Raw genomic sequence first — 121,896 nt, 5'->3', positions numbered from 1 at the left:
ACTTTGGAAATGTTGGGGGTGGGGGTAATTATATTACATAGTCTGCAAAATCTCCCGGGCTCAGTAAGGGCTGGAGGATATGATGGCCTAACAGCCCCCGGAAAAGTTCTTTTACCCTCGGAGGCCACTCCGCCCTGTCCCAGGCCCCGGGCATAGCGCCCCAGCACCGCAGGGAGAGCGTCCCCTCCCCGGAGCAGCGGGGCCGCAGGTGACAGCGGAAAGGGGCCCCGGGTTCTGGACTGGCCCGCTCCGCCCCACGCATCACGTGCGAGGATAATAACTCCCCCTCCTCCTTCCCTGCTTCCCCTCCGCCTCCAGCCTCCTCCTCCTGCCGGTGCGGGTGTGCGAGGCAGGCGACGCGAGGGGAGCGAACGGGCGGGCTCTGCCGCAGCCCGCAGCCCTGGCGCCGGTCGCCGCCGGGAGCCCCGCAATATGCCTCCGCGGCCCTCTGGCTCTCGGCCATGGCGAGGCTCAGCCGGCGCGTCCCGTGCACCCTGCTCCTTGGCCTGGCAGCGGTGCTGCTGAAGGCGCGGCTCGTCCACGCCGCTGCCAGAGCCGAGCTCAGCCGCTCGGATCTCAGCCTCATCCAGCAGCAGCAGCAGCAGCAGCAGCAACGGCAGCGGGAGGAGACTGAGGAGGAGAGGCCAGAGGTGCCCGGGGCATCCTCCACCGTCACTGTTCCAGGTGGGTCCCGGCATCCCGGCCCTGCCTTGCCATCTCGGCGGGCGAGCTCATCTGGCATCGCTGGCTACCTCGCCCTTCCGGACCGGATAGCTTCCGATTGCCTCTCCCTACCCATCCCAACCTCCCTGCCCAGGACTAGGGCTCTGCTTTAGTTTCGAGAATCTGCCCAGTGGCTGGAGAGCTTTCTGGGAAGCAACGAGCTCTGCAGTGGGGTGGGGAGCGGGCAGAGGGGGTGAGGGTGAGCGACTGCGTCCATGGATCTCTTTTTCTCCCTCTCCTCTTAATTCCTTCCTCTGCCCTGACTGTACACACACACACACGCACACACAATCACTCACGGCTCTCAACCCCCTTAGTAGTCTGTTCTTACCCTTTTCTCTCCTAGAGACTGAAAAATTTTGTAATAAACGCCCACATACCCCTTTTCACCATCTCGCCCCGCCTGTCTGCTATATTTAAATTTAGACGTGGAGAAAGAAATCTTGATTTATTTCTATCTCTTCTTACCCGGAAAGGGCTTAGGGCAGTTTGCAAGAATGCCTTCAGTATAAGATGTAAAAAAACAAAATGAAATGGGAGTTTGTAATGGGAGAGGGGGACAGATAAGATGAAGTCCGTAGTGATGTTAGTACAGCAAAGCCTGCCCCCAGAGAGGGGGATCTCCTTACTTGTTAGTGGAACTTAATGAGGCAAATTCTTGACACTGTTCAGTGAGGGTGAGGAAGTAGGCAACAGTATACGTGGTTGTAAAGGTCCCTCAGTTCCTGCTTCATTCTACCCCATTAAATCCCCACGCTAAGCAAATAGCTGGATTATCCATTTTACAAGCCTCTCCCCACCCCCACCCCAGTTCCCTTCCCTACTGTAGATACTGCCTGGTGTTTGGGAAGCAAAAAAGCCATTATTTTCTTAGTAAAAGGACTGAGGTTTTTTTGCAAAACCAAAGTGAACTGGAACATTTGTTTTTATTGAAAATTCTGACTAGTAACATACAGGATGCTGAAAATGAGATTTTAAAGAGTGGAATCAGCATCTTATTTTACACTGCTTGTTCATCATCGAGGAGCAATATTCAGGCATGCCAGCTGTGATTCATGACACAGCCAGGATGATTTAATTTATCAGCGTGCTCTGAGCGAAGAATGAAATCACCAAAGTGTGCAGGAAAGCATGTGTTTCCGACACCTTCTTAAAGCAATTAACATTCAAGTGTGGTTCCAAGTCCTGAAAAGTATGTAGTGTATGGTAGGTTTTTTAAAATTTATTTTTAACTGAATTATTCAGGTGACATTGGTTAATAAAACTATATAGTTTTCAGGTGTTTAGTTCTATAATATACATCATCATTATATTGTGTGTTCACCACCCCAAGTCAGGTCTCCTTCCCATCACCATTTATCCCCCCTTTAGCCTCTTATCCCTCCCCACACCCACTTTCCCTCATATAGTCACCAAATTGTGGTTTGTGTCTGTCAGGATTTTTTTTGCATAATTCCTTCTTCACCCAGCACCCCAAACCCCTTTCCTCTGACAGTTGTCAGTCTGTTTTCTATACCTATGGGCCTATTTCTATTTTGTTTGTTAATTTATTTTGTTCATTAGATTCCACAAATAAATGAAATCATATGGTACTTGTCTTTCTCTGACTGGTGTATTTGACTTAGTCCGATAATCTCCAGGTCCATCCTTGCTATTGCAAAGGGTAAGATTTCCTTCCTTTTTATGGGCAAGTAGCATTCCATTTGTACATGTACCACAGCTTTTTCATCCACTCATCTATTGACGGGCACTTGGACTGCTTCCAAATCTTGGCTATTGTAAGTAACTCTGTAATGAGCATATGGATTCATATATTCTTTCAAATTAGTGTTTCAGTTTTCTTTGGATATATTCCCAGAAGTGGAATTGCTGGGTCATATGACAGTTTCATTTTTAATTTTTTGAGGCAACTCCATACCGCTTTCCACAGTAGTTGCACCCATCTACCTAGGATTTTGGAACTGAAGGTGCTAACAGCATGGTTGGGGCAAGGCTGCTTGGTACTTGCCAAACTTCAGGAGATTAGAGGTAGGAGAGTGATTGGGAGCCTGTCTTCCTTGTGACAGTGATTTCATTAATTAACCCTGAGAGAAGCCAAAGAATGTTGATGGATGTTATGGTTTGCATTATATTTTTATTTTGATTTATCTTTCAGGAATGTTAGTTAACTGGTTTTGACTACTACAGTATCGATATGTGTGATGAGGGGTTTGAATAACTGCAATAATATGAAATCTTTTGTAAATAATGTGCACATTAAAATATTTATTTGTGAGGGAATATTTTTGAAAATGGTGAATGTTTGGGAAACTAGCAGTTTTTGTCATATTTACCTATTAGATTGCATGGGATAAAGGAACCACAATCCAAAAGATCAGCGTAAAGCCAGAAACGTAATGTGTAATGACTTTTGCTTTCCCTCAAAAACTCTAGCTCTCAAGCCAGTGGCAAACAAGAGAACACTCAGTTGATTGCCATTTTAATTATTGGAGTACCAAGTGGTATAATGAAACAAGACCTACGAACAAATGAAGTGAAAATGTTCCTCTGAGGGCACTGTGATCTCTAAATTGTACTGGTCTTCCTGCGTTAGCCTTTGTTCCTCTACTGTCTATTCTCACACAGAATGATCTTTTTAAAACGTTGGGATCATTTCTGCTCGCAGCCTATAGTGGCTGTCCATCTTTCTCACACTAGATGCCCAGATCCTGGAATTGGCCTACAAAGGCCCAGATCCCCTGCCTGCCCCTCCCCTTCCCATCCCCCACAGCTTCGTCCTCCCTTCCCTGCCCGGTAGCCACACTGGCTCCACTTTCGGACTTTGCAAGTGGTCTCTGGCATGGGGGGGCCTTTGCCATTTTCTCTGCCATGAATTCTGGAACTTTACAGCCTTCAGGTTTGCTCAGGTGTCACTATAACAGGGACGGCTTTCCTGACCAGCAATGTGAAATTAGTCATCTGTGTGCCCTTTTGTAATGATTCTTCCCCCATGGCACTCAGTGTCCTCAGTCCTCAGCTCTTCTTTGAAGCCTGTCTTCCCTTACTAGAATGTAAGCATAGTTTTGTTCACTGTTATCGTCAGTTGTTATTATATCAGGTATTATGTGCTTCTTTTTTTTTTCTTTTTAAATATTTTATATATTCATTTTTAGAGAGAGGGGAAGGGAAGGAGAAGGAGGGAGAGAAACGTTAATGTGTGCCTCGCACTGGGGACCTGGCCCACAACTCAGGCTTGTGCCCCAACTGGGAATCGACGACCCTTTGCTTTGCAGGCCCATGCTCAATCCATTGAGCTACACCTATTATGTGTTTCTAATCCCTAGAAGAGCACTGTAGGCAAGCAGAGGTTTGTTGAATGAATGAATGAATGAACGAACAAAAAATAACTTTCACTTGGCCCTGGTTGGTGTAGCTCAGTGGATTGAGCGTGGGCCTGTGAACCACATGATCGCGGTTTGATTCCCAGTCAGGGCACATGCCTGGGTTGCAGGCCGGTTCCCTGCAGGCCAACTCCCAGCAGGGGACACACAAAAGGCAACCATACATTGATGTTTCTCTCCCTCTCTCCTTACCCTCTAAAGATAAATAAATAAATAAATTAAATCTTTAAAAAATTAAAAAAAATAACTTTCACTGAATCTTTGATGTAACATCTTGTGAAATTCTTTACTGGAATTTAGCATGGGATATATACAAAATTAAAAAAAATGTTAGGTAGAAATATTTGTAAGTAGAGGTTATAAAATACATATATTTTTGATTTTTAATATTAGCTAGTTTGAGTGTTTATTTTATGCTGACTGTCGAGAACTGGTTGATACCAATACCTGAGTCCTACCTTTCACTAGGTTCTCTCAAGAAGCTTCTGTACCCATGTGCACTTCTAATCCTCTTATGACCCAGGAGGGTGTTAACATATCTTTAAATAGGCTGGAGTTTTTTCTTTGCCTCTGTATGGTGTTTCTGATTCTTTGGACATGTTATGTGAAAAACTAAAGGACTTTCCTCAGGCAAAATCTAGAAAACTAGTAAGTGCGGCTCCTGTTATGTGCTGAGCATATCAGTCTATAGTAGAGAAACTAACCATTGACTATGGTTAGTCATTTTTGCATTTTATTATACTGAAAACCAATGTCTCTCTGGCTGCTGAGAAATAAGAACATGAAGTTAAAAAACTGAATAGGAGATTTTATTTTATTTTTGACTATGAGATTTGAAACCTGGATCTAAAAGCAGTAAATTCTTATTTTCTCATTAACTTATAAAACACCATTTTTTAGAGAGTAGTGAGAATAAAGATAAGGTTGAGATTCATGACATCAGTTGTTTTCTCAAGAGTATGCCACAACTCTGAATTCTCCCCTGGTAACAGTATTTGTTAGAAATAAGTATTTGAGGGGCCAGGGAAGAATTAATTTGAGAGCTGGTGATAGCTGAGACAAGCATATTGAATTCACTCTGATGCCCATTAGATGGGAGGCGCGTGGGGGTGGGGAGCAAGGGGCGCAGGAGAAATAATGAGCTCTGTTTCAAATTCTCCTTGTGAAGCTCAGGCACAAAGAGGTCTCCATGGATTTCAGTCAGTGCCCTCTGCAGACAGAGAAAGTTTTAGAGAGGTATATTTTTTATGGTATAAAAATGGTCCATTGTGCATTTTACCGGTATATATTTTTTAGCTTTTTATTTTGGAAAATGTCAAATGTATAGAAAGTAAACAAAATAGTATTTAAAAAGCTATACTCATCACCCAGCTTTAACAAAGATTAAATTTTGCTGTAGTTTTTTTTATCCACACCTCCACTCATTTCCATTCTGTAGGCTTCTGGTTTTTTTTTTTTTTTTGAGGTAAAAATACATTGAAATGTGCACACTTTAACTGCCCTGTTATGACAAATGGATATAAACATGTAACCATCCCCCCTATCAAGACACAGAACTTTTACATCCTCTTAGAAAGGTCCCTCATGTCCCCTTGCCAGGCAATTCCTGCCAGAGGCAACTATCTGATATTTCCATCATAGATTAATTTGAATTTTCTACTTTATCAAATGAAATCATATAGCATGCACTATTTTTTGTGTACCTTCTGTAGCGCAGTCTAATTTCCATAGGTGGTTGTGCGTGTAATAGTTTAGTCCTTTCTACTGCTGAGTAGTATTTCGTTATATGAATTACTGCTGTTCGGTGTATCGCTTCTGTTGAGGGGTATTTGGGTTGCTTCCAGTTGCAGGTGTTGTAAATGGAGCTGCCTTGTTCCTGTACAGAGGTTCATGTGGCCACGTGTTCCTGAGTGCAATGGGGGTGGCTTTTTGAAATGGAATTGCTGGACCAAGTGGTACACATTTGAGATTCAAAAATTATTTTTCATATTCTATATAGGTAGAACCTACCTCACTTAGTGAAATAGAATTTAAAATAATGAAATTTAATATAGATTATTACTGCATGTTTTTTATTGAATTCAAATAAATCGACTTAGACAAAACTGATTGAAATCTCCCATCCATAAAGACATTTATTTGTTTTGTTTTGTTTTGGTCAAGAAATTTGAAAATCAGTAGGAAAAGTGGAATTAGAAATTGATTGTTCTGTCTAAAGTACTCATGCTTTAAAGGCCATATTCCCAGATGGGGTAATTATGATTTCTTTCCAGGATTTTAATAACCAAAGGGAGCTATTTCTTGGTGTCGGTTACAAGTTGAAAAACACATGCCATTGTGTTGAATTTCAGTCCAGTTTGTTTTAGTGGTAGTTTCTCCATGTTCTTAATGTGACTGAACAGAAACTACCAAATATTTTTGTGAAATAAAACTCTTCCCCCAAAGTATATAAATATTGAACTTGATTCTCTTTCAACGTTCTGTTTGACTAGGTTAGCTACAGTATTGTGGTCATTCATTCACTTGGCTTTAGTGTAATGTGTTTTAAAATTTCCCTTTGTCCAAATTGCTTTAGCTAGGAAATGGATATAATATTTTTTCTCTGTTATTGGTAAAAAGTGAGCTTTGGCATATTTACTTGGAAAATTCTAAAACTATGAAAAAGCTATGTGTTGTAATGAAATACAACATAAGCTTAAGAAAATAGCTTCTGTTTGCTTTGAAGATTCTGTTTGGGGATATGCCTTTAATTTGCCTTCTGTGTGAGCACAATCTTTATGTAGAAAACATATCAGATTCTGTGCGTAAGTTCTTTTCCTTTTATGACTGTCTGCCATCAGGACTAGGCAGTGTTCTTAAATACAGGGTGATACAGCATAAAGGGCAGTCCGCTGGGCCTGAAATGAGGGAGGGATTCCGGGTGCCATTTCGTGTAGGGTTGAGGGTGTCAAGGAAATGGTAATTGCTGCTAACATGTCAAATCCACCTTGATGACCTAGTGAACCGAGACTGTAAAATGCTTCAGTGATGTATTGCAATTCCGAAATCTCGAGTTGATAATGCCTGTTAAACTTTCCAGAAGGTCCTATGTCTTGTGTAGAAATTAAGACTTAAAATTAATTTCATTTATATGTAAGTGAGATTTAAGTTGCTATTTGCTGTGTTTTTCCTCAAGCGTGTTTCTCTATCATAACAATTTAGGGAATAATTAAAAATGAAAAATTTGCCAGTATTATCAGATATTGTCCTTTATTTTTGTTTTTGTTCAGTATAGAAATATTTTTATAAACCATATAGTTTCCATGCACTTGTTAGTTTCGTTGAAATTTAGAGCCTTTAGATAACTAAGGCAACGGCAGTTTGTATTTGTGCATGTAAATGCTAGTTGGGCTTTAGGTGACTGGGAGAGGCTGGAAGAAATGTCCAGCCTCAACCCATGCTTATGTTGTGAGCCCCTGGCTTACCTCTGGGCCAAGTGCTCCGGGGGTGTTGTGGAAGTCCATATCCTTTAGCCTTTCTGAAATAAGATAGAACCAATGTCCATGGTTTTATTCCTACCGACTTATTCCTTGGCTTTCTTTTGTACGAGGAATAAGCTTTTCTTTTGTACACAGAAACAGGGTGGGCAGGTGGATGATTTGTTTTTTGTCTTGTTGGGTTAACTGTAAACAAGAGTTAAGTAGCAGCTTCAAAGTCCTGGGTTTTGTGACTGTATGTTGATACTGATTCCACCCTTGCCTGCTCCTCTGTGTTTTTGGAAAGAACAGAAATTAAGCTGTCAGTCCATTTAGTGTAAAAATCAAACTGAGGGAGGCTACACTTTTGTATACGGGAAAATGTCACCAGGAATAATGAGTATAGTAGGATTTGTTTAACTCTTTTACTAAGTAAAATGAGCTATGCATGGATCAGTAAGAGTGTGTCATGAAACATGGATTATGATCATTCAGTTTGTGCACCTGAGGTTAAAAAAATCTACTTATATTTAAGTAATTGGTGTGTTCCAGATATTTGCATGTAAAGGCAAATAACTTACCTTCATAAAGTAAGTACTTCCCAAAGTCTAGTTTATAATACAGTTATTAGCTGGACTTTTCACAGAAAAGCTATTATTTAATACTTCCCCAGGATTTCAGTATTTTTTATGTTAATCCAAGTTTAACTCTCATTCATAATCATATGTAATAAAATATTTGATAATAATGTATGAAACAACTAATCTAACCTAATGCTATTTATAATGAGCAATGCCATAAATTAAAATATGTCACAATTGAAAAACAAAAGTTTTCACAACACAGAATATAATAAGCTGTTTTGGAATCACAGACTCTTCTCAGAACTAGAATGAGGTAGAAATGACCTTTTCCTGAATGCTTTGCCCTGGAGCTGTTTGAAGAGCCTATGTCATACCCCCATCATAAAAGCAATGTGGTACCACTGGTAGTTTCAAAGTCTGATAAAGCTGTTAGTCTTACTTTGATGATTTTCTTCATAGCAAATTTAACTATGATGAATGAATGAGCTTTTCTATAATTGAAGCTTTCCATACTTACTGATTCAAGTTTGCCTGTCGGAAGAGTTAAAAGAAGGTATTTTTAAAAATTGCTTCTGTATCATAGTATCTCTAATAGGGCAATATTCTTGTGAGTCACTGAAGCTTACTAATAAATGTCGGAGGTGAAGATGTAGAAGGTGGAGACTTTGGAGGCTCTGGAGAAAAGAAGAGAGAACTAGGATAACTTGCTGTGACCAGGGTCAGAGGGGGTCAAGGACGTTCATGGGGGAGTGACGCATGCACCAGCGTGGCGATTTGGATGGAATTCGAGGCAAATTCACATGGACTACCGAGTCCTGTGGAGAAAAAGGGGCAGACCACTCTCTCTAAGCGGAGAGTGACGTGCACCCTTGCCTAGACAGGCTTTTATTGTTTTTTTTGCACAGGAGTTCAGATACAACTTATTAATCATTGTTAGGCAGTAAGGATCAAACAGTAGATAGCATACAAAGAACCATTAGGGCTTCTTCTAAGTCAGGGTCTATCAGCTAAAAGGCTACAAAACTTTGGGAAACAAACTCATTTCCTGCTCAGACCTTTATCATTTAACTAAGAGCATTCTTAGCAAAGCAGGCTTCACAGTATTTTACATATCCTTTCTCAGGCCTGATCACCCACTAGGGGAGCCTGCCCTTTCCAGCACAGGGTTATATTGCCCTCTGTCATTGTTTCAGGCTTAAGTCAGGCAGAGGAAGCAGATAGCCAAGGAATTTTAGGAGGCTTCTCTCAGACTCAGGAGAATCAGGCTTTGTCAAAGCCGAGGGGCGAGGGTCCATCACCCTCTTTCTCCATAGTCCCCCAAGTCCTTCCTTGGGGCCTCCACATGATCATGCCTGTCTTATTGTTCTCCCCTTTGGGGAATCTTACCCATCATTGACTAACTGATCAAGCATTGGGGGCCAATTGTGAAAAAAGGAGCAGAATCGGTGCTCATGTCAGGGAGATAAGCTTTGTTTCCGTTGTGGCTCATGGTCTGAAGGTCGCTCACTCAACCTTAGCCCTGATGGTGGGTTACAGCTCCTGAAACCAGGCAGGGTGGTTCCCAACAGGGGAGGAGAGCACTCACGAATGGGGAATCTGTTTCCCCTTCTGTATGTGTAAGGGACTCATCCTCCCTTGCACCTGATACAGCAGAGATTCTAGGAAGCCAATGGAAGGGTGTAGGGGGTTCATGAGCACCTGAAATTAGTTATACAACCTGCAATTATCTAGTGTTCAGAGCATCTGTAACAGTTTCAAAGGAATCCTTGACCACCAGCCCAATCCCCACCCAAACAGTTAATAACATCTGCTTTGCTTAATTAGGCTTTTGTAAGTGAACTTGATAAGAAAAGACCAAAAGTATTCAAACCCAAATAATGTTTTTGTGTTTTAACATATGAAGTGTTTCTGTTATTGTGCATGTGTGATGGGTAAAATAAGTAAGCCTGGCATTAATGTAACCATCCTGCCAGAAGGCAACCCTCGAAAGAACTGATTGCGTAGTAGGCACCTGGGCCAAATCTTTCATCCTTTGGATTTTTCATTCTGTTCGTAGAATAGCCCGCAGTGCACAGTCAATATCTTTTGATAAATCACATGAATTGGTTTATATCCAGGTTTCATTATATAACAAACTGGAGGGATACCTTATACCTGAAAAAACCCTCTGTTCAGAAATTTTTGGCAGTCGATCCAGAAACTCTCCATCTTGGCTCCTTGTTTTCCACTGAACAGTAGGGTTACTGAGATTAAGTTAATAACCTTAATGAGGGCTCTCATGACTTTGTGAGTCATCTAATCCCCCCAGGTCTGACCATAAACCTCAGTCGATCTTAGCAGATAAGGGCCTGCCCTGGTCGCTACTAATTTCCAAAGAAGGCATGTATAAAAACCTAAGCCATCCCACACCTGCTGAAACAAGTCTTAATCTTTGGCCTTTAAACAGTTTGGGGGGCAAAACAGTAATTTCAGACTACAGCAACTTGAATCTGCCTTTGAACTTGTTATTTTCATCACCAGTGCTGTTCCAAACTTTTGGAATTAATAATATCACCTCTGAACTCAGCGAAACCCATGTTTTCCTCACCCTTTTCATCTATACCTCCCCTGGTTTCATTAATAACTGATTACATTGGAAGAGCAAATAACAGAGTGAAGGATTTCTTTGTTTTGAGAACTAGCTTTGTCTTGCAGAAGTTTTCCTTTCATTTGAAAATCCCAGTGGAGAAATTTGTATTTCAGTACACTCTGATGTTCCAAAGATAAATAATAGCATGTGTTGAGACTTGGAAAGCTGTAGCTTCAGAGAACAGCATGGGGCACAGACCTGAAGGTGGAAAACATTTAGGCCTCCTTGACAAATCCAAATCTTAGTGAGCCCGTTGTCCTGTTTGTAAGGACTGGCTCACACCTGGGACTCTGTGCAGTGACTGTATGTGGGGCCCATCATGGATCCAGTGATGTAGAGATAGGTATGACAAAGGCAGGTGAAAATATGGTGACTAAATTCACTGTCCTTTCTTTCCTGTTAATATTCCTTATCAATAATGCAGTATCAAGTCTATACATATTGAATAACATGCTTTACAATAATGGCATTTAAAACAATATTACAGCCATGAAATGTTTGATAGTATAATATATAGATTATTAATATAATATATAGGTTATTAAAATATCTTTATATTGTAAAACTTAAAAGTAAAAAAAAAGATTTATTTTTCCGTTTCCTTTAACACTCTCAGACTCTTCACACTCCCCTCTAATGAGGTGATCTCATCCACTCTGGTTGCTTTAAATACCATCTATATGTTAAGACTCCCCAGAGCTTGCTCCTGAATATATCTACCAGTTTTCTTGACATCTTTACAATGACTTTATCACAGATATTTCAGTTTAAAATATCTAAGACTTGAGTTTTGATTTCCCTCCTCCCTTCCAGTATAAAAAAATCTCCCTTATTGTTTTTAAAAACCACGAATGTGCCCCACTGGCCAAGAAAGGAGAGTCGAGGGTGCTGTCCTGGCCCCTTCCTCTGCCTCCCTCTCCATCTGTTCAGTCGGCAGACCGAGGCCAGTCTGTCTCGCAAGTATTACTCACCTGTTATTTTTTTCCATCTTCAGTGCTCCTGCTGTAGCTCACATCACTCATGGGCTTGAGCTCAGGTTATCAATAGTAACTCTAAAGTCCGAATTCCTTAGAGCAACTATGGGGATTTTCCACCTCTCTCAAGAGTTATTGTTTTATTTTTAAGTACAAATCTGGTCAGGCTTCCCATGGCATTGAGAACAAAGTAAAAGTCTTTTTTTTTGATATTTTATTTATTTATTTTTAGAGTGAGGTGAAGGGAGGGAGAAAAATGTCAATGTGTTGTTGCCTCTTATGTGTCCCTTTCTGGGGTTTTGGCCCACAACCCAGGCATGTGCCCTAACTGGGACTCAAACCGGGGACTCTTTGGTTCAAAGGCCGACACTTAATCCACTGAACCACACCAGCCTGGGCCTGAAGGTCTTAAGATGACCTGTAAAGCTTTGCATGATTCACCACCGCAGTCTCAGCTCCAACTTCTCTCCTTCTTCATCACTGTGCACCATTTCTCTTACCTTGAATGTGATAAGCTTTATACCTAAGGGTCTTTACACAGATTTCTCTGCTTGTAATACTTCCATGATCCAAAACACACATGTGTGCACACACAGTCCATTCACATGGTTAACTGCATTCACACTTCAGATATTAGCTTAAAGGCCACCTCTTTTATGCAAGTGGTCTTTGACTTTCCAATCTGTGCTGGATTATCAATATGTACTCCCACAAGCACCTTTCACTTGTTCAAGATCTGTAATTGATCTTTAGATAGGTACTTATTCCATATTTCTGTATTTGTCTTCTCTAGATTGGAAGCCAGATGAGGGCAGGCGCGCTAATATTTGCTTGGGGCTGAATTCCTATGTAAATAGTTATTGAATGAGAAAACAGATGGCTCTATATAGATAAATATTTGTGCAATTGAATATCTTCTTTCACTCCAAACTTGAGCTGGCTTCTCTACAGAGTGTATATTCAAAAAGGGTATTATGGAGGGAAAAGGCTGTAGGACTTTTGGAGTAAAGTGGCCCAATAGGTTTTGGACCAAGAAGAATGCCTGTTGTAAGGCAGGAAAGAGGAACTGTTATTTATTCAAATTCAACACAACATGTGATGGTCTATCTATGGAGCTGAAGATAACATACAAAACCCCTGCAGGGACTGATTTCATTCATTTTTTTCCTTTTTTTAAGCAAAACTCATTGGGTACTATTTGCCAGGCACTTCATCATCATGGATTGCAGAGAACTCCCAGCGTGGACATAGATAAAGAGACTGCAGATGATAATAGAGTGTGACGAGTGCTCTGTATTCGAGGGCTGGATGGGACACTGCGGAAACGTGGCTTTGGAGGAGAGTCATTTCGCCTTTTTCCTGGAAGGAAGCATCCTGCAAGTGATGGATGTGGAAAAGCAGAATGATATATTTTTTCTTATTTTTGATCTAAATCTATTTTTTTTATTTCTTGCTGTAAAAACAATATATTCTCTTCGCCTATGGCTTAAGTATTTTCTAGGATTGCTTATATTTCTTCCTTTCATGGCTCATCATTCTATATTGTTAGAAAAAAATATGTAGCTTCTTCCACATACATTTCTTGAAGACCCTCCTTTCTTACTTAAATAAAGCAATTGAATTCAGTATTCCAACACAAGCCCCAATTTCTATCAACTGAGATCTACCGTAAGCTAGCAATTGGAGCCTTCTGCCATTACATTGGTATGCACAAAAATGATTTCCTGTGCCATTAAAACTGTGTGACACCACTGCAGTGACCAAACTGTGCTGTTTTCTTCTCAGTCCTCAACACGAAGACGACACAGGCCAGTTGTGTGTCACTGTCTCCCGTAGCCTCTCTCCCACCCCCATCTGTGCCAGCCTGCTGGCCATTTCCCCAGAGACAACTTGTCTTCTCTACTTTCCCGTTCAGCAACCCCAGATGTCACTTCCACACACCACCATGTGGGAGTGAGTGATTTAAAAATATATTTTGTTAACGATTGTGGTTGTACCCTCTGAATGGAGAGCTCCAACAAATGTAATGGCACATAGCAGTTGCCTGCTTTTCTGTTAGATCAGAATGTTTATGACAATGAATAGATGGAAATGTTAGGTAGTTATGAAGTTTTTCTCCATTAAGATTAATATGGAGATGTATTGAGAGCAAGAGGGCACTTAGTCAAAAATGACCAAAGCATGAGAAAGGGTGTCCTTCTCACTTTGAGCTATATTGACGTACTTTTGTGGATCCAGTCAAAATTTGCTCTTTCTCTTTAAAGCACCCTGTCATGTTGTTTTTGTACTTTTTAAAATGTCTGAGGTTCTGTAAATCTTCCAGGCTAGAGGAACTGAGACACTGAAACAGGTGGCTTAACAGGGGGAGCATATGGGCTGGCTGGCTGGTCTCCCTCGGGCTCTGGCCCCCGTGTGCTCACCTCTCTCGGTACTTGGGTGGTATGTTGTTGTGTCTTAGGCTTCCAAAGGCTCGGGAGGATATTAAACCACAAATGCCACCATGCACAACGCAAACTGCATTTACATGGGACAGGCAATGTGTAAATCTACTCAATGAAAGGCATTGTCTTAACCCAACAGATCGGCCCCACTCTGGGCTTCATCTGCTTCTGCCCTTTCTCCAGTCATCTGACCTGAAAACCCTGCCGTCATCACCGATTCTGTCTCCTCCCTTCCCCACACTCGCCTGTCACTCACTCGGCTTTTTAAAATATCCATCAGTCTTTTAGTGCTCATTCCTTCTGTTTTGTTTTTCACAGTTTCTTTATCCTGTCCCCCACTCCATCTGTTTGGACTGTTCGCTGATTTACTAGGTCTCCCCATTTTTTCCTCCCCCTAATGCAAACCATACCCTTATTGCATTTGCCTTTCTTTCCTTAAGCTTTCATATTGTTGTTGAAAGTCAAAGTCTTCCGTCAGTCTCCAGCCTTTTACAAAGAGTACTTTGAAATACACTGAACATTGAAGTAGTATAAGGAATATTCATCTATCTTACACCAAGATGCAGTAATGTTAAAATTTTGTTATGTTTGCTTTATCTCTGTCTCGGTCTTCCTGTGCACACAAACCGTGTTGCAGAACCAATGGACATGTAGTTGTATTCGTCTTGACTTCTCATCCCTGCAAGCTTCTGCATGCCTCTCTGGAAACCTGAGTCACTTTCTGTGAGCAAGTAATGCCTTTGAAATGGTAAAACAATTATTTGTAACTTTTTAATAAGCGGTATAAAAATGAGGAAAAGGCATAGATAGAACTTCAAGTCATGAATGAATAAATGAATTTTATAGATTTACGTGGCAAATTCTTAAGGTTTTACTTTTATTGGCTTGTTCTGTTTGTGCAAATCAACGTGTCTGCCAGGTTGTGGTGACTGACTTTTGTATAAAGGTAGCATTTTAGCTACATTGCTCTACCTAATAGGAGGTTCTGACTGGCTTCCCGTTTATATTGGTTTTTGTCACTTCCTACCAATCCTGGGTCATTGCCCATTGGCCATCTCTTTACGTGTAACTTTTATGGTAGATGTGTATATATTTAGTTTTCTGGTGCCTCTTTTCCCTGTCCTTTGTTTATGCAACCCTCATCCACCCATATTTGATCGTGGAAATGGTAAGATGAAACATGAACATTGTCATCAGCCTCACTCTCCACCACGTGGAAAAAGCCTGCAGCCTTTGAGCAGAAGGGGTGAAGCCAGGGCACAGAGATGGGGTTCCTGGCCCCAGCCTTCCCAAGATTCAGTTGGATAGTTGTGTTTCACGAGCTGATACATTTTTGGTTTTGCCTCAGCAAATTCTGGTTGGATTTCTGTTCAATCCAAAAGTCTTAACTTGCTCAATGGGTTGTTTTCTAAACTAAGTCCTAATTCCAAGCAAATTTTAAATGTGTAGATACTTTTCTCTCCCAACTGGAACTGCCCTGCCTCTTGTCGGTCCCTGACTCCACCGGAAACCAGCGCAGCTCTGCTTTCTCCTTGAAGCTGTTCCGGTCCACAGTGACTCTTCTCTTACTAGATGTTATAATCTCCATTTGATTATTCAGTCCTTGATAATATGTTTTTTTAAGTTAGTCTGTCATTGTTTCTGCTGTGTTTATTTTGTCTCTCATGAGTGTCTGAATTCCTTCAGAGCCCAAATGTATTCATTCACCCATTTCACATTCCCAAATGCCTAACACTTAGTAAGTGCTCAGTAAAACCATGTTGGTTCATAACATGTCATGATTGTATATGTGAAGAGAAATATCTAAGGAACTAAGTATCTTGTGTTACTTATGTACTTAATCCTCATGTTTATCACAGTACTAGACACATAGTAGGTAGTTCAAAATTCATGCTAATTAAAAATATTCTTAGATTTATGAGTTTGGGACAAATGAAGATGTGTTAAAATGAGTTGAAAGATGATGAGTTGAATAATGCTATATGATGCCTTAAGACTGAGAACTGTCAGTCATTAATATTGATAGTAATATACCAATGTATAATTCTTAAACTTGGAGCACTTTGGGGGGTTATTTTCCTTCCTTTTCTGCATTTTTGTTTCTTCCCACACCTGCCTTTATTTTTTGCCCCTCGTTAGCACTTAGTTTCGTCACCTTTTGGTCCAGGATGATCGTCGTCTCATGCCTCTCACACCTGCTTCCCTCCTTGTCTCACCTCCATCTTTTCTGTCACTTTACGTACTGATTTAGAAGTTTACGATTCCACACAGGAATTTTGTTTTCTCCTCAAAATACTGCCCCAGGGCTTCTTACTTTTAAAACAAATTTCTAAAACTACATTGCAGAGATGTGCATTTAATTAATTGGTCCTCAATAATTATCAAATAAAAGTTCTCTTTGCCACCAAAAGCATCATAAACGAGGGCAGTCAAACTGTTTCCTTGAAACTTCAAAAACTTGGTGACGGGCTGAGTAGTAGTTCATGACAGTGATGTTGCAGAAGGAAGGCCTGGGTACATTAGAAACATGTACAAAGGCCAACATGGCTGACTGGAGGGGGTGGGCTGAGGGGGCTGTGGGATGGGTTATAAAGAGAGGAGGGCCCAGGTATGGCTGGTCAGGGCAGAACCCTGGTTTCGGTCTCTGTGCCCTCACACGGGCTCTTGCGTGGTTGATGTCTTCACCAGGGAAGGGTCGTTATAGGCCTGCGTGGTTTGGTGGCTAGAACATGGGCTTGGGCAACTGGACTTCAAAATCTGGTCTCTTCTTAAGTGTGTTCTTGGACATGCTCATTAAACTCCCTCTGAGACAGAGAAATCGGGACTTACCTTGCAAAATTGCTAAGTATTAGAGTTGATGTATGTGAAAGTAACTTAACAGACACTTATAAATTATTGTTACCATTAGAGACAGCATTTCATGTACTAAATATTTTAGAAGTAGGAATATTATCTTCATTTAGATTCTGATATTAGGTTAGTAAAGGTGACACAGGTAGACAGAAAAGTCTACCCAGTTTTACAACTTTCTAGTAAATGAGGCTGGATTTGTTTTCATTGTTTTATTGTATTTCCTGTAAATTGATTCTAAAAAGTACATAAAAGTTTATGTACTTTAATATGGCATATTAAAGCTTCTTCTGGAATGAAATTACTGTTTTTCTTTTAAAACAACCTAGAAACATCATTGTCTTTGGAACACCATCTAAAACAAGCAAGCAGACGAACTTTATTTGCAAGCCAAAAATTTGGAGTGGCATATTGCGAGCTCCAGGTTTTCACTATTTTATTGATTCCTTTTGTTTTGCTGAGACGATAGATTGCCTCTAAGAGAGGCTGAATTGAAACAGTAGTTTTTATTAATCTTTTTTTTTTGTTTGTTTAGAAAATCTTAACATGAGCTCAAATATTCTCAGCATACACGTAGGCCAACAGATACTGGCTCTGGTCCTTTTGGAAAACTTTGTGTTGAAAACAGCGTTTCTTTAGGGAAAAACAAGAATGTTTTGCAGCTCTCTTTCTCCTCTTTGCAAGGCTTGGCCAGTGTGCTGTCCATTAAAATGGTGTGTCTTGAAACACTCGTTTCAAGTTTCAAAGCAGATGAAATCTTACTTATTTTTGAAAACACACCTCAGAGGAGTAGTAAATTATTTCTTTCTAGTATTGTGGTACTATTCCGCAGCAGAGAAGGGCATTCTCAGCCTAATGGAGGCAGCTGATTGATTAACATATTGATTAGATTTAGAGGATTGTGTTCTGTAAAATGCCAGACTGCTTGAATTTTCAGATTGGTATGGCTGCTGTGTCCAACCAGTTTAAAATTTGCTAATGTTAACAGTATTCACAAGCAAAACAGCACTTTAAGGTTTTTTTTTTAAAGATGGAATGAAAGAATGGACTAGAATTATAAACTACACATTAAGAGAAAAATGTTCAGAAATTATTTGTCATTTTTATTTCTCTATGTAGGAAGCAGGAGAGAAAGTCATGAATTATAACAGCCAAATTGAATTCATGAGCTGTTTACTAAAAATTTCTCATCAAAACATAGGTTCTGTCCAAATTAAAGTAAAAACAAACAAACAGATGAAGGTTTCAAAAGTTGGTAGGACAAAAATAAATCAGCGCAAGTTGTTTAGGAATTATTTTTAGTCCACTTTGGATGTTACTGAAGACAAAGGCTTCCGCCATGTCGAGTAGATCTTTTTTGCTTTATGCTTTTAGAGCCTGGCAAACATGGGGGAGGCTGCCTCGACCTGGACTCAGATTGGGATCACAGTAACTGCTTCCTGAATGGTTGGGTCGATGGCCAGATGTTTGCTTCCTGATTGGTTAGGTGGAATTCATTGACATATGTGGCAAAGGCTAATAAAGCAGCTGTGTCTACATTGATGGCTGAATCAAGATTTGACCTCTGTCATGAGTTTTTAACCTCAAGTAGTTTGTGCTTTCCTCTCAGGCTTTGTCATAAGAGAAGGAATTAGAAAAACTTACTTTAGAGGTGGTAATTTCTTAGTCTATAAAGTTAGTAATTAAAATTAAGTATGGTATACTGAAATTCTAAGGTGGAAAATTATTCAAATGGTCAACTGGAGGTGGGCATGTATACACTTAAATTAAGTATAGCAAGTGCAAATGAATGGTTAATATACAGTCTCTGACTTTTTGAAGAAAATTTGAAGAGCAAGTTTTTTGCTCTCAAAATACCTAACGGTTATAGGCAGAGAGAGCATAAACGTATATAAATATAAGACAAGATAGCACAGAGTGCCCCTTAGAGTTTCAGAGTGCTGTAACACGAGGTAAGGAGAGACAAACTTTCATTTATTTAGGGGCTGAGTTATGGCTTAATTACCTGCTTGTTAACCAGCACAGGTTAATAATCTACAAAAAAGGGAGTGGCTGGGAAGGAGTAAGGAGACTCTTTTTTCTGAGTGTCTCTAAATGGAAGGCTGGGTGGTAGAGTTTAAGGCAGGAAGTAGGACTTAAGATTTTGGCTTATATTTTTATATTACTCACATATTTACTATAGAAATAAAATTTCCCATCATTATTACATTTTCATCCTAATTATGGAAGATTCTAAACATATAGAATTGTAGTCTGTATAATAGACACTAAATACTCATCACTGAAATTAATCAAATATTAGCTTTTATTCCTGTTTGCTTCAGATTTCTGTCCGTCTTTTTAAGGAATAAAGATTAACGATAGAATCAAACTCTCCTCTCTTCCCTTTCTCTCCTTACGCGGAATTAATTACTGTCCTGAAATTGGTGTCAATCTTTCTGTTTTAAAAAAAAAAAACTGTGATAGGTGCATGTGCATGTTGTAATACCCTTTTCGGATTTGGTTTTTTCATTCATTGTCATGCTTGGGGGACCTCCTGTGCTGATACATTCACATCTCATTAATTCGATTTTGTGACTGCGTGCATAACNAATAAAGATTAACAATAGAATCGAACTCTCCTCTCTTCCCTTTCTCTCCTTACTCGGAATTAATTACTGTCCTGAAATTGGTGTCAATCTTTCTGTTTAAAAAAAAAAAACTGTGATAGGTGCATGTGCATGTTGTAATACCCTTTTCGGATTTGGTTTTTTCATTCATTGTCATGCTTGGGGGACCTCCTGTGCTGATACATTCACATCTCATTAATTCGATTTTGTGACTGCGTGCATAACATTCCATTGTATAAATAAGCCAAACTGATGACAATTAGGGCTTATCCAGCGTTTTGTTGTTATGCAGTGTGCAGTGATCAATCCAGTAGGTGTGCCTCCTTTTTGACATGTGTAAGAATTTCTCGTGCAGAGAAATGGTATTGCTGAGTTTATGGCGTCTACATTTTCAGTGTTTCTAGGTCTGTACAGATTGCTATCAAAAGTGGCTGTAGAATTTGCATTTCTCTGGCTATAGGCAAGTGTTGAGGGGGAGCAGAGTTTGCCCAGTAGGTATCCAGCCAGGTACTCTGAAAAATAGAGACATTTATTGAAGAAGATACAAGATACAAGAAATGTTGGACATAGGACAATGACTCCTCAGTCCCCTTCAAAGCAGGCATCTTGGAACCTCACATAGTTCTCCCAGTCACCATCAGCCACCCCGTCGTATTTTACTGAATCTCATTGACAATCTGAAATCTCTTCCCTTTCAAAGGTGATTTTAGTTTTGGGAAAACCCCGAAGTTGCAGGGTGCCAAATTTGGGCTGTAGGGAGGCGGAGTCACCTGGGTTATGTGATGTTTTACCAAAAACTTTGCACGAGACATGTTGCATGACTGGCGTGCTGTGATGATGAAGCTGCCAGTCACCACGTTGCCCATAGCTGTGGTCTTCCGAATCATCTGAATGGTTTCCATAGTGAATGTTCATGCTTAATACAAAATTTGATGCAGATTTGTTGCTCTACTCGCTCAGTCATTTTGAATGTGACGGGCACACAGTACACATGCTCACTCAATGGCATCTACCGCCCCCACTGAGGAGTACAATGAAGTGGTATTGTTCATGCATGAGCATTCCAGTTCACTCTCCTTGGCTGCCAGGTAACATCAACATCACTCAAACTGTTCTCATTATAGTAACAATGGCTTGATTTTTTCTGGATGGACTTCATATTCCTTTTGGGGTATGGATTATTTTAGGCTGATTACTTTTAAGACACAAAAGACCCAGGAGAAACCCTTGACCTTCCTCTAACTGCCTAAATGATATTAGATAGATGACCTGCTCTGGGAAGGGAACTTTCATCAGAGACACATATGGTTTAATGTGAACTGGTGTGTGATAAGGAGGAATCTAGCAAGAGCCATTTGATAAAAGTCTTCCCTGTGTGCTATTGTTTGAGGATGGCCCAGCAAATGTCTTGTAAATTGCCATACTTCCCTTTGAAGTTTCAGACCCCTACTTCCCCTTCCAGAATGGCATGTACACCTCATTCTACCTCTGTCTTTGGAATGTTCATACTTACGTGAATTTCCTGTGTGCACGTATTAAGATATGATTTTCTCTTGTTAATCTGCCTTTTGTCATTTTGATTACTAGTCCAGCCAGAAAAACTATCAAAAGGTAGGATGAAAAACTCTATTTCCTTCCCCAGTGTCCCACATTATTTCCTGTATTTCCTCTTCCATGTTCCTTTTCTATGAGTTGTCATTTTCTATGCATTGTTTGTTTTTCTCTGAGGAAGTCTTTATTTTCTCTATTGATTTTTTTTAGTTCTTTATAGTAATCTTTGTAGTGTATATGTTTTGTAGATTCCTTTTCCAGCGACTGGTTTGTCCTTTAACATTGTTTGTTCAGGTCTTTTGTAGAAAAAAATTTTGTATTTTAATGTAGCAAAAATTATTAAGCATTACATTTATGTTCTGGTTTAAAAGTTCCTCTCCTAACTGTATGTAATTAAAAAATAATTTAGAATTATTTAATTCTAAATAATTATTTAATTCTGCACTTAATTCTAAAGTATTGTTTCAATTCATTTGCGTTTAATTTATATGGAATTTATTTTTGTGTCAGGTGTGAGTTAGAGGTATGAGATGAAATATTTTATTTCAAATTTTTACATTTAGTATAACATTAGGTTCACGTGTATGCACAGTGGTTAGACATTTCTGTGACTCAGGAAGCAATTCCCCCGATAAGTCTATTGTCCCCCTGACACCTCACATACTTACTATAATATCATTGATTCTATCCCCTATGCTGTACTTTATATCCTCGGAGATAAAATCACTTAAATCTTTTAGAAAATCCCGCAAAGCCTGTATATATTTATTCTTTAGTTCTCAAGAAATGTTAGAAAGTTTAAACCACACCTCTACTTTCTATTCAGTCTTTATAGTTACTTGTATTTGCTACATCATAACTTTTATTTAAATATGTATTTTCGTTCTCTTAAATTACTTTGCTTATGAAGTAATGTTGCTTTCAAAGTACTCAAAATGAAAACGATCCACAAAGAAAATGGTATTCCTAGTCATGTCATACCTACTTATTGGTGTGAAGGATACAGTACTAGTCTTGGAAGAATGTCATCAAAATTATTAATGTAAAAAATAAAGTGTTTAGTGTATGGTAGGGCTTGAACCAGCATGGGTTTTGTTAAAGGATGAGACTACCATTTGCTCTCTGAAACAAAAACGAACGTGCTGAATTTATTGCTTCCTTGATAGAGAGAGCTATGCTGGGGAGGCACAGTTTCCCTCCACAGAGCAGCAGACGGACCTTACACAGGGTTTTGGGAAAGCGTTGAGTTCTGGGCACTGGGGTACGTTCAGAGGTGGTGGGGGATGACACCAGCAGAAGAAGCAGCTTCTTAGGTGAGACTTGCTATTTGGATAGGACCCAGAGGCACCATTATTGGAGTGAGTCCATTCCCATTGGCTGATGCTTGGGAGTTTGTCACTGATCAGCTGCTTTACAGAAGTGAGTTTACTGAGGCAGGTTGTCAAGGGTTGATTGACTTTAATAAGTGTTATATGAGTTTTGTGGTCCCAGGGCTATATAGCACTGTCATATGTTGATTAAGCGTATTTAAAGCCTGTTTCTGCCTTGGCTGGTGTAGCTCAGTGGATTGAGCATGGGCCTGCAAACTAAGGGATCGCGGTTCGATTCTCAGTCAGGGCACATGCCGGGGTTGCAGGCCAGTTCCCAGTGGGGGACACATGAGAGGCAACGATACATTGATATTTCTCTCCCTCTCTCCTTCCCTTCCCCTCTAAAGATAAATGAATAAAATCTTAAAAAAATAAACTCTACAATTTTTTTTTAAAAAGCCTGTTTCTGTGGCTGCCTATTCTCATAGTTACAGAACTGTCTGTCTGAGGCGTGTGAGAACTTATTTTATTTTTTCACGTGTGGTTTTTCAGGGTTAAGTTCTTCAGAAATTGGATCATTATGTAGCTTCTTCAGAGACACTTGTATTCACAGTTCGGGTGGAAAAAAGCAATGTGTTTGGTTCTGTAGTAAATTTGCCTCTATACAGCTTTTAGCATTACTTGATACAGGAGAAGACTTATACACAAAGTCCATCTAGTGTTCTGAAATCCTCTGTAACGGCTGATGTCATGGAGGATTCCATCGGTTTCTCTGTTTGAGAGAAAGTCATGTTTTCAGTTGAGCGTCAGTCACACTGTCTTCACTACTTTCCAGTAGTGAGACGGTGAGCAAGTTCCTTTTTGAGTCTATTTCCTCATTTTTAATTGGGAAGAATAGTACTTAAAACGGGTCCGTGAGACTTCTATACTTTATGTACAGAAGACACTTAGAACACTGTTAATTGCATAGTTAATATTTAACACTTAGGCCAAATGTTTGGCCTAGACTTCCTTTTCTTCCAGGTTGTTCCAGGTCAGATAAAGGTTACACTGTATGATTAATATCTTTGCCTAACAGAAATAACAAAAACAAATAATTTTTTCCTAAGGGGCAATTTACAAATATGGGCCACTTAATCAAATTCACTCTATGACTTTTTAGTTAATGTTAATTGTTCTATTCCATTATATATATGTGATTTGTGTTTCGTGCCAAAGTATTTTATTGAGGTTGGTGAGCTTCACGGAAATAAGCAGGCTTCTTGTACAGGATTCGAACCTGCCGTAGGAAGCAGTCTTGGCTGTCAGTTGAAGAGGTCTGCTGATGCGTCTGCGGCCTGCTTTTTTCAGTCCACAGAGTAGTGACTCACGCAGCCTTGTTGTGTTTGGCTGACTGTCAGTGCCGATCACCTTAATCCGCAATTAGTAGGTGGTCATGAAATAATTGTTAAATAAAAGAATATTACTTCTGTTCTGGTCGTTGAAGCTCAGTCATCTCACATTTTAAATTTCCCTCATTGCCCCTATCACGTCATTTGCCAGATCCTAAATGTTTTTGCTTCTGATCTTTTCTTTGGCACTGCCTCTGCTCTAGTTTTGACTTTCTTTACTTGACCCTAAAACTATTTCTGTGGATACCTGCAGTTTCTCACTATCTAAGTCCATTTTACAAATTGCTCCCAGAGATGTCTTTTTATACTTCTCTTAAAAAGGCCTTGTGACACACGGCTCACCCTTTCATTACATAGAGGGTGCAATGAAATTGGCTCTTCTCCCATTGTGCCCAGATTTTTTTCTTTCATGTTACAACTGTCTATCATTGCCTTAGTATGGAATTTACTGCCTTTTTTTTTAACCTCAGTGTCCTTTCTCATGATGTCCTGAGGTGTCCTTACCTCAACTCTGCATTTTAAAATTTGTCTGCTTTTGCTACTTCAGTGTAATTCATATATGAAACTATCCCACATTCCTTAACTTAGAATTCATATTTTCATTTTCTATATACCCATAATAGTTTGTTCATATCATTTCTGTATGCTTTTCCTGCTAGGTTTTCAACTACTTCANATTGCTCCCAGAGATGTCTTTTTATACTTCTCTTAAAAAGGCCTTGTGACACACGGCTCACCTTTCATTACATAGAGGGTGCAATGAAATTGGCTCTTCTCCCATTGTGCCCAGATTTTTTTCTTTCATGTTACAACTGTCTATCGTTGCCTTAGTATGGAATTTACTGCCTTTTTTTTTTAACCTCAGTGTCCTTTCTCATGCTGTCCTGAGGTGTCCTTACCTCAACTCTGCATTTTAAAATTTGTCTGCTTTTGCTACTTCAGTGTAATTCATATATGAAACTATCCCACATTCCTTAACTTAGAATTCATATTTTCATTTTCTATATACCCATAATAGTTTGTTCATATCATTTCTGTATGCTTTTCCTGCTAGGTTTTCAACTACTTCAGACCTGAAATTGGGTAATATTTAATATAATAGCATAACATAGATGTTTAGCATAGCATAATTTCTGACACAAAGAAGGTGTTGAATACACAGAATTTATGATATATGCTCCCACTGCACCTGGCACTTTACCTAGTGCCTGGTCAGTATTTAATAAATGTTGAGGTGAATTTAATTGATACCAGGATTTTTAAAAATAACTGCAACATTGCCTCTGAACTGTTTTTTTATACAAAAGGTATACTGCATATGCATTGTCCTATCTGCTTCTGTCCTTTGAGATTTTTCAACTTTATGTTTTTTTTTTACTAAAAAAATAAATTCATGAATGATTCATTTTGCTTAACATTTCCAGGCCTGGCAGTATGTTGGCAAGCTGCTAACTCTGGGCTGCATCCCATTCATGCTCTGATGTGCTCACTCTGTGCTAATACTTTAGGCACTTGATCTTCTAGCCCCTACTTACTGGTCAGTATTCTTTTCATAGGTTTACCTACAGGGAAAAATGCTGCACTTTCTACTAAGGTGTCAGAGAAGCGGAGGGGAAAATGCTGGGACCCACTCTGCATAAATGTAACCACTCTCCCAGCAGGGTGGGTCTTATCTGCTGAAATGAAATGCTGACAGTGGATTTCAATCCCTTCCTAAAAGACAGGCTAAAGCATGTCTGGCAGGTTCTAAATAAGGTCTATTTTTCTCTGCATTGATTTAAACATTCTTTGCATGTGGAAAGAACAAAGAGAGAAAGAAAGCCTTCTCTAAAAGGGAAAATGGAGGTTTTATTAAGTCCCTTTTACTTTATTGTTCTGTGAATAAAGTCCATGAATTCACCCATGCAATCCCAAAACAACTAAATAGTATGTATTGGGCTTTTTTGTCGGTCTTTTGTTTTGGATTTAGTTTTCTTCCTAAGAGGCTCTCTCAACCTATCCAAAGGGCATGAAGGAAAAAAAAAATTAAAATGGTGGGAATGAAAGGTAAAACTAAAGGGAAATAGAATGCTTTCAAAATGTTACGGTATATTGTTTTTCATATGAACTCCCTGGGGAGACGGGAGTAGTCATGTTGATATATCGACTACAGTAACATCAATTATGGGTATATTCTTGTTTACAGTATACATTGGGATCACATTCTGGAAAGCATTTTAGGGTAATACGTATCTAGAAGCTTTAAGCAGTTATGCCTTTGACCTAGTATTTCTCCTCTCAAGGAAATAGTAACTGAAAACTCAGATGGAGATATAGCAAGGGGAGGGGCAAAAGTAGGTTTGCAGTTGTGAGTGCATGAAACAGAATTTATTCTTGAATGATTACTTATTAATTACTGTTTTTTCCCTATAAACAGCTGTAAGCCTACTTTTGCCAACTTGATATGTACCTGAATTTTTAATTATTGTTTGCAAATGTGAAAAATTAGAAATGACTAAACATGCACTAATAGTAAAATAATAACAACCCATAGAATATTTTTAATAATGAAATCTTATAATTTTGAAAAATACATGTTTGCAATATAATCTTGACCGAAAGACAGAGCTTATATCATTCTTTATTGGCTTGTCTTCTGTTTCCCTGCCTGCCTATAGCGCATGCTCACTGAGTGCATTGTACCCAGTCTCCTTCACACCTTTCTTCGTGTTTGCATAAACATGTACACAGTTTTACATAAACATACGATATGATCTTCATTTTATAAATCCACTGTTTAAAACGTACTGGATGAAATCCAAGTTACCTTGAGAAACTAGGAAATATTTATCTTCCTCAATTTTTTTGTATTTTTCTAAATGTTATATATAGAATATTAAAAGAACCAGTGAAAAATACTCAGTGAAACCAAACCCTGAGGTAACCAGGTACTTTGCATATGAGAGGGAGACAGAAATGAATGACTAGAAAATGGTAGCTATCACTGATTAAAAAAACTAAAAAGAATTATCATTATCATTATTAATTACCAAGGTCAGCTTTCTTTCCTGTCAGCACCCTGCATCTCTGATTCTCTGGGTGCTTGTTCCTCTAAGAGTGATTGGCAGAGGGAACAGAGTAAGCCTTAGAGAAATGTGCATGCCCATTTCAAGCAAAGATATGTACTTTAATTTTTTTTATATTAAAAGAAACAGCCCCGGCTGGTATAGCTCAGTGGATTGAGAGCGGACCTGCAAACCACACGATCGCAGTTTGATTCCCAGTCAGGGCACATGCCTGGGTTGCAGGCCAGTTCCCAGCGGGGGATGCACGAGAGGCAACCATACATTGATATTTCTCTTCCTCTTTCCTTCCCTTCCCCTCTAAATATAAATAAAATCTTTAAAATTTTTTTTTAAAAAAACAACAATTGAACTCAAGAGGATGACTTCAGGTCATATTCCCACTCCCTTAGGATATACTTATTTTTTATTACAGGTCAGTGTTTCTCAACCTTGGCTATGCACTAAAAACTATGTAGGACCTTTTGGTAATGTGTTTCCCCAGACCCCACCTGCAATGGATTCGGAATTACTTGGGCTAATTCCAAGTGATTTACTTGGGCTAATTCCGAGTGAGACCTGGAAATAGAGCAAAAGTTCCCTTGGTGATTTTAATGGGTATACAGGCTTGAGAAGCTGTGCCTTAGGCCGAGAGAGTTGAGCATACTGGAAAAAGTAACAGTAGTAACACATTATGTAACTTGGAAATTTTGAGGTTGAGGTTTTGTAAATATTTTGTTTAATACTTATTTGTTCATTCATGCAATCAGTCATGCATTGAGAAAATAATTAGACACTGTTGTTTATGATACTAAATGTGTTTTTTTCTAAAGAAAAATTGTTTCCGGAAATATTCTTGCTAAGACAATAATCAGGCACTTTTTAGAAGGGTGTACACTAAGAATCTACATATGACTCATTTCTTGCTTAACATTGTTAACTGGTATAATTTAGTCATATAGTTTTCTGATCCTTCAAATAATTTTTATGCACTTTTCTTGTTTCTTTCACTCTTTCCATTGGACTCTTTTATGTATGTATTTGAAGTCAACTAATTTCTTAGTGTTTCTCATAGTGACTAATACAGATTTTGCATATAATAGGTGTGTGATAAAAGTATAGCATAAAATGACTGCCCAAACACAGAAGTTCCCAAACATCTTGGTTTATAGCCCTTTTAGTTTATCAGTACTTTTTTGTGTGTGGCCAAGCAACAACTTCTAGCAACTTAGTAATCATTTAAAAAATACATATTTGCTAGTTACTTAATGGTATACATTTGGTAGCCATTGCTCAACTTCTAAGATCTTGGAATTTGGGATAAGAATGAACACTGCCATGGACATGTCTCTTGGTAGAGGGTGGAGGCTGCTATTGGTTGTCTCAGTTGGTGGCGTTGACCCTACCTGAAAGCCCATTCTGGAGAAGTGGGTTAACGTGGACTCCCACGAGGAGTTCTTTCTTAGCCAGGTCCTTTGGCTTAGAGTTGTGTAGCTCAAAACGGTAATCACACTAGATAGTTACTTGCTATTTGGGGCTATTGCATCTCTTCTAGAAACTTGGTGGAAAATGTTCTGGGGGACATTTTCAGTTTGGTATGCTCAATCATTTTCAAGATATTAATTATGTAAAGAGCAGTAGCTTGATTCTACTTTTGGCCTGGATGCCATAGTTCTCTCCAGGTTCATCCATCAGTTCTGCCAAGTTGGGACTACTTAAGGACATCAAGCCGTTAAGGTGCAAAGGAGGCTAGAGTACGTGGAGCCCAGTTCAAGTAATACACACTTAATTCACCCCAAGGGGGCGTTGTGCTTGAGCCAACACCTAACCTGATTTCCAGTTAAATTCACTTGAGGGACCATTCAGTGGTGGTTCTCCAAAGGTGGTCTTGACACTCCCAGGTATTGGACCATCATCAATACGTTTGAAACACCGAGGGGGGAAACTTGTACTGCTCAAGGATTCCTAAGGGATTACTCTTTAAAATAGCAACCAAGACCAAAACGCCAAATTTTGCATAAAATAGATTTTGTAACAACTTTATATTTAAACTTTTCTTTACTATTTTCCCAAATGGGGCTTTTTCCTTTACGTTATCACTTGTCTTTATGTTATCACTTGTTTCCATTTTTAGTAAGAACTTCAATTTGATTCCTTGGCGATTTACTACAGAATATTTTTCTGATTAATTATTTAAAGTTGGTAACGACTGATAGAACTTGATCTTCGTACATGCAATTGCATTTCTAAGAAAAAGCAATAGGGACTTCCCTAATCCTGTTGTTTGAAGTTCTCAACATCATAAGACTGAATGTATCTGTTAAATAAGTGGTAAAGAAACAAAGAATTTATTTTGCCTAAAGTGCATAACTCACAAATGTTCTCTGCACAGAAATGGTTGCTTACACATCTCCCCCTTGTACCACCTTCTACTTTTGGGCTTATCTACTTCATTTTATATATTAGCATCCTCCCTGACAGTTGTTAAGTGATTCTGAGCCAGTGGTCTCATTTAATGGTAGCAGAATAAGCAATTCATTGATTAATTCAATCCTTCAGTCAAAAATATTCATAGAAATAAACATTTTGAGGGTACAGTAACATGTGAAAAAGTATGACCTCATTTCAGTAAACAAAAAGTGAACACAATGAGTAAATTATATAGTGTGTAAAAATGTAGTATGGGAAAAATAGATTAGGTTGTGAAGGGAGTGCTATCACAGCAGGTTTGGTTGCCCAGGTCTTGCCTGTCGCCAGGGGAGCCTGGAACCGCGATTGCCCCTTGGGCAGCCCCTGGGGTCGTGGCCCTGGGAATGTTCTTTATGTTACTCATGAATGATGGTGTTTTACATGCTCGCGCAATGAGGCATGCTATTCTAGCCCGTCAGGATTGCTTAGCAAGTTCATGCTCTACATCTGGTGTATCTATTCTTCAGCTACCACCTGCTGGTTACCTGCCAGGAATGGGTCTGCATGACCAGTGCCCCCATGCCAGCCTTGGACCTTAGACTCTCTTGGCTGCCCCTTCCACCCCCTTTTTGCAGAGACACCTTGCATGTGTCCCTGCACCTGAGAGAGAACTTGTGTCCTGTGCTTTTCCAGCAGAGGAAGAACTTGGAACCCTGTGCCTGACCTGTCTGGGCTTAATTGAGGTGTTTATTTTTCCTGTTGTTTTCACTCTTCATTCTTTGCTGTGATAAATCTTAGTTGTGAGTGGCATGAGACTTTCTGGTGAATCATCAAACTTAAAAGTGGTCTTGGAACCCCTGAAACTTCAGATAAGGAGGCTTGGGAGGGTAGGCGTTAGAAGTGGTGTAATTTTTACAAAGAGTGTAAGGAAGTGAGGGAGTAAGGTTCTTGGACATCTAGGGAAGATAATTTTAGGGAGCAGGAATAGCCTGTGCGAAGACCCAGAGGTGGGAATGTGCCTGGCATGCTCAAGGAAGTACCCAGGGGCAGTGCAGGGCAGAAGGAGAGGATAGAGGGGAGAGAGAGCCCAGGTACAATGACATCAGACAAGGACCTTCTTGAGGGCCGATGTTGATGGCCAGTAGCATTCATTTCCTGGATGAAATGCAACCTTCCCATTTTTACTCCTTTGGAGAGGTCTGTTTCTCACCTTTTGTCAGCTCACTGGTTTCTGTTTTGGGCAATCTTCACATACTCTTCTGAACCTCATTGTTCTTTCTTCAGTCTTCTAAAAATGTTGCTGAATTCCCTCAGAAAATAAAATCTCACTTCTTTCAGTCTTTAGTTTCTCATGTGTGATGTCAGGCATAACCCTGATAATGCAGGGTTGAGCCAGGATGTATCATACAAAGGAAGGAGAAACCCAGTTCCTCTTACCCTGCAGGACACCCCCGTGCCTGGAACTGGGTGTGGTGACCTCCCAGAAGGTCTCAGTGTGGAGGGGATGTCCAAGCTGAGTCATAAAGGTAAATATCAGTGATTGAATTCCAGGCTTTAGGGGACTATACCATTCAGCCCTCCCTGATCCCCCTCCTTCAAAACCCAGTTCTGATTTTTCCTCCGCAGAGCAGCCCTCCCATCCACTTTAGTCTGAATTAAGTGCCCCGTACTTCCTTGGCAGCCGGGACAAATGCATTTTCAAAAACTTAAATTAAAAAGTGTCCCTTAACTTTCCCTTGTTAGGCTGTAGATTCTTCGGTTGCTCCTTATTTAGTGCCTACCTATATAGAGAGAGTAATAAGTGTATGTTGAGTAAATCTGTGAGTGAATGGATGAATAATTGTAAGGGATTCCAAGACAGGATAAAAAACTGGGAAGAAAAGATAGAAATGAGAACGATAAATGCCTGCCGAGTGAGCTTGGACATTATGCTTTAGGAGTGAGTGTGATTTGTGTCCCTGGAGGAAAAGGGCGCTTTGGGTAGGCGGGAGGAAGCAGTCCAAACACTGATGGCTTGGCTCTCTCACTTGTACCCTACTGAGTTGACTGAAGTGGATTCATCCTTGCGTTGTAAGGACTCCCTGTACATTATTCATTTCATTAGTTTTGGAGACTGGCACTCATTTAAGCTTATTAGTCCTCCCGGAGAAAATATATATTTTATCTGTGCCATTACATTTTTCACCTCTTGAGACCGTGTGCTTATTTTATCTTCATCTTCTTAGATTTGACGTACTGCAGACAAGTTAGTTTTTGTTTCAAACAGGCATGGATTTTTTTTCTTATAAACTCAAAAGCCAGTAAGAGTTTTGGATTCAATCTGGTGCTTGACCAGTGAAAAGGGGCCTTTTCTACTTTTCTGTGTTTTTTCCCCTTTAGTTCAGCACTTTTTGTTCCTTTAAAAGACGGAGGCTGTGTGTCCATGTTTGAAATGCTGTAAAGATCACACTGTGGAGGCCCTTTCCACTCTGCTTTACAGAATGTAGAATAATGTGGTCCTTTTTCTCTGTACGCCAGCTCCTTTGTTGTCCTCACTCTTTTCTAAACCTTCAGCCTTCCTTCCTATTAAATAGGAGATTTGTGCTGGTACCCTGGGAGAAAGAATTGTAAAGTGGCTTTATTAGCGTTGTTTGGTAATCATAAAAGTATATTTTTAAAATTTAATCTTTGCTGTAATACAGCTACATTGTATTTACTTTGCAAATTTTGCTAATTATGTATTCTCTAGTCAAAACCTCCAAGTTAAATATTCTTATGAAAAAGAAGGAACCCTGGCTGGTGTAGCTCGGTGGATTGAGCGTGGGCTGCAAACCAAAGGGTCGCCAGTTCGATTCCCAGTCAGGGCACATGCCTGGGTTGCAGGCCAGGTCCCCAGTGGGGGCAACATGAGAGGCAACCACACATTGATGTTTCTCTCTCTTTCTCCCTCCTTCCCCTCTCTCTAAAAATAAATAAGTAAAATATTAAAAAAGAAGGAAAAGTCGTATTAATTTCCAAAAGTAAAAGGAATCTTAGTATTTATTTGTTGTTGTGATGGATGTGATAATTTGTTTCTCACTGGCAATTGTGGGAGTAAGCTCAAAATCTCACTGAATACTGAGGCTGGAGAACTGGCTGTAGCGTCAAGTGGATATCCTACAATTACCCCTCAGGGTGCTTAGCCACTACTCTCTATTTCTCTTTCTCCCTTTGTTTCTTCTCTCTTTTTCTCCTGTTGATCTCTTCTTCCTTCCCTTCTTCCTCTCTGCTTTTCATTCATCTGGTACCTGCGTACTAAACCCCTTACTAAACTCTGTAAAACACAGGCTGAGTTTGAAGCAATATTGGCTATCAGGAATCTTGCTTTTATGGAGAGAGGAGACAAATACACAGAAAAGTGAACACACACTGGCATATATGATGTGCTGTTAGACCAGTCAGTGCAGAAAAGAAGACTCCATCTGACTAGGGTAAGGGCAGCTTTATTTGAAGGGGGCACATTTGAGCTAGACTTTGAAGGATGGATTAGGACTTTGACAGATAAAGATTGAGAAAAAACTTTTTGGATTAAAGAGGAAAAAATATTATAGCAGAAAGTGGGTTGGTTTTGTGTGATGACCAGTGACCAATGTGTGTGCTGGTAGAGAGCAGAGATCAGCAGATTGTTTTCTGTGAAGTGTCAGGTAGTAAGTAATTTGTCTTTATAGTTCACATGGTCTCTGAAGCAACTATCAACTCTGCTCTTACAGCAATACATAAATGAATGATGTGGCAGTGTTCCAATAAAACTTTATTTACAAAAATAGGCAGTGGGTTAGAGTTGGCCAGCAGGCCACCGTTTACCAATCCTGGATAAAAGAGTACCATTAGATAAGGCTAGAAAAAGAGGTGGTCGCCGGATTTTAGATTTTGAATGCAAAGCAAATGAGTTGGAAATGAATTGAATATTTTCTTAGTGAAATCATGATTGTTATGTCTCTACTAAAGGTTTTAGATATATAGATGTTTAAATTTGGAACTAGATGTTTTCTGTTTACATCTTAAGATATTTGTATAGCTCTCAGCTAAGGTTACTGTGATTGAATAGCATATGAAAATGATGGGTGAAGAGTGAACTAGGCCTCTGGGTGACCCCAGTAAAGACTGATTTGGGTTAAAGCAGAAATTTGGCATCTTTTGGGTTCTTGCCATCAAGTCAGATATGAAAAACAGAAGAGAATGAATGGGCAGGACCTTTGGAGATCTGAACTCAAAATGTTGGTATTCTTCCTGTTCAAATAATAATGTTGTAAACTGATTCTAAAGTCTGTAAGATCCACATTTTTGTACTTACTTTTTTAATTTTTATTTTTTTAAGTTTTGTTTATTTATTTTTAGAGCAGGGAAAGGAGGGGGAAAGAGATGGAGAGAAACATCAATGTGTGGTTGCCTCTCATGCACCCCCTACTGGGGACCTGGCCCATAACCCAGGCATGTGCCCTGACTGGCAGTAGAACAGGCGACCCTTTGATTTGCAGGCTGGCACTGAATCCACTGAGCCACGCCGGCCAGGGCTGATACTTATTTTTTTAAACCACTTTATTGGCATATGATTGATATGTAAAAAGCTATACATATATAATGTCTGTAACTCGAGTTTAGGGATAAGTACACGTGTGTGAAAGCATCAGCATCATCAAGGCCATAGAGGCATATCCATCACCTCCCGAAATTTCTTCCTCTCTGCATTGTTATTTGTTTTGTGGCAAGAACAATTAAGGAAGATCTACCCTCTTAGGAAAGTTTAAGTGGATAATACAGGGTGGTTAGCAGTCTGCACTATGCTGTGTGGGTCTCCAGCACTTATACATCTTGCACAACTGAAACTTCATACCCTTTGATCATCAACTCCCCATTTTCCTCCTCCCCCAGCCTCTGGCAATCACCGCGCTCTGCTTCTATTAGTTTGACTATTTTAGATTCTACATATAAGTCAGATCATATGTTGTCTTTCTGTCTGGCTTATGCCACTGAGTATAATGTTCTCCAAGTACATCCATGTTGTGGCACATGTCGGCATTTTCCTCTTTTTAGGGCTGAATAATATCCATTGTGTGTGCACGCCATCTTTTCTTTATTTGTTCATCCACTGGTGGACATTTAGGATGTTTCCATACCTATTTTGCTATTGCAAGCAAAACTGCACTGAGCATGGGACTGCAGGCACCTCTCTTTGGGATTGATATTTGTTGTAGGAATTGTTACTACATAATTTGTTCATAATTTCATGGCAGACTGTAGGTACTATAGAAAATTCTTGTCTGTGATTCAATATTGCTTTAAAAACCTCCTTTACAAGGGAGGTGGGGAAGGATGGCGGGGGGGGGGAGGCAGAAAACTGTACTTGAACAACAATAAAAAGTGTTAAAAACAAAAAAAATCTCTTATGGTAGCAGCAGATAATTATATTTTTTCATATGTTGCTTTCTCAGAACTTCCTCAAGTTAACACTATGTCTTATTAATGTTTGCATCCCCTAATATCTAGCTAATGCAGATATGGCCAACAGTAGGCAGTCAATAAACATTTTATTGGGCGAATTAATGTAGCTGAACATTTCAGATTATTCCCAACCAACTATTTCATTCCACTGTATTTTTGTGCTCTTTGTTTTTTCCAGATTTTATTAGAATGCATAAACCTCAATATAGTTTTTGAATTCATTTATTTTTGAAATATTTTAGATTTAAAAAATATTACCTGTTATGTGTTTATAAAGCTTTAAACACCTATTGTATTGTTACAGTATTTCTAGAGAGGAAAATATTTGTTGTATATAAAATGAAATTATTGTAGATGCTTGAAACACAATGGAAAAAAGACTAGTTATTGTAGGAAGTCCGAAAATAAGTGGATTCTCCGTGGGCACAGTTGAAACCTGCATAATGGTAGCTGCGTAATAAGATGATGTCAAATCCTTTTGAAAGGAAGTGAGATTGTAATTTATCAGCTTACCCTACTTCAAGCTCTAGATGCCATCATCCAAATAAAAAGTTAGCAATATTTTTAAACCTCTCCTGTACTTTGAATTACCTACCTGGATCCTGTGGCAAAACCATACTGTATTGTTGGTTCTGATGAGCTTTTTTCAAGAACATTTCTTTATATGTATTTATTATTACCTTTTGAAGTTCAGTGATTCTCACTGCTTAATAGCACTTGTAATTATGTGCTAGAAACTTAAATCTTTCCCAGTAACTTCAGAACCGTGCTCATGGATGTGTATTGTATTGTTACTTATTCCTCTCAACATTTAGATTATATGTTTTCTAAGGGTGCAGTTGAAATCATTTGATATTGAACCATTTTAAAACCAGTGGTGACATATTGAAAAGAAGATTGTATGGGCAAGACATAATGATTATAATTAAGTGACAAGGAAAATAATATGTGCATAGAAAGCTGAAAATACAATGGAGAGGAGTGAGTAGAATATGGAAAGAAAAGCACTTCTGGTTGAAAAATCATATATTTAATCACAGGATGTGCCCAGTTAAAATGCCAGCGTATTGTTGTTGGAGGAGAGAACTAGTAGGGGGATTGTTATGGATGTGTTTTGCTCTGGCTGCCAGCCTTGTTTGCCTGGTCAAACTCTCGACATCATGGAAGTCCTAATCATCCTATTTTAAGTCGTGGGCAAGTAATTCTTTGTAACTTTTATTTGAAAGAAAAGAGTTGTTTGAGCCCCTTTAATTGTTTTGACCAGGCTTTCCGTTGAAGTTTTTGGTTTTGTCTTGTTTTAATGCTATCGTTGCTGCCGTTTGTGGGGTGGGGGGTGAGGGGTGCCTCACAAACCAGGCTTCGGAAGGAGGGTGAGTGACCTGGAGAGTCCACGAGGGAGCACTTCCTGGGAGGCTGGGAGGAGACAAGTAAGCTGGTAAATGATGATGAACACCAAATTCCTAAGGTTCTCAATGAGAGATGTGTGGATAAAACGCTTGTGACTCAGATGAATCCATCTGTTAACTCTGCTGATGGATATCTTTCTTTTTTAAAATACATTTTTAAAAGATTTTATATATTTATTTTTCGAGATAGGGAAGGGAGGGAGAAAGAAAGGGAAATAGCAGTCAGTTGCCTCTCACATGGCTCTCTAATGGGCCTGTCCCACAATCCAGGCATGTGCGGTGACTGGGAATAGAACCAGAGACCTTTTGGTTCGCAGGCAGCACTCGATCCACAGAGCCACATCAGCCAGGGCTCTTTCTTAACTGTGCAATTGTTGCCTCAGTTTCCTTGCAATAAATCAGGAAAAATTTCTTGCACATTTGTGTTAAAATGAACCTGGACACTTTCATGGTTGTATTGTTGTGTAAAATTTCTAGTCCTGAATGTGGTATGTGTATCACTCAAATATCAATAGTTTTTTCCAATTTGAGGTAGAAAGACACTCCTGGTCAGGCCTTCATTGTGTGCTAACCCTAGAAGGTGCTCAGCAGCAGTCCCCAATCTTTTTGGCACCACAGACTGGTCTTTCCAAGGAAGGGGTGGGCAGGAGGCAGAGCTCAGGTGGGCTCTGGTTCGGTTCCTAACAGGCCCAGTTCCTTACAGGCTCATGGCCAGATTACTAACAGGCCACAGACCAGCACAGGTCACAGCCCAGGGTTGGGGACCTCTGCTCTAAAGTACAGATACAGAGGATCGTCTCAGAGACGAAGACTGATTTTGGTAGCCAAGATTTGACCTTTGTAAATAGTTTTTTCTGACCTTGATATTCATTTTCTCATCAAATTTATGATATGAATGTTATTATTGCATGTGAAAAAATACATTGTGGATTAAGAAACCTTTTAGAAAACATTTTATAAATCAAGCAGTTTCAGAGCATCAAGAGGTTTTAGTGTGTCTTATTTTGGCAGTGGTACTTTTGCAAGGATGAAACAGATGGACTGTGCAGAATTTTTTAAAAGATGAATTTAGTTTAAGATCTTACTACATACTGGAATTTGTCCACAAACCCAAAGGCTCTGAGAATTTCTGAAATTAGTCTCTGTAGCAAATGGATTAATAAAAATTCTCTGAGTTCCATTCCTGAACATACTGTTGAAGCAGCCATTGTAAGTATATTTAGTTTAAATAAGACTCATCAGATTTTAATAGGGAATCCCGATTCCCTTATCTTTTAGTTATGTGCCGTGGCATAGATCATATTTCTTGGTACATAACATTATCTTTCCTTCCTTTGTCCTCTCTTGTAAGAGAGTAGCCTAGTAAATATCCTAGCTTTATGGTCGTACATTATCATTAAAGTCCTTGCTTTGGAAGAGGGCAACAGAATCTGACTCTGTCTACCAGAGATAAAGGGACTTTTGGGAGGGCTTACGATAGAGCTCACGGATCAGCAAGTGGGGCCGCACAGCCCAGCTTGTGGAAGGAGAGGGACTGGGGAAATGCTGGAAGCCTAGTGGGTAGGAACTCAGACTGTATGAGATGGTTAGGAACAGTCTCAGACCCACTAAGATGGTTAGGAACTCAGATGGGTAGTTCCTACCCACTAAGTTCCTACCCACTAAGTCTGAGATGGTTCAGCTCCACCAACAATTAGCCTCTGTGCCTCTTTTTTGTTGTTTTTGTTTGTTTTCAATTTTCTATTTGCCTCGGTGTTTCTTTACTCATATTTCAAGGTCCCGACAGACAAAATCTATCTGACCCACATTAGTCAATGCTTTTTACCAGTGGCTCAATAAATTTTGTTTAGGGAATTAGGGGCGTGTGGCTGGGGGAACTTTTTTGAATTGAGCAGCAATTACTTGTCCTCTAACATAAGTGTTTACTGTCCTAAGTGGACCTACTGCAGTACATTTGGTCTGGGAGCCAACATGTCATATACATTACAAACTTTTTTTTACTCAAGAGTTATACTTCCCATGGGAGTTTAAAACCATGGTTTAGCATCAGTGTGTGTATCAGTGTGAATACATATGCTCCCCTTTTTAATTGCTGTTATCATATATAAATTCAAGTTTCAATGATGATATGATCATACATTCTTTGAATTATTTTTAGTAGTGCGACCCCCAAGACTCAGTGTATGTAACCTGGTGTAAAGAGGACTTTGGAGTCACTCACTGGGACTTCGGGGGGCTGACACGGCCTTTTGGTGCCTGTGAGACTGGGAGCCTTTGGCATCCCCTGTCGGAGCTCTCATTTCTTCATTAGCAAAATGACTTGATGTTTCGTGTTTTACAGAGGGACATTCAGGTCGTGTGTGTGTGTGTGTGTGTGTGTGTGTGTGTGTGTGTGTGTGAGATAATATACATGATGATGTTCCTTGGCACCAGCAACATATATTTATTCCTGGTCCTTTTCATGTTTTGTCTTTAAATGACTACAAACCTGATTTTATTGATTTTAGTGAAGTCATAGCAATGAGCCAAACTGCTGATATGATGAGAAAATAGTTAAATAATGTGAGGAATAGTTGAAATTAAGGAAAGGCTTAGTTGACCTTTTAGTACCTGATGTTTTTGAATGTGTGTATTAAAAGTAATGATAGTAATGACTACGCACAAGTAATTTAACCTCCCACAAGGCTGTCTTTTGTTAAAATTCTGAGAAAGCAGAGATGTGGATAAACTTCACTTATTTATACTTTGTCTTGTAATCTATTCTGCATATTAACATGTGAATATATACAAGATTATTGTCCTGGAAAGTAACGTTTTTTCAGACAGACTACTGGGACCTCATTTTAAGGTATGTCTGTTTAGAATATAATCCTCCCCTTTTTTCCCTTTTCCCAATTAATTCTTCCCGCGGTCCAAACTGGGACTGGAGTTGCTTTCAAGACTGTAATCAGGCAATGGCAGTGCCGTGGTTTAGGAGCACGAGCTTTGCCCACTTCCTCCAGCTACTGTGAGTTGGCCACAGCTGACTTACAAACCTTGCTGACCTACAGTTCCCAACGGATGAGGAAAATGGTAGTGTCTCTCTAATGCAGGTGTTTTGAAGAGGAAATGGAATGATGCACTTAAAAAAATAACAGTGCCTGGCTCTTTAACCCACGACATATTTTGGTTCTTACTGTGGTTAGAATTATTATAATATATAAGAAGAAATACACTGAAAATATGATTGTGTCTGAATACATAAAGAATTATACTTGGATAACATTGAAACTCATTTTAGATTCTTGAAAGGAACAGAGCCCTTGTCTAACTTTCAGGATCATTTCTTACTAGCACTGGGCAATTGTTACCGTGGTTCCAGAGTTTGTATTTAAAAGGCAATTTAAAGTCTAGTTTATTTTAACAAAGTTAAAGTAAATAAGGCGTAAGAGCAACTTGGTAGTGATACTATTGTGACTCAATCAGTAGTGACTGGGATATTTTTTTAAACCTGATTGTTCTTGCTAAAATATATTTTGAGTAAAACTGTCTTGTGTACAAGTGTGTAGCACCATAATCCATCCTTATGACGCATTTCTACTGATGTGCTTTAGTGCTTGTGAAGTGGCTTCCAAGTGTGAAGTAATAATTTTTATTAATAATGACGATATTAAATGGCAACTGAACACTATGCTGAGCACATTATTTGCATTATTTCATTTTATTTACTTTGTATCAGAGTCACTATACTCACAATTTTACAGACGAGCAAATGGACTTAGGGAGGTAACTTAACAAGCTCACGTACCTAAGAAATGTCAGGGATGGAGCTTCATTGGCTCCAAGGCCCATTTGTAGTGGGAGAGAAGGCATCTTTGTCACAGGTGTTGTGATGCAGGCTTGCAAAGGCATTCCCATGGTGACATAAGTTCTTTATCAAAGTTAGGCAACATTGTCACTGGTCAACCCACGAACACATTGTCGAGATTGGTACTTGAGAGTAAGGCTGAAGGTTTAAGTAGAAAGAAGCTTTAATGTTTCATTTTCCATAACCTATTATGTTACTGTGTTTTATCATATATGTAATGGATCATGCTTTTAGATTATTTAGGGAAAGATTCTTGTTTGATGTTTTGCATGTTTGGACCTGAAAAATACCTCCTGCTTTCCAAATAAAGAAGCTGACCATGAAGTAATGGAATTGTTTAGATGCCATTTTATCCTAAGAACTTTGACTGAATTTTGATTTAATGTTAAATCTATATAACTTGATAGGATTAGAATTAGTAAGACATAGTAAAAATGTATTTTCCTGAAGAGAGAACCCATGTCTTTCCAATATTCACTGCTCTTTCTTTTAATTGGCAGAAAAAAATTGGAGTAATAATTCCATGCCTTGATAACAAATTCAATTTATTCAGTTGTATTAAGAATAATGAACTTGTTGGAATTTTTTACACTTCTATTCATCCATCTTTACATGTGTATTTCCTAAAGCAACAGCAGTTTTGTACCATTACTCAGATGTCTAAAAGGCACTTATAGTACAGTGACATGCATTCTGGGATCTAACATGCTGGCATTTCTGGCCTTTTTCTCCTTCAGTGTCTGTATTTATGCTGAAAGTCCAGGTGAATGACATCATCAGTCGCCAGTACCTGAGTCAAGCTGTTGTAGAAGTGTTTATAAACTACACGAAGACCAATTCGACAGTAACTAGAAACAATGGAGCAGTGCTGATAAGAGTCCCCTATAAACTAGGCCTCAGCTTAACCATCATTGCTTACAAAGATGGCTACGTGCTGACACCTCTGCCCTGGAAGACCGGAAGAATGCCAAGTAAGCACTTGAGCCGTGTTTGCCTTCACTGAGTGTACATGATTTTTTTTCTTTGCTGTGGGAATTTCTTATTCTGGTCAACTGAAAATGAGAATATCTATGTGAAGTTGATATAAAGCAGGTTAGAAAGGAGTGTCAGTTTGAAGAAAACATTAGGGCCCTATTTGTTCCTACAGAGGCTTGGAGGAATTCTGAGCAAAGCTCTGGTATAAAGCATGTGTGCAAGTCACGTGCCCCAGGGATTACTGGGAAGCAGGGCGAGCCAGGTAAAGTGGGGACAGATGATGAAAGGACGTTCATGAAAGGATGTTCTTGAGGTGAGACATTTAGATTTATGTGCTGAATAATAAGGCAGTTATGATTGTAGATTCTTGAGCACAGTAAGTGTAAGTTATTTGGAAACTGAATTTAATTAACAGTATATATAATCAATAGGCCGACGTTAACAGTGGATTCAGGGAGCCTGGCTATGAAGCTGTGATTGTGCTGCTAGTGGAAATTTTTTTTTAAAGATTTTATTTATTTATTTATCTTTAGAGGGGAAGGAGAGAGGGAGAGAAACATCAATGTATGGTTGCCTTTTGTGTGTCCCCTGCTGGGAGTTGGCCTGCAGGGAACTGGACTACAACCCAGGCATGTGCCCTGACTGGGAATCGAACCGCGATCCTCTGGTTCACAGGCCTGCGCTCAATCCACTGAGCTACAGCAGCCAGGGCTGCTAGTGGAAATTAATAGTGGAATTTCAGCAGAGTTACTGATTGCAAAATTAGCATTGGTACAGTAAATGCATGTTGTTAAGTACCAGAAGTAATAACTAGTTAGGAAAAATAATGGATTTTTTAAAAACTTGGCAAAATAGTTTTTGAATGTGAGTCAGTCCAAATTTTTTAAAAATAATAAATTTTGAAGAATAACTGTGTAAAAATTTCTGGAAAACCTGTTTTACTTTTTCCTTGCTATAATTACTCTTTATTTTTTAATTTTGATTCTCAATTACAGTTGACATTTAATATTACTTTATATTAGTTTCAGGTGTATAGTATAGGTGTTAGGTCAATCATATAGTATATACAATGATCTCCCTGATAAATTCTAGTACCCATCTGGCACCATAAGTAATTATTACAATATTATTCCTTATATATTTTCTATGCTGCACTTAAAATCCCCATGACTAATTTGTAACTACCAATTTGTACTTCTTAATCCCTTCACCTTTTTCACCCACCCCCCAACCCCACCTCCCCCCTCAATCGGGCAACCTGGTTTGTTTTTTTGTACCTATAGTCTGCTTCCATTTTTTTCTTTGTTTAGTTTGTTTTTTAGATTCCACATGTAAGTGAAATCATTTGGTAGTTGTCTTTCTCTGTCTTGACTTATTTCACTTAGCATAATGCCCTCTAGGTCTATTCATGTTTTCTGTCACAGATGGGAAGATGTCACTCATTATGTCTTAGTAACATTTACTTGTGTATATGTACCACAACTTTACCTACTCATACTGGGAATCTTGCTTTAAAAGATTTACTAGAGGCAATCTGTAATTCCAGATAACTATTATAAATTATAATACTATATTATAAAATAAAATATATAGCTACAAAATTAAAACCATATAATATTATACTATGGTACAAATCAAATACTTGTATATATTAAAAGAAAGTAACCTGTAATAAGGTACCGTTATAAATCATTGAGAAAGGGCTGAATATCCCAATAAATAGTATTGGGATATTCTAGTGAACTTTCTGGAGTAAATTAGTTTGGATCCATATTCTAATATATTTTGCTCAGAGTTCAAATGTGGAAAACTGGATCATATTAAATATAATAAAATAATAAATGATCTGATTTTTTATTAGAATGATCTGATTAAACTTAAAAACAATGAAAGATTTCATAAAAGTAGATTTGACCATAAAAAGTAGAAGAGTGTTTTTAAAAAGCAACTGTACATTAAAAATATGAATTAAAGGCAAACAAGAAAGTAGGAGAATATACAAAACAATAAGAGGTGATAATCTTAATATGCAAAAAACTCATACAAATCAGTAAAAAAGCAAAACACCAAGACCCTACCTAAACAAGGTAAATAGACAAAATCAGGACCTATCAATTTTGAAAACAGGAGGTTTCAATGATTAGTAAATGTGACAAAAGTATTTTTGTCACCTATAGTCTAACACTTGTACACCAAAGAAAAACGCATTTCTAGCTCTGGCTGGTGTGGCTCAGTATATTGAGCACCAGCCTATGAACCAAAGGGTCACTGGTTCAATTCCCAGTCAGGGCACATGCCTGGGTTGTGGGCCACATCCCCATTAGGGGGTCCTCAAGAGGCACACACATTGATGTTTCTCTCCCACTCTTTCTCCCTCCCCTCCCCTCTCTCTTCAACTAAATACGTAAAATCTTTAAAAAAATACAGACTTTTTAGATTTTTTATCTTAGAAAAGTTTAGAAAGTAAGCATACTCAGTACTGATTGAGTGAGGTAGGATCAGAATTGTCAAACACTGTTAATGGAAGAACAAATCAGCAAAATTATCTGGATAACACATTTGAAATGTGTGTGTTAATGACTTCAAAATCTGTAATCTTTGACCCAATATTCCACTGTTAATAATCTATTCTAAAACCAGATATACAAATAAAGTTGACAGATATTCATGCACAAGGATGTTGATTTAAAGAGAGTTTTATAATAAAAATGATAATGTAAACAGTCTGAATTTACAGTATTAGTGTAATGGTTAAGTAAATCTTTTACTTCAAGAAATGAAATATGCAACCTTGAAAATGTTATGAAAAGTTGTGTTGAAGGACAGAAATGCTTATTATATTATCTTCAGTGAAAAAGCGCAGTCAAAATATTCTGTATACAATATCATGCTCCCTATTTTTAAAAAAAAATCACAGGAAGATCCAGAAAGAGGTATGCTAATTGTGACCGATGGTTGTCTCGGTGGTGGTGGTGTGATGGCCGTCATTTCCTTTTCACCCTTTTCTGTATTCCTCCACTTCACAGGGGATATACACCCCTTTTATAATCAGAAATATTTTTAAGTGAAAAGAAATCTGAAAGTAAGTTTTAGTGAGATTAAGACAGATTCCCCTCAGGTTTAATAGTCTGAAAAGTCTTCCAGAGCTGCCCCCCTTTAAGCCGTCTGTGACCAAGAAAGTATCCGAACAGGAGAGGGTGTCCTAATTAGATTCATCTCCACGTCCGAGTTCCTGCCTCTTACCCCCTTTCCAGTTTAATGAGTCCATTAATCAGTCTAAATGTTAATGTATTCTGAACTGAAATTACACTTTTATTTGGTAGTTAGTCCTCTTTTCCTATTGCAGAAGAAAAGTATATTTCATTTAATGTCCATCATACATCATTCTGTACTTTTTGCTATTTTATCTTGTCTTTTTCATTATAACTCTTGGAAATATTTTAAAATATTAAAAATTTCCCCATTCAATGTGTTTTATCCTCTCAAATGATTTAGGGATATTATGTTATTTCTATGAACTTTAAGTGCAGGAGAGAGAGAGAAAGGATGAGAATTTGTGCTTTGTGTAACTCTTCAAAACTTATTTTTCTAGCGTGGGATTGGTAAGCTTATTTGATTTGTCCTTGCTTACAAAATGACCATCTTTTGTCCCAGCTTCTTGGTGCTGATCTCAAAATAGTTATTAGCCTCTTGGCGATCTGTACTTTCTCATCTCACAAGTTACTTCAGACGCCTACTCTTACAGGCGGGTTCAGCCCCAGCTGAGGTACTACTACTAGGAATCACTGTGTGTGTTAATCTGTTTCATCCTTTGCCAACTCAGAGCCTGTTTAGCAAACCACATTATGTGAAGAAGAGCACTGCATGTTTACGTGGGATCTTAAAAAAGAAGCATGGATATAAGTCTCTATTTTAGAGAACCTTGAATCATGGAGCCAAGAAAAATGTTTTTAAAAATTGTCAGAGGGAAGTAAGTAACAATGATATAGAGAAAATAGCAGAAAGTTATTCAAGTATATAACTTAACCATAAGTCTAGGGGTAGTTAGAGTGTGTTATTAGCCACCTTAGCAAACTAATGTATGAAATAGGTAAAAAATAAGTAAAATAAAATAGAGATGTCTAATCTTTTCTTAGCATTATGTTGTGATTCTTTTTTTCCTCTATCATATTTTACATTCATCCTTCCTTTTTTTCTGTCACACAGTTTGTTTTCCCCCCACTTTTTTAAGGGCCTGTTGGAACAGAACTGTATATGTCCCACGCCTCATGTTTAATAAACTCTTTTAATTGTGCTGTATTTCACAGTATATTCATCAATTACACTTTCACTGTTCCCGCAAAGCCAAGCAAATATATGGCTATTTGAAGACACTGTTTTAATTACTGGAAAATTAGCTGGTAAGTATTAACACTTTTTACTCAGCTGGTAAATAAGCACTTTAACTGGTTATTGCATATACGGTACTTCTTCACTAATGAGTCCATCTTGATTATAATGTAGGGAAAATGGAAGTTGATCAAGGATGGTCAGTGCTGATTATAAGTTGATCTGAACTAAAGTCTTTTTTCACTATTCAACTGTAGTATGAGTTTTTGTGTGTAGCAGGGATCATTCTCTCCTTTAGTATTTTAGCCCCCAGATGAGGACATTCATTGCACTTTTGGAAATACTGGCTTCTGAACTTCTTTCCAAATCATATCCGTCACTGGGCTTTGGCGGTTGGTTGAATTAGTAAAGGAGCTTGGTCCTTTGGGGCTTTCTAATTTGCAGGTCACCTTCATTCTTGTCTCTGGCATTAGTCTTGCTGCTTGGGTGGGAAGGACCCAAGGCCAGGCAGTTAAGTATCTGCCCTGCACACATGATTTGCCCACTTGCATATCCCAAGGGGAAGGATACAGGAAGCCTTATTTGGGGTCTGGTTTAAGCTATGTCCTCCAGTTTTGCTTTGACAGCCATGAAGATGATAGTTTCATCCTTACCTCCTCACCTCCTCCTAACTAGTCCTTAAGGGAAAACCCAGCATTTTTAACTCTTACTTCATTCATATTATGTAAAACTTCTGTAAATGACAATTTATTTTGTATTGGGGAATTAATGTTTAAGATTAAAGCATAATATAGGAACAATTGGTAAAGGCAGTAAATCCTCAAAATAGAATTTATAAGAGAGCCATGGTAAAAAAATATTGTTTTGGAAGTTCTCTTCATTTTCAGAAGCTATCTTATTTATTCCTAAAGTATTAAAAAAAAACCCTAGTACTATTATTTGGGAAAAAATTAAACTAGAACTTGCAGTAGAATCTCTTATTCTTGAAATGCTAAAGCATGTGGCAAAAGTTTGATCTCAGGTTTGCTGGTGCATGGCAGAATGGGTGGATGTGGAGTTGTGTGTAGAAGGATGGAAAGAAAGAACTACATACATTCAGAGAGAAACTATTGGGTTGGCCAAAAAGTTCATTCAGTTTATGCCATAAGATGGCTCTAATAGCGCTTAGTTGTCTTTAATTCCATTCAAAACCAGTTTTTTTAAGATTGTATTGTGACAGCTGTCATTATCAGTGTGTATTTTTTCAAAAATCAAAATTGAATTTTTGTGCAAACATTTGAATATTGAAGGTGAAAAAGAGAAGCAACAATTTCACCATATTATGCTTTAGTATTTCAAGAAAGGAAGAAATGCAGCTGAATGCAAAAAATGATTTGCGCAGTGTAGGAAGAAGGAGCTGTGACTAATTGAATGTGTGAAAAGTGGTTTGCAAAGTTTCAGGCTCGAGATTTCTCTCTAGATGATGCTCCTTGATGGGGTAGACCAGTTGGAGTTGATAGTGACCAAATGGAGACATTAATTGAGAATAAACAATGTTATACCATGCAGGAAATAACTGGCATCCTCAAAGTATCCAAATCAATAAAGTTATTGGTGAAAATGAAAAATATATCTTTTATTTTATGAAAAAAACCATATGGATTTTTTCAATTCAAACCATTTGGACTCTGTCAATCCAAACATTTTATGCTCCAGCGTGGGCCTTTGTGGAATCGGGTTCTCCATAGTCTCTCTGCAGTTTTCTGTTCTGGTATTGTTTTGACACATTCCTCCTCCTTATTGGCCTCTTCAGCCCCGTTCCAGTTGTAATGTCTGCTGGAATACATGTAGTGGATCAGTTGTGAGCATGTCTGTGTGCCACTCCTTTGCTGCTGTACCAGGCAGTAGGGAGCTCTCATAGGTCTGGACTGTATTGCCCATGACTTGGCATGTCTCCATGAGAACTCTGAGCCCTCTTGAATTCTCAGGTTACCTCTTTTTACTGTTTTATTTCCCTGAGAATTGACATATTGGTAAGGCCAAGCAGGAAAGGATGGATGTTTCTGATGATGTTAATTCATTCCTTAGAAGTTACACATCCTCACTTCCATAAACCATTTGTCTTTTTTCTTCCAAGATTTTATCAGGAAGGTGTTCAGTTTGTATAGTGAAAGTGTGTCAATATATTGGCAATGAAATGAGAAGGAGTTGGAAACTTCAGGAAAGTACAAGACCTTAGAAAAGTTCAACTAGACATTTCCGTTAGTGAACATGTTGTCAGTTGCATGAAGTTTGGATGTTCAACATAATTTAAGTCACACAATGTACTAGTAAGTTGTAAATTGCACCTAGTGATCAGGAGGCATCAGACTGTGCCCTCAAACAGCTTAGTCAAGCAACGATAATATCTCATAAATGCACTGTTTGTCATTATATCCTTTAGCTATTTATTTATCAAGTGTTAATATTTTTCCAGCTTCATATAGAAACTATACATTGATTTTGAGAATGATCTTACATTATTTCATTTATTACTTATTGTCATGTGGCACTTTAAAAACTAATACTTTTTTTACCCTACTAATTTTAACTGATTCTTTCTCTCTTTATCAGTGATCCTTAAAAAGTCCAAAGCAACAGCTGATGTGTAACAATTTACAGTTTTAATGATTTGAGTTGACCTTTGAATTGTTAAATATGTTGATTACAGAAATATCAATATTGCCAGAATTTTGACTCCATAAATTACATTGGAGGATAGTTAATTCAAAGTTATTAATGGGAGATAACATTTATAAAGTACCTGGCATTCAGAAGACTTTTAATGCACATTTAGTTATCTGATAGTAGAATCTACCAATTTATGTAAATGACTCAATCTCAGCAAAGCCACTTTCTGTTGCAATTGCTGAAAACCCGATGCTATATCAGCTTAAGCCCAAAGGTGGCACTTATTAATTGTTCAAATAATTGATAGGTATAAGAGGCAGACCAGCTTTAGACATGGCTTGATCAGGGCTTGTGTTGAAATAATTGAGAACTACTTTTCTTCATTTTTTTAACTCTTCATTTTTTAATACTGTCTCAGTCATCAAACCAGCTCTCTCATTTTTGGTCAAAAGATGGCTTTTGCAACTCGTGGAAATGTATCTGATTATATAAAGTCCCGGGAGGAAAACGCAAGCCTTTTTTCCCTTAGAAATCCAAGCAAAACTCGCATTGCATCTCATTAATTGTGGTCGTCACAGCACCTATCCCTGAACGAATCACAGTGTCCAAGGGAATATGAGATGCTTTCGATTGGCTTCATCCCACTGTGGTTTGCACCATTCACTCTACTCCCATTACAGAAATGAACTCCCGTGTATGTGGTTCCCTAGCATGAAACCCCCCAAAGGGTGAAGAATTTCTGGACAGCAGAGTCAAAGATAAAGTTTTCTTGTGTTATCTAAAAAGGCAGATTTCTAGTTTCTTCAGTTCCAATTTTAAAATAGTGGTTATATGAGATGCTGTAATGTTTAGAACTAATTATAACTGCTCCCTTTAGAGTAAACTGCCCTGGCCAGTGATATTGTGCTTCATATGAATTTGTTTCATCTGTTTGTAATGAGGTTTTTTTTTTTCTTTCAGATGCCAAATCTCAACCAAGTGTTCAGTTTTCAAAAGCCTTAATTCAACTGCCAGACGACCATCACATTAGCAATGTTACAGGCTATCTTACAGTTCTACAACAGTTTTTGAAAGTGGACAATTTTCTGTATACATCTGGAATTACTCTTGATAAATCAGGTATTGTCTCATTTTTTACATAATATAATTATGTATAAGAAATAGTACAGCCCTTGCTGGTTGTGCTCAGTGGATTGAGCGCAGGCCTGCAAACCACACAATCATGGTTCGATTCCCAGTCAGGGCACATGCCTGGGTTGCAGGCCAGTTCCCAGCAGGGGACACACGAGAGGCAACCATACATTGATATTTCTCTCCCTCTCTCCTTCCCTTCCCCTCTGAAGATAAATAAAATCTTTTTTAAAAAAAGAAATAGTACATACATCTCTCATCAAATACTGTTAAAGTTATTAGGCTGGATAGTCATTTAAGCTTTGGAGGATCCATGTCACTTTTGAGCATAAATTTTGTTAAAATATTTATGAGCAGTGAAAGATTATACAATAGGTTTCAGCACATACATTATTTCAAATTAATGAAATTTTAATTTACTGGATACTTTTATCTAAAGGAGTTTAATAAAGGTATAAAATAATAATTACACAATAGTAGNATGGACTCACATGAACAAGTATAAAAGACACATGGACAATAACTAAGGGTGGGGGGTGGAAAGGGGAGGGAGGCGGGGACCATGGGGTGGGGGGTGGGCAGGGTTGGGAATATAAGACAGAAACCTGTACTTGAACAAGAATTAAATAAAAATTATAAAAAAAAACCACAGGAATTTGATTTAAAGAAATTCACACACACATCTTATAATTTGACCTTCTATTCATTCTTATCAACTTGATCAGAAGTGTCAGTAATTACTAGCTATAAAAAATTTATAGATCGAAGTAAACAATTGTATGTTTTTCATATATATTTACTATTCCCTATGAGTAAAATATATCTATTCCTTATGTAACAGCACTAATATATTTATATAAGGCTTTCATGATCTACCAGTTAAGGGCATGATGGAATTTTACATTTCATTTAACAATACACCTATGAGTAACATTTCCACGGTGAATACATCTGCACTGGCTCCACCATCTTTACCACTTGTTTCAACATAACTAAAACTCCACCTCCGACAGTCTGTAAGTTTGATGGTTTTAGGTGTGTCAAAATTTTGATTCATTCGGGAAACAATTAGAAATTGATTCATTTGGGAAACAATTGGAAATTCGAGTAATAAGGGTGTGTAGATGTTTTGGTTATGTTTGGAGGTTTGTTGGTTTTTTGAACCGGCTGTAGCTGATGCTTTCAGTGCCCTTGCCAGCTGACCCTGACCCCCCTGTAAGCAGCCTGTGCCTCCTGGTGCACACACCTGTGACTGCCTGAGGGCCTTCCCTGGTCCAGGAAGCAGGCTGCAGGTCTCAACAAATGACAGATGAGAGTACATAAATAGTCCAATTTCTTTGCCTTGATTCTTTAAGTATTTTTTATTGATTATGCTATTACAGTTGTCCCAATTTTTCCCCTTTGCCCCCCTCTGCCCGGTATCCCCCTTCCCTCCAGTAATGCCCCCCGTCGCTTAGTTCATGTCCATGGGTCATGCATATACATTCTTTGACTTCTCCATTTCTATAGTGTTCCTAACATCCCCCTGTCTATTTTGTATCTATCAATTATTTTGCTTTGATTTGCTCCTGAGCCAGATTCTGTCCAGTGAGGTTGAGCTGGGGTCGCCACAGAGATAACCTGCTCACTAACACGTCCTATGCTGGCTCCCCGCCTTCTTTCTCTCCTCCTCTCCTGTGTTCCTCCTGTACTCCCTCAGTGGAGCGCAGCTCAGGGTCTGTTCTTGAAGAAGCCAATCAGAGACACCTGCTGAGATTTGCCAGATGTAAATTGTAAGATGCTCAAAATAAAGGCACTGGCAAGAATGGTACAAAGGAAGCTCATGTTGCACTGGAAGGGTTTTGTGGATACGACTCATTAGATTCAGTGGAAGGGACCATCATGTGCTCTGCTATCCAACATTCTACCACCTACTTTTGAGATTATTCATTCAGTGTTTGGATTATCCCGAGAGTGCTGACATTTTCAAAATTCTAGAGCAGTGCTGTCAGACACGGTTGTTCTTCTGCTCTGTCCGGTATGGTAGCCAGTAGGCACATGTGGCTCTGGAGCTCCTGATATATAACCAGTACTGAGAAACTGCACTACTCGTGTCACTTACATTCAAACTGTGACCTGCTGTGGGTCGCTGCTGTAGTGGATCGCAAAGTTCTAGAGTTCTGTGCACATGAAAGGATTTTTTAAAAAGCTTCCTCCTTTCATTGTCTTTTGGCCTCTTCCCCCCTACCCCACCCCCTTTATATCATTCTTCCTCTTTTTCTTTCTTTGAGTTGTCCTTATCCCAAGTAGTGGGCTATCTTTCTCAGCAGCTGCAGCTGCCTTTGGTGTCTGGGGTTACTGACTACATAGGGCTGGGGGGCAGGAATAACAGCAGTTGTTTCAGAAAGCCAGCCAGCCTTACAAGTAATAGTTTGATGTAAGAGATTATAATTACTTGCAAATCACCGAAGACTTTGTGCTCACATTGGATTACTAACCAGTGTACTAGTGTGCTAAATTTGTATGGTATTACTTTGCCATCTTATGATTTATGTTTCATACAGTTGTAAGAACTAATTTTCTTATATTTAAACAAATTTTTCACTAAGCCAGTAGTCTCCTTGTTGGATATCTGATAAACACCAGATGATGTGCAATAATGAGAATTCCTTTCAGCAGCCCACACCTCCCTCTGCCCTCCAGCCCTTGGCTTTCTCTTTTTCATTCCCCCTCTTCCCCTCCCTCTATTTTCTGATTTGGGGGCTTTGCTTTTGCCTAGAAAGCTGTGCCCTGAGGTGTTTGCATGGATGGCGCCTTCTCATTTGGCCAGAGCTCAAATATCCTCTTCTCAGAAGTGACCTTCCTGACCATCCAATTACACTGTCTCTTCAGATTTTCCTTAAAGCACTGATAGTATCTTCTATCAAGCATAAAGGCTAAAACTGACAATGAGTAAAGAAAGAGAAAAAAAGGATTTTCAATAGTAATGAAAACTGTGGAAAAAATACTGCAGGCAACCTGGGAGGTCATGTGCTCACTGTATCTTTGGGGTCTAGAGGGGTGTTGGTCTCGGTGGGTGAGGTAAATATTTGTTAAATGCGTGAGCAAAGACTAGCTTTTAAGCCATAGAGTCAAAAGTTTAGCCACAAGGATCAAATAGTATATAATAAGTATACTTTATTCGAGTATTTCTGTGTTAGTAAATTACTTGGAAAACCTGAAATTATCAAATTATTTGTAGAAAATTTATAATTTTAACATTTATAACCACATTATTTTATTCATTGTAAATATTCTGGTGTATATTATAACTTTGACATTGCTAATATTTCAAAAGCAAAACAAAGGCATTTTTTTGCCTTTCTTTCTTAAGTAATAAAAAATGTAGAGATAGCTCCTGATATTGAAGAAGGTATCCTGTAAGTAGTATAGTCAAATTTTTAAAACTCTAGGCAAAACAGAATAATGAAATCTCCTATTAACCTACTTTCCCCTAGTTTTCAAGTTTGAAGTCTAAATAATATTGCAATATTAACTTTGAAGTCTAAATAATGTTGCAATATTAATTTTGTTTATATTAATTTTAAAATATAGTATTAATTATATGTATCAAGGCCTATTAATTTTATCAGCTAACAATATTGCATAGTGATTTTGTTTGTCAAACTTATGTATTAAAATGTGCATTTTGAATAAGAATGCTTTTTACGGAAGGTGATTTTGAGTACAGTCTGTTGGTTCCAGTTCTTGAAACAGATGGTTTTAGGAAAAGGAGAGACAGATGTTTCAGACCAATATTTGCATTGATGATGTGGTATAGGAGACTCTTTATTCAGCTCTACTAGTAAGATGTGTCTGTTTTGTTGTTGTTGCTGGTTTTGTAGGTTCTTAAAAACAATGAATTAGACTCCATTGACCCTAACTCAGATGACTCTGAGAGACTTAGATCTCTAGACTTATATATTTAGAGATAGATGTGTCAATCTTACATAAATATATCTTATATTAGTGTATGATATATTTTAAAAATCCTTAATGAGGATTCAGCATCGATTTGATATTAAAATGGATAGCCTTGGGTGAACTAGAGGAACTAGATATTATAGGCCAGTAATACTTTTTTTATTAATATATGACTACAACCTGTGTTTTACATACGATTTTAATAAACTTTTTTTTAGGTTTTGAAAGTATTGAATTGACTCCTCTTGCTGCGATATGTGTGAAGATATATTCTGGGGGGAAAGAACTGAAGGTGGATGGATCTATTCAAGTCTCTCTCCCCCTTCTACACACGAATGGTATGGGGGCAGGGGATCACATACCTGCCTGGACATTTGATATGAACACAGGTATGTGAGCCAGATACAAATACTCTGAATATTTTTCTTTTGCATGTTTGCTCTTAGGAATGTGTTTTTCAGCTTTATGGTGATATAATTGACAAATGAAATTTCTATATTTTAATATAGAATAAAATAATTCAATATGCCTTATTATTGCAAACATTAAAATATATCACTTATATTTGAATGCTTTTATCTTTAGTAGAGCATTAAATCAGTAATGTTACAATTTTAAGTACTTTGTCAATCACTAAAATTTACCCCACTTTGGTTACTGTAATACAACTCTGTGGAAAATTATGTCAGTGTGTTGTATTAACAAACAGTGTTATTTACTGACCATCCTGTTTTTTTAATCCCCTAATATTTTGAGCAGAAACAAATTTTTTAAATGATTTCTACTCTTATGGGTGTTTGTTTTGATAGGCAGTATGAACTCATATCTAAAAGCTTGGTTAAAAGCAGTTGAGAAAATCAATAATTGTTATTAAGAGATATGAAAAGTGGTTGTTTTTTAAAAAAAATTTAGGTACCAATTTTGTTTCCTGAATTTAGCCTCCAAATGCCTGCTGGAATGACTTTTCCTCCTCTGGTTCCTTTGGTTTTGTTTTTGTGCTTTAATGTAAATAAGGTGGGAGTCTTTAAGTTAAGGCTGCCACCTGCTCCGTAGAAGGAAGTGATCCGCCTACAAAGTTTCCCAGGACTTGATTTTTCTCATATCTCATCTGGAAATCAAGAGGCCCTTGTGGTCACCCAGTGAGATGCAGAGATTTATTTAGGCTTAGGTCACAGGCCTGTGGAGGGAATGGAGCTCAAAACTAATTGTGTGGACAAAGAATAGGGAGTGGTTGATCCTTAAAGGAGACTTGAAATGAGATTTCACAGTAACAGGAAAGGTAGATAGTGTGGGCACTAAAGAGATTCTATGGAAAGTAACCTTAGAAGGTGATGTCATCATAAACTCCTCACTGGGCAGGTCATGGTGGGCAGTCATGCCCCAAGGCATATAACTGTGGGGGTGACTTTCCTCACAAGTCCCCCCATGTGCCACAGATGAGGGTAAACATGACTGAGACATTCATGATCTGCTTAGGGAGGAGAGGACCAGTTTACCCAGATGAGGGTAAACATGACTGAGACATTCATGATCTGCTTAGGGAGGGAGGACCAGTTTCCCAGAGAAAAAAGGCCTTGAGCAGTGGTGTTGAGCCCCTTCCTCCAAGGGCTTTTATTGGGTTGTAATACACAGGAATACAGGATCAAACAGATAACATTTCAAAGAATTCTGAGGGCTTAGTTTGAGTCAGTCTGTCAGGAAGAGAATTTTAGGGTTTCCTGCTGGAACCCTTAACATATGAATGAAAGCACTCTTAGCAGAGCAGATTTCACAGGTTTATCAGGAAGTCTCTGTGATGCCAGATTTTTCCCCAGGGCATGCTCTAGCAAGGCAAGGAGCTGCACTTCTCCCCATCAGGTATTCAGGCTTAAGGGGAGTAGAGCCAGGAAGTGCTTCTCCCACAGGACATGGGGACTCCGGCTTTGACAAAGTGGGGGGGTGGCAAGAGTCCATTGCTCTTTGTTGCTACCCCCCCCACCCCCAGTCCTTCCATGAAGGCCTCCCAAGTGGTCGAGTCTGGCCTAGGTTGCCCTAGGTTGCCCCTCCTCTGAGGGGTCTTACCCATCAAGGACTTCCGACCATGCTTTGGGGGCAGGGAGGAAATTGAGGCAACATTTGGTACCAGAGACAACTTTGTCTCCTGTGGCTCATGTTCCAAAGGTCACTGACTCATCCTTAGCCACAGGGGGTAGAGAGTTACAATTCCTGAAACCTGGCAGAGCAGTCCACAATATATAACTTGATTAGTAAAAGTCTTACCTTTGCCTTAAGCAAGCCCCATCCATGGTTTATGTACGTCTAGGTTAACACATCTCTGAAATGCCCTGTTTCAGACCCCTCCTTCTAATATGTGACAACCCTTAAGAAAGCACAGAGCTCTGGCTGGATGGTTCAGTTGGGTGGAGCAATGTTCCCTTCCACCGGAAGGTTGCAGGTTTGATTCCCTGTCAGGGCACAATCCCCAGATGGGGTGCAAATGGAAGGCAACCGATTAATGTTTCTTTTTCACATTGATGTTTATATGCCTCTAAAGTCAATGAAAACATATCCTAGGGTGAGAATTTTTTAAAAAAGAAAACAGTCTTAACTATTCTGTAATCCAATACCCACCTTGAAAAAACTGAGGGGAAAAAATGAGGTTTTGCCAGAGAATTGGGAAAGAACCAGGTGGCTGTCTTGGTTTCCCACAGCCCTGACTGGATGTTCACTTAATTCACCAGCATTGCTTACTCATATAATACCACCTAGAAGTTTCTTCATTGCTTATTTTACAATGCTTCCCATAAAATTTAACATAAAAGACAAGTCTTTTGAGATATTCCATGGGCCCTACTGGAACAATGCAGCTATTTCTACATATTTTGAGATTTTAATCCTTAAAACCCCAATAGCTGATGAAAACTAAGAAGTAAGCAATTAGCATTCTTTAGCTTGGCAGATTTATGGAGACATTTTATGACCCCCAGAAACACTTCATGGACAGCAAATTTGATCGTTAATATGGACTGACTTTTGTAAAACCCAGGGAAAGTAAAGAAAGGTCAGCTTTACATAAACCAACAAAGTCAAACTAGCTTTTGTGTACTAAGGATTAATCTTAGATCACATGAACTTGAAAAATCATTTTGAGTTTTTATATTTCTGAGAAATCCAGAATACTCAATCCTTACAAGCTCTTGCCTTTGAATTAACTTTAGTGATATTATCTTGAGGGAGAAAGCTCCTTCACATTTAGAACATACCTACGAGTATATAGACACGCAAACACAGACAGAGAACTTGCAGCCATGAGAAATCTCACTAGATTTGTATAAAGGAATGGTTAGATCCAGATTTTGTTTGGGAGGCACCTACAATTTATATCTGTCCTTGACAAGTTCCAAGTGACCTTCCCCCTCTTAAAATAAAGACCCACTTGTAATACCTCAAAGAACTGGGTTGACGTCTCAGTAGCACCAGAGGTTGATCCATTTTTTTTTTTCCGGTAGTGTGGAGACACCCGTGGAATGTTTTCCATACACCGTGCCTAATTTTGTAGCCTGATTTTTCCAGTTGTCCTCACAGAAGATTAACTCAGAAGTATCTAAGGATCCTCATCGCAGCCGCCTTCCTGCATCAATGTTAGCGGGAGGCTGGCCATTGGGGGCTTGTCGGCCTTGGGGGCACAATTTCCCATGTTTATTTTAAGGTCTATAGAGTCTGAACAAATTTCTGGAGAAAGCCAGCCTTTATGTGCACATGTGCACATCTCTAGATGGGCCAGATGCGGTGAATACCCCTACAGGGCTGCTTCACTCCCTAAAGGAAATTTTTCCTCCGGTAGCCTCACAGAGATTCTTAGTCATCTAAAAATGCCTGAGCAAGGCTCAGGGAGAACTCATGTGACACCACCAGAACTTCCCTGCTTTCCAAGGCTTGGTCGGGCCCCTCTCTCGAGGTGAACCCACTGCGGGGCACCCAGCCCTTTTCCCCAGGGCGCTGGCAGGCTTCTCTGGGATCAGCTGAGTTATCACGCTGGACGCCACGCCCTTCTCCACCACTCTGGATCTGGGGATCTGCAACAACTGTCATAGCCCTGTTGGCTGTTTGCATCAGAGAAGCCAGTAACCTTTCCCTTTCAGAAATAGTTTATTCTCATTTAACCAGCCTTGGTTTTGTTCAGACAACACATTCTTCTTCTCCTTTCCTTGGGTTATTTCAACCCTTATCCACCCTGAGGACTTTTTAAGAACAGTTCAGATAAAGTCATGGACCTGCTATTTAAAGCAGGGAAACTCAGGATTTTTAGAGAGGTCTCCCCCAAGTTCACTGGACATGAACTAGGAAGTTGGTGGGGCATAATGGGCTCCTGCTCGTATCTAGCACTGGGCCGGGTCTGCAGGGTGTTCCTGGTTGGTGGGCTTCTTGGGAATCTGGCTGTAGTGTGCCGAGTAAATGACAACATGAGAAATTTCCAAACCTGTAGAAAATTTTGTGAGTTCATTTGAGTCAAAATGGACTACGGTTGCCTGGAAGCGAGATCTCAGATGCTGCAGAGAAGAACAGTTTGCAGTTTCTGTTACGCATTTTGAGTAATGAGAGGGCAGGAGAAAGCAAGGCAGGGATTGGATTACTGTATTATGGGCTTTCCTGAGGATGGTTATGCTTTGGATGAATAATACTTTTTTTTTTTTTTTGCATTTCAAAGGTGTGGTAAACTAGAGGAACAGAACAGAAACAATGGGCAGGGTTTTCTTAAAAACCTTTCAGTGAAGAAGTTACAGGCTTGAGGATGTGACTACCCACCATACCCACCCAGTTAGGAATTTATGATGTATTACAGTGCCCCCTTTTCATCCACGGGAAAACGTTTTTGTTTACTTTAAACAGTCTGTTCTCTGCTCAGTACTCACTTCTGGCCATCAAGTGTGGGGGGTGTCTGTTTCTCCTGCACTGGGTAGTTCTCAGAAACCAGCGGGGTATCTTACAACTCAGTTCAGACACTATCCATTTGGAGTTTGCATCAGAGCCCACAGGTGAAGTAAGGGCTTAGTCCCACAGGGCTGTCCTTCCTCCTCAATGCCAGTTGCAAGTCCATTTGTGACCTGTGTTTCTGACTAACTGCCTATAAATTGGATGGTCCCGTGACTCTCTCCTTCAGTTCAATACTTTGCTAGAACAGGGTACAGGAAACCAGCTTACTTATTAGATTACCAGTTTATTATGAAAGCATATAACTAAGGAACAGCCAGATGGAAAAAATGCATAGGGCCAGGTATGGGAGAAGAGGTGCAGAGCTTCCATGCCCTCTCCTCTGAGTACATCATCCTTGATGTATTCACCAACTCTGCTCTCGTTACCCTGTAGCTCAGGGATTTTTATAGAGGCTTCGTATGTAGGAATACTGGCTAAATTATAGACCATTGGTGGCTGAACTCAATCTCCAGTCCCTGTTCGTCTCTGGAGGTGTGTGTGGGGTAGGCTCAAAGGTCCAACCCCTCAAATTGCTTGGTTGTTTTCTTGACAACCAGTCTCCCAGCCATAGAGACTTCTCAAATACTACCTCATCACAAACTCAAGTGTTGTTGAAAGCAGCTTGCTATAAATAACAAAAGACACTTTTTTCACCTTTATGGATTTTATCACTTTGGAAATTCCAGGGTTTTAAGAGCTCTTGTGCCAGGACTGGAGAGTAAGATATACAAATATGCATTTCTTACTATGAATCACAGTATCACTGTAGTATATACTATTGTAAATCACTGGATTGAGTGAGAGCTGTAAGACCCGGATTTTTAGCCCACTTTCCAGCAGTGTGATTTTTGAACAAACACCTTATATGGACCTCAATTTCCTAATACGTTGAATGAGAGAGTTGTTTTAAAACACTTAAAGAATATTTGCTTTGAGTCCTGAATTTTTATTGTTCCTGCTGGCAAAGGAGGAATCTTTGTCTCTAATGGACCTTCCAGTGACAAAATTTTTTAATTGATTTATCACATATACAACATTTATATACACTGTATACACTATAACTGTTTCATCAGAAGTCCAGAACAAGTAACAAATAATGACCCATTGATAAGGTTGGATTTCACTACTCACATCCTTCAGATATATCTCAATAGGCACAATTTAAACATTATTTGGAGAGTGATGATTTCCTTAAATATGCCAACAATCTTTATTTATAATGAATTTATTTCTTATAGTTATAAAAATTATTCAAATTATTTTATTTTATCTTATTTTCATATGTGCTTTATTACTGTGTAATATATGATGTACATATTTATCCCATGGCAATATATTGCTACAGTTTCCATAATCTTTGAAAACGTCCTCAAAGTCATCTACATGTGACTATCAGCACTATAGAGATGTAAATAAAAACACCAGCCAGTTATATTTATTTTCCTTTTTAGGTACATGGCTAAATCACGGCCGGGGAGTGGTCAAGGAATACAATAATCATTTAATTTGGACATACAACGCACCACATTTGGGCTACTGGATAGCAGCTCCACTCGCAGGAACCAGAGGTTCGTAAAAATGAAACAAGTAATTTAAAACAACAACCACCCAAGTAGTCATACTGGAATTGGGGGCAACACATCTCCATGATAAGCACTGCCACTGACCTGCTGTATGACACCGGAAAAAGCATCCAGTCTCTTGTTTTCAGTTTTAGGATCAGGCTCCATGAACTCTAAGGTCTCTTACAGATATAATATCTGGTAAAATAGGAAGCTGGTTCAAATCAAGTATTTTCTTTTCTTAATTTATTTAAAAAAATTTTACCCAGTTAGAGTATTTGGATATAAGGAGCAGGAGCAGATTTTGGATAATTAAAATGTTAGGATGTAGGGAGTTCACAGGATTCTAGGAAGGCTGTAGTAGCAGATTCCAAATGGGAGGCAGAGATCCCAGGGGGTCCCTTAACAAGGCTTCTGCTGCACGCCTGACTGCACCTCTTTGCAGTCCTTCCCTCACACTGTTCCTGACTATTCTCGAGATGCAGAATTTGCTTGCCCAAGACTTGGATTGTGAGCATGCTCCCTGATGGAGGAAGGGCTGCTGAATCATAGGGTCCCCAGACTGTTCCCAAGACCGAAAAAGTGATACCCCAAATGAAGACTGGCCTGACATGAACAGAGGTGGACACAACGCAAGAATTGTCCACTAGGGATGATCTGTTCATTTTTCTAGATGTAACGTTTGTACTTAAGGAAATTCTACATTCATCCAAGTTGTGTAACTCTCTCAAAATACTCAAACATTGCACATTTTATTCATTAAGTTTTCTATTAAAAAATCCTCTAATCTGCTGTGTTATAGTCTGGTTGCACTGTGGGCCTTTGGGATGCTTGCAGGTATAAAGTGAGTTGCTTCTTGGCCTTCCCTGCTGCCAACTTTGCTAAGTCAACTCTCCAGCGTTCTTATTGCCCTTGTCCCTTAGCTCATCTTCTTTAATTTGTGGGTTTGTAATCTACAAAAGTCAACAAAGCAACACTTTCAGTGCCAGTTCAGTGAAGTTTTGGGAGAGTAGGGAAGTTGAATGCCTGTGTCATCTCCAAGCATGTGTCAGAGAATTAGTTCTTTTGGTCGAGTGTCTTGGCTCCCAGCTGAGAGGCAGCTGCGACCTGGCTGCTTTGTCCTAGTCAGAAGTAGTCCCAGTGCACATGCCGATCCAGGATGTGGAGAATGTTTGCGTACCTTTCTCTGCAGTGTTCCCTCATCTAACTTACTACAGCTGTCTATTAATTTGAAGACTCTCACAGTGTTTCTGAAAAACTTTGTAAAAAATAGTTTTGAATTTTCCTTTTTTGTTGACAGCCTTTGAATTTTAAACTGTGCAACTAACAAGACTTTTTGATGAAGCCAGAATTTAGTATTCCAATATGAGAAATATAAACCACTAACTATATGTAATCAGAGGGGATGTTCTCTGTTTCTGTTTTGAACTTAGTAGTTATGAGATTATTTATTCAGAAACCAGGGGGTGGTTACTTTTATTCCGTATGATGTGAAATATCACACAGTCTTGCTAGCTGTCTGGCCTTGTCCCATTCTAGATTTGCAGCTATACTGAAATATTGATGGAAAAGCACAATTAATATTTAATGTAACACTTCAACTCAGCCAAATCTAAGTCATTTCATTTCTAATCAACATTAGCCTAAGGAGCACTTGAGTTTTATTGAGAAGTGTATCTCCCACCAAACATGTTCCTGAAACAACCGATTTATATAGATGACTTTACGGATCATAGAAGCTGAATAATTTTCTAAAATAGGTTAAATTTTGTTTCAGCTTATATGTTGCTAAAGATTGATGTGAATCAGAGTAGTAAAATAGAAGTGTGGGATTCCCATTTAATTTGAATAAGTGCTTTCTAGGGATGCTTTTATTCTGCAAGCATATCACAATCTAAGGAACTCTATACTAGAAATATGGATAACTTGATCATAGCTTTGGCTTTGCCGGTAACTCACTGGGTGAGTTTGAAACAGGTACGTATCCATCCTATATCAGTATATTAGTTTTCCTTGTTTCTAAATGGTGGGTGTTGTGTATGGTGATCCCTAATATCCCCAAACATTTTAGGATCTGGGCATTACTGTAAAATCAAAACTGGTCCCATGATGGGCTGGTTACTATGCTGGAGCTGCTTGAGTAGTAATTTGTTAATGTATCTATTTTTAAAAATAGAAAGAATTCTAGAATTCCTTGAAAAATATTAAGTGCAAGAAATTAGTTTCTTATAGATTGTTCTCAGGAAGTATGTAGGTAATTACAGAGTTTAATAAACAAGTACTTATTGTTCAATATTCATTTTCAAATGTATTTGAATTTCAAAAATCTACTGTAATTTTCTGCCTTTCTAATTCCTTCTGGGCAACATACACACACATGCAAATCTGTAATTTTTTGCTTTGATTGTACATATAGGATTTGGGACAAACCCAATAATACCAGCTTCCTATTTTCAATTGTGAGTTTCATTGGACTCCCATGGAATGAAAATGGCTAGCATTGTTTCTTTTGTGTGTGTAAATGAACACCCTTATACTCTTAGGAGCAAAAGCTGAATTTTATCCAGTTATAATCAAACTTTACTCCTTTGAAGCTCTGAATCCTCACTAAGAATCTACAGACAGACTGTTATTCTTATTTCTTTCTGTTTGAAGAAATTTCATATTATGTACTGTTGTAGTTGCTTGTCTGTTAGATATGATACTTTATCAGTAGTAACCATATATGAAAGTATGACCGGTCTGGAGTGCCTATTCATACATAACCTTGAAGTTACACAACTGTGTAGTGTAGCCAACACTTGTGTGCTTATTCATGCACTAAGCACTGTTCTAAGTGTTCTATAAATATTACTTAATCCCAGACAACCCATGTGGGTTAGGTAGGACAGATATGAACTGAAATACAAAGAAATGGAACTTGCTGAAGAGCACACAGACATAAATGGTAAGGCCAGGATTTCATTTCAGGCACTCTGGCTTCAAAGTCTGTGTACATATCCACACTGCTGCTTCTCCAATCCTTTTACTGTTACTTTACTTTTGTAAAATTAGATGCTGCACAATCTAGCAGATGACCCCGTCTCCCTTCCAGTGTCCTTGGTAGAGGTGAGAGTCTCATTCTGGAGGTTTCCTCTTGGCAGAGATGACCCGCAAACCCTTGTTTCAACATCCTCATCACCTCTGCATCCTGAGACCGTATTGCAGTCTACGTAATACTGATCAGTGGGGTGGTTACGTATATTGCTTAGCAAAATGAAGTCTTAGTTTTACTGAAAAGATTACCTCAAGATTAGTTGCCCAGTCACATTGATTTTCATGCAGAGTCTTAGTAGCCTACACTTGTCATGTTCGAGCATTCATCAGCTTGCACTACAGCCAAGCTTCTCAGGGCAGCGCGGTCTCTATTCACTCTCTCAGAGGGGTCTGGTGGGAGCGCTGTGCCTCTGCTGGGCTCAGCCAACTTGGACCATGGGATCTTCTTATTCTACAACCTGGGCCTAAGGAATTGCAACCTTCAGTCCTTCAAGTCTCGGCATTTTGGGGCTCTCTCTAGTCCTTTGATCCCTGCTTTCTATGGCACATTCTATTTTGAATTTATTTTTTAAAAATGTTTTAATTGAATGCAGCTAATAACAGTCCAGTCTCACTACTGATATTTTATCAGAAAACTTCTTCACACAAAGCTCAAATTAATTGGGAATATTTTCTCCCAGTTTATGCCACCACATATTTTGCTGCTACATAACTTGGGTAAAAATTTTACTGCCTACTGAAACCATTTCCTCACTGCACACTGTGGGGCCTGAAGCCAGGGTCACATATTTTAGGGTTTTGTTATAGCAGCATTTCAGCGTCTTGGTACCAATGTCTATAATAGCCATTGCTGTCACAAAGAAATCTGCAATCTCAATGGCTAACAATGGCAGGCATGCATTTGTTGCTTATGCTTCAAGACTGTTGCCCTCGGCTTTGTTCAGTTCAACATTTTTTCTCATTCTGGAACCTAGGTTGAAGGAATACGAGCTCTCCGGGATGCACTATTTGCATAGTAAGAGGATCTTCTAAGATCCTCTAGGAGGGATGGGCCATATCATGCAAACTCATTTAAGGTGCTCACATACCACCAGGCAGAGCAAGTCAGCTGATTAAGCCCAAAGGGTCAAGAAGGTGTTCTCCACCCACAGGAAGCTTGCCTTTGGAGGGGAGCAAACAGTACAAGTTTGTACACATATGCAGTCAGCTTCACCCGGAACAGGGCACAGTTGGAAATTTGATCTAAAGCATGTTTTCTTTTTGTTTGTTTGTTTATATTGAACCATTTAGGTTCAGGTATAAATGGAGACCCAAAGGACATCACTGCCTACCACACAGTGTTTCTCACAGCCATATTAGGAGGAACAATAGTCATTGTCATTGGGTTTTTTGCTGTGCTGCTCTGTTATTGCAGGTGAGAAAATATGAATGTGTATAAACCCAAAAAACTATCATGCCAGTATGTTCTGTGTATTAAAAAGTTTTTTTTGTAGAAATCAATGGGTTACTCTTTCAAATATATAGATTAAAATAAGAATGGTTATATTCTAAGAGCATTGCCTATCTAATGTACATGTTGTAGGATGAATATTTAAATGAACCTTCTAGAGTTTACATTGCAAACACGGTTTGTCTTTTCCTCTACTCCAGGGATAAGTGTGGTGCTCCGCAGAAACGAGAAAGAAATATCACTAAACTTGAGGTCCTCAAGCGAGACCAGACAACTTCAACGACACACATCAACCACATCAGTTCAGTCAAAGTTGCACTAAAAGCCGAGGACAAGTCACAGCTATTCAATGCCAAAAACTCCTCTTACAGCCCACAGAAAAAGGAACCATCAAAGGTAGAAGCAGAAGAAAGAGTTTCCATGGTAAAAACTCGGGACAATTTTAAAATCTACAGTGAAGATGTTTCATTTCTGTCGGCCAGTCAAAATAATTACTCAAGAAACCCAACACAGTCTTTGGAGTCCAGCATAGGGTCCAAGCAGCCTAAACATATTAGCAACAATCTATCTTCCCTAGGTGATGCTCAAGAAGAAAAGAGGTACCTCACAGGCAGTGAAGAGGTGTACGGGCGTTCCCACATTCCTGAACAGCTGATGCATATCTACAGCCAGCCTATTGCCATCCTTCAGACATCTGACCTTTTCTCCACTCCAGAGCAGCTACATGCTGCCAAGTCAGCTACTTTGCCAAGAAAGGGTCAGTTAGTCTATGGCCAGTTGATGGAACCGGTTAATAGAGAGAACTTTACGCAGACCTTGCCCAAAATGCCAGTGCATTCTCACACACAGCCTCCAGACCCCAGGGAAGAGAATGTCCCACTTGAAGGTCAACAGAGCTTGCCATCCCAAACTTCAGACTGGAGCCGGTATTCCAACAGCTTACTAGAATCTGTTTCTGTTCCTGGAACACTAAATGAAGCTGTGGTAATGACTCCCTTTTCATCAGAGCTTCAAGGAATTTCAGAACAGACCCTCCTGGAGCTGTCCAAAGGGAAACCCTCCCCTCACCCCAGAGCCTGGTTTGTGTCTCTTGATGGAAAACCAGTTGCACAAGTGAGGCATTCCTTCATAGACCTGAAAAAGGGCAAGCGAACCCAGAGCAATGACACAAGTCTGGACTCCGGGGTGGACATGAATGAGCATCACTCAAGTAGAAAACTTGAGAGGGAGAAAACGTTCATCAAAAGCATGCATCAGCCTAAGATTCTCTACTTAGAAGACTTAGACCTGAGCAGTAGTGAGAGCGGAACCACTGTCTGCTCGCCCGAGGACCCAGCTTTAAGGCACATTCTAGATGGAGGGAGTGGAGCTATCATGGAGCACCCTAGGGAAGAGTCCCCAGGCAGGAAAAGCACTGGTGAGGATTTCGAAGCCAATACATCCCCCACTAAAAAAAGGGGCCGGCCACCACTAGCCAAAAGAGATAGCAAAACTAATATCTGGAAGAAGCGAGAGGAACGTCCACTGATCCCCATAAATTAACGTCAAGGATGGTTGTGACTCTGCTCTCTTGTGCTGCTTATTCTTGCTTCTTGTTGTAAATTGCAGTATGAACTCCTTAAGAAGGTGAGACTGAGTGATCCAATGGTCCCTGGACATGTCTCAAGCAGAGCAAACAGTAAAATGGTAATTCAGTAATGAGAGAGAAGGATATTAAGGAATGCTTTTTCTGACCTACTCTTTTGTTTTGGGTGCTGAATTTGAAGTATCCAAGAGTTCAAAATGTCAAATAGCTTCAAGATGCTAGTCATCTGAAAATGTTGCTCAGTCAGCCAACTCAGACCTGACTCTTAAGAATGACACTGTGTAATGCACACGCCTAAAGTTTCTTCCATTGAAAAGCGTAGCATCTGCATTGGTGACTACCGCCCCTGTGAAACGTTTAGAAATGAAACTGTGTTCTTCAGGCATCATATTCTTGTGATAGTCCTGTTATGTTCTCCCCTGCCTATTCTTGGAAATAACTTGATAAATTTCTGTATTGATGTAATTCTGGAGTTTAAAAACCAAACAACTTTTTTTTTTTTACTATAAACAGCATGCATAGTGTACCATCCCCAAAGTAAATCCCATGTTCATATAAGATGAGCAAGAAGCCACTTAGTTGTTAGAGAGGGAAACTCCAGAAATTTTTTTTGCTTTTGGACATAACTTCACAAAATAAATGGTAAGGTGATAATTTGTTATTTGGAAATCTGAGAAATGAATGCTCTATTATTAAATTTTTACTTAAAATTTTCTCTTCTTTCCTCAGAAGTAAAGTGAGCTTAACTGTCAAGGAAAATTTTACACCAATCTGGGCCCTGACTGGTGTGGCTTAGTGGGTTGGGCATTGTCCTGCAAACCAAAAGAGGGGGCACTGGTTTGATTCCCCATCAGGCACATGTCTGGGATGCAGGCGAAGTCCTTGATTGGGGGTGTGTGAGAGGCAACTAATCGATGTTTTTCTCCTTCTCTTTCTCACTGTCTTCCTCTCTAACAATAAATAAATAAAATCTGAAAAAAAACCCAAACCAAAAAACGTTACACCATGTAATCTGGAAAATAAAACAATAGAAACCCTGGTCTTTAATTTTATTCACTGATACATGTAAACTAAAATCAGTTTTAAGACATGTCTTCTATTTTAAAAAATTCTGGCATTGAAATGCTATTGAACTTGATTTAAAACCAGGTAGTTGCTTATGAATGTTAAAAAATGAACAATATCTGGAGCTAAAGGAAATACACATTTCAGTCTTCCCTTAAATATTAAGCTAAAAAAGAAATGCCATTTCCCTGAGACTCAAATATACCTTTAGGATAGTAGGTAACTGTATAGATTTTTTTCTGTTAACATTCATAAAAGATGTTTGAGAAAAACAGTTTCAATTTTATGAGAAAAGTAAAAGTTTTTTCTTAAATCACTTACAGACTTTGCAACATTCCTCCCTTCCCCCAGTTTTGGAAGTAATATATCCATATTTTCATCATAGCAAATAATTCAGTGTGAACACATTCAACAGCTGCTTTTAATTACAAGTGTCTTCAACTCTGAATTATTATTCATATGTCCTAAAAACCTCTTTGTTAATTAAAATAAATTCACCCCATTTTTTCTTAAAACTCGTGAAGGCAAATGTCTGAAGCAGATTCCCCTTTCCCTTGGGGGAAGAAAATGGAATGAAATTGCTTTATTTCTCATCCCCTATTAGTCAACATGAGAGCAACATAAAGACCCCAAGGCACATAAGTTGAAAGAACCAAAATTAGTCACATTAGCTTTAGTCAAGTTATAAAGTGATGTACAATGAAAGACTAGAATCTTTTTCTCCAGATAATAGACTTCAGCCAATGTTTTTCCTGTAACCACTTCTGAAGCATCTAACCTGTCAGGTGATACTGCTACCTTTCTGTATAAGCCCGAAGCATTAAAAACCAAGGTAAAAGTTTGCTATGCTTGACCCCAATCCATAGAAGAGATAGACGTTTCAGTAATAACTAGGTTTAAGTTAATTTGTATGGGGGTACAGTGATAGGGCTCCAAATTAGAGGAAGCTTCTTAATTGGTCTTATACAGAAAGATGCATTAAAAGCGGCATAAATGAAATGTCTTGGAAAAGGTTAAGGAGTTAGTGCTCTGCTGAAGTGCCTTTGATACAGACTTGCTTTATTAGAAGGATAGGGTAACATCTTTCTTAAATGTACAGTTTCTTTTTGTTAGCCAAATTAAGCAGACGTGCAGTTCCTTTTAAAGATGTACAGACCTGGTGTTTTCACGTTGGAATAATGGATTTTGCATGCAAGTAGCATTTATCTCTTTCTTTTGTGTATTTAATTCCTTTTTGAATCCAGTTTATGTTGACACATGGTGAAATGTTGTACTTCAATATTTTAAGTGTATATTTCTCCCACCTTTAAGTAAAAAATGTTTTCTCTCTCGGCTTAGTAACGGAATGCACATGTTGCTATAAGGGTGTACCATTCAGGGGTGCCACTCCATACTTCTGTAAAGGAAATGAGGAGCTGTATCCCCAAGGGCTTTTCTAGAAATGCATTTTTTGGTTGCAGAATAAAACCTTATTTTTTTATACACTGCACATTCTGTTCTCAATTGGGAAGTATAGGCAATTTATCTTTTCTAGTGATTAAAAATGTGTAACTTCTCATGTGTGAGTAGTTCACAAATTTCCTGTTAAAAAGCTGAAGCCATCTACTTTTTCTGAACCCAAGTGATAATAAAACTACACTATTTACAACTTTCTTAAATTTGTAAATTGAAAACCAACCCCGTTTTTTGCAAATGTATACGTAGAGAATTTTGGCCGCAAATTGCTAACATTTGTGGATCCTTTGTATATATTTTGCATATATCTTAAAAGCAAAATTATCCCTCAGTTAACGGATTTGTTTCCTAAAGCACAGCTATATGTATTTTTGAATACATATTAAGATCCTGAGACTTTATAAAATCACTTTTGATGACATCTGGGCAGTTGTATAGGGATCACCCCTTTAGAACACACAGTGCACCAAGAAGGTCACACTTGCTGAGGGAGGAAAGCTCCTCCTTGCCTTGGCCGTCGTTTCCAGGCCGATTCCTCTGTAGCTGAGTCCTCTGGCATCAGCACATAGTGTAGAGCTTTAGGTATCTGTGGGTCAAATAATATCCCTCAAACTCCCCAGAAAGGTGAAGCTCCAACTTACATAGTCGTTTGTAGGGAACAAGTTACTTCCCATGTACTGGCTTGGTAAAGAATTTGACTGTGTTAATTTTTATCTCAGATGTAGCGTTGACATTTTGCCCTCTGTTTCCAAGTGTTTCTATCTTTTGTATTCTTTCCTCAGAGGAATGTCACATTTCAGTGTATATTTATTGCCATTACTACTATATTTACTGCTGAAAACTGTAATAATTCGAAGATTTGTAAAATGTTTAAACAGTTCATTAAAGATAATAAAATAAATCTAAAAATGTACTGGTGCATTATTTGCTTTTGATAAACTACAAACTATTTCTTTCTAATTGTCATTTAATCTAAAATTCAATCATTACTTTTTCATTTATTATACTCCCTATAGGTAAATAAACATATATTTGATTACCCTTTATTTATATAGTTGAACTTGATTTCTCTTCGAATGTCATGTTCTCCAAAGTTCACATTTTTACCATTAAAGCTAAGAGTAGACATGTTCTCCTTCAATGGGAAGACTTCTTAAGATAGTGTGATAGAGCCCTGGCTGGTGTAGCTCAGTGGATTGAGCGCAGGCCTGCAAACCAAAGGATCGAGGTTCGATTCCCAGTCAGGGCACATGCCTGGGTTGCAGGCCAGTTCCCAGCAGGGGATGCACGAGAGGCAACCATACATTGATATTTCCCTCTCTCTTCTTCCCCTTTAAAGATAAATAAAATCTTAAAAAAAGATAGTGTGATAAAATGTAAAATAAATTGCAATTCCCAAAATACCTAAGTGAGAATATGATACAGTATCTCCTTCCCACCTTTAAAAATATTCTTTGGACTTTAAACCTAAGACAAAATGACAAGGCTATTTCTACTTAGAATGTTAGATCTTCTTTAAGAGCCCTTCTGCTTGAGTTCAGACAATTTGCATTTGGGGCTTTGAAATATCTCTAGAATCATTATCCTGGGTGCCATGTTTTAAGACATTTTGCATAGCTTATATAAATTAATATGGTACTAGAAATGCCATGTTATTTTGGTCAGTTCTAATGGGATTTGTGCTCTGAATCCACTTAGAAAGACAATGGAGATGATGACACCCCTCTCCACCTGCCTCCACAACTCCAAACACTAGCATTAAATGTATGCACTTCCCATTTGGATTCCTGCCAAGTTCAAGCCAGGCTGTGGCTGCCTTTGCTCCAGGGGCTGTTCTCCATCTAGGAGAGTTGAGAGTCTTAACAGAAATGGTGCAGCCTCTGGAAGAGTCCTGCGTGGAACTGGTTGTAATAAAAAATGTTTTATAAATCATAATCAGAAACTTGGCTGGCAAACGTGATTTTCACAAGCTGGTCATCACATTCTCATCTCAGAAGGAAAAATATGAGATGACTAATATGTAAGAACTATAGCAAAGGTAGTTGGATAGAGTTAGGTATTTTAATGGGTTTATCAAAAGTATTTCACCTCTCAATGCTTTATTATGACAGCTAATCGGGGACCCTTTGAATTACATGCTGGGAAAATGTTAAACTAGAGCACAGTGGTGCTTTATCTAGGCTCCATAAAATAACCTTTTGGCCTTTTAAAGAAAATAGGTACACTATAAATAGATACACGGTGAGGCAGCTTAATTCCATCTGTAAATCCTTTCTAAATCAGGTATGGGGTTAATTTCTTTTGAGAAATCTGCCCTATTGTCTTAGTCTTGGATTTGGTTGCTCCATTAATATAAGTATTTCCTTGACTTCATTTTTATCTTTTCCCCTTATTGTAAGCCTCTTTGTTTGGGGACTGTGGGCTCTGTCCATTGAGTTAAGTGTTTCTTTTTCTTTATAAAAATATTTTCAGAGTTTCACTAGAGAAAAACTAGTTCCACTAGAAATCACAGTTTGTAATGTTGAATACCAAAAATGCTAATAACTATAAATGATGGAAAAACATTTTCATTAAGTATATATGTAATGAATGTAGGGGTGCATATATCTGTGAATAGATGTTTTCAAGTATTTTGGGGGTAGATATCCAGAAAAGGGGTTGCTGGGACATATGGTAACTGTATTCTTAGTTTTTTGAAGAACCTCCGTACTGTTCTTCAGAGTGGCTATACCAATTTACACTCCCACCAGCAGTGAGTGAGGGTTCCTTTTTCTCCATAACCCCTCTGACACTTATTACCTGTCTTGTTGATGATGGCCATTCTAACAGGTGTGAGGTGGTGTCTCATCGTGGTTTTGACAGAGGGGAGGGAGCAGCGGGAGGTAGAGGGTAAAGGGGGGCAAATATATGAAAACAAGATGATTTGATTATGGGTGGTGGGCACATAATGCAATATACAGATCATGTATCACAGAAATGTATACCTGAAACCTACATGACCCTATTAACAAATGTCACCCCAATAAATTTAACAATAGATATGTAGCACATTTCTTAGGGAAAACATTGTGATAACTATTTTCTTTCTAAAATAGCTAAGCTTAAAGATCACACCAATGTTGTTTTTCAAAATATTGCAGTAATGCTTTGTTTGCTGTAATAGATGAATATCTTCTCATTTCTGTTGGAAAGCTCACATGTTGAAAAGCATATGCTGTTTTTTTCCATTTGTTGACAAAACCTTTCCTGTTTGAACCCTGCATTTCCTGGTTTTCAAACCTCTGCTTCCCATGGCTGTAAATGATATCCCACAGTCCTGTAGAATACGCCAAAGTCCCAAATGATTTAGTCTTCTTTTTTCCATCAGGTTTACTAGGAGTTTCATAATTCATGTGTTGACTGGTTCCAATCCTTGTAGACCTTATTAAAACACTAGACTAACANACATTTCTTAGGAAAAACATCGTGATAACTATTTTCTTTCTAAAATAGCTAAGCTTAAAGATCACACCAATGTTGTTTTTCAAAATATTGCAATAATGCTTTGTTTGCTGTAATAGATGAATATCTTCTCATTTCTGTTGGAAAGCTCACATGTTGAAAAGCATATGCTGTTTTTTCCCATTTGTTGACAAAACCTTTCCTGTTTGAACCCTGCATTTCCTGGTTTTCAAACCTGTGCTTCCCATGGCTGTAAATGATATCCCACAGTCCTGTAGAATACGCCAAAGTCCCAAATGATTTAGTCTTCTTTTTTCCATCAGGTTTACTAGGAGTTTCATAATTCATGTGTTGACTGGTTCCAATCCTTGTAGACCTTATTAAAACACTAGACTAACAGCAGACAGTTTGATTCAAAACAAACCAGGTAATTACATTCCCAGGAGTCTCTGGGTTTATTATACTTGAACAACTTAGTTAAAAACCTTTCCTAGATACTGTATTGAAAAGCATAGTTGTGGCTATTAAGAAATATGGAGTAGCTATCTTAAAATAATTTTTGTTTTTTATATTCCCATATTTCAGCCTAGAAAATAAGACTTTTTGTTTTACATAGAAGGTATTTTTAAATTTATTCACCTTAGTAAATTTATCTCTAATATACAGTATTCTGTAGTAAATACTATTTTGAAACCTTGTTTTCTAATTCAGATAACTTCTGAGAGATTTGTGTCCATTAAATACCTTAATACATTTATTAATGTGTACTTTTACAGATATTTTTATTCTCATTAATTACCATTTTTTAATTTTGAGAGTACATTGATTAAAGCTGGGACAGTGAAACAAGAAAGGGCTTAGGTTACAAGAAGACTTTCTAGCCTGTGCGGGGCTGCTTTGGCTCCCTAGAAGTGTCATAGGAAAGAAATGAGCCTCCGGGGGCTCCTCTGGCTCACGGGAAAGTCAGGGGGGAAAGGGCCTTGGAGACAGGTTCAGGGGGTTAGCTCAGGACAAGTTGTGGCTGATGATCGCTCCCCTGGGTGCAAGTCCACGGGGACCCTTACAATTTAGAAAATGCGCACCTGAGAGGGAAGAAAAGAGTGGGCATGGCCCTAGGAGGGAGAGTGTGCCCATTAGTTTTTCACTTAGTGTTTATTACTGATTATTGGAGCAACTAGGGGACTGGAGGAAGGATCGAGAGGAGATCTGTTCTTTTCTTTTGGAGAGTCCCAGTTATAAGGATCTGCAAGGCATCACTGGAATCAATCTTAGGATGGCTAGTAGGGTAACATCAGATGTTAGATTTGATACAGTCAGTAGAAATTTTGGGATTTCTAGATGGTTGTTTGAAGCTACAGGTGGATGAGATGACCCAGAAAGAGTATGTAGGATGAGAAAAGATTTCTATTAGTGTCATTAAAGTATTGTGTAACAAATCATAAAAGAAAATATTCTCTTTAAAAAACTTATTTTTTATTTTTAGATAGAGAGGAAGGGAGGGAGAAAGTGAGAGAAACATCAATGTGTGGTAGCCTCTCAGACACCCCCAACTGGGGACCTGGCCTGCAACCCAGTCATGTGCTTTGACTGGGAATTGAACCAGTGGCCATTTGGTTTGCAGGCTAGCACTCAATCTACTAAGCCACACCAGCAGGGCTATCTATTCTATTTATATCAAACTTTAGAAATAGGATAATATATATGCATTTAAATTGAATAAAAAGATAGTAGTTTTAATGTCTCCTTTTTAAGTTTCATAAACATGACTGTCTCTACATCAAGTTGGGTATAAATTCAATTTTTGTGAATAGAATCTTATTTTAAAAGAAGTTATAATTATTTTATGCTAATTTTTTCCTTATTACTAATTTTTTCTATAATGGGGTTTCACAAAATAGATTTTCAATGAATATTTGGCAAATGGGAACAAAAGTCAAGTGACCTGGGTTCAGGTCATGGCACTTCACATTCCTAGTAAACTTAGTTTCCTCATATTATACGGATCTGACAATCGCCATAACAATACCTTCTCTACATGGCCAGTGTAAGACCTAAGGTGGTATGGAGGAAAAGCATAGGTTAGGCAATATTACTTATCATCCTATGACACTACATTTCATGAGCTTAATTAATTTACAAGGGGTATTTTTGTGACTTAGACTTCTTAATTATTGGGATTATCTCCATTTAAAAGATGATTATCACCACTGCACAGGAGCATGGGTATCACTGAGAGTCAAGGGCCAAAGTGTAGCCTCCAGATGCCAGAGTTATCCTTGAAACCACTGCTGTGCTTTTCCATCAGGACCACTGGGAAAAGATGAGAATTGCTACAATTATTTTGGGTATTTAAAGAGACTGGGGTAGTATGGCTCCACTGCTCTCATGCATAGTTTGCCTCCCATACTTTATATTAAGTCTCATGTAAGTCAATGACTGCTCTGCTCCGTAAAACGATTTAGCAATGATTGTTGAACAGGCATGCAGACGAGGGATTTTATGGGCCTGTTATCCAGTGATTCATGAATCAAATGTAACTGGGTTATTTTAAACATCACCCCCATAGTTTTTCCCTAAATTTATATTAATCTAATGTAAGTCATGCAATTTCAAAGTAGTTATCTATTTCCCTTCAGAAAAAATAATTTCCAGAAAACCGATTTTCTTCTTGATCTCTTTACTGATATTTGGAATGTATTCTCCAACATGTAAGAGACTAGCCTGAGATTGAAGTAGGAGCTTTCCTGTTAGCCTGAAGACTCAAGTCCATTCAACAACAAAACAAAACACACAAAACTATGTATTTTACATGCAAAAAGTGCTCAGCTTTTAGAGCCCACAATCTCTTCGAAGTGTGTTTGCTGGGAGCTGCCCTTTCAGCAGAACTGGTGCAAACCTCCACTCAACCTCCCTCCACTTCATTGTGCAAGAGGAGGACCAGGAAACAGAGAAGTGCCACACCTGTGCAGGAACTGTATTTATGATGAGAGCTAGCCCCTCACTTCACCTCCTGTAATGGTACTGGTACCTCCGAGAAGCTTGGATCGGGGGACAACAGGGTCACTGGTGAAGTTTGGGAGTGTCTGCAGCAAGGGGACACAAACACCTCTCCGCATGAGCAGATTGCTGCCCTGTGCCAGTGTACATGAGGAGAAAGCATTGGGGCAGATGGTGTAGTGATGCCCCAAGGTAAGGTGGGAGTAAAAATTAATCCATTAGCAGAGAAGCCTAGAGTATAAGGACTGAAAGAAAATTGAGAGATCCTCTTATTTATGAAGAAATGCAGGTTAGAGGGTGTCAGTGGCTCATCCCAGGCCACAAAGACAATGAGAAGCCAAAATCTGACAGGAATCAAATTTCTTTAGTTTCATTCCACTTTATTCTTTCTTTTTCTCAGTAATTTGAACTCTTTCTCTCTTGCCTTTTTAATTCAGAGATTGTTATTCTATTTTAATGTGGTCTACATTATACCTAGAGAATGTTTTATGTAGTCTGCAGCAGAGAAACATTTTTCTAAACAAGGTGGTGGAGTTAACTTATGTTTATAGATAGTATCTTCATGCATATCATCTGCAAAGAGTTGGCAAGTGAAGCCATTTTAAAATGAAGTCAGGGAAGCCATTCCAGAGGAACCTCATTTAACGTCTTACTCCTTGAATCTTTGGAATGTTTGAACTGGGCAAAATCACCTCTAGGCTGGGCCAGAGCAGCATTGTCTTCCAAATGGCAGTTAGTAAAACTAACAGGAAAGCAGACATTCTGTCTACAGGACTGAAATTAAGGACACTCTTTAGAATTAGCACCAGTGTGTATGGCTAAAGAATAACTTATTTGTACCCATAGAAATGCTTTCCTTAGTTTATTAGCAGCTATATAAATCCTTTCCTTCTATTCAGGTAATTATTTTGCTTCTCTTCTCCATAAAAATCCCTTGCATTTATCCCAAGATCAGAACATTATTTGGGTTGTTGCCTAAATTGGTATTTTTCAAATAGCTATTCTTTGATCTCAAGTAAATGCTTGTCACCTCATTCTGGCTTTTTATTTTTAAGATAAACATATTATATTCCATCTCCCCAGCTGTTTGGGTTTTGTCAGTCCTCTTCAAACTTGGTAGCTGTGCCACGTAAGAAATTTTTTAATGTTTTGGGTACTGCTTCCAGATATTCTGAGTAGGTGAACCCACAAAAATGGGTTTATTAGAAGTTACAGGTGATTTTGATGATGAATTAGATCTAGAAATCTAATATCTCTCTAATGTAAGTGGGTTCCTACCACTTTTCCCCACACTGGAACAGTATATCCTAGGCACACTTGAAAAAATTTCTTTGACACTTTAAGGTGTTTCCAGCCTTGGGATGTTACATTTGCCCTTACCTCTTTGGAATACTCCTTCCTGGTTCTGACCATTGTTATTCAGGTTGCTGCTGGATTCCTGAAACCTTCTTTTACCCCATCTAAGTTGGCTTCTGACCTCCGACCCCTTGGCACTTCCCATCACACTATCCTGATCTTATTTTTTCTATTTATTCTCACTCTCTGAGATGATCTAGGTTGCCTACTTAACCCCCTTCCCTAGTAGATAAGCTTCTTGAGGATGAGGACCCTCTTTGTCCCTTGGAACAGAGATTCAATAGCATAATGAGTAGTTAATTGGTTTTCTGAACAGTTGTATCAAATTTAAATTGTTCCTGTAGATTTTAAGTTACTTCTTGAAACCGACACTTTCTTGAAAGCCCAAAGTAAAGGTATCAAAATGTACATATCTAGGAGAGATGTCAGTGTCATGGCACAGTGAGAAAATCCCTTGTATCTCCCACTAAATCTACATGTAGTCAGATATCTAAAACCCAACAAAGGTTCCCCAAAGGAACACACTAGGATGCCTGAAACATCCATACACTGGTCCATCTGAAGGTAGGTGTATTGGAATGCGTAGGGAGCCAGGACGGGACAACGAACAGGGATAGTGCCTCCAGATGCAGTTCTCTGGCTGCCATGGCTAAGCCTGTGGCCCCAGTAAATGCAGCAGTGATGCAGGAGTCAGAGTGTAGCCCCCACACATTAACACCTCTCCATGGTGATGTCAGAGGGACAAGTAATGCAGATAAGTGGAAACACAGTCTTGGGCTATACCACCACCTCTGGAAGAAATAATGCGAACGATCAACTTGCTGAATTGTTAAAATTAAAATGTTACATAAAAGAAAGGTGTTCATCACTTCTAATGTGCCAGCAGTGGTATGAACTATCAATAATATCAATAACCATGAACAACCAAGGTAACATGGTAACACAGGAAAAGACAATTCTCTGAAACTGAACTCAAAGTCATGAAGGAATGTGATCTACATAATAGAGGCTTGACAATAACAACCATGAAGAAACTCTGTGAGTTACAGGACAACACAGAAAGGCAACTCAATGAACTCAGGAATAAAATTAATGACAAAAGGAGTATTTTAAAAAAGAGATTGAAACTATAAAAAAGAACTAAATGGAAATTCTGGAGCTGTAGAATTCAATAAATAAGATGGAGACTACATTAGAAAGCACTGGAAGTGGAGCAGACCATGTGAAGAGAGAACTAGCGAGCTCAAAGACAGAAATGATTTAGGTGGAAGAGGAAAGGGAACTAAGACTTTTAGAAAATGAAAATTCTACAAGAATGATCTGATTCCACTAGAAAGAACAATATAAGTATAATGGTATCCCCTAAGGAGAAGAGGGGGAGAAGGGAACAGAGAACCTATTCAAAGAAATAATCAGTGAGACTCACCAAACATAGGGAAGGAACTAGACATTCAAGTATAGGAAGCTAACAGAACACTTAATTATCTCAATATAAAAAGGCCTTCTTCCATCGTGAAAATTGTCAAAAGTTAATAATAAAGAAAACTCTCGAGGCAGCCAGGGAAAAACGATAGTAACCTACAAAGAAAACCTCGTAAGGTTTTCATCAGCTATATCAAGAGAAATGCCACAGTCCAGGAGCGAGTGGAATGATATATGCAAGATATTAAAAGATAGAAACCACTAGCCTGAAGTAGTATCTCCAGCAAAGTTATTTATATCTGAAGGAGAAAAGAATGCTTTACAAACACAAAGCTGAGGGAACTTATCACCATTAGACTTGCATTACTAAAAATGTTAAAAGGAGCTATTCTGTCTGAAACAAAAAGACACAAGGACACAAAACTTTCAAAAGATTTCTCAAGAGATAAAGCTTTAAAAATAACTACAGCTACTTCAATTTGGTAACAAGCACACAACATAAAAAGGAATAACTTGTGATAACAGAAACATAAAAGGAGAGATGTAAAGCATGGAATATGGATAGGCAAATGAAGATACGATGCTATCAAAAGAAAAAAGACTAATTTATCTATGAGACAGTTTATACAAATCTAATGTTACAATCACAAGACAGAAATTTAGAGCCAAGAAACAAAATATTTTTTTAAAAAGGAAAGGGAGAAAAATATAATAGAAAACCACCAAACTAAAATAACAGACAGACAGGGGTAAAGAATCTATGGTGATACACAGCAATCAGAAAACAAAAGTTAAAATGGCAGTATTAAGTCATTGTATATCAATAATGCCTCCAAATACAAATGGACTGAATTCGCCAAACAAAAGGCACAGAGTAGCTGGATGGATGAATAAAGAAGACACAACCAACTGCTGCCTTTCTGAGACCCATCTCAGCTCTAAAAACAAACATAGGCTTAAGTGAAGGAGTACAGAATGATACTTCAAGCAAATGGTATCCAGTGAAAGGCAGGTATAGCCATACTTAGATAAAATATGCTTCAAGTCAAAAAGGGTACCAAGAGAAAAAGATGTGTTACAATAAAATGGACATTTTAAAATAATAAATGGGACTTTCCATCAAAAATACATAAAAATAGAACAAAAGAAAGGAAATAATAAAGATCACAGCATAAATAAACAAAATAGAATCTAAAAAACAATACAAAAGATCAATGAAACCAAGAGCTGTTTCTTTGGAAGTATAAACGAGATTGACAAACATTTAACCAGATTCATCAAGAAAAAGAGAGGACCAATATAAATACGATCAGAAATAAAAAAGAAGAGAGTGCAGACACCAAAGAAATACAAAGACTGTAAGAAAATATTATTAAGAACTACATGGGACAATCTGGACAAATTGGATAAATTGCTAGAAACATATAATCTTCTAAAACTAAATCAGGAAGAATCTTCTAAAATCTTCTAAATCAGGAAGAATCAGAGAATCTGAATAGATTGATTACAATGAGTGAAATTGTAGCAGTAATAAAAAAACTCCCAACAAATAAAAGTCCAGGACCAGCTGGCTTCACGAGCATTTCCCCTAAGATCAGGAACAAGACAGGATGTCTGCTTTCACCTCTCTTATTCAACATAGAACTGGAAGTCCTAGCCACATCAATTAGACAAGAAGAAGAAATAAAAGGCAACTACATTGGAAAGGATGAAGTAAAACTCTTTATTTACCAATTACATGATACTGTATATAGAGAACCCTAAATATTCCACCAAAATACTACTAGAACTGATAAATTCAGTAAAATAGTAGAATAAAAAAATAAATATCCAGAAATCAGTTGTATTTTTATATGCCAATAATGAACTATCAGAAAGGGAAACTAAGAAAGCACTGTAATATATAATTGCATCAACAATATAAAATACCGAGGAGTAAATTTAACTAAGGATTAAGACACTGAAAAAAGAAATGGAAGAAAATACTAATAAGTGGAAGCATAGACTGTGTTCATGGATAAAAATAATTAACATCATTACAATGTCTGTATTACCCAAAGCAATCTGTAGATTCAACTCAAGGCCTATCAAGATATCGAAGGTGTATTTCATAGAATAAGAACAAATATTCCAAAAATTTGTATGGAACCATAAAAGACCCCGAATACAACAGCAATGTGAGAATTCCAACAGCAGTTGGAGGATTCACGCTACCTGGTATCAAACTATGCTACGAAGCCATTGTAATTAGGACAGCATGGTACTTGCATGAAAAGAGGCACACGGATCCATGGAACAGAATAGAGAGCTCAGAAAAAAACCCACATCTTTATGGTTAATTCATATTAGACAAAGGAAGCAAAACCATACCATGGTGTAATGATAGTCTATTCAATAAATACTGTTGAAAAATCAGACAGGTACCTGCAAAAACATGTAACTAGACTATCTTTTTAAACCACACAAGAATAAATTCAAAAATAGATTAAAGACTTAAATGTTACACTCAAAACTATAAAAATTTTGTAAGAAAACATAGGCAGTAAGATCTCAGACATTTCTCTTAGTAATATTTTTTCTTGATATATCCCCTTGAGCAAGGGAAACAAAAGAAAATAAATCAATACATGGGACTACATCAAACTAAAATTTTTTGCACAGAAAAGAAAGCCATCCACAAAATGAAAAGACAAAATGAAAACATGAAATGAAAAGACAAAATGGGAGAATATATTCACCTATATTCACAATATATGTCTGGTGAGGAATTAATATCCAAAATTTATAAAGAACTTATAAAATTCAACACCAAAAACAAACAAACCACCCAGTTAAAAAATGAGCAAAGGACCTAAATAGACACTTCTCGAAAAAGGACATACAGATGACCAATAGACATATGAAATTATGCTCAGCATCACTAATAATCAGAGAAATGTAAATAGAAACCACACTGAGGTATCACCTCATAGATGTCAGAATGGCTGTCATCAATAAATTAGCAAACAAATGCTGATGACAATGTGGAGAAAAGGAAACCCTCATGCACTGTAGGTAGACGTGCTCATTGGTCAGCCACTGTGGTAAGCAGCATGGAGTTACCTCAAAAATGAAAAATGCATTTCAAACAAAAGCTGCAAGCTTTTCTTCTCATATCAGGAAAAGACAAGACTGCCCATTCTCACTACTTTTATTCAACATGGTATTGAAAGTACTGACCAGAACATAAGGCAAGACAGAGAAGTAAAAGACATCCAAATTGGAAAGGAAGAAGTAAAACTATAATAATTTGCAGGTGACATGATATTATTTATAAAAAACCCTAGAGACTGCAAAATATTATTAGAACTAGTAAATAAATTCAGTAAAATTACAGGATACAAAATCAATATACAAAAAACAGTTGTGTTTCTTTAAATTAATAATGATGTCTCAAAGAAATTAAGAGAAAAATTCCATTTACAATGGCATAAGAAAAAAGAATTAAATACCTGGAAATATATTTAGCTAAGGAGATAAAAGACTTGTATATTAAAAACTATAAGACATTGATAAAAGAAATGAAGACACAAATAATAAAATAAATGTGCCTATGGATAGGAAGAATATTGTTAAAATGTCTGTGCTACTCAAAGCATTCTACAGATTCAGAGCAATCCCTATCAAAATTCCAATAGCATTTTCCGCTGAAATAGAACAAACAGTGCTAAGCCTTACATGCAACCACAAAGACCATGAATAGCCAAAGCAACCTTAAGAAAGAAGAACAAAGTTGGAGGCATCACACTTACTCCAAACCCTACTACAAAGCTATAGAAAGAGAAAATACAGATTAGATGATAAACAAGTTAGCTTAGGTTTTCATATTGGGTCTTAAAGACTTTCCAGAATCCTTAGATCTTGATAGTTTTAAGGGAATAATTTCCCAGACTCTCAACATTTTCCCAGCACCTCCTCCAAGCAATCCTTGAAGTTTTATTGATTGGGGGTAATGGACATCAACTCATTCTCCCTAGAAATGCTGTAGAGTTCCATGGCTGCCTCCCTAGCCCCTGCCCAGAGAACATTATCTGAGCATCATCCATCTTTCCTCAAGATTCTCCATTTCAAGGGACTACAGTGACTCTTGACATGGGATACTGCAGGAAGAAGGGGATATAACATTACCCTGTAAAACAAACAAACAACAAAACTGCTCTTTCTTAACATTGGTATATCTCAGTACTATTCCTTCAGTCTGCTTCTTTTCTAGTCTCCTTTTCTAGTCTTCTTTTCTAGTTTTCTTCCTTTCATTTACAAAAACTTACTATACAAAGGGACAACTTTAGAAAGCACAATTTAAAAACTATTTGCTGATTCTCTTTTATTGAGTGTTAAAAGCCAAATTTCTGTTTTTTAAACTGCAAAGCGATTATGAAAAGTACAAGTGTTATACACATTGGCAAAAACCATGAAAAAGGTTTGAAGTCTGAATTCAGTATTACTTGAAAGCATTAACAGACAAGTGGCTTTTTGTTTTACCTTTAAATATCTAGTGCAGGGCACTGTTTATGTCCGATCAGTAAATATTGACTATATTTCAGCACCTGATTTATTTTACAAATGGAAAATATTAAACATTGAAAATATTTTATGATATTTTCAGCCAGGTCAAAAACACATCATCATGTGACCCTATATCAAGAAAATATTTTGGTACTAAATTTTAAGACTAATTTCATCAAATCTCTGTAACAATAGAAAGATAAATGTAATTGTCTGTTCTTTAATGTCATTTCTAAATTGACTCAGAGTTACAACTATTTAGAAAATACAATATTTTTAAATGTTCTGTGTGAATAATTGCTATTTATGTAATACCTACTAATATGTATTTTTTAAATAAGATTTTGTTTTATCTTTATCATAAAAATTCCAATGGCACTTTATATAGAAATAGAACAACAATACTAAAATTTGTATAAAACCACAAAGGACCCTGAAGCCAAAGCAACCTTGAGAAAGGAAAATAAAGCTGGCAGCACCACACTTTCTTTCTCAAACTATTACAAAGCTATATGAGTAGCTATCAAACAGTATGGCATTGGCATAAAAGCAGACACAGATATCAATAGAACAGAATAGAGAGCCCAGAAATAAACTAAAGCAAATTAATCCATGACAAAGGAGCCAAGAATATACCATAAGGGGAGAATAGTTTTTTAAATAATGGTGTGGAAAATGAGACAGTACATGCAATACAATAAAAATGAGCTGCTATCTTACACTATATACACAAAATCAACCGAAACTATTTTAAAGACTTAAATGTACAACTTGAAATTATAAAAGTTCTAGAAGAAAACATAGGTGGTAAGCTCCTTGATGTTAGTCTTGGCAATTATTCTTTTTGGATCTGACACCAAAAGCAAAGGTAACAGAAGCAAAACTAAGTGAGACTACATCAAACTAAAAAGCTTTTGAACAACAAAGGAAACAATCAACAAAATTAAAAAGCAACCAAGGAGTGGGGAAAATATTTGTAAATCATAAATCTGTAAGGGGTTAATATCCAAATATATAAAGAACTCACACAACTCAGTAGAACCCCCCCCCCCAACAACCCAATAAAAAGAATGGGCATTTTCCAAAGAAGATACAGAGATGGCCAACAGGTACCTGAGAAGGTGCTTATCCTCACTAATCATTAGGAAAATGCAAATCAGAACCACAATGGGACATCATCTTACTCCTATTATAATAGCTCGTATCAAAAAGGCAAGACGTAAAACACAGGGGTGAGCTACGGAGGAAAAGGAACCCTTGTGCACTACCGGTGGGATTGTGAATTGGTGCTGCTACCAAAACCAGTATGGAGGCTCCTAAAGAGTAACGTATTATGGTGACTGCAGATGATAACACTATTATAGAACTAAAATTGACTAAGAAAGTAGAAGTAAAAAATATATAATATATAAAATATATGTCACTAGATGGGTGGAATATTTCACAGTGTATTTGTACATCCATCATCACAATGTAAATACACATTAAATATTTCACAACTTTATTTGTCAATTATACCTCAATAAAGCTAAAAAAAGAAGAAAGTTAACCTTTAGTGCATTGTGTGGAGAACTACTAGAAATTATATAGCTAAATTTTCATACAGAACATTAAAGACACTTTAAAATATTATTTGGGTCATTTTTTTTTCTCAAGACAACATTTTCTTCCATTAAATTATGTAATAATTTCTTATTCAAGTGTAGGACTCTCTGGCTTCTAGAAAATCAGTATTGTCATTTTCTTATCATCCTTTCATATAATAAAGGCATTTGGAAAGATAGAGAATATATGTACTTATGATATTTTTCAAATTTAATTTTAGAACACTTTATACATCAGATAAAATACATATTACTCAGGAAATTTGGGTGAATTTTACACAGTTTACAATATAAAGTAACATACAGGGGTGGACAAAAGTAGGTTTATAGTTGTGAGCATGTGAAACAGTTTATTCATGTATTATTTATTGTACTCTAACTGTAGTTATAATAGGTTTATACTTTTGCCAGACCCATATTTTAAAACTATTGTCAAAATAATCCATTGATGGTTAAAAATACTACTTTTGAGAATAACCAGTATCATATTCTTTGTGTGTGTGTGTACAACCCCTATAGTGCTTGCTAGTCTGTAGTAAAATCAAGAACTGGGATTTTTTTAAATTATATTTTTTTGAAAGAAGTTTGTTTTATAAACAGAAGAATACAAATCAGTTCTAGCACCATATTAATTTTTTAAATCTATGTGCCGTTTATAATGGCTTCATTATTTTATTTTAAAGTAACAATGTAAATTATATTACCAAAAATTTGAAATACTCAGGATCAAGGTATTTTAATAATTTTTACTTTTCTTCAAAATAACTAATTTTATGAAAATTTGCATTGAAAGCATGACCATGACTACCGTATTCTATTTTTGTTCTGTAATAAACATTTAGAATTTTAGCATTTTTAAATCACTATCCATAATAATGAGAAAAGCAAGGAAGAAGCAAATTGTTGTTATTTTAAATTATCAGTAACATGGGCATGTGAAACTTTTAAAAAACAACAATTCTATTTTGGTTGGTTTATAGAGATTACAAAAACTATTTTATTACTTCTGGCTTGCACATGTTCCTCCTAAAGTTATAACTCATACGGTGGTATATTTTGGAAAAGAAGAATTTTTGTCAGTACACATTGATTGTCTTACTCAGATACTATTGAAATATCACTGAAACATACCTCTTTTCCATTACTGACATTTTCCAAATAAAAGCAACTACTTACAATATTTAATTTTCTTTGTTACCTTGCCCCTTTGTACCATGAAGGTGATATTCTAGCTAGCATATAACTACTGTATTAAAATGATGTCTAAATACAATTTGATCTTTACTGTTACATCTTCCAGGACTTACTCTTAGGATTTCAAATATTTGGACAAACATGCATCTTGGGAATGAATTTCAATTCTGAAACAGATGGCCACGAAACAGCACAACTTATTTACTCACTGAAGTCCTCTTTCAAACATGAGAGTCTCTCCAGTGATTTAAGCCTTTGCCATATGCCAAATTGCCTTTTCTATGAATCAATGTTTCCTAGTCAAGCTTAAAAAATGCTCACTCCACCCTAGAGAGATCAGTCACTTTCCCAAGAATAATGACATTCTAACTAAAAACAATGGCTATCCTCCTCAAAGCACATAAAACTGAAGCAGGACTTGTTTCACAGCAGTCATCACTGAGAAAAAAGCAGTTCCATCCGTTTTTAACCTTCTAATTGCTTTTGGAAATGTTCCTGCCAACGTGTACCTCTGAATATTTCATTGTAATGGCTTCTTTGAATAATATATTTATTACCATATGTACAAGCAACACACATTGTATATGTACAAATTAATCATGATGTTACTCATAAAGGTATTTGCTTAGTATAATCCTTACTCTATAACTATAAGTTAATGTATTTATATAATGCTGCTGTTGCCCTGGCTGGTGTAGCTCAGTGGATTGAGCGAGGGCCTGTGAAGCAAAGGGTCATGGTTCGATTCCCAGTCAGGGCACATGCCTGGGTTGCAGGCCAGGTCCCCAATAAGGGACACATGAGAGGCAACCACACATTGATGTTTCTCTCCCACTCTTTCTCCTTCCCATCCTCTCTCCGTAAAAATAAATAAATAAATATTTTAAAAATGCTACCGTTAAGAACAATATTCTCACTTCGCAAGGTCCAGAAAATATTCTTTAGCCATAATAAAAAGGATTAGTTTAAAATGGGATACCAGTATTGGGTTGACCTGAAAGTCCATTAGTTTTTTTCCATAATGTGACTCTAGTACTGTTACCGTCAGGAGACCTGAGTCAGGAGGTCCTCCTCCCCCATCCTGGTTCTTGTCTGGCTCCCAAGACTCATACAGTGGAAATGAAATTGCAAGTTTCATTATGAAACACACATGAGCACAAAGCTGCAAGAAGGCACCCAGCTAGTCTAAATGCCCCGTACATAGAGGAAATAAAGCTGTTCGTAAGTTCATTTTATATACTTGAGCAGAGGCTGCAAGTGGGTATGTAGCTAATTTAAGTACACAGACTATTGGGGTTCAGGGGTTATATACCTTAGCTGATTTCTAGAGGTACCTCTCCTTTTCCCCCTTCTAATCCTGGGAATAATTAATGCACACTACAAAGTTTTTTTTTTAAACTTAGAAAGGCTCTTTGTCTCAGTGACAGTGTTGCAGAAGCCCCCTTTCTCAGCACAGTCCCAAGGACTCTTCCCTCCTGCAATATTTTGTTTGTAATACTCGGGACACCTGGAAATCTTATCAAACTGAGTTCAGAACTGCTGGGTTAATTGGTGAGATACATTTTTCCTTTTGCATCTAGCCTCGTGTATTAAGTTCTTTGTTAGAGTGTAATGGTGGGAGCCTTGCCTTTATTTCCCCTCTGGCCACTCATTCCTAGCTGCTACCTAATAGTAGTGCTTAGTTGTCTTAAACCTGATTTGAAACAATTTTGTTAGATTGTATTGTGACAGCTATCATATCAGTGTGCATTTAAAACTTTTCAAAATTGGTGAATTTTTATGCAACTTTTAAAATATTGAAGATGGAAGAAGATATACAACATTTTGGCATATTATGCTTTATTTCAAGGAAGGTAAAAACTCAACTGATGCAAAAAAAAAAGATTTGTGCAGTGTTTGGAGAAGGTGCTGTGACTGATCAAACATGTCAAAAGTAGTTTGCAAAGTTTCTTGGGGAATTAATTCTTTACTGTGGGGCTGTCTTATGCACTGGAAGATGTTTAGCAGCATTCCTGTCCTCTTACCCACTAGAAGCCAATAGCAGGAGATAGCCAACATACTCAAAATTTCCGAATCAATAAAGTTATTGATGAAATAAATTATCAATAAAGTGAAAAGGAAAATGTCTTATTTTACAGAAAATGTGTAACAGACATTTTTGCCAACCCAAGAGTACCCCATCAGTAGAGAGAGATTCAGAGATTGATTGAGAGAGAGAGAGCGAGCGAGCAAGGGGAAGATAAAGGGAGCATCAGACTAGTAGCTAGAAAATGTGTACTTTTTTTCCCCTCTAATTTTGGCTCCTCATTTTGGGTGAGACATTAAAACCCTTTTAACTTCATTCTTCTACTAAAGGTAAAGAAAGCAAGATCTCCAAAAATTCTTTAAAGCTCTTAAACTGCTATTCTGATAAGGGACCGTTAAGGGAAATGAACTTGATGCAATGCCACCAGCTTCATAAACAGCCACTGACTGAGGGTGAGGAGTATAAAGTGCTGAAACTCACTGTGAGTGTCTCCACCTGGCCACAACCGAGCAGCAGCTAAGGCTCTTAACGTGCTGCCTCAAACTCCCATCCCTGCTCACTTCTCATGTCCCATCTGGTTCCCTCTCATTCTTATCTCTATTCTACTTTGTATTTTCTTCTCCTGGAACAACTTGCTTTTCTGCCCAACCCACTCTCCTACATTTTTTCTCTGGAGGTCTGATTCCACTACTACGAGCTCCCTACCACTGTGACCTTTTCATAAAATATTTCATTGCCTGCCTCCCCTCTTGCCTTAACCTGTGTTTCTCCTTTTAAGGACTCCACTTTCCTGCACCCTATCAGAAAAACATATTTATTTTCTCATACTGCCCTTGTGACAGGATTGAGGGTTGGGGTCGGTTTCCTTCCTACTCCTTGTTCCCATTTTCAGGTCACGGCTGCCAACATTCTGATAAAATGCCAGCTCTCTTGAGGGCTTTACAATTTCTTTGTGCCTCTCCCTTTATACCTCCTCCTCTGTAGACTTTGTAGGCACTCCCGTCCTGAGGACTTTCGGCAACAGGTTTACCACCTTCTTTCCTCCCAGCTCCTGTTGTCCAGAAGGACGTTAATGTCTATGAGGCTGACCCACCTCTGAAACCATTGGCTGCAAGTGCCAACCTTCACTTTTCCCCTCCTTTTATTCACCTGAGTCAGTCACAGAGTTCCACCAGACCACGACGGGGCTGGGAAGTGTGGTTTCCCAAATGTCCAGACAAAAACCCCAGATATTGGTTCATTTATCCAAGTAATATTTGCCACAAAAAGAATTATTTTAGACTTTTTTCTCCTTGCTCTTACCAATTACCCCCTCAATGTTTTTAATTCAATAATATTCCTCTGCTATACTTAAACAGGAGATGTGTTGTTGGGGTTGGCCAAGAAAGCACTTGTGACTTCAGCTACTGATGGGCGTGTGATCAACACTTGGAGGGTCTACAGCCGTCAGCTTCTTCAGTCTGCCCCAGCCACGGAGCACCGCCTAGGCCGGAAGCACACATCTCATCCCTGGGATGGCCTACACCCTGTTCTACTTCTCTTTCTGCCAATTTTGGTTTTCGTTCCCAGGGAACGGACCAGGGTGAGGAAAGATGATGAATAAAACATCACGATTTCAATAAAGACAGGGTCAGGTTCCTCCTTTGCACAGGTGTTAATGCTTAACAAATAGCTTACACACCAAATTCTATTTAAGCATCTGCCTTTGGAGCAAACAACATGTAATGTGTCTGTTGGTAATGGAAGGGGTCTGAGAAAGTAGGTGATAAACTGGGGTTTGGAAGGTGGATCACGTTCAGCCCAGGTGGCACTAAGAACCCTGCCATTGGTAAGTGAAACACAGACACCCTCAGGCATAGGTTTATGTCAAATCATTAAAACTCTCCTCATTGGTGAGTTATGATGGTCTACCACTGGAGAAAGGGGGTGTCCATTAGCTGGTGTAAAGTATCAGAACTTTGAGAAGTACTGGGGAAACGATAAGGGCGATGGGGACCATGCTACCCTAGAAAAAGGTCATGAGGAGGTGTGGGCAATTGAACATCAAGCAAGAAAGCCAATAGTCTTTCATGTTAACTTATGAAAACACTCTCCTACAGTAGGAAGGCAGAGAAAGCTGAGAACTAAGAGCTAAAGGAGGGATAAAGCTCCAGTTAAGGTTAAATACCTAATTTAACTTTAGGTAGCTATAGGCAGGTTAGCTATAACATGATCAGGGCCTGTTGAGGGAAAAAATGGGATCCTAATATTGGGGAGGAGAACATCTGGGTGTATGACCCTGGACATTTATTGACTGATCTTTAGAGAGAGCTAGACAGAGAGAAACATCAATTTGTTGTTCCACTTATTTATGCATTCATTGGTTGATTCGTGTATGAGCCCTGACTGGGGAGTGAACCTACAACCTTAGTGTATCAGGATGATGGATCCTGAATATTTTGAACATCTGGACTCTTCTGAACTCTCTGAAAATGCGGAGGTGAGCTGACCTCTCTGCGTAAGGGCTAGCTTACCCATCCCCTTCGCTCAAAGATACTTGTTGGGAAAATGGAGTCCATCAGGCTCCCTCACCCAGATGTCTGGATAGCTTAGCAGAGTTCATATAACCTTGAGTATGGGCCCCCATGGGTAAAATGAAGCTCTGTTGTATAACTTGAAGGTCAGTATTGGCACCCTACTGGTTTTGCGTGCACTTAGCATATACAGGAGTTGGGACTTCCCCACAGTGCCCCACGTGGCTTGTGGCATGCGTGGATCACCCCACCCCAGAATAAAGGCACGTTAAATATTCCCGTGGCTCCCTGGAATTTCCTTCCATCTGCCAGAGTCCTGTATGAACCTGTCCGGCCTTGACTGGTCTCAAGACAGTACTACAGAATCCTGTCCCCACACATCACATGCCCCCCTTCGGGGTCTGCCTTCACTCTGTGTTATGGCAACTAGGCCCACAACTAGCTTAAGTCACAGCATCACAGGCATATGCTATTGCTCATGAGGCCTAGTGTCCTAAAGAAGCTGCAAGACCTAGTTATTATGTATTGGCAGATCTGGGAAGAGAACCTGCGGGTCTGAGTTCCGAGAGTGCTTAATCAAGGGGACCAGAAAACACGATTGGGCGGGGAAGGGTTTGTTGACTTGAAAGCATTCCAGTGATACTGGATTTAACAGCTGGTTGAGAACATGGGTGGTGAGAACCATCCAAATGAAGGTGCACACTCACTATTGAGATGACTCTTAGAGATATGGAAAAACAATGGTCAATGTTAAGTGAAGGTGAAATACCAGAATTCCAAGGCAGACAGTAGACCAAGGGATTTAAAAAGTCACGGAAGCCAGCATGTTGGAGTGAATATACTTTTTAAGGTCAGGAGCTTCACCAAATTATGTCCAGTGGGAAAGCCTTTAAAACACACCATTTACCAAAGCCATAAACAATGTTCTGCTGAGAGGCACCAGAATCACTAAAAGCTCAGTGGTGGCTCTCTTCTGTAGCCCAGGGCTGACAGTAGGAGAGGGTATTATTTTTAGTAGGCTCAGTGATATATGTGAGGATAATTGGTCCCAAATAAAGGGCAGGTGGTGGCACTTCACTGCCAAAATCCAGGTGGATGAAATTATAGTAATAAGGGGCAGGGTTAGAGTAGCAGCAGCTAGAAGGCCTGAAGCAAGAGATGAAGATGGTTAATGAACCAGTCACTAGGGGCATAACAGATGGGAACCCAGTAAGGGTATCCCACTCAGTTTGTACTATTATGATTCAAGAACGGTCCTGGCTGGTGTGGCTCAGTGAATTGAGCACAGGCCTGCAAACCGGAGGGTCACCGATTCAATTCCCAGTCAGGGCCTGTGCCAGGGTTGTGGGCTGGGTCCCCAGTGGGGAACATGGAAGCAGTGATCACCACTGATGTTTCTCTCTCCCTCTCTTTCTCTCTCCCTTCCTCTCTGCCTAACAATAAATAAGTAAAATATTTTCAAAAAAATGAATGACCAGGAGGCCAAGGGAGATTTTCCTATTTAAAGTCATAATGCAGGCTGAGATGGTGGGGAGGGGTGGGGGGAAAAGGCAGAAAACTGTGCTTAAAAAACAATAAAAAATTGTAATAATAAAAAACTTTTTTTAATTAAAAAAATTCACAATGGAGAATTCACAAAATTATCTGAGATAATTTTTAGAACAATTTATTGACTGAAGAGCAGGCCAAGTCCCTAATAGGAAATAAGTTGCAATAGCACAGCAAATGTACTCAGTAATCATTTCTCCACTCCTTCCTCAAAATTCACTCACTTGGGTAACCATGAGAATGGCCAATATCCCAGTTTTCCCAGAACTAAGGTACTTCTTGACATATGGGACTTTTTTTTTTTGAAATTGGAAAAGTTCTCAGTAAACTGGCCACTCAGTAAATTTGCTCCCCTAATACTATGTATTGGGAGTAGGGGACTAGGCAAACATTTCGAGCACTGTTGGACCCAGTCTGAACTGGCATTGATACCCAGAAAGTTGAAGCACTATTATGGTCCCTCTATTAGAATTGGGGCCTATGGGAGCCAGGTAATAAGTGGAATCCTGAGAAACATCTGGCTTGTGATGGATACACTACTTCCTGAGACCCCTAGCAATTATTTTCCCATCCTCTGAAAGTATAACTGAGAATAATATACTAAATAATTACTACAAGTTCCACATTGACTTCTTGGCCGTTGGGACAAGGGCAATCAAACCCACATGGAAGCTCCTAAAACTGTTCCCCAAACTCATCCAAGAAATAAATCTAAAATAATATTCCATTCCAAGGAGAATGGTAGAAATTAGTGTCACCCTTGAGAATCTATGGGTTGCACAGTTGTTAGTCCATATCAGGTATTCATTTAATTCACCACTGTGGCCCTTTGAAAACCAGAAGGATCTTGGAAAGAGGACAGCAGACTGTCACAACCACAAACTCAGTGAAGTGGTAACCCCAATTGCAGTGGCCATGTCCGATGTGATGTTTTCATTAGAGGATACCAACGTGCCCTCAGATTCGTTGGTGTGGTGAGTGCATCCTTTCTATTTCAGTGAAAAAAGAGGCTCATAAAGAGTTCTCATTCCATGGATAATGCAGAAATACACATTTATATTTTTGCCATAAGGATATGTTAACTGTATAAAGTGAACATTATAAAACAATGGTTAATTATTTTGGAAATAGAGCTGTTTTTAAAACATAGGTCCTTTAATACTGATTGTATTAGGAAATTTGCTAGTACTTAAAACCATTATAAATGTGCATAACTTATGCTATTATAGGTATATTTTATTTTTATTTCATGTATATGAAAAATACTTTAAAAAATAAAGAAAACTATCATCTGGATTTACTTATAGGTGTGTGGTGATTATTTTTTTTTTAATTTTTTAAAATTTATTTTTATTTTTAATTTCCCCCATTTTTTAGATTTTATTGTTGTTCAAGTATGCTGTCTGCCTTTTCCCTCATCTCTCTCCCCCTACCCCAGACATCCCCACCTCCCTCCCCTGATTCCTCCTTCCCATATTATACCTATATGATTATTACTGTAAGAAAATGCAAAAATTACACAAGTACATGGAAAGAATCCCATTATATGTTATCAGGTGGAATGTTTGAAAAACAATGATTCAATGCAAGGAAAATATATTTCCTTAAATTAAGCAATAATCATTATTTTAATCACTATAAAGTCACTATAGTGACTTTATAAATAATAAAATCATTATTTTAATCACTATGAAAGTTCTAAAAATTATTCATAATTAATAATATACTGAACATACTCATCAAGACGCCTAATGCCTTAAGTCTTATAAGGTGTACACTAATTCCCTTTAAGTGTAGACAGGTAAGTAAAATGACAACAGAGAATTTTATATACATTTGTCAAAAGTACATAATGTTTTATGTTCTACAAATAAAATATTTTATGTTCAATATCCAAATATTAAAAAATTCTGATGTTAGCCTAAAGTATATTTTCATAACTAAACTCCTTCCAATGTTAAATATAGCCCAGGGCTTTTTTTATTTAAAGGATGAAATAAAGACCTTCTTGATAGATGACATTTTTGCTTTTCCCCCATACAATTTATCATGCTTTTTAGTCAGACTTAGCTGTATCCCAATTGACAATAAGGCTTAAATCTTCTCCAATCATTTGGTCTCCTAGTTTACTCTTTCATTTTAGTACCAAGAATCTTCTTTAAATTGTGGTCGATAGGTTTACCGCCTTTGGCCATCTTTGGGCTTTGACCAGTGTGGTATTTTCCCTTGATACATGTGCTTTCTCTTCCACTGGGACACATGCTTGGGAGCAATAGAAGGAAAAAATGTTTGAGATAATATTCTCCCAACATTTCTAGTGGGCAAATCTTGAAGATACCTGGGGAAATGTTGGCTAATTTTATATTCATAGATTAATTTCCTTAAATTTGAATCATCTAATTTGAGAGAGTGTGGATCATCTATTGTCATATTCTGAGAGGTATCTGTGGAACTTTGAGGTGTATTCGATATTGCAGAATTATGTTGATGGATGCTAGGTAAAATTCCACGTCTGTTTTGCTTTAAGACTAATCCAGTACCAGGAACAAAAAGTCTTGATTCTTCCTGTTTTGACAGATGACTGATGTCTGTGTTTGAAACAGAGTGAGATACGCATCCATTCACTGCTGAATTTTTCCAGATTAAAGGATTATATATAACTTGTCCATCAAGAGGGCATGAATTGCACGTGTAGAATAACCAACCATCAATACATTTCCTATGAAACTTAAAAGAAAAGGTTGTAAGTTAATCAGGGGTATCACTATCTTGTTTATAATATATGTTATATATGTAAATTTTCCTATTACATTATTGTGTTACTATCAAACTAGCAACAATGGAAGGTAACTATAATTTATCTAGTTTTATAAAAATATTTTGAAGAGGTTCTCTTAAATATGTTATTGGTTATGGGTTACAAGTTTCTTGAAAATAAAATGATAAAACCATTATGAATGTGGTTACAGTATTATAAGTATTTTACTTTCATAAAGTATAATATACCCATATTAGGATGTCCATTTTCAACATTAAAATGGAAAGCCTTCTATGAATATGATTTTTATAATTTCACTTAAAACTTCTTATTCAAGCCATTAATTTTACTGTCTCTAATAAATAAAAATTATGAAATAATAAAAAAGTCATAGCCAACTTTAGTTGAAAATTATCTGATGATGGCAAGATATGAAATCAATCATATTCTTGGGAAGAAAGATTATCAGACATTGCAGCTAAGCGTGACTCTATAGTTATTATTTATTGAAACAACTTCATGTCACCAATTTGTACTTCTTACTTCCTTCCCCTTTGTCACCCAACCCCCAGCTGTGCCCCTCCCTTCTGGTAACCATCAGTCTGTTCTCTGCATCTATGAGTGTGTTTCTTTCTGTATCGGTTGTTACAAAATAGTTATGGGGATGTAAAATACAGCATAGGGAACATAGTCAAAAACATTTTGTTAACTATGGATGGTGCCAGGGGGGTACTGGGAAATCAAGAGAGGAGTCACGTTGTAAAGTATATGATTGTTTAACCACTATTTAACCACTATGCTGCACACGTGAAACTAATACAAAAGTAATATTGAATGTAAACTGTAATTGAAAAGTAAAATTAAAAAAGAAATGTTTACTTCAGAGAAAACCTGGTTACCAACTGCAGTGATTGAGCAACACAGACTTTGATTCCAGTGGGTTCATTTAAAATAATAAATGATGTTAAATTAAGCATGCTTCATCCAAAGAATCACAAAAATACATGAAACATTTTGTGTTCTATAAGCCTTCCCTTTTTTACAGGTAACTAAAGTAGACAAAGGACTCTCACTTAAAGGGCCATTTATCTTTCCCAGATAGTGTGTACAGAAAAGAGCCCTCATCAGTAGGGATCCACTCTTAGGGGGCGAAGCTGCCTTTTCAGTAGCCTCTGCTGCAGGTCCTCTACACACACACTGTTCAGTTTGAGCATCTGCAAGTAACACAACTAACAAGTGAAAGGCTTTGTCACTTTATTTGGGAAAACTGGCCCTACAGGGAAAGTCAACGTAAAATGTGACTTCTACCTTGTGAGTACACGGGAGCAATCTTATATATTGACCAGGACAAAATGCCTTCAAACAAAGTCGACACTGGTAGCCTGGAGCAAGCAGCATACTCTTCCTTGTGATCACTAAGAGCGGCAGTGACTTTACCGCATGTTTTGGTGTGTAAACCTGGCTGAATGAGAACAAGTAGAGACATGAATGTTCATATGTGATTATAGATCAAGATGTAATCAATAGCACAGGTAATAACCTCCATATAAACAATGCATATAAACCCAACGTTTTCTTCCAAAGATAATAAATCTCACACATATGAAGTTTTAAAAAATCTGTTGTTATTGATCCTGAACATGATGGACCCAACTTTAATATGGCCTTCTTAAAGAACAAGATGTAGTCATTTCAAATAAAAATACTAACCTGAAATTTTTTGATTTGTGCTTTTTAATGTAAATGAAACAACAACAGAATTTTGATAAGAACCACATACTCAAATTGCTACAGTCTGAGCCAACATGTAAGTTTTTAAAAAAAATATTTTATTTATTTATCTTTAGAGGGGAAGGGAAGGAGATAGGGAGAGAAATATCAATGTATGGTTGCCTCTGCCGAGGACACACAATGTATCGTGTGTCCCCTGCTGGGAACTGGCCTGCAACCCAGGCATGTGCCCTGACTGGGAATTGAACCGCGATCCTCTGGTTCGCAGGCCCGTGCTCAATCCACTGAGCTACACCAGCCAGGGCTCCAACATGTAAGTTTTTTAAATTTTAATTTTTTAGAAAAACACAACCCAATCTACTCTGTCATCTGATAGGAAGGTACACAGTAAGCCACGTTAAATATTCCAGTTCACTAAGATAAGTTGGTAGATGGGGTCTGAAGCCTGTCCACTAGCAAACAGTCCAATTTGTGTTATGAAACACAATCAATCTGCTTAGTACTCTTCCTCCAAGGGGATGGAGGAGAGAGGGAACAAGGCAGAAGAGACTTCCTTCCTCAAGAAGCCAGTTATTTCAAAGCAAATCTCAAATCCCCATCTATTTTTTCTTTTTATCACTTGTCAGTTTTAATTTTACATTAAGATGATCATTAATTATTGAGGAAATTGCTATTTCCCTAATACCCAGTACAATTTCTGATATAATTAATAATAATTATAGAAACATTATTTGAATATTTACTGTGTGTATTAATTTATCTCATACTCTCAAAGTCCCTGGGAGGCCGGTTTCAGAATTATTCCCCTTACACAGATGAAGAAAATATGGCAGAGAGAAGTGACATGACTAGCCCAAGAGTCACACAGCCGGCTTGTGGTTGTACTAGGTTTGAATTTAGGCAGCCTGACTCCAGAGCCTTGCTCTTCACCCACACACAGTAATGTCACCTGGTATATAATAAGTGCTAAATTCATAGTTATTGAATACGGAAATGATCGAAATTACATAAAATCCCAAGTCCTACAAGAAACATAAATTTCACTTAGAATCTCACCCTTGCTTTTCTTGAAAGTGTGGCATCTTTTCTTCCACATCATTTTTAATATCTATATTTACAATTTGATTTGATCTTTTTTCTACTGATTTCCATCTTTGGTTTCTCTTCTGTGGTGGGTAAAAAGGAAATGTTACTTTGCAAATCATAAAACATTTTATTTTGTGAATTAAGATTAGTAGACTGCATATCAAAAACATGATGTGGTAAGTCAATTGGTAATGTTGGTGTCTTTTGAAAAAGGAATCTTCAAGCTTACTGGCTTATGATTTATGTATACTATTATTATATTTGTTATTGTGTTGAATTTTATAAATTACAAATATAAGAACTGGCTGCCTTGTACATCCTTATGAAAAAGAGCTTCCCCAAAATTATGGTCTTTAGTTTTTATTAAAATTCACTCAACTCTATTCCAGAGTGTTATCTGTTCTTATTATTCTCAGAGTTACTTTACAATAGGACAAATACGATATGAAATTCAAAACGCATACTGTACCTCACGAAATGTAAATGAATGAGAAAGATGGCAGCAGCTGTCAAAACATTTCTGGCATAAATGATATTCTGTACATTTGGTACACCTAAAAATGCAAAACATATAAGAAAGAATCCAATTATTTTAATGGTTTTTGATGAAAAATTCTGGCCAAAATTTCCTGGGGACTCTGCAGATGCAACAAAACCCATCCTGAATGCCTCACACTGTGTTAGTTTCCCTATTGCTACTGGAACAAGTTACAACACATTTAGCAGCTCAAACAGTACCGATCTATTATTTGCTTGTTTTGTGAAATAGAAGTCTGACATGGGTCTCAATGGGCCGCTCAAAATCAAGGGGTTTGCAAGGTTGCATTTTTCCAATGCTCTAGACAGATCTCTTGTCCTTTGCATCTTCTAGAGGCTGCCCACCCTCTTAGCTTATCTTCCTTCATCTTCAAGCAGCACAGCATCTCTTTGTGCCTTTCTTTCACAGTTACATTTCCCTCGGACTCTCTTCTTGATTTCCTTCTTCCACTTCTAAGACTCCTTGGGATTATACTAGGGCCAGGTAATCCGGGATAATCAATTTCAAGGTCAGATAATTAGCAGCCATAATTCCATTTGAAATCTTAACTGCCCTACAATATGTAAGCAAACATACAGGTTCTGGGCATTAGGATGGAGACATATTTTGGAGGGCACTATTTTGCCTACCACATATCTCTTCCATAATGTCTTTCTGGGGTATCTCAGTTTTCATTTATCTGTTTCTCTAAACTCCCATGGAATTATCAGCCTCTCAGGTGTCCTATCATTTAATTATGCAGTGTTTTCTGATTGTTTTGTGAATGCTAGAGTTATAATTAGCAGGACACTTCTTGAAAACAGGAATTGTATTATGTCCTCTCTCCTCACAAAATGGATGGAGGTATACATATACATAAAAAGTTTTCAATAAAAATTGACGTATTTTAAACAAACTTCACTTTCCATGAAGTTCACTTGCAGATCTGTATCACTTACAAAAATTTTTCCACAGCAGAGAATTCTAACTTACTTGTAGCAATATTCACCAATAAAGTAATATTCTGAGCAAATAAGCTTATTTTCTTATTCAAGTTACTTAAGTTTAGAAAACGATTTCCATGAGAAATGTGGGAAACTATGTCCTTCAATCATCTTAGAAGTAGCAAGTGCTAATTTATTCATTATTACTGTTTATACATACAGGGAAGATTCTTAACAATGAACATTAAGCAGTCAGAGCAATGGTACAATTAATTTAACAACACAATTATGCTGGACTAGCAAAAGTTAAGCATTTCTATATTTTCACATATCTATGATATTTTGGTATTAGTTTCTGAAAAGATAAGTAGCTATAATGTAAAACTCTAAGGATATGAAAAGCTTTCCAGTTTATCTTGTCTCCTACTCAATCCATTCCCAAAACTATTGGCAATAGGTTTTTTTAGGCCAATGACTGATGTATTAGTGTTTGAGGAAGTGGAAGTTAGTGAAGTCAAAAATGTTATAAATTTATTCTTTAATTTGTAACAGAGGTTTGAGATAGGGGTGAATGACTGTGAGTTAAACCCAAGAGAAGTTACTCTGGGAGGAGAGTGTAGGCAGCATCAGCCAGGGAGTGAACACTGGGGAAAGCCTGTATTGAGGGGTTGTAAGAAGAATCATCTATGATGAGACCAGAAAGAGCAGTCAGCTCAGAGGGATGGAGGAATATACACATGGTCACGAACAAAATACTCAAAAGCAAGATTAGAAACCATCTACCAAAACCACACATTAACCACTTGAGGAACACATTACTAGGAAGATGGAGAGGGTTACACTCTGGCTTTCCTATGCTCTTATCCCCCACAGCTCTTCCTCTGAGCATTTAGTTTCTCGCCTATAACCTTAGCTCCTTATTGTTCTGATCCACCCTTCTTGAAACAATTAAATCACTCAAACAATGACTTCTAATGCCAGATGAGAGTCTTCCCCTTTTCTAAAACCCTTTTAACCAACCTTCCTAAAACTAGCTGAACACCTCCTGCTAAACCCGTATAAACAGTCTGCCCTTCCTCCTCAAGTGAAGCGCTCTGTAGACTTCTCAGGCCAGCTGCTTTTCAATCAAGACTTTTGCTAACGGTGCCCTAGTTCATTTTCTTCTATGGGACACATGGAGAGAAAAAGGACTAGAAGAGTTGAAAGGAGAAAGGTTAAGGGGATAAAAACAGTTTCATGGTTTTATGAGCAGGTTTAAAAATATATTTACTGGACTCATTATGCAATTCCAGGAAGACTAAAAAATAAACTGATGTCTTTTAGCAGAATATTTAAGCTTGAAATGAAGTATTTTCTTCTTATCACACAGTTAACTTAAAATTTTAATTAAGAAAGCACAATTTCCCAAGCAGAGCAGTTAACTGATGTTTTATGTGGCAACTGTGGGGGAGTTTGGGGGTCATTTGTGAAAGTAATGGAAACTGCTTCCTCTAGTAAGTATCTTGTTGAGGTAGAAGACAAAAAGGAAAACAAAATAATGCACCTGCTGCTACTTGGAACAGGGGAACCTGATTAAATAGTCAGTCAATCTAGTCAATATCTCTCTGGCTTCAAACCTTGGCAATGATTTTGGCAATGTAGATCTAATTGGTAGTTCGAAGGAAGTTACAGAGGGTGAGCAGTCTACCTAGCAAAGCTCTGAGCTTGGAAATTCATCTAGGACAAATTCACAAAGCCCGTGTCTGGAACTTCCAAACCAGGATACTACTTCAGGCTCTCAGTCTGGACAGGAGTGTGAGGCCAATATCCTTGTGTAAGTGAAGAAAATAAAACAATTGACGATCTGAGGTCCTAGGATGACATGAATCACTAGACTGGAAATCCTAAATAAATACCCAGCAATAAAGGGAAACACACTATATAAAGGAGGAAAGGAAGGCAGGCTAGATGATTGGTACTCGGATGTTCAAAGTTTCCTAAAGTTAAAAAAAAACCTTGCTCATAATTGTCCTGATGACACTTACTTATAACACTTCCCCTCAATTGGAAATTGTTTACAGTTATTACAGGGAATTCCAAGTTGTCTGTCCAGTTGCTCTTTCTCAGATGCAGCCACAAGTTTTCTAGAGTTTCTGAATTCCTCCAAAATAAGTTTTAATGGTGCAAACTCCTTCCTACACAGAGGACATTTCAACATAGAAGTGTTTGATATTGTGTCCTGATAATTAGCTAAGATCTTCATGCATTTTATATGCATATTATTGCCACAGCCAAGCCTGTTAAAATTAAATAATATTACCACAGGTAAATGCAAAGTTATATATATTATATAAAGTTTTATCTGCTATCTTTACCTCCCATAAAAATAGATTGATTTTCTAGATGTAGCTTGATTACATATGTAAACACATAGCCTATCTTCTCTTGTCTACCTAATCTATCATCATTAATTTAATTTAGTATGAATTCCAAACAAAACCCCCTATTCCAATAAGACTGTGGTAAAAAATTTTCAGCATTAAAGTATTTTTCATTTGTAAAGTGAGAATGCAATAATCTCAACAAAAAAGAACATTATAACGATACTCATTGCTTTCTAAATAAAAAGCATCACTGAAGGCAGGGACATCATTTTATTTTTTTCTAGAAATCACACAATATGTGGTATTATCCAATAAATATCTACTGAGAGAAATAATATTTGGGGAAATAGTTAATACATTTTAAATATACAATAAAAACAGTCATACGAAACACTATGATATGGATGAAAATTTTGACAAATGATTAGGAATAAAAAAAATGGAAAAGTTCAATAGCAATCAGTTGCCCAAATTTTGCAAGTCCAAGTACATTGAATAGTTGACTAGGAAACTCTCAATAAACATCTGTGTGAAGTTTTGAATGATTTGAGTTTAAAAATAGAGTTCAGAAAAACTGAGAACAATTTTTATCATTTAAACAATCTTCACTTTCAAAAACTCTTTGTAACTACTCTATACCATGGCATGTGTTCATGTGTTAAAACAAAAATGTAAAAATTATTCCATTTTAATAAACTTCAAGTGAGAAGAGGAATAAAGTAGAATTATGTTTTAATTTTTGCCCTTTAAAATGTAGCCCAGAAATTTTAAAGTAAGAGCAGGAATTCTCAAAAACTATATGTTAGTAAGCAAAAGAAGACCAATTAAACATAGTTGTTTAAATATATGCCGTTTCTTTATCAATATGTCTCATAACAGAATAAATTACAAAAAGTAGATTAGAATTTTTTCGTAAGTTTTATTTTTAAAAAGTCACCTGCAAAAAGTGACAGGAAGCCTTTTCTCTAAAAGTATTTCTTGACAAATAGAGCAGATATCATCTGAGTCAATTTCCTTCTGTTTAACGTATCCGTCTTCTTCGATATGTGAGTTTTCATCATTTTCTATTTCTTGGGGAACTTTAACTTGATGAATTCCCTGAAGCAAGTCATTGATTTCTCCTTCCATGAGACCTAACTTCAGTGCATCTAGTGAGAAATCCCAAAGTATTAAAATTCAGTAGCAAAATTAGATACAAAAATGTAACAATTTATGCTGAAAGTTAACATTTTCTTTTAAATATCAGACAGACAGTTTTGGTTGAACTATTACACTCAAATTTACCACTTTTTTTGTAGTCCTTTCAGAGCTAAATGGTCAGAAAAGAGTCTTTTATAAAAAGGATGGAAGTTACCTCCTTTTTGTCACTAAAAATGGTCAGTACAACTAGTGCATTATAAGGATTTTGGATTATTAATTTTACGATAGTATGACAGTGTTCATCCTTGGATTGGTGTTATAATTGTGTTTTACATTTTGATCTGTTCACTTTTCCATGAACAAGTATTTTATCAACATTCAGAAATATCAAAAGAAATAGGGCATGGATACATAAAGGGAAGTAGGAGTACTTGAGTAATATTAATGTAATTAGTATTTGTTAGATTAATAAATAATAGGAGAGCAAGACTCAAATAATTATGCCTGTTCTCGTCTCATTTTTATGCCCCTAAAAGAGTGTGTTGACCACCACATCCTTCATAGTTTTACCAAATACTCCTCAGGACAATCCATTAGAAACTATATTGCCTGTACCCTTGGGATGCACTTTCTTTGAATTCTGAATTTTCTCCATCCTGCTGTGTTTATAAGAAATTGTATTCCAAGTGCATATAGTTTTGATCAGGGCGTCCCAGATTCCTTTCTTTTCTCGCCTATCCTTATGCGTCTTTCCCTTTCCCTCTCCTAAACACGCCATAATTTAAATGCCAGCTGTTATGGGTCCCCTTGAGTTATGATATTCACTTTATACATCCTTTAATACATATAGATTTAAATTATTTGCAAGATAATGAAAAAGCTTCATTTCCTGGTAACTCTCAAACACTGAGAATACTGAAAACAACAGTTACATTTCAATACAGAAATCTCTGTTCCCTGTCTGAGGAGGGGTAGCAGGTGGGACCTAGGGGGTATGTAACTTTAAATAACAATCACTTTGGAGGATGAGGGCTACCTGTCACAGACACGGCAACATCTGTTCCTTAAAAAATGTGGAGGAAAATGAGGAATGAAAGATTGTGCTTTTGAGAACAAAGATTCTGTAAGTCAGAAGAAACACTGAAACATAGAAGTTCATGGGAGAAGTTGGCCACAAACTGTTCTACGTGGTACAACATGAATTGGGGAATAAAAGGGAAAAACAAACTCTTTTCAAATTAATTTGGAAAAAATAATGTATGGGACTATGAAAGAATATCCTTTTAAAGAGAAGAGCAAGGCAGCTAGTCTTACGAGATATCACAACTTATTACAAAACAGAAAGTAACAGAACGCACTGAATAACAGCCACTATGAAACAGGGATGAAAAGAAACACTACTCAGTAACTGATATTGAGGTAACTGGGAAGCCATATGGAAAAAATTTAACTAATTCAAACCAAATACCAACCTCCGACTTATACTAACACAACTACATGTGGATACCATAATAAAGAATAAAAATAAAAAGGAAACTAGTAGAAAAGAACCTCCAAAAGACTATCAATACTATGGGAAGATGAAAACTTTCAAAGTATTGAAGCAATACACCCAAAAGGTAAAATGATCAGATTCAGAAACTCAAAAAATTCATATGCATAACAACATTTAAGAAAATCATATAAAAAAGAATTATGACATTAGGAAAATATTGGCAAAGAGGGGTAATTGCTGTATCTCATAAGAGTTTGTAGTTCTCCCAATAAATAAACAGCCAAAGTTCACACAACTCATACATGAAGTACAAATAATAAAAGAAGACAATAGAAGACATTCAATTTCATTAATATCAAGAAATAGTGAGTTAAAATAAGAATGAGGTGAAGATACAAAATACAACCTAATGAATAAGAATAATAAATATATAGAATGTTATATTTTATTTGCTTATGCTATTTCTTTTTGTATTTTAGAAGTTATTTCAAAGCACCTTAATCTTCTGCTAGATGCATAGGAAAATGGAAACCATTTTCTTATTTAATTTACTAAGTATGAATGGATTACTATGTATCTGGTACTTGTGTCTGGTATTTTATTCCCACTTTGTGTGACTAAATTGTTTTTCCTGTATTACAGAAATATCATTACCATTTCAAAATATTTCTATGTATCTTTAATTTTTTTGGAGACTTAAATATGTTGTTTATTTCTTTCATTATATGTGTAACTAACATGGTTACATATGTCCAGAAAACAAATAACACTAGCAGAAAATTGATATACTGCCAAAATTGTAAATCAGCAAAAGAACTGTAAAGACCAACTTGGCAATACATGTGTAGCGTACTTAAAAGTATTAATACTTCAAAAAAGCAAAAATCTAAAAACCTGAACTTAGAGAGACAAAAAACAAATTGGTGGTTGCCAAAAGCAGAGGCTGGGAGTTGGGAGAAGTTGATGAAGGTGGTCAAAAGGTACAAATGTCCAGTTATAAAATACATACTCTTATTTGTATGGTGACTATACATGGTGACTATAGCTAATAATATTGTATTGTGTATTTGAGAGTTGCTAAAAAAGTATATCTTAAAATTCTTTATCACAAGAAAAAGATTTATAACTATGTGTGGTGATGGATAGTAACTAGATGCATTGTAGTAGTAATTTTGCTACATATATACAACATTGAATCATTATATTACATACCAGAAACTAATACTGTATGTCATTATATCTCAATAAAAATGAATACTTTTGCTCTGAGATCCAATTAGTGAGATTTTAGGCTAAAGAAATAACTGAAAGAATAAAAAGCTTCATTTACAAAGAAAATAACAAGTACAAACAAAAACCAGGAAACAGAATTCCCATAGACTATTAGGTATACAGAAATACAAAGTCAAAAAGGAAAATAAAAAATAAAAAATAATCATATATTTGTGGTGGGAATTGTAAAAACCTTCCCTTAATACAGTTTTTATTTTATCTACAAATATTTAATTTAAAAAGAAACAGATGGTTTTTGCTAGACATTTAGAAGAAATGATTAGATAATACACAGGTTTTTCTGGGAAATAATTTGTTGGGTGATGGGAAAGAATACTCAGTGTTCAAACTGGTATAAAATTCCTATGTATTCATTTTTATAGGTCTTCAAAAATAAAGCTTAGTCTCAAGTTTCTGATATGCAATACTAGGGTGCAAATAATTTTCCAGATTTGTTTTAGAAAAGAATCTATGAGTGATTTTCAAAACATTCCTCCTTCATTATTAGTAACCATATTCTCCACACTTATGTGGACATTTACATATTCTAATGAATAACTGTTTATGGCTTTCTTTAAATTACTTTAATTTTCATGTATGTTTGTTCTAGCTTTCAATGAAATGATAAATTTCAAGGTCATTAAGACTTCTACTTTCTATGAATACTTTTGCACAAAGAATTTTTTCCTTGTTGCCTAGTTGAAACTTCTTTTCAATATAGGAGATATAAAATATCTATATTAGTAGGAAATATAAATTTTCAAATATGATATATGGAATTAATTTTAAACATTTGAAAAACTCCCTATTGTGCACTGATATTTATATTTATAAAAAGAATAAGACAGTTCCTGCTTTCAAAAATACAAAAAGTCATACAACATGAATTCATTGATTTGTATCAAAATTGCTACTTTTATAGATGAAAAATCTGAATATTCATAATTTACATGATATCATTTATAAAAACCACCTAGCAGAGCTTCTGACTACTATGCAGTACAATAAATATTTGTTGAATAGTTGGATAGAGCTGCACTGTTCAATGTAATAGCCACTAGCCATATGTGGCTACGGAGCACTTGAAATGTGGCTAGTTTGGCTGACAAACTGAATTTTTAATTTTGTTTTGAGAAACATAAATGGATAGCTGATCATCTATAGTTCTTAGAAAATTTATATGTGTAACAATTCAGGTATTATGTGAATCTATTTTTAACTGAATATCTTGTGAAGTCTAAATGCAGATCTTAAGCATTTCTAATGAAAATATAGTCTAAATTGAAATGCTATAAGCATAGAGTACACATTACATTTTCAAGATAGCATAAAAAAGCATTAAATATCTCATAATGTTTAGACTGACTACATGTTATCATGATGGTATTTTGATGTACTACATTAAAATAAACTACATTTAAAAATTGATTTCCCCTCTTTAAAAAATTTTTGTTTTAAAAAAATGATAAGCATGGTTAATAGACAATTACATATATGACTCACATTGTATTTCTCCTACATGGCCCCAGCATAGGCAGCTTATGAAAATGATATGGAACATAATACACAGAAGCTAATACTTTACAGATGACATTAACTTCCAAAGGATAAAATGGAATGATAGAATCAAACAAATTGAATAAAATTATGCAACTTAATCATTGTGTATGAAGTGACTGGGGGAGAGGATGAAGAAGAGAGTAACTGACATTTCAGAAATGAATTTATTTAGAAAAAGATTTTATTTATTTACTTTTGGAGAGATGGGAAGGGAGGGAGAAAGAGAGGAAGAGAAACTGTTAACCTTTCGATTTGTGGGACTGCACCCAATCTGCTGAGCCACACCAGTCAGGGCCACAAAAAGCTTTTTGTCTATAGTGTGAAGGAGGAAGCAACAAAGGGAAAGTGCTGGAAACAAAAAAGCCACAAAGCATTAAGTATTAAGGGTTGATGAAAGTTGAACAATGGTTAGACTGAGGATGGAGAAATAAGAACAGCACTGAGAAGTACAATAGGTAGGATGTCGACATAAACAGGATTTGTTTATGATGGAGATACTAAATATATGACAGAGAAAACAGGAGAAGAAAAATTAAGAATCCCAAGGTTTGTAGCTTTGCAGACTAAAGAAAAAAGAAAGCCAATATATGAGGTAGAAAATATAAAAGCGGAGCATATTTGAGAGAAATCTAGTATTTAAAATGCTATTGGGACATCCAAAATTGAACTGCCAGGAGGCAGCTAGAAATACTGGTATGTTGATCTCAGTGGTTATAATGACAACAGCTGGAGACATAAAAAAAAAAAAGAAGATTTCTAAGAGAATATGTAGAGCAAGAGAAGAGCACAAAAGAAATCGAAGAAGATACAAATAAATAAATGCATGTTCTGTGTTCATGAAAGGAAGAATTAATATCATTAAAATGCCATGCTACCCAAAGCAATCTATAGATTCAATGTAATTCCTATTAAGATACCAGTAGCAGATTTCACAAAAGTAGAAAAAGTATTCCAAAAGTTTATATGGAACCACAAGAGACCCAGATTAGCCATAGCAATCTTAAGAAGAACAAAGGTGGAAGAACCACACTACCCGATATCAAACTATACAATAAGGCCATAGTAATCAAAATGGCATAAAAACAGGCCAATGGAACAGATTAGAGAGCTCTGAAATAAACCCACACCTTTATAGTCAATTAATATTTGACAGAGGAGGCAAAAACATACAATGAACTAAAGACAGTTTATCCAATAAAGGGTGTTGGGAAAATTGGAAAGATACATGCAGAAAAATAAAACTAGACCACCTTCTTATGCCATACAAAAGAATAAACTCAGAATGGATTAAGGACTTAAATGTTGACTCAAAGCCATAAGAATTCTAGAAGAAAACATAGGCAGGAAAATCGTGGGCATTTTTTGTAGCAATATTTTTTCCTGATATATATCCTCAGGGAAGGGATTTGAAGAAAAAATAAACAAATAGGACTACATCAAACTAAAAACGTTTTGCACAGCAAAGGAAATCATCAACAAAATGGAAAGACAGCCCACTGAATGGGAGAACATATTCATGATACATCTGATAAGGGGTTAATATTTAAAATTTATAAAGAATTTATAAAATTCAACAGCAAAAATAAAATAAAATCTAATTTAAAAGTGGACAAAGGACCTGAATAGATGCATCTCCAAAGAGGACACATGGATGGCCTATAGACATATGAAAAGATGCTCAATGTCAGTAATCATCAGAGAAATGAACATTAAAACCACAATGAGGTATCACCTCACACCTGTCAGAATGGCTATCATCAGTAAATCAACAAACAAGTGTTGGTGAGGTTGTGCAGAAAAGGAACTTTTTTCTCAACAGTGCAAAAGGAACTCTTATACACTGTTAGTGGGAATGCAGGCTGGTGCAGTCACTGTGGAAAGCAGCAGGGAGTTACCTCAAAAAATTAAAAACAGAACTGAGTTTTGCCCCAGCGATCCTACTTGTGGGAATATAATATCCTAAGAATTCTAAAACACCAATCAGAAAGAATATATATAGCCTTATGTTCATTATAGCATTATTTACAACAACCAGGGTCTGGAAGCAGCCCCTTTGCCCATCAGTAAATAAATGGACAAAAAAGCTGTGGTACATTTACAATGGAATACTTACTACTCAGTTGTAAAAAAGAAGGAAATCTTACCTTTTGTGACAGCAAGAATGGAGATGGAGAGTATTATGCTAAGTGAAATTAGCCAGTTAGAGAAAGACAAGTATCATATGATTTCACTGAGATGTAGAATCTCATAAACAAAACAAAGTAACAAACAAAATATAAACAGACTCATAGATGCAGAGAACAGAATGACAGCTGTGAGAAGAGAGGGGGGTTGGGTGTTTGGGTGAAAAGTGAGGGGATTAAGCAAAGAAAAAACTCATAGGCACAGACAACAACAGTATGGTGATTGCCAGAGAGGTAGAAGAGGGTCAGGAGGGATAAAGGGTGACGGAAGGAGACTTAGGTGGTGAACACACAATCCAATATACAGATGTGTTATAGAATAGTACAACTGAAACCTATATAATTTGATTAACCCAAGTCACCCCAATAAATTCAATAAAAATTAAAGAAGAAAAATCCCTGTGGAACATTACTATTAATTTATTATCTAGTATAACTTTTAAATAGCTACAGTGATTGTACTTATATAATACCTGGGGATAAATGTACTTGTCTAAATAGAACTGACACTCTGAATTAAAAGAAATGAAAACTGATTATCACTTCAATGCTTTATATACATTATGAACATTTATTAATAAATTTAAAATGCTGTTACAATTCTTCTATGAGTATAGTATAGGTCAAATAACTCATTGACTGTAGGGAACACTTTGATAATGACAGTATCTTAAATACAAAGTATAAAAATTTAAATAACTTGTACTAAAAACGTATTTCTTTTTTATTTTTGAGGGCTCTAGAATTTTAAGTTATACAACTCTATGCCTGATTTCAAACCCAATTTAAGTACCAACATAAAAACTATTTTCCTTTAAAATGTTTTTTTTTTGCATAAAAACTTCAGACAGTAAACATTTTTTGAATGAAATTATGTGTCATGTCAACAGTCTAGTTCTGGTATCTAAAAATTAGTTTTCTCATAGTTAAAATAATTTAATAGAGAAAACTGTGAATTTTTGCTTAGAACACCTGAGAGAATTTTTTCCACTGCTTTTTTTAATTAAGTGCCTTTAAATTTGAAAATGCCATATGAACTTACTTTTTTAAAAATTAAATGGGAAGAAAAATGTTCCAGCTGTCTTAATTGTAGCAAACTGGGTTATATATAGTTGTCAGACTATTTAGAAAAATAACTGTCTAAATTTAGAATATGTAGAAATACAAATTATTAAATCTACTAACTTCAAATTAGTAAAATAAATAAAAGCACATATAACTTACATTCATGATTCTTTGGAAGCTTGAATTTTTTCAGCAAGACCCTAAAATTCACAGGTAGAAAAATAACAAAATAACGAAAAAAACCATTTATTTCTGATATAACCTCAAAATTTTTTTTCCATTTTAATTTTAGAGTAAGAATGACATTATAGAATTTGTACTGCTGAATGCGTGTAAGTTAAAAACTCTCATCAATTTTCTATTATAGCAGTAGTTAAATTTATGTTTTAAAATAAGCATATGTAAAAAAAAGTATGATAAGTGGGAACAAAAGACATTTACAGTAAAGAGCTCCTGCCAGGGAGAGCCCATGTACTCCTTCACGACATAAAGTCTTTCACAGAGAGAGGCTAGCAAGGGAATCAGATGTTCATAGTTCTTACTTGAACTTTCCCAGAAGTCTTCTACTCCTAGAAATGGAACACTTTTCTGGATAGAGTAGCAAATGACTGTTTTCCTATATGAACCATTATTATGTATGAGAGAAATATTTTCAAATATCACCAATTAAAATATGGCAAAAAATAGAATATGGCTATTTTTTAAAAGTAGGGAAATATATTGGGTTGGCCAAAAAGTTTGATTTTGTAAGATGGCTAAAGTAGCACTTGGTTGTCTTTAACTTCACTTGAACAATTTTTGTTAGATTGTATTGGGACAGCTATCATATTAGCACGCATTTAAAAAAACATCAAAATTAGTGAATTTGTGTAGCCATTTAAATATTGAAGATGGAAGAAAATAAGCAACATTTTTGGCATATTATGCTTTATTATTTCAAGAAAGGTAAATACAAAACTGAAATGCAAAAAAATAAAAAGATTTGTGCAGTGTATGGGGGAGGTGCCGTGACTGATGGAATGTGTCAAAAGTGGTCTGAGTAGTTTTGTGCTGGAGGTTTCTCGCTGGATGATGCTCCACTTTCGGGAAGACCAGTTGAAGTTGACAACAATCAAATTAAAATTGATTGAGAACAATCAACATTACCCCATGTGGGAGACAGTTGCCTTACTCAAAATATCCAAATCAATAAAGTTACTGGTGAAAATGAAAAACGTGTCTTTTATTTTACAGAAAAAACTAAATGGACTCCTTGGGCAACCCAATATATTGAATTCTTACAACTATATTAAGTATATTTTAGTATATCAAATACTTGAACTGTATTTCCATCTAGTTCATAGTTAATATACAGGAACACGTGATTTACATCACATGAATAACAGAGCAGAATGCCTTGCGCTGAGGTAGCCGGCATCAAATAAAAATGGGAAAAACCTATATTAAGTATAATAAGAAAACCAAATTGCAAGTTTTGAAAGGACCATATTTTATATTTTTATGTTAACTTGAGTAAGTAACTTACGTTAGTAGGTGCTCAGTAGAAACTGATAAAACAAATAATTTGGTAAATAAAAGCACAAGAAATAACATATTTCAGATTATTATTTAATAATTATAGATTTTTAACCTGTAAACAGAAGCACTGGAAAGATGAGATACACACTATTTTCTTAATTTGTTTTTTTCTCTCAAATATCAATCATACATATTCTATAGGAGTATAATTAATGAGTTGTTGGTATAAGTATAGTAGGTAAACAAAATGAATTGAGTTACACTAAATGCAAATAGGTTTTTTTCTTTAATTTTTGGAATTTCCTTACAGAGAGATTCTGACACTACAGGAAAAATTTCAGATTTGACAGAACTCGTCTTCAGTGAAATCCTACTTCTATCTTGAAAGACTCATAGTCAAATATTTACTGAAAAGGAAAACAAGAAATTAAAAATATGTATATAACAAACCACATACTTATCAATGATGTCAATCAGGGAGTTTTTTCCTGTCTTATAAGTTAGATTTCACATTTGTACATAGTACGAATCTAAAACTGATTTTTTCTTATTAAAAACATTAACATTCAAAACCTGTAGACATGACAGTATGTTTTTCAACTTAAATCTTACCTAAAATGCCCTAAAGTATATTGATAAGCTATGATCACATTACCTTTATATTTTCCCAGCACCAAATTTCTTTAATCTTGCAGTAGTCAAACCATGAAAAAGCTAAAACATGTAATATATTAAGGTGTTACTTTGTGGAAGATCCGCATTACAAAGTCACTTACCAGCATATATGCCTACAAAGCTCCCCTTTTTTCTGAAATGTGGAACAGTTACAAACATGGGGATTTCCTAGAAAAACCTTTAAAAGAAAAATGCATACTTTTAAAAACTCCAGTTAATTTTTAGAGTTGGAGTAAAACTAAATTAATAATTAGATTAAAAGAGATTTCAAGAAGTGATTTAGTTTAGGTAACTCTGAAACACTGAATACCATCCAGAGGGACATCCTATTTCTCTGCGCCAGCCTGATTTGCACTTAACGTATTCTTTGCCTTGGTTAACCCTTGCATTATCAGTGAAGATTGTTTTAAAAAGATCTGTACTTAAGTGGAAAGAAATCTACTTTTAAAAGCTTTAAAAATCTATAATTATTTTTTACTAAGAGGAAATTTTACCTTGCAGTGAAGCTAGACTTTTTTTTTTTAGATTTTGGATTTTTTGTGCACTTGACTTGGTGTTTACTTAATTTTACTATAAGAGAATAATTTTAGTCTACCCTGGCTAAAAACATGTATTAAATGCCGTGTTGTAAGCAACGAAGTGATAAAAGAATGGGTAAATAAGCACAGGTTAGTGACCCGTACTCAATACTTAAAATGCACAACACTGAATCAACAGATTTCCAAGACGACTACTGAGAGGCAGTGCGGTGGCTGCTTTTTGGGTCGCGAAAGTAGGATATGCTAGTATTTGTTGTGGTCTTTCAGCAAAATTAAGAAGAATTTTTATTCATTAAGATCTTTCCAAGGCACCACCATTTAAATACTTAGGAGTCTTACGGCTTCACAATGACTAGAGAAAAACCGATTTACAATATCTAGCAAGTATATATACAGTATGCAGATTGTAGAATCTTCGTTTCGTTTCAGTCACAGGGCTAAGGATTGTTAACAATGAATTCCTGAACGTTCGCGAAGCAAACCGTACATTCCTAGGAAACGTTTCTTTTCCAAGCCCAAAGGGCCATCATTTCACAAGAGCTGGATGCCAATTGGGAGCCAGCCCTAAGCTCCGATAACGACGCTTGTCTAACCAATACTAGTTCCCTCATCAGTACGCGCATATTTACAGTCTGGAACTCTCGCGGGGCGGGGGGTGGCAGAGAGTAGCAGTAAGCACTGCGAGGGCGGCTGGATGCAGGTAAACCTGCGGGGACGCAAGGGCGGGAGCCCGGTGGGCTGGGCGAGGCGGGAGGCAGTTGGGGGAGGTAGTTACTCGAAAATCCCTGTTCTCCGGCTCCTCCTCTCTCAGCAGGAAGCCGGTGGGGCCAGTCTCCCTTAGGAGGTAGATGCTGCTGCTCAGCGCCAAGCGCTGTTGCCCCCTGATGCGGTGGTTCAAGTGTTTTCTCTTTTTAAAGTCGGTCGGGTCGCTGTGGAGCATCCTGGCTGAGTACTGACGTTGATGGCGGGGAAAAGATCCTCGGACCCGCCCGCCGCTCTCCGGGACTAAGGCTACCCGCCGGTTGCCTTGGTGACGGAGGCTGAGCTCCGTGGTGTCCCGGCATGCATTGCGCAGCGCTTTGGCGGGCCAGCGAGTTGCGAGTGGGCGGGGTTTGCTCAGTTTGCACCCGCCTCTGCTCCTTCCTGAAATGACGCTCATGACTGAGGAGTGTTTCTACCAATCAACTGGTCGGTGTGAAAGCTGGCTGCTGGAGGCGTAGCTGTCCCATCCCTGTGTTCCTTCTGCTGGTTTTACACAGGCAACGCTCATGAATTGTATTAGGGCACTCGTTCAACCCGGTTACAGTTTGGGCTCTGAATGCTAAAATTATCCTGTTTATTCCTTATCTTTATTAGAAAACCCAGACCATTCAACAAAATTCCACGAGCATTTCCCGTTTGCTCATTATGTGCATAATCTGAGCAGTCGCTGGGGAAGATCAAAGGTGAGGAAGACACGTATCTAACCTGTGAAGCACCGATCTGTAAATCTGGATGTGTACACGTGGTGTGTGTGTGTGTATGTGTGTGTGTGTGTGTGTGTGGTCCGTACTGCATGTTTGGGTAAGAATGGATTTTGGGAAGGAAGGTTCGGAAGCCATTGACTGTTTGCCTTCTAAATCTACAAATCCCTTAAGATTTTCAAGGTATGCAACTGTGTCCCAATATTCAATTGTGAGCTTTGTTACCACGTTCTAGAGAGAGAGCTGTAATAAAGTAGGAGCAAAGAGGCAATATTACTGAAATCTCCCTATGAAATTGGAATCAGGAAATAGCCATTTGGTATCATAAAGATGGAGGATATTTGTCCCATTTTATCAGGGGAGGAAACTACAACAAGAGTATGTATATAAAGAGCAGGCCTTGAAATGAAAGAAGATGATGGAAATGGCAGCTTTCACATGAGATATCCAAATAAGCAACATCCAATCCTAGGTCTATGGTTTTAATTTACTAAATTTCATTTCTGCTCTCTTATTTTGACTAATAACAACTAACATACCTATTACCATTCTCCCAAATTTACCACCAGTTTAATAGTGCTAGATGTTAAAATAAAACATGCATTGGGAAAAATCATATTGAAACCAAAAGAATATGAATTGAATTTACTTAGTTTCTTTACTAATAGATAAAATTTAAAAACTTCAAAATAAATTAGTGACAATCTACACTTTCTGTATAACAAGGTGAAAAACTTTCAGAGTGAAGGCACTTTATTCCACCATCATTCCCTCCCTCTCTCTCTCTCTATGCATCCAGTCTGTCCAGAAAAAGTCCAGCTGTTATTAACATAATGAGAACAGTTTGTACAACATTGATGTAACTTGGCAGCCAAAGAAAGTAGACTGGAATGAGCATGTGGGAACAATGACGACTTCACTGTACTAGTCAGTGAAGGCAGCAGACGCTGTTGAGTGAGCATGTGTACTGTGTGGCCACAGCATTCAAAATGGCTGAGCGAGTCGAGCAACACATCTGCATCAAATTTGCATTAAGCTTGAACATTCCTCTGTGAAAACTATTCTGATCATTCAGAAGGGTGCAGCTATGGGCAACTGGTGATTGGAAGCTTTATCATGACAACATGCCCACTCCTGCATCACATCTTTCTGTGAAACATCGAATCACCCAGGTGACTCAGGTCCCCTAATTCCAGATTTGGTGCCCTGGGACTTCTGGCTTTTCCCAAAACTAAAACCACCTTTGAAAGGGCATTGATTTCAGACCATTGATGAGATTCAGGAAAATATGACAAGGCAGCTGATGGCAATTAGGAGAATTATGTGAGGTCCCAATACACCTACACTGAAGAGGACTGAGGTATCATTCTCTTATGTACAATTTTTCTTGTATCCTTTTCAAGAAATCTATATTTCATATTATATGGCTGTACAGATATCTTCTGGACAGACCTTGTATGTTGTGTGTGTGTGTATATGTACATACATAAAAACTCATATCTCCATGTATATTCTATATCTCCATGGATATTATATATAATATATAGTTATTTAAGATTACGTTGAAGGTAGCTTTAAAAAAATAAAGAATAGTAAATAACTGGTAAAACTGTTGTATTTCACTTATTATAATTAGACAATGATATTCCATGTGTAAGTGACAAACACCATTTTCAGAAAGGTTACATGTTTAAGACACAATAGTCATGTAAACTGAATATAGGTTTATAAATTCCATTTTAGGTGATAACAGTAGCAATGTTCATGCTTTCATGAACATTAAAAAGAGAAAGCACAGATTGCTAGACAGAACTTCAGTCTAGTTGTAAGACATTTGTTTTTGTATCTGTCAGTTAAGACTTTAAAAACATTTTAAAAGCCAGGTGACTATCCCATATGTTTGCTTCATTTCTTAAAAATGTGTGACAGGGGTAATATTTTGCAAATATTAAATTAGGGAATTAAATTCTCCCTTAAATTTGCAGTGCTCCCCTCCAAGTTACATTCAGAAGCAGATTGCCTCAGAAAAGAGGAAAGTGTTTAGTTAGTGCTAGGAACAAGTCATTGATAAACTCAAGATTTTCCTGGTATATTTGGGTGCTTTTATGTTGGGTGCATATATGTTTATAATATTTGTCCTCTTAATGAATTCTTCCCTTGAGTATTATGAAGTAGCCTTCTGTGTCTCTTTTCATGGCCTTTGTTTTGAAGTCTATTTTGTCTGATATTAAATATTGCTACACCAGCTTTTTATTCCTGCTCTTTACTTTCAGTCTGTGTAGGTCCTTTTGTTCTGAGGTGGGTCTCTTGTAGGCAGCATATGTGCAGGTCGTGTTTTCTCACCCATTTAGCTACCATATGTCTTTTGATTGGAGCATTTAATCTACTAACATTTAAGGTTATTATTGATAGTTACTAATTCATTTCCCCCCTTTGTACCTGTGTTCCTCTCTCTCTTTTGCTGTTTTTCTACCACTTCTTAAAGCAGTTCCTTTAGCATCTGTTGCAGTGCTGGTTTGGTGGAAGTGTATACTTTTAGCCTTCTTTTGTCCAGGAAGCTCCTTATTTCACCTTCCATTTTAATTGAGAGCCTTGCTGGGTGGAGAAGTCTTGGTTGCAGGCCTATGTTTTTCATTACTTGGAATATTTTTTTGCCATTCCCTTCTGGCTTATAGTGTTTCTGTTGAGAAATCAGCTGCTAGCCTTGTTGGAGTTCCCTTGTATATTACTTCCTGTTTCTCCCTTGCTGCCTTTAAGATTCTCTCTTTGTCTTCAAAACTTGGCATTTTAATATTGATATGTCTTGGAGTAGGCCTCTTTGGATTCATCTTGATTGGCACTCTCTGTGCTTGCTGAACTTGCATAGCTTTTCCCCTCTCCAGGTTTGGGAAGTTTTCTGTCATTATTTTTTTCAGAGTTTCTATTCCTTGCTCTTTTTCTTCTCCTTCTGGTATTCCTATTATGGAATATTATTGAATTTCATGTTGTCCTGCAGTTCCCTTAAGCTATCTTCATATTTTTTAAGTTGTTTTTTGGGCAGCTGCTCTGTCTGGGTGTTTCTTTCTACTTTGTCTTCCAGCTCACTAATTCAGTCCTCTGCTTCATTCAGTCTGTTTATAATTCCTTCAAGTGTATTTTTTTAAATTTTAGATATTGTATTCTTCATTTCTTCCTGGTTCTTGTTTATAGTTCCTATTTCCTTTTTCATACTGTTGTAGTCCCCACTCAGTTCCTTGTAGTTGTCGGTGAATTCCTTGAGCATCCTTATCACCATTCTTTTGAATTCTGTATCTGATAGTTTGCTTGCCTCCATTTCATTTAGCTCTTTTACTGGGGAGTCTTCCATTCCTTTTGATTGCAGGTTCTTTCTTTCTTTCTACATTTTAGGTGACTCTTTTACTTTGTTTCTGTGATTCCCAATGCTCTGCTTTGACAGCTGTCTTTGTAGGGTGAACTTCTGTGGTAGGAATTCTTTGGGACTCAGTGGTGTGGTCTCTTTTATCTCCTTCTCTGGATGCTCTAGGGTTGCCCTTTCTTCCATTGGTGTGGGCTCTCTTGTCGTACTTGGGCTTTACCTGTTGGTGACTCCTGTGTCGGTGGTTTCTCTGCTCCAGTGGGTTTACTGGTACTCACAATTCCCACCTTGTCTTGTATGTGATCAGCTGCAGGGTGAAGGTGAAATGGAGTAAGGCAGTGGGACAATATTCTATGGAATTTAAAGTACTAACAGGTAGAGAACATATAGGAGGTCCTTTGGAGAAGTACAACAATAACTATGATAGCTCACCCAACTAGCCACTTTTTATAAAAAGTGAAAAAGAAATAAGACTCTTATTAGAAGGGAAAAATAATATGAGCTGACTTTCGAAAGCAGAGCACTTATGTGAGGTTAGATGGTGAGGTATAGTGAGAGTGAGGGATAGAAACTTGGCATAGTGTGTGAGAGTATAAAGTTAACCACAACAGTAATAAAGCTCAGGAAGACAGCGAAATGAATTAAGACCAGGGTAGGGTGCTTTGTGGGATTTTGAATAACAATAATATGATTAGAAATATATAATTGTCTTCTGCAACCTTTGGCTTCCGAATTTCATATCACCTGGGATTCTGTTAGCTGTTTATTCCATTCCTTGGAAGATCGGCGAGGTGTCCCAACTGCAGGCAGGAGTAAGTGGGTTCTACTCTCAAATTACTTTGCCACCATCTTCCAGACCCTCCTAAACTTGACTGAACTTGAGGCAGGTTTCTTCGTAACTTTATGTTCCTGACCTCCCTTTTCTTAGAGTATTTACTTTAGAAAAGTTTCAGTAGTAAATTCTTTCTTTGCCCCTTTGAGGTATAAATCTTCCTCCAGTCTTTTGCCTCTTTTACAACCTAATGTTTTTTTTGCAAGAACCTGGGAACCATCTCTTGTAAATGGAACCATCAAAAAAGTTTTTGCTTTTGTTTCCCAGTCTTTGTGGCAGTGTGGGTCCTGACTGTGTGGAGTCTAACTGCGCTAATCACCAACTAGCAAACAAAAGCTCTCATTATCCTCCAGTACTTTTCCATTAGCTCTCAGCAGGCTTCAAAACTCACACCTTTTGTTTCAGTCTCGTTAAGCCAATCAATCTCTTCCCTGCTGCAGTCATCTTGAATGAAGTCTTTTTTGCCTGTTTAACTCTGTTCAGTGTAATTTCTCTTTGGCCACAGATACCATTAATCTAAGAATATTTTAATTATTAAATTAGACTAAACTTAGAATTTACGAAGTTTTTTTCTTTTTCCTGTGATCAAGGGAGGTTGGCTAGCAAAGGTGATTGGATCAAACATAGTTTGAATTTTAGCACATCCAAGTGTTAATGTAAATTTGTAACCCATTGTGAGTATGAGTAGAACTTTTGGTTTAAGATGCCAGACTGAGTACATAATGTTAGTTTCTCTTTCATTTGAAGAGCCTATGGAAATAAAAAGTTAAAAAAGCTTGAACCTCTGACACTGATGAGAGCTAGTGAGAACTAAGATATGCAAAATTTTAAGAATGACCCCAGTGACCTTTGTCCTTGTGTAATTCCCTCCGCTGTGAATATCAGGTTACCTGGCAAAATAGATCGTGCAGATGTAATTAAGGTTACTATCAGTTGATTCAGTTAATTAAAAAGAGCGGATTTGGGTCATCCTAATTTAATCACACAAATCCTTTAAAAGCAGAGAATTTTCTTTGGCTGGTGGCAGAAGAAAAAGTCACAAATGAAGCATGATTCTTTTGTTGGCCTTGAGGATGGAGGGGACCAGGTGGCAAGGAATGCTGGGTGCTTCAAGAAGAAGAGAGCAGGTTCTGGCAAACCGCCAGAAAGGAAATCAAGAAACAAACTGTGTCAGACCTCTTAGCCACCTCAGGTTATCTGGGTCACAACTCTTGGTGGGTTTTAGGTCCTTCCTGTTTCCTTATGCGGGTCCACCCTGACAGTGCCTCAGTCTTGGTCTTCCGTCCCTCGTGCTGACCTGTTGTTGTTAGGTGTAAGGTGGCCTTCTAGTGACCAACTGTCCTGATTTTCTAGCGTCTGAGTGGTGTTCCTGGGTGGTGGGACTTTTGATACCAAACTGTATACAACCACAGGCAAACCAGTACAACTGGAGCGCAAAAATGCTGGGACGTTACCATCCATGGAGAGGTCAACAATGGAGAAGGGAACTGGTGGATAAATTATTTCCTTGCTCCAACTCCAGACCATCCTGAAACAGACTCTAAAGATGGTCCTGCAAGATGGAGCAATCAGCTGTGCTTAATGCCAAGTGGAGATCAGTTTAATAATTTAATCCCTCACATTTGCTTATACTGTCTTGTACATTTCTGTCCATTTCTGCTTTCCTTTATCCCTACATCCCTGGGCTTTCACTCTCAGGTAAAATACTGTAGGCTCTGTTTTCTAGGGAACCCAGGCTTAGAGGCAAACAAATAAAACACATTTCCATGTGTTTATTATTAGTTCTAGTAGTAAAAATATTGTACAGAAATGCAAAACATAATCACAGTTTACCACATGGCTTCCCTCTTGTTGACATTTACATATTTGTGATATTTTAACATATTGAGTAATGACCTATCTAAAAGTTTGATTGAACTCTTTGGTGAGAATGAGTGGATATGTATGGTGGGATAGTGGTGAGAAAAAGTCAACCCTTCAAACTCCACAGTGGGAAGTAAATAGAAAACCAGGATGTTGTTTGGCGATGTAGGCATAAAAATGAAATAATCAACTATAATAATTTAAAATAGCCTCTGAGAAAGGAAAAAAATGGCTGTAGAGGGAGCAGAGACCATTTTTGTCTCAATCAACATTAAGTTTATCTAAAAGATTATTTAAATAATCTAATTTTTAAAGAGTTTGGTGAGGTATTATTGAGATCCAATAGTACCTGCTTTGAAGTAATTTCTTACTAGATAGGCCCCAATGCCTAATTATCTTTGGTACATGTTTATGATATGTGTACTGCACACACACGTGTGTAATATTTAGTCCGCTGGTTAATTTAAATGTAAAAAGCCTAAAAATGTAAATCCCTTGGCAGCACTGGAACCTATTTTACTCCACTAGGTGTCAGCATAGCCCTGTGAATAATGATTAAATTATTGGGTGAACAATGATTAAATCATTGCTTGTTCACAAACATGTGTTTGTTTATCTTTCGAAAGATGATGATGGGAAGTTTAGCTTTAATAATGTAATCAGCTCATGTATTATAGTAATCATTGTTTACTCAAATGTTCCTTTTTGTTTTACCTATTCAAATTAACGTCAGCTGCTTAGTTAAGCTACTCTACAACGAGGGACTGGATAAAGAAAACAGTTACAGTTGTCTCTCTATTACTCCCATCCCATCCCACCCCTCCCCTCCATGCTCCCTGCCTGAGAGAAAACTGTACTTGAAAAATAATTAAATAAATTTTAAAAAAAGAAAGAGATTTAAAAAAAGAAAGAAAACAGTTACATACAGGAGTGGCAGTAATGAGGATGTTTCTTGCATCTGTATTTTGGGTTTTCAGTCAGTGGCTTTTTTCTTCATCAGGTATGAAAGAAATTTGGCCATTAGAGAAGATCAAAGCATAATATTTTCCTTTTCTGTTACCTACTTTATGAATATGCTTTAAAGGATATGAGCAATAATCAACTAGCTTAGTGTCATGCTAAGTGACAAGCTAAGTGACAAGCTAAGTGATAGCTAAGACAGCTAAGTGACAAGTATGTCATGTTAACAGACAATGTTGGGTAATTGATAAGTTAGATATTTTCAACTCACTTTTTGCCCTCTGACTACCCAGTGCAGCATCATTGGCTTTGCCTTTGTGTTGACCCTGATTCCTGGGAACTTCAGCTTCATCCTACATAAACAGTGAAAATGCGCTGTAGGTCATATCTTTAGAGGCCACAAAAAGCTAAATATTTGTGAGTTATTTTGTACTGAGTTCTGTTTTCCTTAGTACACAGAATTTTAGTTAGTTTGCTTAACACAACTGTTACTACATTGTAAAGGAAAAATGGACACAATGAGTATTTTTTATATAACAGTACATAAAAATTCATTCAAATGTGCCATTTGGTCACTTAAAAAATGTGCTCAAAATATTAATGTTTTCTGCCATGGGGGGTGGGTAGGAAGATAATCAGTGGTGATCATTTTAATGGAGTATTCTAAATCTTTCATTAATTCCATAATTTATGGTTATAGTCTTGTGATGTCTTTAAAAAATTTCTTCAGAAGTCACAGGAAATTCCACTCCTTTATGGTATTTTTAATTGTAAAAGGCTTTCAGTCTGATTTACTCACAATATCAATTAATTACATTATAAAAAGCCAATATCAAAGAATATAAACTATAGAAATTTTGGGACAATAAATTATTCTATATTATAGGAAAAGAATATAGAGAATGTTAGGTAAGTTGATATCTCTAAAAACCCTTTTATTTTTGCAAACTAATAATTTAAAAACTTAGATTGAAAAAATTTCATATGGCACAATTCTAAGATGAGGATATATACATATGTACCTACACACATATACATATGTATATATATATACATGTATATATCTGTAAGTATACACACATCTAAAAATAGCAGAAAATGTCTAGCTTTAGCTTTTGTTCATTATTATTAGAACAGTATTTGAAACATAATAGGTGTGCAATAAATATTTGTTAAAAGAATAAGCAAATAGAGAAGATATATATGTAAGAGAATCGATCAATAAATAAGACTTGGTCAGTTTGGGAATCAGAAGTCTGAGAAATTGAGAAGCTCTTGGCGTTTTCCACGTTAGAAGGCTTGGTGGTGGGGTTCCTGAAGACTTGATAGTCTAGGAAGAATCACAAGTAATACAGGAAAGATGAGTTCCGATTTTGCAATTCTGAAGCAGTGTAAGCAGACAGCAAAGTGAAGCCGTCTACCGGGAGCTGCTTATAAAGCGCATTCATTAAGTGGACATGTTTGAGCTGGAGATACAGAGTTGTCATAATGTTGGAGGGGTCAGAGAAGTGGATTACATCATCCAGCAGAGCTATCCACTATCCAATGGGGACAGAAAAAAACCCATGGCAGAAACCTTGCAGAACAACGCTTTAAGACTGATGTTAAAAAAGGATCTTGAAAAGCAAGCTGGAAAGGAAGGAATAAAGTGATAGACGTAAAGAGTAGTGAATATCATGAAAAATGGTATGGTCTCCAGGGTCCAATGCTGAAAGAAATCTAGCCATTTGAGCAATAAA

At 37.5% G+C, this 121,896-nt stretch overlaps 2 protein-coding genes across 2 annotated transcripts; one reads left to right on the top strand and one right to left on the bottom strand.

Annotated features, from left to right (window-relative positions):
• Nucleotides 1-327: 327 nt before the first annotated feature.
• On the top strand, nucleotides 328-69,105 carry FAM171B (family with sequence similarity 171 member B). Its single transcript, XM_037043795.1, has 8 exons — nucleotides 328-684; nucleotides 40,798-41,031; nucleotides 45,343-45,435; nucleotides 48,974-49,132; nucleotides 53,305-53,475; nucleotides 59,491-59,607; nucleotides 63,928-64,051; nucleotides 64,288-69,105. Exons 1-8 carry the CDS (start codon nucleotides 462-464, stop codon nucleotides 65,627-65,629), a joined length of 2,463 nt encoding a protein of 820 aa, XP_036899690.1. The 5' UTR covers nucleotides 328-461; the 3' UTR covers nucleotides 65,630-69,105.
• A 23,767-nt stretch (nucleotides 69,106-92,872) lies between these two features.
• On the bottom strand, nucleotides 92,873-112,843 carry ZSWIM2 (zinc finger SWIM-type containing 2). The gene is made up of 9 exons (XM_037044737.1): nucleotides 112,460-112,843; nucleotides 111,247-111,323; nucleotides 109,112-109,152; nucleotides 101,175-101,385; nucleotides 99,899-100,150; nucleotides 96,883-96,967; nucleotides 96,384-96,493; nucleotides 94,905-95,058; nucleotides 92,873-93,565 (listed from the first exon to the last, which is right to left on the bottom strand). The coding sequence occupies exons 1-9, from the start codon at nucleotides 112,841-112,843 to the stop codon at nucleotides 93,017-93,019; spliced, it is 1,863 nt and encodes a 620-aa protein (XP_036900632.1). The 3' UTR covers nucleotides 92,873-93,016.
• Between the last annotated feature and the right edge of the window lie 9,053 nt (nucleotides 112,844-121,896).

This window comes from Sturnira hondurensis, unplaced genomic scaffold (genome assembly GCF_014824575.4).
Source record: "Sturnira hondurensis isolate 20B ecotype Veracruz unplaced genomic scaffold, ASM1482457v3 Scaffold0004136, whole genome shotgun sequence".
NCBI lineage: Eukaryota > Metazoa > Chordata > Mammalia > Chiroptera > Phyllostomidae > Sturnira > Sturnira hondurensis.
The sequence above is the reverse complement of the archived record's forward strand: the minus strand, read 5'-3'. Positions and strand labels throughout refer to the sequence as shown.

Excerpts from the sequence above, each read along its gene's own strand:
- FAM171B (XM_037043795.1), top strand. The coding sequence starts at position 462 with ATGGCGAGGCTCAGCCGGCGCGTCCCGTGCACCCTGCTCCTTGGCCTG. Across the intron at positions 45,436-48,973 it reads AATTACTGGAAAATTAGCTG|ATGCCAAATCTCAACCAAGT; the intron begins GTAAGTATTAAC and ends TTTTTCTTTCAG. Across the intron at positions 53,476-59,490 it reads GACATTTGATATGAACACAG|GTACATGGCTAAATCACGGC; the intron begins GTATGTGAGCCA and ends TTTCCTTTTTAG.
- ZSWIM2 (XM_037044737.1), bottom strand. The coding sequence starts at position 112,843 with ATGAGCGTCATTTCAGGAAGGAGCAGAGGCGGGTGCAAACTGAGCAAA. Across the intron at positions 100,151-101,174 it reads CTTCCTGTCACTTTTTGCAG|GCTTGGCTGTGGCAATAATA; the intron begins GTGACTTTTTAA and ends TAATTTTAACAG. Across the intron at positions 96,494-96,882 it reads ATTCATTTACATTTCGTGAG|AAGAGAAACCAAAGATGGAA; the intron begins GTACAGTATGCG and ends TACCCACCACAG.